This window comes from Lepidochelys olivacea (assembly GCF_965140295.1).
Source record: "Lepidochelys olivacea isolate rLepOli2 genome assembly, chromosome: 16".
Lineage (NCBI taxonomy): Eukaryota > Metazoa > Chordata > Testudines > Cheloniidae > Lepidochelys > Lepidochelys olivacea.
In genome coordinates, this window is record NC_140426.1 from 6588645 (window position 1) to 6730156 (window position 141512).

Consider the following 141512-nt stretch of genomic DNA (forward strand, 5'->3'; position numbering starts at 1 on the left):
TTCTCTATCCGGAGCTGCAGCAGAGCAAACCCAGTCCTCAGCTTGGGGAAATTAGTGCTGCTCCTCTGCAGTCAATGGATTGATAAGTCAATGGAAATAGAGTGTACATTTTTAATGGCAAGAGTAATTAACCACTGGAACAATTCAGTAAGGGTCCTCATGGATTCTTCATCATTCGCAATTGTAAAATCAAGATTAGATGTTTTTCTAAAAGATCTGCTGTAGGAATTACTGTGGGGCAGGTCTCTGGCCTGTATTGTACAGGAGGTCAGACTAGATGATCACAGTGGTCCCTGCTGACCTGGGAATCTATGAATCTATGTATGTTAATTTACCCAGCCGAGGATCTGGTCCCACACATCCAGCCTGCAAACAGGAGTTACACTGTGTAGAGGGAATGGGGCACTTTGCACCAATGGTATTTCCACACAATTGTCCCCAGCACGTTTGACAATTGCTGGACATGAAGAGTGGGACTGTGCCATGCATCTTCTTGTGTCTTCCCTTATGAGTCAGTGTGTTGTGAAATGTTTGTCACTCAGTTGAAAATCAGTGCTGAGAAGGTTTTAATGAAAGCCAGTAAAGCAGTCACACTGGCAGCGAACACGTCCACCTTGAGAGGCTAATGTGGTTGTGGGGGCAGGAAGAAAGATTTAGCACTCACTACAGACTGCTCCCTTTAGGAGAACCAGCTCCTGGCTGTGGTTGTGACTGCTGTTTACACAAGTCCCATGCTGGGAAAAGTCTCCTTGTGCACCTAGGTATCTTCAAATGATCAAAGAGCTGGAGGACACAGCAGGTCAGGGTGTCATGTGGTGATGCCTTCTGAACTGGCTGAGCCTGGCTTCTGCACTTTGTGATCTCACCTCTCTCTGATGCAGGGAGAGTGCAACCCAGCTGGAGACAGGGCTTGGGAGGGAAGTAGGCATTGCTCAGATCTCTGGAATGCTGTCTGCCAGGAACATTGGTCTGCAGGAATGAAAAAGAGAACTGGCCAGAGCGGAGAAACAAACGGCAAGCCCCATTCTCTAGGCGTGTCCATCCCAGATTCATGGGCAGCATGAAAGGGGCCTTGGAGACTCCTCCCACACCCCGCTTATTGCAGGTGACTCTATAAGCTACTGGGACTACAGGCTTTACATGGAAAGTACAGGCAAGCTGGATAATGTTTCCCAGATCTGCCTTTTCTTCACTGTCCTGATGCACCCCCAGCCTTGGCCAGTTCTTACTTTTGTTACTCTACCCTGCTGTCAGGGCTGACACATGACAATGCTCCTGAGAGGAATCATTGAGTCTCATTAGCTGTCCCATGTTGGATGCGTGTGTCACCCTTCGGTTCTTTAGAGGACCTTCATTTCACGCCCTTTGTTAAAATATGCATGTTCTGTTCATTCAAATTAACCATTTTAATGTAGAGCTGGCACAGGGAGGATCTGTATTGCTCTGGAACTCCGATCAGGAGGAGGGCTTGTACGCACCCCTACCAACATGTGGTCTTCGTCCCAAAGAACAAGTGCCCCACGTAGGTAGAAGAGAGGGATACAGTCAGCTGCCTGAAAACTGGATGTACAGAGATACGAGGGCCAATGTCTTTGCTTTCCAAAGAAATGTAATTCCAGCAGCTGAACTGCATGCGTTGCCTCCCCCAGAATTCAGAACAGTGGAATTGGTCTGAACTGAGTCTAGCGGGGGGAGAAGAGGTGTTCAGGATGTCACGAGTGCCTCATTTCCATGCTTTGAAGAGCAGAATCAGCAGAATGGTGCTAAAAATATGACTCTTGGTGTCTCTGGTGCATGGTTTGCCTTTAGTGAGGTGCTGAGAGTTCGGCTGGGATTTCTGTGTGTTTCCACACAAGGCTAGATAGGGGTTAAACTGAGCAGGGGCCATTTTTGTTTTCTTACTGGGAGCACCATAGCTGAAATCAGCTTCATTAGCACTCTTCAGTGGCTGAATGCACCTCAAAGCCTCTGCAGTATGGGCTGTCACCTGGAAAGGCTCCTTGTAGCAGCGCTCTCCTCCACCTTCCACATCCTGCATCTTTACACAAAGGCCATTTTGCTTCAGCCTTTTCTACCGCATACATTTTGAGAACATGGGACGCTGACAAAACTGTTTCCATAGCAACTTGCACTTTAAGGACGTCAGCAGGAAAATTTGCATTGGGGAAAAAAAATCTCCTACTCATTTGTTCTGAATGAGCACAGTGGTGGGCTGGGACAATATTCTAGAAATGACTGATGTAAAAATATCTATTGGTGTTTTTTCTCTGCAGTGCTCACGCTGCTCTCTCTCCTTTGGCTCGTATACCATGGGGATGCTGATGGCATCTGTCCCATGCATTTAGAAGAGCAGGGCTCTGCACTCTCCTGCGTTCACATTTTTCTTTTAATTTATTGCTGCTGAAAGGTGCCAACTGGACAGCTGCAGAAAGCAAAGTCCTGGGGATTCATAGAACAAGCTGTGACTAACCCTCCCATCCATCTGTCTTGCCCCTGACCTGGAGAGACAGCTCCTGGGTGAAAGGATAGTCTGGGTTCCAGTCCCATTCAGTCCCTGGTCTCTAAGCTGAGACTGCTGCCACTGAATAATTGTCAGGTGAAGTATGAACCCAGCACAAACTATTGGAGGTCCACTTCTCCTTTGGCAGGAGGCTAGTGGTGGCCCAGAGAACCTCCCCTGCCCAAACAAGTCAGCTGAGTTTAAGGGCACCCCAAGATGTCCTCTAACTGGCCAACCCTGGAATCCTAAGAGTGGTCCTGGGCAAACATTAGGGGAAGGGGATTGTTTCACAGGCTCACACCAAAATGCTATGGCACCTGGGGAGCCCTGCATCCATGGCCAATGACTCCATTCTCCAGCAGGCTTTCCAGTCAACCTCCAGCAGTTCGCTAATTCACAGAGGGCAACGTTCCCCCATGCAGAGGGCCAGTGCAAAGCCTAGGCACCAGGTCAGCCTCCCTTAAGCCTCTCTGGCTAAGAGGTGTATAGGCCTAAGGCTGGTCCTCTGCACTGGGTTGAATTTCAGCCCTGGACCCTGAGCCTGCTCACCACATGCACTCACAAAATCATTCTCTCTGGCCTCCATTCACCCATTTCTTTAAAGGGAGCCCAAAATATGTGTTGTTCAAAGGCATTGCAGACCTAAACTCCCTTCAGCTGCTTGGAGAATCCAGAGACCTTTACCCACAGGAAGCCTAGCGCAGCTGTGTCCTGCCAAGGGGATAGGAATACTCAGAGCACAAAATGTGCCATAAAAAAGCAGCCAAGGATTCCCAGATGAATACAGAATTAAATGGGTTTCCACAAGACAACATCACTCTGCTTTCTACTGTGGCTGTGTGAGGGTTTAACCCTTAACTTGCCTAGGAGTCTTGAGTGCACATGGCCTTATCTCCCCATTCCTCTCTGCTCTTAGCAAGTACACCAGTGCTCCCTCCTCACCATAAAAGATCTGACCTCTTTCCCAATCCCTTATGCTCCTGCTGGTTCCCTCCCTCCCTCACCCCATGCACATGTACTCATGGGCAACACGGCTCCCACATGTTGGTTCCTCACCTAGTAGTCACATTGAGAGTCAGCAGGAAGGATTCAGGTGGCATGGGAATGACATGCTAGGGATCAGGGAGGGTTTCCAAAGCTGGCCCAGGGCAGAATAACCTCCAGACATGAGCCCCAGTTCACTCCACCTCCAGAAACTCTCCCCAATCCTCAGGCTGCTACTTTGTGCCTGCAAAATCCTAAAAACAACCCAACCAATTTCCAGGTGCCACCTCCCAGTACCTGGCCCCTGGCCGTGTTTCTGCGAGTCACGCCATGGGGATGGCCTGTTTATTTGCAAAGCCCCACACTGTGCTCTGGATAGGCACTTTCTTAGCTTGGTATCCTAAGTCTATTTGCTGCCCTGTGTTCTCTGGAGCAATGCAAGGTGTTTAACATAGTGTGGGGAGGGAGGTCAGCACACCTTCTGGAAGCCAAGACACATCCATTGCTAATCCACTGTGATGATCACATTCCTTTAGCTCTTCTGCCAGACTCACCCAGAGCCAGAAAACTTAGATGAGCAACCCACTAATAGACACAAGTACCGGAGAGATCCCAGTCTCTAGAAACACTGCTCTCAAAGATTTCCCATACACACCAAGGCCCACTTTAATTCCCAGTAAGAACAATTTTAGGACAGAAAGAGTTGCAAGGATCCATCTATCGATCAATGTATCTATCCCCATACACACCAGCTATCTATTGATTGCGCTGTCTATCCCAATACACATGAGCTATCTATCCATCATATCCCCTTACACACCAGCTATATATCAATCCATCTATCCCCCTACAGACCAGCTATCTAACTATCCTCTTTCTTTTTCTTCCTTCCTTTCTCCATACACACCAGCTGTTGATCAATCTATCTCCATACACACCAACTATCTATTGATTGATCGATCTATCGCCATACCCACTAGTTATCATCTCTCTATCTCCATACACCATCTATCTATCTATCTATCTATCTATCTATCTATCTATCTATCTATCTATCTATCTATCTATCTATCTCCATACACACCAGCTCTCTGTCTATTCTGGTGACCTCATCATGAGCTCTCCCGTCTAAAGTGGGCACCAGCTCCTCGTGCTGGGACTGGCAGCGGGGGTTGCAGGCGGCCCGAGGAGCTGAGCCGGGGGAGAGGTGCTGTGGGCTGGTGCCGGGGGCGGGGGTATCTGGGAGCACAGCAGGAGCCCAGGACAGGGGAGAAAGCCGGACCGGCTCCTGGCAGCCAGCCCTCGGGGACAGGGCGGCGTGTCCCGCCGCGGGGGCCGGGGCCGTGCCCTGCGCACAGCAGCTGGCAGGCGGCGAGCGGCGGGCTGGGCGGAGGGGCCGGGCGCAGCAGCCCTTCCCCAGCCCCGGGGCCGGCGAGGGGCGGGCAGCAGCGGAGGCTCCGCAGTGCTGCGCTGTGACGCGTCAGCGGCGGGACCCGCTGGGCTCCGTGGGCAGCGCTCTGCGGCGGGAGGCTGGTGGCGCACGGGAGCAGCGCAGACCCCTGCCCCGGGGAGGGCGGCGCAGGAGGGTCCGCGCCCCGCCGCCCTGCCCCATAGCGCGCCCCTGTGCGCCGCGGCCGGGACGCCGGCGCCTGCAGCCGCCGCCCGAGGTGCCGGGGCGCGGGGCAGAGCCAGAGCGGGACGCGGAGCCGGGCGCGCCGGGACTTCAGCACCTCGGAGAGCGCCGTGCGCCCGGGCCGGCTCCGGCCGGGGCTGGCGCCGCGCTGCCCGAGGGCTCGGCGGGCGGCCGGATGGGGCGAGCCCCGAGGCTGGGCGCGGCGGGGAGCGGCGAAGCCTCTTGCCCCTGGGGCGGCGTCCGGGGCGCCTGAGCGGGCCGGGCAGGGGCGCCCTGGCCCCGCGCTGAGCCGAGTCCCCGGCCCATGAGCACCATGCGCCTGCTGCTGCTCGCCGTGCTCGTCTCCTTCTCCTTCGCCCGCGCCGGCTGCGACCCCAAGATCGTCAACATCGGCGCGGTGCTGAGCACCAAGAAGCACGAGCAGATCTTCCGCGAGGCGGTGAACCAGGCCAACAAGCGCCACGGCACGTGGAAGATCCAGCTGAACGCCACCTCGGTCACCCACAAGCCCAACGCCATCCAGATGGCCCTGTCCGTCTGCGAGGACCTCATCTCCAGCCAGGTACCCGGGGCCGGCCCGCGGGAGCCCCGCCAGCATCGCCTCGGGCACCCCTGGCCGCTCATCCAGCCACTCACCCGGCCAGCGCCCAGCCCCTCGTCCTCGCCCATCGCTGCAGCCCCACTCCTTCCAGCCATCTCCCCCCACAGCCCCCATCTGCTCCTCGCTCCAGCCATCTCCCCCTGCAACCCCCCATCCGCTCCCCCGTCCAGCCATCTCCCCCCGCACCCTCCATCTGCTCCCCCCTCCAGCCATCTCCCCCCGCACCCTCCATCTGCTCCCCCTTCCAGCCATCTCCCCCCACAGCCCCCATCTGCTCCTCACTCCAGCCATCTCCCCCTGCAACCCCCCATCCGCTCCCCCTTCCAGCCATCTCCCCCCGCACCCTCCATCTGCTCCCCCCTCCAGCCACCTCCCCCCGCACCCTCCATCTGCTCCCCCCTCCAGCTATCTCCCCCCCGCACCTTCCATCTGCTCCCCCCTCCAGCCATCTCCCCCTGCACCCCCCATCCACTCCCCCCTCCAGCTATCTCCCCCTGCAACCCCCCATCTGCTCCCCCCTCCAGCCATCTCCCCCCGTGCCCTCCATCCACTCCCCCCTCCAGCTATCTCCCCCTGCAGCCCCCATCCACTCCCCCTTCCAACCATCTCCCCCCACACCCTTCATCCACTCCCACAGCCCCCCATCCGCTCCCCCGTCCAGTGCTCAGCCCCTTGCCCTCACCCATCACTGCAGCCCACCTCCCCTTCCCCCCTCCAGCCATCTCCCCCTGCAGCCCCCCCTCTGCTCCCCCAGCTAGCGCTCAGTCCCTCGTCCTCAGCCATCACTGCAGCCCATCTCCCCCTCCTCCCTCCAGACATCTCCCCACACAGCCCCCCATCCGCTCCCCCAGCCAGCTCATTGCCAGTGCCTTAATTCACTGATCAGGGCAAGGACAGGCCACGGAGCACCAGGAGTTCATCCCATAGCCCAAGCAAATCATGTGTTAACACAGACAGCCAGACCTTGCATTCTCTCAGATTCATGGGGGATTGGGACGGGGGGTTATACCTGCATATTAAGGTTGGTGGTGGACCTGTTGGGAAGGGTTGATGTCTGTGTGCGTGATGTATGGTGTGTGCTTGTGTATATGCGTACAGTCTATGTGTGTGTTTGTATGTTGGCATGCGTGTGGACTGTGTGTGTGTTTGCGAGCCTTTGTGAGTGTGTGTTTGTATGTCTCCGTGTGTACAGTGTATGCCTGTGTTTGTTTTCTTTGTGTGTGTACAGTGTGTGGGGGGGTGTTTGTATGTCTCTCTGTGTGTACAGTGTGTGGGGGGGTGTTTGCTCATCTCTCTGTGTGTGCAGTGTGTTTGTTTGTATGTTTCTGTGTGTGTCCAGGGTGGGTATGGGTGTTTGCTCATCTCTCTGGGTGTGCAGTGTGTTTGAATGTCTGTGTGTGTCCAGGGTGTGTGTTTGTAGGCCTGTGGGTACAATGTGTGTATGTAAGTGCAGTCAGTTCATACCAATAGATAAATCTCGAACATTCTGAATAATTCAGATGCTTTTTACCATCCTTTATGGAAAACCTCGGAGGTAGGTAACTTAAACACCAGCTAGAGTTGTCTATATTTTTCCCATCTTCTATGGAGAGGCTTAATAGTCTTTCTTGCTGTGGGTGGATTTTCTATATACAGATATATATTCAGGCAAAGTTTTACTTAAAGAGAAATACACACAAAACATTTTCCATCTGGGTCTTCAGAAATGAAAACATGAATATTTTTGGCAAATAAATACGAGTACAGCCCCACGAATAATGAAATGGTGCTGAGATGGGAGAGGATACTATGAGAATTTCATATGTAAACTGAATAATGCCCCAGCCCTTTATTTTTGTTACCAGCATGAATATTCTTCTGGATGCATCCATGGATAACAGTTTGACCCATCTTTTGGCTTTATTTTCAAATGCAAACACTGAGTGTGACCTTTGTCGCCATTAAATCAAAGGAAACATAGCATATAAGTAAAGTATTTGCACCATGTTGGGGGAGAAATGAATCACTGCAGGGCTTGGGGGGGTGGGGTGGAGGCCCTGTGTTTGCTTGATTTTTAAATATGGTGCTTCTAATGGTGCTCCAGCAATCTGTGCCTGGTGTTGTCATGTCTGAGATTGTGTGAAACCCAAACCGGGCCCAAGCACAGGCAGGGACAGCTGCTCTCCATGTCCAAGCGGAGCCTCAGTGCTCATACATGGCTCTGGGTGGCCTCATTTTGTGTGACATGATCTCCCCTCCCCCACCCGCTGCTGCCTCGCTGAATTCCAATGAAGCTTTATCTGACTGCATTGCAGCTTTTTATATAAGAGCATTTCGACCCGCTCACACATGGTCCTCACATGCACATACACACATGCACATTTCAACACACCCTGCTCCCATGCCTGGTATTAAAGCTACAGGATTTTTTCAAATATCGGAGCCTCCTAAATAATACATTAAACAAACCAATTCTCAGCACACACAGGACCTGCATCACTGCAGAGCAGGAGTGCTTTAAGCTGTTTGCCTGGCACTATAAACCTTCAGCGTTAAGAAAGCATTTAACTAAATACTACACCTCAGGCCTTTAAAACATCTCTCTGCCAAACACACACAGGCACAAACTGGCAACACTCATCGAATCATAGAAATGTCAGGCTGGAAGGGACCTTGAGGGGTCGTCTAGTCCAGCCCTCTGTGCTGAGTCAGGACCAAGTAAACCTAGACCATCCCAGATGTGTTTGTCCAACCTGTTCTTAACCCCCACAAGGGGATTCCACAACCTCCCTTGGAAGTTTATTCCAGAGTTTACCTGCCCTTAGAGTTAGAAAGTTTCTACATATGCGCATTCACACACCACTATGCTTTCTTGCTTAACTCCCCTTCCTCCCCACACTGGAAATCTACACAGAGAGGCTGGCTTTCGGAAGCTGGCTGAATCTGTCACACCCTCTGGGGCTCCATGTTGTTCACACTTGACTCAAACCGAGAGCTGAGCAAATAAAGGATTTTTCCATTCTTCGCCTCCCCTCCCCCCCCACTCTTGTGAATCCCACTCGTCTTCCAAAGGCCAGGCAGGGCTATCTGACATGGCAAATGCCAATGCCTCATCCAGCCTAGCCTCCCTGGCAGTGATGCCTTGATTACTCCCGCTACTGCCGCATAATGCAGGGACAGAGGGATCTGTGCTTATATTTAGGGAATTTAGTAGGAGGCTGTTTATTTGTCTCTAGTTTGAAACTGAGCAGATTAAGGATTTAACCTCCAGAACATCAGTTACTGAGATTTTCTTTATTATTTGCTGAATACAGGGCATGGAATTCCCCTTCTGCAACTGTCACTTGGTTTCTAAGTGTTGCAAAAGAGAAGCACCCTATTGCTTGTCCATAACTGAAGGGGCTGGGGAAGAGGGTCTGCACATTTCTCTCTTAATTTACAAAGGAAGCTTAGTATAGCTGGTAATAACATAAAAATAAATAAAGCTCCTCCCAGCCTGCAAGGCTCTGAGCCCTGCACAGACTGTGGAGACATCCGTAGTGACACCGTAGTTAAGGCTGCATTGAGATTGGCTGTTAAAGCAAAACTAAGACCCCTTTAGCACAATAACTCTGCAGGACACAATTACATTTGCTATCTATTTTTTAAAGTAAAATATGTTCTAACTTCTGCAAAGGACATTTTTTTGAATGCTCATTTTTGCAGTGTTGTTCTGTTTTCTTCACATTTTGGGGGGTTCTTGGGTTCTCTGCCTAAACAACCCACAGTCTTCACAACAGTCAGACTTTTCACACACATGTGTACACAAATGCACATGCACCCCTATACTCCTGCACGGACATTTGTATACATATACACACACCCATACATACACACAAACACATATGCATGCAGAGAGGTACTATCCTGGACATTTTAAACTTTTGAAATTAAGCATAGGTACTCCCAGGGCTGTCTCTGGTGGATTTGCAGAGGGATGGGGGAGAGGTGGGGAGAGGGATGCAATGAAAGAAGCAGAGGGAAGACTAGCTAATCTTTTTGGTTCAAATAGTAATTGGATATGGCCCAATTTTCCAAACAAATGCTATGCAAATGTCTGGAGGCCAAGGAAAGTCAGAGAAATGTACAGAAGATGTATTCAAAAGAAGCAAGGAGAAACCAGCAGGAAGGATAATGTTCATGCACCATTGGATTGCACCAAGAGCAATTTACATAGCTTCATCTCTGAAAAAGGTACTTCCTTCCATAGCTATTTGTGCAGCTAGCTCATTAGAACAGCAAAGGGGCTGTTTCCATGTGTCCTAATCAGGCAAAGGGCATAGTTTTGAGGGTAATTTAGAATGCAAGTAGGGATTTGAAGTTCTTTAAAATATCTATCTATCTATCTATCTATCTATCTATCTATCTATCTATCTATCTATCTATCTATCTATCCAGTTCCTGAAATCCAACCACCAGATAGGGATCAAATCAGCGGACAAACGGGGTGCCATTGTTATCCTCGGCCATGATGACTACATCAGTGAGGCCAACCAACAATTCTCTGGCACCACCTACTACAAAGAACTCAAAGACGACTCTCACACCATAATTCACACAGAAATTTAAGAATATAATCAAATCCTTCCCTAAACAACTCCAAGAGCAATTCTATAACCTCGTCCCCCATGAAGCCACCCCAGGGACCTTCTACGTGTTTCCCAAGACATACAAACAAGGGAACCCAGGCAGGCCCATCATACTTGACCTCAGCACTCTTACTGAAGAAATATCAGGACTCATAGAAACTGTCCTCAGATTCACCATACAAAGGGCCAGTTTACTTCAGGTCACAACCAATTTCATTAAGAAACTCCACAACATTAACAACCGCCCTCAGAACAGCATCCTTGCCACCATGGATGTTACCTCCGTTTACACCAACATGCCTCATGTGATGGCATAGCTGCCTGCCTTAAATATCTACAGAATTACAGACAACACTCCACCATCCACCACATCCACCAGAAACACACTGGCAAACTCATCCATTACATCCTCACCCATAGCAACTTTACATTCAACAACACTTTTTCCAGACCATGAGAACAGCCATGGGTACAAGAATGGCTCCCCAACATGTCAACTTCTTCATGGCCCACCTTGAGGAAGAATTTTTGGAAAAATGCAGCACTAAACCAAGGGTATACCTGAGATACATCAATGATACATCAATACACAAACTAAAAACTATTTCCCCATGCTAATTTTCCCCCCACTGGTACTCACACATTCTTGTCAACTGTTTGAAATGGGCCACCCTGATTATCACTACAAATGTTTTTTTTCTCCCGCTAATAATAGCCCACCTTAATCAACTAGTCTCATTAGAGTGGGTATGGCAACCCCCATTTTTTCATGTTCTATGTATATATATATCTTCCTATTGTATTTTCCACTGCATGCATCTGATGAAGTGGGCTTTAGCCCATGAAAGCTTATGCTCAAATAAATTTGTTAGTCTCTAAGGTGCCACAAGTCCTCCTCGTTCTTTTTGCTGATACAGACTAACACGACTACCACTCTGAAATCAATTATATAGTCATCCTCAGGACAGATGACGTAAACTCCCTCATAAATCTCCACCACAACTTCAACAACCACCACCCATCCATCAAACTCTCTCTAGAACACTCCTACACCAGCGTCAACTTCCTAGACGCCATGGTCAGCTTCAACAATGAAACCCTACAGACAATTATATTCCAGAAACTGATCACCACACCTACCATCACCACCTCAAACACACCAAGAAATCTGTTCTCTACAGCCAGGAACTCAGGTACACAGAATATGCTCTGAGGAGAAAGTCTGGGATAGACATCTTAAAACACTTAAAACCACCTTTGCCAAACAAGGACTCTCCACTAGAGAAGTAGATCACATCATGGAAGGGGCCACCCAAATATTCCAAGAGAGCCTGCTTTAATACAGAGAAGAAGAAAAACCTCCATCAACTGCACACCCCTAGTTGTCACCTATCGCCCCACACTGGAACCCATCTGCGGTATCATCAAACAACTAAAACCCATACTTGATGGGGACCCCCATCCTGAACAAAATCTTTCCTGAACCCCTTCTTCTGGCCTTCAAAAAATGCCCCATCCTCACCAAGCTCATCATCAGAAGCAAGCTCCCTGCATGCCAGGACAGACCAACTCAAAGCATCACCAGACCCTGCCAGAACAACACATGCAAAACCTGCAGCCATATCTCCACTGCTACAATGATCCACACCTCCCACAAGACACCTTTCAAGAACCATGAGTCCTACACATGCCTATCACATGTGGTGTACTTCATCCAGGGCATCAAATGCACCAACAACAACTGTGAGGGTGAAACCAGACAATCACGGCGCTCTCGAATGAACTCACACAGAATAATGATAAGACACAAAAACACCCTGTCACTCCTGGGTGAGCACTTTTCACAGAGCGATCCCTCCATATCTGACCTTTCAGACCTCATCCTCAAAGGAAACCCTGAACAACACCTTCAAAAGAGGAGCCTGAGAGCTTAAGTTCATGACTTTGCTAGACACTGAGCTATATCTACACTACAACTTATGTCAGCAAAACTTATGTCGATCGGGGTGTGACTATTGCATCCCCCTGAGTGACATAAGTTACACCGACATAAGAGTTTGTGTGCATGGCACCATGTCGGCAGGAGAGCTTCTCCCGCCACAGAGCTCATGCCGCTTATGGAGGTGGGGGTTTGTGCAAACAAGAGAGCTGTCTCCTGTCGGCATCGAGTGCCATCACCAATGTGCTGCATCGGCAGAGCTTACGGCTGGGCTGCAGCAGTGTGTCTACAGAAACATGGGCTCCATAGTGATGCTAGTTTTATGTCTCATTACAACAGTATGTAACCCCCCAACCCTCCTCTGTCCTATGACTACAGCGGTGATAACTGTTCACTTCTTCTTGAATAGTCTCTTGCAACATGTGTTATTAACTCCTTATGCTTAACAATCTGTTTCAGCTCATATTTAGGTGTGACACACTGATTACCTTCCCCAGACACGAAGAAGAGCTCTGTGTAGCTTGAAGTCTTGTCTCTCTCACCCATCTTCTATCTATCTATCTATCTATCTATCTATCTATCTATCTATCTATCTATCTATCTATCTATCTATCTATCTATCTAATCACCATGATATCTAAACATCAATTGAAAAGATGGAATTTCTTAATCTTGCCACATGAGACAGGCATAAATAGTATGCAGTACTGCAAGACTAGTATCACGGGGTAGCCATGTTAGTCTGTAGCCACAAAAAGTCTGGTGGCACCTGAAAGACTAACAGATTTATTTGGGCATAAGCTTTCGAGGGTAAAAAACCCACTTCTTTAGATGCATGGAGTGAAAATTACAGATACAGGCATAAATATACTGGCACATGAAGAAAAGGGAGTTAGTTACCTTACAAGTGGAGAACCAGTGTATACTGTAGGACAGTATATCTTGTGCACTGACAGCATTGTTTCATCATTTGCTTGATCACATGTGTTGGCAGGTAATTTCACACCTGTGTAGAGGGCTAGCAAAAGGCCTATGCACCTCTTAATTCTCATTTAAGCTCTATTTGGGGTTGTAGTGGGGCTTAAGAGGTGTGTTCTCCTGGTCTGGCCCTCTGCACCCAGGTTGCCCTGAGACAACTTTTGTGCATTTTAAACAATGGAGATTTTTTGACTTGTGAATATCCAATAAGAGTGTGCTGCATTCCCAGCCCTGTGCTGAATGACACTGTCCAGTGATGCATTTTAATAACTGTTAATATAGCTTCATAGTCAACTTGTCATGATGTGATCCAGTGATATTCCTCACCCTCTAGAAATGCCAGTGCTGTGGGTTATTCAGACCAGCATACCAAGAATGGGCAGTATTCACTTATGGGTGGGTTATGCCTTGGCATGGGGTACCTTCAGCAGCTTTAATTTTCTTATTCTTTGACCTTAAGCATGAGCAGAATTTCAGTGTGTCAGAGAAGAATTTTGGAAATAAAATTTTGCAAAATGGCCATTTTATGTTAGCAGCTGCCATGAATAATGTGCAGCATCTTCCAAGGGGTTGAATCTGCTGAGGTCATGTGGCCAGGCTTTGGTGGGGTTGGATCCCACAGATCAGGCTCCAGCCCAAGCCCAAATGTCTACACTGCAATGTTATAGCCCCACGACCCGAGCCCCACAAGCCAGTGTCAGCTGCATAGGCCCCACAGCCCCGGAGCACCAACGGAAAAAAAACAGTGGGTGCTCAGCACCCACCGGCAGCCCCCACAATCAGCTCCTCTCCCTCCCTCCCAGCACCTCCTGCCTGCCACGATCAGGTATTCAGCAGCATGCAGGAGGTGCTGGGCGGTAGCGGAGGAGCAAGCATGGGGTATGCTCAGGGGAGGGGTTCAGAACAGGGCGGGGCAGGAAGAGGCGAGGCAGAGGTGGGGACTTGGGGGAAGGGGGGCAGAGCTTGGGATGGAGTGGGGATCGAGCACCCACTGGCAACTCATAACAACGGCACCAATGGTCAGCTGTCACAGACCAGCCACTGGTTTCTTGCAGTGCAGACATACCCTGAGATATCCCAGTGCTTGAACTGCCCAGCATGAGCAGCTGCCAGCCTCTCCATCCCTCTGACTCCTCCCTGGCCCTTCCCAACTATGTCAAAGGGATGCGTCCTTCACCGTTTCCTCCTTGGTCTGTGCTACTTTCCGCTCTGTCAGTCGCTCCCTCCCGCTCTGCTTTTCCCCGTCTCCTGGTGCTAGACCATTTGCAATGCTAGCTGCTCTCAGCTCCCACTGCAGCTGGCTGGAGTTGAGGAAGCGCTGCCCTTTGCAGGATTACGCCCTCTGGTCCACAACCTTGCCCTGTCGTGAACCTTGTCCAGCCTGCCTCAGCTTCACAGCTGCTCATTCTCCCCTCTATGCCACGCGGTTCTGCCTTTACTCCCTCCTCTTTCTATCTCTCTCGGTGACAGCTCCCCTTGGAGCTCACATGGCTGATTCCTAAGTCTCCTCCTCCCCGCCACCCATTCTTCCCCATCCAGCTGCCTCGCTGACATCTCCTTGCCATCATCTCCAGCTCTTTACATCCGAGCTGCTCCTCTTGTCTTCCCTCCCTCCCACTCCTCTACCATCCTCATTTCTCTAACCCCATTAACAATTCCATTGTCCCTCCTGACTCCCGGACTTTAATCCGGCTCTCCTCTTCCCTCGGCATCTCCCCCAGCATCCTGTCTCCCCTATGTCCTGTTGCTGTGCCCTCTTTAATGCAGCCCCAGCACTTCCTTCCCAAACTCTTTTCCTGCTAGGACCCTTGTGCACGTCTTGATGGCCTTTTGCCTTGACCATTGCCACTCTAGACTGTTCTCCTGCTTCTCCTATCAGCCTGCTAATGTCATGTCCCTCACCCAGCTCCAGCCAGCAAACCCTCTGCCTTAGATCCCTCCCCTGGCTACACTCAGCGTCAATTCCTCACTCTCACCTGTTAGCCCTACAACCCCATCTCTGCTTTCCTTCCCCAGCTCAGACCCTGTGCTCCTCTCAATACTCTTCTCTCTTCCTTCCACTCCCAGTTATTCCCCTTCTAACATGCTGTCCCTGAGAGTCTCCCTGTTTCCGGCAAGTGCACTTACCTTCCTTAAACCCCATCTCAAAACCTATTTCTTCCAGGCAGAAGGAGATCAAAGTTGGCTTGGGTATGTCTACACATGCTGCAGTCACAGCTCTGATTGCAGTGTAGGCAGACCCTCAGACTGTAAATCAGAGGTCCCCAATCTGTGGGGTACGCCCCCCTAGGGAGGAAGGGAGGAACGTTTTGGGGGATGCAGCTGGGGCCCAGGCCAGCCCCTACGGAGGGCGGGGAGGGAGTGCCACCCAGCTCCGCTCCTGGCCCTGGCCCCAGCTGCCAGCTCCACACCCAGGGTCCCAGCTGCCAGCCCCAAGTCTGGTGATCTGGCTGCCAGCCTAAGTCCTGGGGCTCTGCTCCCGGCCGCAGCTGCCGGCCCCGCTCCTGGGGCATTGGCTGCCGGCCTTCGCCAGACTCCCACCCCCACCTCCAGAAATGGCCCCAGCCTCGGCTCCCTTACCACTGGACAGTCCCCCTCACCCAGAGCCATGGCCCCACTTCTGGCTCTGGCTCTGGGGAGCAGGTGGGTGCAGACAGGGGTAAGAAGGGCACGAGGTAAAAAGTTTGGGGACCACTGCTGAAAATGCTTTGGGGCTAGATCTTCAGCTGGTGCAAACTGGTCTCACTCCACTGACTTCCATGTAGTTACACTCATTTACACCAGCTGGGGAGCTGACCTACTGTTTGTCAAGTGCCAGGTACATTTATGGGGCTGTAGAAGTGATTTTCATATGAAATGATATTGTCATGTTGGCCATCACATCAACCCTGCTTTGCTGAGAGAAAAGAAAGTAGCTAAGACATATTTATATCCATGTTTCTTCATGTCCTTACCTGAGTGAGTCTCCCATGCGCCTCCCCTCCCTTCCCCTTGGGTTTTGATGTGTGTGCATGCTTAGCAGGCAGCTGGCTGATTTGTTCTGTGTTGTGACTCTCTCTCCCTCTCTCTGTCTGTCTCTCGCTCTCTCTCTCTCTCACGGAATCCCAGCTGACCACTTTGTTTGTAATAGTCCTCAGAGGGGAATTAGAGTTGAGTATTAAATGTGTGGTTAAATAAATCTCATTACATAGTGTGACTGTAAGAGAGATGTTTCTCTTTAATCTGTAATCCATGAGAGTTATTAGTTTAGCTTGCCAAGCATTGCATTTCCATTAAGATGAAACCCCAAACAGACCCATCTCTTCCTAATGGCGACGGCTTCAGTCTAAGGGAAGAAGCAGCCTTTTCATACATGCCTTCCTTCATCTACAGAACCACATCATGACATGTGTTGCTTATGTATTCTTTTATTATTTATATCTCCTGTTGTTTGAATGCCGTGACCATGTTAGCACTTGGCTACTTAATGTACAGAAAAGAAAAGGAAATTCACATTTCATGATCATTCTGCTCCTATGAAATAATGTTTGTATCATGTATCCTGTGTCCTACAGGTCTATGCAATATTAGTTAGTCACCCACCTGCTCCAAATGATCACCTAACACCAACACCTGTATCATACACAGCTGGCTTCTACAGGATTCCTGTCATTGGTCTGACAACACGCATGTCTATATATTCTGATAAGGTAACTGATGCATGTTTCCTAGTATGTATCTCATACATGTGGTATAAATGAAGAACATCCATCAGAAGTGACTAATGATTTCTGCACTACTTTTTCCAGAATACATCTATCTATCTATCTATCTATCTATCTATCTATCTATCTATCTATCTATCCTCTCCAGACTGATCTGATAACTCTCACTTTTTCTCTCCTACTCTGGCTTTCTCTGAATTCATTGGTTTTGATATCTCACAATGTTGACCTACATATCGCTGGATCATTTCTGCAGTGTTTCTCTGTCAGGCTGCTGGATTCACAGCTCTTTAGCCAAATCAAATGCATGAACTAGCTCCTGAACTGCTGACTAGTGACAGCTGGGAGCCTCCTGGGTGGTCCCTGGATGCTGGAGGAACTGCAGAGATGGAGGAGGACCCTAATACTGTCTATCCATTTGGCAGGAGCTCTTTTGGTCTTCAAGATTGTTTGGTTTTGTTCAGTCTGTGTGTGATTGGAGGTTAACACCAGTTATCCTCTGGTTTGAAATAACACCCAGCCTGCCCAGCGGCCAAGAAATAGCAAGTCAAGTTCCAAACTACAGTTCATGTCCCTGTGAAAATGAAAAGGTCTATTCACTTTGGGGTGAGATTCAACCCTCGGCAGAGGGCCAGGCAAGGACTAGGTGCCGTTCATGTCTGATACACACCCTATTTTGAGGATGTAAGTGTGCCTTGCCTAGGCTTTATGCTGGCCCTCTGCAGAGTGGTGAATTTGATGCATCTGGCCATGTGCAGGGTATGCGGGGAGTATGGTGGGTGGCTCCTTCATCAGACACTCCTCACTTCTGGGCTGACCTTGTACAATGTACTTCTTTTGTAAAAGCAAAGGAGTTCCACAGAGTCCTTGCAGAAGTGCTGTGACATTCTCATTTTATTACAAACCTGAAGCTGGACCCATTTTCAGGTAGAATAGTGCTACATTTATTGAGTAAAAACGAGTCTATTTCAAAGCTCAAAAGAGTCCATATTTCGTATGCTGATGCCTTTTGCATGGAAAACTGTGAATATTCACTGATGCAAATGTCAGTGCAAAAATAGCCATTTCATCCACATTCCAAAGAAAGCCAAATTTCAGTTAGGGAGGAGCAACAGATTCACATGAAATGAAATGAAACAGCAAAAGCTCAGTGCACATCTCTTGCCGCTCACATCTGAAGGCTGGTCCTGAATCTATGGGTAAGGAGTGGATGTTCTCAGCCAGTTCCAACAGGGCATGTGTCCTCAAATAAATCCCAATTCCTCCCCCCAAAAAACCCCCTCCCCCATTATCTCAATTGCTACCTTGTTAGCAACCTCAGCAGAAAAACCAAGGCCAAGACTGATTAATGCTGGAGACTGAAATACCCCAAAGGTGGCTCCTCCAAAAACCAGGTGAGCCCCAGTGACGGAGCTATATTGCCACAACCCATCTTGTAACTGTTCTGTGGACAACCTTAATTCTTCAGAGCACTGGTTAAAGTTTCGTACAGCTGCTATAAGCAGGGTTGCAGTGAAGACCTTTAACACTGATCCAAGAGCATCCGTAGGCATCAGAATCTTGGGTTGTGATCAAATCATGGGGGAGAATTGTCAGCAAGGGGCAGCTGGAGACTTTGGTGCTTATGGCTAATGAGTGCTGAGCATGCAGTACTGTTGAATATGGTGATGGGAGCACCGGTGAGACTTCACTGCTGCCCAGTGTGCTGCCTGTCCGATGCTGTTAGGACAGGAGAAGAGACACAGGTGATGCTGAAAACTGGGAATTGCGTGGACTTCAGAGGAAAGCGCTATCAGAGGCTAGGAAATGAGTGCGATGTTAAGCTGGAGAGGTGACAGGGTACCTGTAATCCATGCCAGCCTCAGGGACATCCCAGACGGGTTAGGAGGGGCGCTGCCAATTAAAAAGGCATTTTAATCACGCAACTGATGCCAGGGATAGAGGGATATTCACTTATACATCAGTCCCAGCAGAGCTAATACTCCCTGCAATGAATGATGTTTACTATAGGCGGCAGGTAGCAGTGACTATAGTTAAGATTACTTGACGCTTCCATTATAAGACCCTGTTTTCAGTTGCTTATAATTTTGCCAACATGAAACTGTTCAGGGTGAAACTTACTAGGTGTCTGTCTCAGGCTAATATTTTTGTTCGTTTGTTTGTTTAAGTTTCAACTTATTTCTTTCTTTCCTCTCTTATCCTGAGTTTTTCCTCTTTTTTCCCTGTCATTTTAAAATATTTTTTTCCAAAAATCACTGGAAAATGAAAGGCAAGCGGGAAAAGGAAAAAGAAAGGAAAGGAAAGGAAAATCAGAAAAATGGTCATGGAAATTATAAAAACAGATCAAAACAATCCTAACATGATTTAAAACTGGCATGAACATTTTTGAAAGAGAACAAATTTTTTTAAAAAAAATGGATTTCCAAAAATGGCCATTTTTCAATTTTAAAAAATGTTCAAACACTTTTGACTAGCTCTAATCAGACCAGTGATTCATCTTGCACAGTGTCCTAGGGAACAGGAGCAGCTAACAGGGGAGTTTTGTGAGGGAGTTTAGAGAGGGAGTGGGAGAGATAGATACACCTGATTAACATTCTCAAAACATAGGCCAATAAACACCCCTCTCCCCAGGCAAACAAACCAGACAAATAAAACCCATAAAAAGAAAGCTGCATGAGTAAAAAGAATGCAGGCAGAAGTCCAGCGCAGAGTGGGGGTCATCCAGTTTATTGCACTGAATGCAGCATGTACGATTACCTGACTTGTCGGTACGTGTCATATGTGTGTGTATTCAGTAAAAGCAAACCATGGCCGCAGAGACCAAGTACAGGAGGGGCACTATATGTGAAAGACAGCATAGAGTCAAATAGAGTACAAATCTTAAATGACTCAAACTCAACCATAGACTCTCTAGAGATAGAAACTCCCTGCTTGAATAATAAGAATGTAGCAGTAGGGATATACTACTGACCACCTGACCAGGATGTGATTGTGAAAGTGATTAGAAAGGCTATAAAAATAGAAAACTCAATAATAATAGGGGATTTCAATTATTGAGTGGGTACATGTCACCTCAGGACAGGATGCAGAGATAAAGTTTCTTGACACTTTCAATGACGGCTTCTTGGAGCAGCTGGTCCTGGAACCCACCAGAGGAGAGGCAATTCTTGATGTAGTCCCAAGTGGAGCACAGGATCTGGTCCAAGAGGTGAATATAGCTGGACCACTTGGTAATAGTGACCATAATATAATTAAATTTAATATCCCTGTGGCGGGGAAAACACTACAGCAGCCCTGAGTCTCATGGGACCCTGGTAGGTTCAGTCCTTCCAACCCTTTCCTTGAGTATTGGGGCACCCTTTTGACAGGAGGTCTTGGCCATTTATTGGATCAGAACAAAGAGCCTGAGTCAGTTTGAACTCCAGCTATTTATACGAAGTCCTTTCTTTGTCCGTTGGTCTCTGGAAAGCCAGTTTGAACCAATATGCACGAGCCTCCCCAGGAGATGGTTCCAACCTGGCTGATTTGCTTTAATCCCCACCCACTGTTCGTGGTTCCTGGAGGAGCAGTGCAGCCCTGCCCCATGGAGTAGGACACAGTCATACAGGAACCATTCATTTAAAGCAGTGGACCCCAGAGATACTGCATGGCATCGCAATATGTGTCCTATCTCCCCCTAGAAAGGTTACATACAATCCTAGCTTATCTGGGGGGAAGTGTATTGATGGACTTTTAATCCTCACATACTGAGTCAGGGTGTGCAGCAAGTTTTCCTCCACCCAGGGTCTTATACATTTTCACAGACTATCAGGCAGTCATAGATTGTGGGAAGACATTCCCCCTCCTTCCTGGCCGGAGCTACCTTTGACGTCTCCTGAGCAGCTGTCATGCATATTTCTTGGGCATTTCCCACCCTTGGGTGCGTGTCATAGATTTCCCTTAATGTCAGTAGGTCTCATCCTTCTCCTTGAGATGGAGGCTGTCTCACCTCCACTCCCCCCAGGGATTTGTCTGCATATACTGGGAAGGTAACATGATTCCTCCTGGATACTGGCCACAGGGATCCCCCCTTCCCTGTCAGCCACCCCATTTGCATGTTGGCTCCACAGTCCCTTGCAGGTCAGCACTAACTGATGGGATCTGATACACCCCTTCTGCTTTCCAAGGAAACCATTTTGTATGTGTCTTTCTGCACCCTGTCGGGGCTAGATCCACTGGATTCCTAGTGGGAGCAGAAGGGGTAGTCATTCATTGACTGGAGAGACACTGGGACTCCTAAGACAATAATTAAGCCCCATGTCATGAAATCCCATCAAATGCTCCCAAGGTGTGAAATCTGTGTTCAAGTTCCTGGTGTGACAGCCTTTGCTGTACGTACAAGACAGATTTCCATGTAGACTCAGGAAGGGTTGGGGTGTTGGCTTAGGGTGTGGTGTTAGATATTCTGTATTCTTTGCTATGGGGAAAGGATATTATGGCTTTAAAAGCAGAAGGGTGAAGCAGAAGGACTTTTGGATAAATAGCCTGTGTTTAAACTGACTCTGGGCCTGCTTTCTGATCCAGCAAAAGGACAGGCCCTTCTTTCCAAGTGGGGGGAGGGCAACCATTGTGGAAGGGTTGGAAGACCTTGACCGACTAAGTCCCATAAGACTGATAGGTGACATTGGTAAGCACTTAACATGTGTGTAGGTTCTTTTATTGTTTTTATATGTTTTCTTTGTGGTGCTTTTACCTTAAGAATAAATGTGCTTGCTTAGAAGAAGTTATTATCTGTCACAATTTACAATCAGAAAAAAGGGCTAAGCACACACTGACTGTTATTGACAATGAATAACAAGGTCAGCTCTGCTTCTTATAGGCCACACATTCGACCTCCCCAGGCACTGGACTAGCCCCAGGAAACAAGAGTGTCTGAAATCAGAGCCTAGAAATCAGAGCCAAAAAAAGGGAATTTCGTATTATAGAGGCCAATTAAAGGTTTGAGACCCAAAGGCCTATATTTCAGGGTCACCAGAAATTCCTGTGTTGCTAGACTTCTGATCCTTGCCCAGTACTTGTGGAACTGATTGGTCAATGAGACATACCTCTGCAAGAATGAGCTGCAAAAGTCTATGTTTAGCCTTTGTTGTTCCTTGCAGAGCATCCACCTGTCCTTCCTGCGCACTGTCCCACCATACTCTCACCAGTCCAATGTCTGGTTTGAGATGATGCGAGTGTACAACTGGAATCACATCATACTAATCGTCAGTGATGACCACGAGGGTCGCGCTGCACAGAAGAAGCTGGAGACACTCCTGGAAGAGAGAGAATCCAAGGTCAGTATCTAAACATTGTCATGTAATTTTGTTAAAGAACAAAAACGAAACTAGAAGTCTCAGACTGTTGTATGTATGTAGATTTCTGTATGTAAAACACCTTTTCTTTCCATTGTAACATGGCTAACATTATGCTTAAAGCATCAACAGTGTCTGACTAGTACCTGACAGAACTTTGTACTTTATTCATTTCACTTGCTTTGCCATGGTCGAAATCTCCTACGTGTAAATCAACTACAAAATGAAGGGAAGAATAACCTGGAGCTCTGCAAATACTTCGCCCGGGCGATTCCCACCCAGGGAGAGAACCAATCGCACAGCTAAGGAAAAGTACCCCTCCCCTTTGACGCTTCCCTAGGGTACAGTGCAAACTTGGCAAAGCTAATTACAAAAAAGAGCCAGAAGAACAGCTTTTTAATTGGCACTTGCTTTGTGGCTTAGGAGGGAAAGGGCAGTCAATGCATTACTGCACAGAGGTATAAAGTGCCCTCTCTACACAGCTTTCAGCTCTTTGGCCATTATTAGATGCCCTAACCCATCTCCATTGAAGCACATGCTAAACATGCTTTCCTGACATGCCCCGTGTTGTAAATGAGAGTAAGTTTGTGGATTCTGAGAGCAGCTTTCTCAAGGAGGTGCACCGCCCCTATTTTCAGTGTCAAGCAAAGGGGCAGATAGCTACGTCCAGCCGAGTAGAGGTTCACCAGGTGCAGTATGAGCGTGAGCATGTCTGAGTCATCTGTGGATAGTGGGAGCCTGAGCCGGTAGGACAGCTCAGTTCCTAAGATTAACACTGAACAGGCACATACAAGACAGGAAGCCCCTTGACTGCACTCTTACTCTGAGCAGTTTGAAGGGAAACTGTTTAACTAGAAGACACGGAGCCTCCTCCATGACTGGATTGTGGAAGTGATAGTTCCCACCCACACTCAGGGGTACAAGGTAACAGTCTTGGGTCCATTTCAGGTAGGAAACATCCAAGCCTATCACACTGTAGGAGCTTCCCAGAGAAGCCCTGTAAAGTAGCTACACTTCCTGTCTACCAGGCAATCCCTGTGAGTGGTGCCTCTGAAGCCTGCCATGTATCACTGGCAACACCTGTAATTTGTTGGGATCTAGCCATAGCAGCAGCTGCCAGGCCACCAGCCAGATGTGGCAGAGTAGGTTGTTGATTGGTAGACACAGCCGCAGACATTACTTGATGAGTCTGCTTAGAATCAGAGAGACCCATGAGTTGGGAGGCACCTCTTCTGGCTCATCTAGCACATACCTATTTCTGCAGTGGACCAGCACCGAATTAGCTATCTGTGGGCCAGCCCTGAGAGATGGATGCATGCTCTCAGCATGGGGTATCCCCACTGATAGTTCCTCAGGCGGTTTCTTCCATGGCCCAAATGGTTCTTAGAGTCAAACATTCCCCCCGAATAGGAGGCCAAAGGGTTCCTTGCTACAGCACAAGTCTCAGAGACTCATAGACTTTAAGGTCAGAAGAGACCATCAGGATCATCTAGTCTGACCTCCTGCATGTCGCAGGCCCCAGAACCTCACCCAGTCCTGAAATAGACCCCTAGCCTTTGGCTGAGTTACTGAAGTCCTGAACCCATGGCTTAAAGACTTCTAGTTACAGAGAATTCACCATTTATACTAATTTAAACCTGCAAGTGACCCTTGCCCCATGCTGCAGAGGAAGGTGAAAATCCCCCAGCATCTCTGCCAATCTGACCCGGGGTGGAATTTCCAACCCCAAATATGATGATCAGTTAGACCCTGAGCATGTGGGCGAGACCCACCAGCCAGACATCTGGGAAAGAATTCTTTGTAGTAACTCAAAGCCCTCCCCATCTAGTGTCCCATCTCCAGCTGTTGGAGATTTTTGGTACTGGCAAAAATTGCTGCTTACTCTGTTCTCAGTGAGTAGCGCTGACTTGGCTGGCATTTTATCTGAGACCTTCTCCATTGGGTCCAGCCCCCCCCCCCCATTATGTTCCTGCCCTCCAGTATTGATGGCTTTGGAAGGGTCACTGTCACCCTTATTCTGAGTCAATGAATTCATGTCCCTAGACTCAGAACTTCCACTCACCCTACAACTTCCATGTCCACAACTTGTACTATTCTCTCTCAGGTCCCCCACTCCCTGCTGTTTCCTGCACTGTCCTTTGGATCAGCAAAAGAACATCACACTCACTCACAGCCTTATTCTGTGTCCTCTTACGCCTCTTACTTCAAGTTGCAGTGGGGGAGGTTGAGATTGGATATTAGGAAAAACTTTTTCACTAAGAGGGTGGTGAAACACTAGAATGCGTTACCTAGGGAGGTGGTAGAATCTCCTTCCTTAGAGGTTTTTAAGGTCAGGCTTGACAAAGCCCTGGCTGGGATGATTTAACTGGGAATTGGTCCTGCTTCAAGCAGGGGGTTGGACTAGATGACCTTCAGGGGTCCCTTCCAACCCTGATATTCTGTGATTCTATGATTCCCCAGTTCTGTGTTATACTCTTTGTCAGCCTATCACTTGTGAAGGAGAGCCACTGAGACCATGGGGTGGGGTGGGGTGCGGGTCTATGTGGGGGCCTGCACTGCATTTGAGCTGAATACATGATGTCTTCTGGCAGCCACTAGGTTGCTATTGATGCCCTCTAGACCCTGGGACCAGTCTCTTAGATGTTATGTTGCCTTCTCCTTTGCCTCTTCTTTGGCAACTGTCAGGCCATCTCATACCCTTTTCCTTTGCTGTGGACTAGACATGAGCTGGAAAGGTTTCCATTGATCCAACCAGCTGCTGTGATGTGCGGGTCACTCTAGAAGCTAGCCGATAGATTCCAAGGCCAGAGTAGACTCTTGTGATTATCTAGACTGACCTCCTGCATAACCTAGGTGATACGTAGGGTTTCTTCACCTCTTCCCCAGTCTCTTCTGGTTCTGATTGCCCTTTTTATCACATAGGGTTTGATCCCTGTGCTAATGCACCTGAACCTTTGTCCATTTCCTTCCTTTCCATGAACTCAGGCCTGCCCTAGTCCTTTCCCCAACCATATGATCAGACTGAGCATTGATCTGGCGCAGAACTGCAAATGAGCAGAAAGGAGAAGCTGCTGCCATGCTGTCAGGCTTTGCCTCCATCTACCTGCAGAAGGCTCGGTATTCATGGTGACTGATCTTTGTAAAATACCTTATCTCTAACTCCACGTTCCCTTGTTCTTGGGGACTGAAACCATTGGTTGGAGCAATAGGATTTCCTGTCACATCTTACCTGACAGCCTCAGAGAGTTCAGTCAGGCTCTGAGCTAACGCTGTTTTGGTGGTTTAATAATTTTAACACAGGCATTTATGCCCAGCATTCCTATCCAGTGCTGAATTCTCTGTGAACAGCTGGATTTCAGGTTTGGTTCAAGCCCATCTCAGTGACTATCAGCCTGATCTGGCTGCTGTTCATCAGGCTGAGGAGCTCTGCCTTCTGCAAGCAGCCTAAGTCATTTCAATTAACACTTGAACACTAGCCAGTGGTTATCAGAGATTGTTCAAGGTTCCAATAAAGGCCACAAAGTACATTTGCGTTGCTGACTGTGTCCCAGACCGGCTGTGCTGCTGTTCCGTGAGAGTGCCAGCAAACCAGAGCACTGGGCAAACCACACCTTCTGCGCAAATGCTGGAGACTAGTTGTGGAAAGTGGATTTTTAATTTCCGAGCATGAGTCTTTGCCTCAAACGCCTGATACTAAGAGATACACTCACCCAATCAGGAAACAGACATAGGACCCTACAACCCATATGTCTCAGCCAAACATTTTAAATTTCAAATATCAAATACATACTGTACACTCAGGACTGTACGGACATTATTTGATTACATTAGTTAATTAAAGACGATGACAAGCAGCTCGTGGACAATGCACAAAGAGGTGAAATCTTCTAAAAATGATTCATTTGGAATGATTTGTGTAGCTTTGCTGTTCTATGGGGAGCCCAGCAACAATCCTTGGGAACCAGAGCACCTAAAGAGATAACTGATAGAAATTAGGGATGGGAAAGATGAGGATTGCAGGTTTGTCACGGCATTTTTTATCAAAAATCATTGAACAGTCACAGTAAATCGAGTAAAAGTCATGGATTTAGAGGGAAATGGTGTGTAATGTCATCAGAATGCTATTTAAAGTGGGGAGATCATATAGGGGAGGGTCCGGTCCTGCCCCTGTGGGGAGTGAGAGGAGCTGGGGGTGGATAGCAGAGGGACCCTGCCCCACACTCACCTGCAATGGTGGCTCCTGTTTCTTGGGGCTTGCCTGGCTCCCCTCCTGCTATCCCCTCAGCATGCAGGGATGGCTCTCCCGCACGATGCCTCCTTCCTGGCCCTGGCGCCAATTAATCACCTGCCCTGCGCTGCGATGGGTGGGAAAAAGTGGTTGAACCATAGCCTGGGTGACCCACCCACCCCAGCTCTACAGCTTATGAAATCATGGAGACAAAGAAAAATCCTAGACACAAAGCAAAGTCAAAGACAAACTGAAAAATCACAGTACCCATGACATTTTTGCCAATATAGCAGACCTGTAGCTCTAGCAATGACTCATTAGGTCCCATCTTGTCTAGCCCCAGTAGGCTCAGGATAGAATCGTTCCCTACTCGCCAATCTTTTGTTCAGTCCACTTGTAGGACATCACTGCTATGCGTGTGCACAAGGTCATTCAAGACTGGAAAATAAAAGAAATAGGAAATATAGGAAGCTCGAGTGCACTGCTGAATAGCTGCTGCCTGAGTGAGTGGACCAACACATCTGGAAGGGAGTGAATATTTCATTGCCTCCTGCCACCCAGACGCTGCTTTTCTCTGTTGCAATGTTGCTCTGTATCTTCCTGTGCCATGTGAAATGATGAGACACTGAGAAGAAGCACTGGAAATTCCTACCATGGACACCAGTAGAAGGAGCCTGAAATGACGACAGAATTGGGCTCAGAGTATATTTTATTTCCTCAGATTCTTTTCTACAGTAGATGCATTTACTGTATAACATTCTAGATTCTTAGGGAAACAAAAATCTTGCCTGTGGAGGAACTTATGTGGAGGAAAGAACAGGGAGGAGAAAGGCAATGGAAGGGCCCATCCCTTCACTGTATAGCGCCCTGCAAGCATTGTACAGGCAGGAGAAATAGCAACAAGTCTTTAAAAGAAGCAGCTCTGAGAGCAGAAAGAGGGAGACAAATCAATGCAGTTTGCAAATCAAGATGCAGAGATGAAAACAGATGCATGTTTAAGGAATAACTTGGGGGGAAATGCTTTACTTCTTCACTTTTTGGTAGACGCACAGCAGATCCCTACCAGGGATTTCATTCTACAAGAGACTATGCTGCAAAATTTGGAAGAAGATTTTGAACCTCCCCCAAAGTCCAGAAGTGTTCAGATCTAGAGGGGAATTCATCTCTAGCTTTAATACAACTCTGCCTTGATCCTGCATGCACTAGCAGTTGTAATGTTTACCAGCACGAGCACTGGCTTCTCCAGGTAGTATGCACTCTGCTCTGTAATAAGCTGTTGCAGGATCCGGCCTTCTGGGTTCTGTGTCCTTTTGCAGGTAATCTGTAGGGAAGGCAAGCTCAGAGGGAAGTCCCCATGCCACTGGCTCCTTTGAGACTGAGCATTCTGAGGCTGAGAATGGGAAATCGGTCAACGCTCTAACTGAAAATGAGAGAGGGATGAACTCTTCTCCCCAACTTACAGTTCCGGGCTTTTCTCCACAATGCCTATTCTTCACCTGATCGCACCTAGCATTCCCACTGAGGTCAGGGAGAGCTCCCCAGGTGGAGGGCCTGGCAGGTGCGCCATGGCAATAGCAATCCACAGTGCCGGGCGGAGAGGACCATTTTATACTATATCTGTATTTTCCAAGGGCAGGTGCCCATTTTGTAATTGGATTCCCAAGGTGTGTTTTGGTGACTTGCCCTCCTGCCTTCCCCCGTGCAGCAGGTAAAGGCTGGCATGTCATCCCGTGATCACCATTGCTTCCACATTGTCACGCTTTGATCCAGAACAGAATAGATCAAGTGTTTCTTTCTCTTTTGAGTGAGAGCAAAGCTCCACAAAACTCTCCAATCCCCGCAGCAGATATGAAGTCCAGACAGACATTTCACTTTCAACACTCACTCAGGGTGAACATGACTATAAGAAAATAATAATAATAAAAGTTCATCATCATAATACCTTGCATTTATCTAGCACTTTTCCATACAGAACATTTTGTCCTTCCACAATGATTCTATGGAATTACAGCAGCTCAAGCCCTTATAGACACGTAAATTGTCTCTGAATTTAAGATATGCATTTCATGCTGAAAAAAAATCCCTTCTACTACATGGGAACATACAACTGCATCGCACGAGCCATGAGGTTCAGGCCTGTTTTAATCAATGTGGCTTTTCAACTCAAGGTTTTCACAAGAGCCCAGACACTCTCTCCTATTAGTAATGGTTTTTGCGAGCTCCAGCGTTATAGAAGCCCTTTAGCAAACAGTGGAGGAGGAGGTGGATGTTGGATTGCTTTACTACACGTCATTTTCAACTGTTTATAATATTCTTCTGTGTCTACATATTTTCTCTGTGCACATTATTCATCAGAGTAAAAAAAGGAACTATGAAAACCTCGACCAACTTTCCTATGACAACAAGCGAGGACCCAAGGTATATTTGCATGGAAATGCACGCCGCCCACCAATCTAACTAGCAAATGACAAATAGTCACAGCCACACAAAAAAAAAAAAAGAAAAGAAAGAAAGAAAGAAAAAAAGATCCATGACTATGTTTCTTGGTAGCACGTTTTTATATTGACATAGTTTTGGTTTGAACTTGAGAATGGAAATCTAGCCAGCTGACCCCAGAAGGATTTCTTTTGGAGACATGCATGTGAACCAGTAATTAACTTGCAAGTTTTTCTTTTTGAAAATTGAACTGACCCCCTTTCCTCCCCAAAGGAAATGGTCCCTTGGTGTAAGATGCTCACTTTTACTCCCAAAGGTTAACCCTGTGCAATATTTTTTTTATTCCCCGTGTTTTTGAAAAACAACACTCGTTTGAGTTTTCAATTGCATTTCAAAAGCCTTTTTCTCTTTCCTGTACAATGCACGCCTCTTTTTGGGTCTTGATTGACTTCAGTTTGCATGCACAGTGCAAAACCCTCCCCAAAAAGCAAACAAACAAAAAAACCTAAAACAGAAAAGAAAGAAAGAAAAGCAAAGAAAGAAAAGAAAAGAAAAAAGAAAAAGAAAAAACCTAGTTAACCTACCATATCTAGCAGAGCTGTATACAGTTTAATGAATTCTCTTGAACCTTTTCTAGATAGAATGGCTCTCACCAGCAAGCATTAGGCCGCTGCACTAACCAGCTTTGCTCACACTAATCACAGGCTGAGAAAGTTCTTCAGTTTGACCCGGGAACCAAAAATGTGACTTCACTGCTGCTTGAAGCAAAGGAGCTGGAGGCTCGGGTTATCATCCTCTCTGCAAGGTAAGGAAATGAGCATTTGATTTTCCCTTCTGTCTTCTGCTTCAGCCCTTCACAGCTGGGCATATATGTTCCACTGCTGTGCTGCTCTGTTCCCATTGAAATCAGGGATATGTCAGAGGACACCTGGTCCTTCAAGATAAGTCTGCAAGAAGTAGCGAATGGATATGGCAGTAACAAGATGGTTAAGCATGAAAGAAAATCCAGAGAGACCACTCCATATCATACAGATCTAAAGCATCTTTCATGTGCCACTGTGGTTCTCTCATTGGGAGAGGTGGTTTGTATTATTCTGGGGCATGGTTAAAGTAAATTCCACTGTGTTGTAGAAATATATTGTTATTGATAATAACAGTAATAATCACAAGAACATAAGAACGGCCATACTGGATCAGACCAAAAATCCATCTAACCCAGTATCCTGTCTTCCGACAGTGGTCAGTGCCAGGTGCCCAAGAAGGAATGAACAGAACAGGTAATCATCAAGTGATCCATCCCCCGTTGCCCATTCCCAGCTTCTGGCAAACAGAGGCTAGGGACACCATCCCTATTAGCTATTGATGGACCTATCCTCCATGAACTTATCTAGTTCTTTTTTGAACCCTGTTATAGTCTTGGCCTTCACAATATCCTCTGGCAAGGAGTTCCACAGGTTGATGGTGTGTTGTGTGAAAAATACTTCCTTTTGTTTGTTTTAAACCTTCAGCCTATTAATTTCATTTGGTGACCCCTAGCTCTTGTGTTATGAGAAGGAGTAAATAACACTTCCTTATTTACCTGCACCACACAAGTCATGATTTCATAGACCTCTATCATATCCCCCCTTAGCTGTCTCTTTTCCAAGCTGAAGAGTCCCAGTCTTATTAATCGCTCCTCGTATGGAAGCCGTTCCATACCTCTAATCATTTTTGTTGCTCTTCACTGAACCGTTTCCAATCTTTTTTGAGATGAGACAACCACATCTGCACGCAGTATTCAAGATGTGGGCGTACCATGGATTTATATATAGGCAATATGTTATTATTATTGTCTTATTGTCTTCCCCTTTCTTAATGATTCCCAACATTCTGTTCGCTTTTTTGACTGCCGCTGCACATTGAGTGGACGTTTTCACAGAACTATCCACAATGATTCCAGGATCTCTTTTTTTGAGTGGTAACAGCTAATTTAGACCCCATCATTTTATATGTATAGTTGGGATTATGTTTTCCACTATGCATTACTTTGCATTTATCAACATTGAATTTCATCTGCCATTTTGTTGCCCAGTCACCCAGTTTTGTGAGATCCTTTTGTAGCTCTTTGCAGTCTGCCTGGGACTTAACTATCTTGAGTAATTTTGTATCGTGCAAATTTTGCCACCTCACTATCCTTAGACCTTCCATAGCACCCTTCGTCTGAGGATCTGCAGGTATGTTAGTGACATTTATTAACGAAGCTCCCAAGCACCCTGTGAAGTAGGGAGGTTTGATGAGCCCTGTGTGTCCAGACAGGGAACAGAGACACAACAATGCGAAAGTGTCACACATCAAATGGCAGAGTGTAAGGCAGTCACGGCTACCTTGTAAGAGGAGCCATAGGTCTAGGAAATTCATCCCAGCCTTAGCAGAAAGTGCTTGTGGCCTCTGGGGAGTATAGCTTCATAGATACTAAGATCAGAAGGGACCATTATGATCATCTAGTCTGACCTCCTGCACAACGCAGGCCACAGAATTTCACCCACCCACTCCTGAGAAAAACCTCTCACCTATGTCTGAGCTATTGAAGTCCTCAAATCGTGGTTTAAAGACTTCAAGAAGCAGAGAATCCTCCAGCAAGTGACCCGTACCCCATGCTACAGAGGAAGGTGAAAAACCTCCAGGGCCTCTGTCAATCTGCCCTGGAGGAAAATTCCTTCCCGACCCCAAATATGGCAATCAGCTAAACCCTGAGCATATGGGCACGATTCACAAGCCAGATACTACAGAAAATTCTTTCCTGGGTAACTCAGATCCCACCTCATCTAACATCCCATCACAGGCCATTAGGCCTATTTACCATGAATATTTAATTACCAAAACCATGTTATCCCATCATACCATCTCCTCCATAAATTTATCGAGTTTAATCTTAAAGCCAGATAGATCTTTTGCCCCCCTGCTTCCCTTGGAAGGCTATTCCAAAACTTCACTCCTCTGATGGTTAGAGACCTTCATCTAATTTCAAGTCTAAACTTCCTGGTGGCCAGTTTGTATCTATTTGTTCTTGTGTCCACATTGGTACTGAGCTTAAATAATTTTTCTCCCTCTCCGGTATTAATCCCTCTGATATATTTATAGATAGCAATCATATCTCCCCTCAACCTTCTTTTAGTTAGACTAAACAAGCCAAGCTCCTTAAGTCTCCTTTCATAAGACAAGTTTTCCATTCCTCGGATCATCCTGTTCCAGTTTAAATTCATCCTTCTTAAACATGGGAGACCAGAACTGCACACAGTATTCCAGGTGAGGTCTCACCAGTGCCTTGTATAACGGTATTAAAACCTCCTTTTCCCTACTGGAAATACCTCTCCTGATGCATTCCAAGATCGCATTAGCTTTTTTCACAGCCATAGCACACTGGCGGCTCATAGTCATCCTATGATCAACCAATACTCCAAAGTCCTTCTCCTCCTCTGTTACTTCTAATTGATGCGTCCCCAGCTTATAACTAAAATTCTTGTTATTAATCCCTAAATACATGACCTTACACTTCTCACTATTAAATTTCATCCTATTACTATTACTCCACTTTACAAGGTCATCCAGATCCTCCTGTAGGATATCCCTGTCCTTCTCTACATTGGCAATACCTCCCAGCTTTGTATCATCTGCAAACTTTATTAGCACACTCCCACTTTTTGTGCCGAGGTCAGTAATAAAAAGATTAAATAAGATTGGTCCCAAAACCGATCCTTGAGGAACTCCATTGGTAACTCCCTCCAGCCTGACAGTTCACCTTTCAGTAGGACCCGTTGTAGTCTCCCCTTTAACCAATTCCTTATCCACCTTTCAATTTTCATATTGATCCCCATCTTTTCCAATTTAACTAATAATTCCCCATGTGGCACGGTATCAAACGCCTTCCTGAAATCTAGGTAAATTAGATCCACTGCTTTTCCTTTGTCTAAAAAATGTGTTACTTTCTCAAAGAAGGAGATCAGGTTGGTTTGGCATGATCTACCTTTTGTAAAACAATGTTGTATTTTGTCCCATTTACCATTGACCTCAATGTCCTTAACTACTTTCTCCTTTAAAATTTTTTCCAAGACCTTGCATACTACAGATGTCAAACTAACAGGTCTATAGTTATCCGGATCACTTTTTTCCCCTTTCTTAAAAATAGGAACTGTGTCATACGGTACAACCCCTGAGTTTACAGAGTCATTAAAAATTCTTGCTAATGGGCTTGCAATTTCAGGTGCCAATTCCTTTAATATTCTTGGATGAAGATTATCTGGGCCCCCCGATTTAGTCCCATTAAGCTGTTTGAGTTTTGCTTCTACCTCAGATATGGTAATATCTACCTCTATATCCTTATTCCCATTTGTCATGCTACCATTATCCCTAAGATCCTCTTTAGCCTTATTAAAGACTGAGGCAAAGTATTTGTTTAGATATTGGGCCATGCCTAGATTATCCTTGACCTCCACTCCATCCTCAGTGTTTAGCGGTCCCACTTCTTCTTTCTATGAGGAATTGTCTGACAGGGATTTGATATGACCAGCTAAACCAAACAACAGGATGGCAGCTACCCACAAAGAAAATGGCCCTGCCTGCATGGTCCATTTAGCCCAGGGCTTGCATTGCTCATGCCAGTGATGAGAGACAGAGAGACACCTCGCCCTCCTTGACCTTCACCCACTCGCCAGCGCTCTGGTCTCCCTTCTGCTAGCTTCCCCAACTCCCAGGATTTTCCTTCTCATAGGCCTTGTGCCCTGGCACCTCCTCTTACTCCCACCCTTCTTTATCTATAACTGCTGTGGCTGTTCTCCATGTCCCCACCTGGACACATGCATTTCCCCGCTTCTCTCATCTCCACCTGCCAGTACTGAAGTTACTCTCATCTACTGACAGTGAAACATACACTGAGAAGGAAGCAGGAAAGTCTCAGCCAAGGGTTTGGTCCCATCCTGTGGCTCTGGACATGGGGCCCAGTTTTCCTGGAGGCATCCTCACCATTTTCTGCAAAGCAGCCTCTCTGATAGCCTTTCCCTAAGTGCACAGGGAGATGCGAGTGAGCCGAGGACAGCACCTTGTGGACCAGGGACCAGGCAGTGCCCCAGCTTGGCACATTCACTGGAGACCTCTGTCATGTACCATGTGTGGACTGGTTACAGAACTTCCACCCCAAAGATGCGTGAGATTTGTACCTTTAATATACTTCAGTGCCCTGCCCGTGGTGGCTGCTCTCAGCATGGATAAGGTAAGTTACACATGGTGCCACCTAGTGGCTGAACAGTATTAAGAACAGTTTAACATTCCATTACATTTGCTATTTTACACTTCTACCATTTCATGATCATGCTATCATTGAAAGTTCAGTACAGATCATTGTGTTCAGTGTATTTGAATCGGACTGGTTTTCCTATTACATGACAGGAACACATAACAGCTTGGTCATCTGTGTGTATGTTAGTTGAAATAACTTTCTCTGGTTGGTCTGGAACCTTTGAATATTCTTCTTGTTGTTCTGCATCTGACAAGTTTGCTGTATTGACTGTTCTTTCTGAGGAACAAACCGGAGATGTTGACAGTTTCTGTTGAACTCTCAACTGTCGTTCTCAGTCACATATGTTCAGGGCAAGGAATTCTTTTTCTTTACGACAGCTGGAGTTCATAGAATCATAGAATATCAGGGTTGGAAGGGACCTCAGGAGGTCATCTAGTCCAACCCCCTGCTCAAAGCAGGACCAATCCCCAATTTTTGCCCCAGATCCCTAAATGGATCCCTCAAGGATTGAGGTCACAACCCTGGGTTTAGCAGGCCAATGCTCAAACCACTGAGCTATCCGTCTCTCACTTCCCCCCCCCCGTTCTCCATTCTTTTTCTCCATTTAGTTTAATACAAACGTGGTCACCACCTTCTAGGCCCAGCAATTATCTTACTAAGTGGTGTCTCTTATAAAAATGTTCACAAGCTCTTTTTGCCTTTGTAACTGATTTGGCTACTCTCTTCATGTCTGAAGAGAACTTTCTGAACTCTGGCTGTCTCCATTGACTCTTCCCTTCTTGTTATAGGACTAGCCACTGGTCTCTTCTTCCTTGCCCTCCCTCCTTCTGTTACTGCCTGCTGTGCCCCTTCTTCATTCTCCAACTCAGCAAACCTGTTCCTGAGCTCCATTTCTTCTTCACTAGTCGGTTTTTTCATCTGCCTGATTCTCATAGTCACGTGCTTCCACTTGCTTCTTTCCTCTTGGATCGTCTCTTCCATCAGCTCTATCAGGCGGCATTTCATACAAACAAAGCTCTTTTCAAGTCCCTGCTCCAGGATAATGTAGATCCCACAGCTTCCATATCCAGTCATCTTCACTGCCTCTTGCATTCTGTGGGTCACTACCACGGCTGCCTTTGAAGCTGTCATAGCCTTCCCGCCTAAGCTCCTGTCAAGGAAAACAAAAAACAAAAAAACTGAACAAAACCAGAACACCACACCCACCCTCCCTCAAACGCCCCTTACAAACTCTCCCTCAAACTCTCCTGTTTTCAGCTCCATTTGCTTGCTCCTGTGCTGCTGACTGGCTCCTTCGCTCCTTAGTCCCTTCCTCATTGTCTTCTCTAAGCTTCCCCATTGGTGACCTCATTCACCCACATGGCTTTTCCTGCCCCCTCCACCACCAAATTTAGTCTCGTCTCAGCACATCTCCAGCAGCCTCTCCAGCATTTCGTTTGGGCTGACCCACCACCAATTGAAACTCATTTTCTCCAACTCTGAGTTTCTTGCCTTTCCTCTTGAGTCCATTCATAGAATCATAGAATCATAGAATATCAGGGTTGGAAGGGACCCCAGAAGGTCATCTAGTCCAACCCCCTGCTTGAAGCAGGACCAATTCCCAGTTAAATCATCCCAGCCAGGGCTTTGTCAAGCCTGACCTTAAAAACCTCTAAGGAAGGAGATTCTACCACCTCCCTAGGTAACGCATTCCAGTGTTTCACCACCCTCTTAGTGAAAAAGTTTTTCCTAATATCCAATCTAAACCTCCTCCACTACAACTTGAGACCATTACTCCTCGTTCTGTCATCTGCTACCATTGAGAACAGTCTAGAGCCATCCTCTTTGGACCCCCCTTTCAGGTAGTTGAAAGCAGCTATCAAATCCCCCCTCATTCTTCTCTTCTGCAGGCTAAACAATCCCAGCTCCCTCAGCCTCTCCTCATAAGTCATGTGTTCTAGACCCCTAATCATTTTTGTTGCCCTTCGCTGGACTCTCCAATTTATCCACTTCCTTCTTGTAGTGTAGGGCCCAAAACTGGACACAGTACTCCAGATGAGGCCTCACCAATGTCGAATAGAGGGGAACGATCACGTCCCTCGATCTGCTGGCTATGCCCCTACTTATACATCCCAAAATGCCATTGGCCTTCTTGGCAACAAGGGCACACTGCTGACTCATATCCAGCTTCTCGTCCACTGTCACCCCTAGGTCCTTTTCCGCAGAACTGCTGCCTAGCCATTCGGTCCCTAGTCTGTAGCGGTGCATTGGATTCTTCCATCCTAAGTGCAGGACCCTGCACTTATCCTTATTGAACCTCATCAGATTTCTTTTGGCCCAACCCTCCAATTTGTCTAGGTCCTTCTGTATCCTATCCCTCCCCTCCAGCGTATCTACCACTCCTCCCAGTTTAGTATCATCCGCAAATTTGCTGAGAGTGCAATCCACACCATCCTCCAGATCATTTATGAAGATATTGAACAAAACCAGCCCCAGGACCGACCCTTGGGGCACTCCACTTGATACGGGCTGCCAACTAGACATGGAGCCATTGATCACTACCCGTTGAGCCCGACAATCTAGCTAGCTTTCTACCCACCTTATAGTGCATTCATCCAGCCCATACTTCCTTAACTTGCTGACAAGAATACTATGGGAGACCGTGTCAAAACCTTTGCTAAAGTCAAGAAACAATACATCCACTGCTTTCCCTTCATCCACAGAACCAGTAATCTCATCATAAAAGGCGATTAGATTAGTCAGGCATGACCTTCCCTTGGTGAATCCATGCTGGCTGTTCCTGATCACTTTCCTCTCATGTAAGTGCTTCAGGATTGATTCTTTGAGGACCTGCTCCATGATTTTTCCAGGGACTGAGGTGAGGCTGACTGGCCTGTAGTTCCCAGGATCCTCCTTCTTCCCTTTTTTAAAGATTGGCACTACATTAGCCTTTTTCCAGTCATCCGGGACTTCCCCCGTTCGCCACGAGTTTTCAAAGATAATGGCCAATGGCTCTGCAATCACAGCCGCCAATTCCTTCAGCACTCTCGGATGCAACTCGTCCGGCCCCATGGACTTGTGCACGTCCAGCTTTTCTAAATAGTCCCTAACCACCTCTATCTCCACAGAGGGCTGGCCATCTCTTCCCCATTTTGTGATGCCCAGCGCAGCAGTCTGGGAGCTGACCTTGTTAGTGAAAACAGAGGCAAAAAAAGCATTGAGTACATTAGCTTTTTCCACATCCTCTGTCACTAGGTTACCTCCCTCATTCAGTAAGGGGCCCACACTTTCGTTGGCTTTCTTCTTGTTGCCAACATACCTGAAGAAACCCTTCGTGTTACTCTTGACATCTCTTGCTAGCTGCAGCTCCAGGTGCGATTTGGCCCTCCTGATAACATTCCTACATGCCCGAGCAATATTTTTATACTCTTCCCTGGTCATATGTCCAACCTTCCACTTCTTGTAAGCTTCTTTTTTATGTTTAAGATCCGCTAGGATTTCACCATTAAGCCAAGCTGGTCGCCTGCCATATTTACTATTCTTTCGACTCATTGGGATGGTTTGTCCCTGTAACCTCAACAGGGATTCCTTGAAATACAGCCAGCTCTCCTGGACTCCTTTCCCCTTCAAGTTAGTCCCCCAGGGGATCCTGGCCATCCGTTCCCTGAGGGAGTCGAAGTCTGCTTTCCTGAAGTCCAGGGTCCGTATCCTGCTGCTTACCTTTCTTCCCTGCGTCAGGATCCTGAACTCAACCAACTCATGGTCACTGCCTCCCAGATTCCCATCCACTTTTGCTTCCCCCACTAATTCTACCCGGTTTGTGAGCAGCAGGTCAAGAAAAGCTCCCCCCCTTGTTGGCTCCTCTAGCACTTGCGCCAGGAAATTGTCCCCTACGCTTTCCAAAAGCTTCCTGGATTGTCTATGCACCGCTGTATTGCTCTCCCAGCAGATATCAGGAAAATTAAAGTCACTCATGAGAATCAGGGCATGCGATCTAGTAGCTTCCGTGAGCTGCCGGAAGAAAGCCTCATCTACCTCATCCCCCTGGTCCGGTGGTCTGTAGCAGACTCCCACCACTACATCACTCTTGTTGCACACACTTCTAAACTTAATCCAGAGACACTCTGGTTTTTCTACAGTTTTGTACCGGAGCTCTGAGCAGTCATACTGCTCCCTTACATACAGGGCTACTCCCCCACCTTTTCTGCCCTGTCTGTCCTTCCTGAACAGTTTATAACCATCCATGACAGTACTCCAGTCATGTGAGTTATCCCACCAAGTCTCTGTTATTCCAATCACGTCATAGTTCCTTGACATCACCAGGACCTCCAGTTCTCCCTGCTTGTTTCCAAGGCTTTGTGCATTTGTATATAAGCACTTGAGATAACCTGTTGATCGCCCCTCATTCCCAGTATGAGGCAGGAGCCCTCCCCTCACAGACATTCCTGCCTGTGCTTCCTCCCGGTATCCCGCTTTCCCACTTACCTCAGGGCTTTGGTCTCCTTCCCCCGGTGAACCTAGTTTAAAGCCCTCCTCACTAGGTTAGCCAGCCTGCTGGCAAAGATGCTCTTCCCTCTCTTCGTAAGATGGAGCCCGTCTCTGCCCAGCACTCCTCCTTCATGGAACACCATCCCATGGTCAAAGAATCCAAAGCCTTCTCTCCGACACCACCTGCGTAGCCATTCGTTGACTTCCACGATTCGACGGTCCCTACCCAGGCCTTTTCCTTCCACGGGGAGGATGGACGAGAACACCACTTGCGCCTCCAACTCCTTTATCCTTCTTCCCAGAGCCACGTAGTCCGCAGTGATCCGCTCAAGGTCATTCTTGGCAGTATCATTGGTGCCCATGTGGAGAAGCAGGAAGGGGTAGCATTCCTTCACCTCCCTTTTCTACCACAGTTGTTAGCTCCACTGCCCTCCTTGTCTCCAAGGCTCATGCTTACTCCTTTTAAAAGCACCCCATCCTCCATGTCTCCATGGCTAATGCCCTCCTCTATGCCTTGGTCAGCTCTCACGTGGACCATCATTACCTTCTCCTCTGGCTTCCCCACTTCTCACCTCTACCTACAAAACATCTCTCCTTTCCCACTGTTCTGGCCCCATCAACTCCTCTTCTATCCCTCCCTTGGTTTCTGACCTATGGCCCCATCCAAATCACGCTCATCCTTCCTGCCTTCCAGGTCCTGCAGGATCTTGCCCCTGCCCATTTCTCTGACCTCATGTCTTCCAGCTCCCTCCTCTCATGCTCTGTGCATCTCCCAACTCTACCGTCTCAGTGCTCCCGCTCTTGGCTTACACTGACCTTCATGCTGCTGTAGAGTTGGAACATTCTCCCATTTCTAGATAACCATCTGCTTTCACTGCTCCTTCCAATCTCTCCCTAAAACCCACCCAGGCCAGGATTTATCCTGCCTAGTTCCCTTCTCCAGTAATGTCTCCTCTCTCTGCTAGGCTGCAGCTGTTCAGGGCAGGGATTGTGCTTTACTGAATGTGTGTAAAGCAAAATTTACATTCTCAGCGTTATACAGATTTTTTTGTATTCATTATAATAGGATAAAAGCATAAAGAAACAACAGAAAACCTACAGGGTGTTTTCATCTTTATTTAATAAGGGAGATATTGGCAGTGCTGTGTGTGTGTGTGGGTGCATACATGTGAGTGCATGTGTGTGTGTGTGTGTGTACACTAAGGGGGACAATCTGGAGAAGAGTGAAATGAACCCATGGCAAGCAAGAGTCTGTGTAAGGTAAAGGCAGGGATGGATATGACAGTAGATAAGAGGGCCCCATAGAAGTCAATGGCATGCACTGATTCTTATAGAGCAGGATCGAGCCCATGAGCGATGGTAAATTTGGAGAAGACAAAGTGAAGGATCATGGTAAATAGCTGAAGAGGCAAGTGCTATTTTCAGGGTATTTGCCGATCCTGGAAAAGCCTGGTGCTGACTGACTGGAAACAGCAAGTCCAGATCCAATGTTTACAACAGGAAAGAGAGATGTTCCAGATGTGCAGAAGAGCTCTGCATATTAGGAACAGTTAGACATTGGAAAGTGCATATTATACACCCCTCGCTATGCCCAATGCATGCAGGCTGTGAGCTTCTTACAGCCGACTGCATGGGCAGGTGCATCTTTAGTTCAGGCCATACTAACTCGTGTGTTTGGCTCTAGGGGCCCCTGGTTCAATCCCTGGCATGAGCTGCCTCATCTGCACTTGGGAATGTGCAATTTAATAAGGGTGAATCACCAGATTTAGAGAGATCGTTACAATCAGGCTAAGCTGAGTGGAGCCCACAGCCCTAGTGAGTGTTGATTTTGGGCAAGATGGATTATTGGAGGGATGCCGATGTGCTGATTGGAAACAAGAGTGACAAGTGGAAGTTACAAGGTGCCCTTGCCTTCCTGAGAAGCCACCAGTTCTCCCCCAGTAGTACTCTCCTTTTCCTTCTCCCTTCTCCACCAGCAGACAGATGGATGCTGCCCCAGGGACAGTTCTCTTGCTACGCAGCAGGTGTGTTTTGGGTAATGGGTGGTTGCATGGCCTCTGCTGGTTTCTAGGTTATTTCTTTGCTAGAAGGTAGGAGAAAAAAAGCCAAGAAAGCTCACCCTGAACACAGCAGAAAGTGCATCAATTCCCTGGCCCTGTCTCATGGCTGGTTGGAATATGATCCCATGGAAATAATGGTCCTGTTGCCCTTCTCCCCTCTGCCCCTGCCTCTTCTCCTTCAGCATCGCTCTCTCCGGGCCTTCCCCAGCCTCTTCTGTGGCTGGCACACAATGCAGCCTCCTCTCCTGGCTTCTCAGTGATGGGCTTTGTCCATTACAGACACTTGGCACCTGGTGAGGCCCAGGTGATGCGCCTGTGAGTTTTGGAGGACGGGGTGTTGTCCACAGTGACAGAGAATGGGAGCAGAGGAGAGGATAGGGTAAGGGGCTCCTCTGTGGTATCAGGCTCCTCTGTTGTAACAGGGATCTTCAAAGTTTTCAAACACATAAAGAAATCATTTAAAGCTAGAGAAGGCAGGGCTGTCACCCAGCCATTCCCGCCTGGCAGGACTCAGGGCCTCCTTGTCTCACACAATCCCAGCCTATGCATTGTTGATAAGCATTGACACTGAATTAGGGCCTAATTCTCATTCACACTAATACCAATGTGCACTGCTCTGGCAGCATAAAGTGGCCCTAAAGTGAGGGTGGTTGTAACTGACATCCATTGTGAGGCCCCATCGCAGTACCATAGCTGTGGAAAGGGGCCTTTGTGTAAACCCGAATTGGGCCCTTTGGTAGTGCTTCACATTTCTTAAAGCACATTGCAGACATTGAGCCCAAACCTGTCAGGTACTGAACCTGCCAAGTGCCCTCAATCCCTAGGACCTTCAGTGGAGTTGAGGGCTCCCACCTGTTGTGAGGACGTGCTTAGCACTTTTCAAGATCAGGGCCCGGAAGTCATCCATCCCCATCCAGAGAGGGGGGAAGAGACACAGACAGGTCCAGGCAGCATTTGGACTCCTGCTTGGGCCCTATGGCTTTTGGGACACTGCCTGGAATACACTGGGTCTGGGCATTAACCCAGCCTGTCACCAATCACCATCGCGTGCTGCTGTGCTGACGTCCTTCCTAGGGGTAAGTGCAGCGCAGGGCCGGCTTTATGGCAGTGCAGGCAGCAATGGCAGACTGGCACATACACTGAGCTCTCCAAGGCAGGGACACCCTTTTCGCTCTGTGTCTCTCCAGTGCCTACCACAACGGGCTCTGGGCCCATGACCAGGGCTTGGTGCAATGACGATGATGACGGATGATGAACTGGCAGTGCCCATGAATCCCGGTCTGGGTTCTGTAGGGAAATCACTTCCCTATTCTGGGTCTGGTGTTGGGTGGGTGGATGGGGGGTGAAGCTCTATCCCGTATTAATGACCAGAACATTCTGCCTTTCCCCAGACAGGTTCTAGTCTCAGTGTAGCTCCTTCCTGCTGTGATTTCAGCCAGGGAGAGTGAGTGGGGAGAGAAAACACACTGAGCTCCCATTCACAGCCAAAGTCATACCCACGCATTCGGGGCGGCCTCACACCACACTTCCGTACCTTGGATATTCCTATTTTAGGCACATAGGCACCGCATGGCGATCCGCCCATGCCCACTGGAAAACCCAAAGAATATTCTCTCTAGAGGCAGAGGTAGAAAGCAGGGACTGGGTGGGTCTTCTTGTTTTTTTATCATTTGCAGAAAACCAGGTTCTTTCAGCTCTTGGAGTCCATCTGCTTGAGCTGATCACCCCCCACACTGTCACCTGCATTTCCAGAACAGGGTGCCGTATCTGGGCCTATCTTCAATCCCTCTGTCTGCCCCCACTCAGCAAGTACTATTGTCACCTTAGGCTAGTTGTGACACACATTGCTGGACTGGGGGAGACTTCCCAGTCCCAGCGAACCCTCTGCCTTTGTTCTCTGAACTGCATCCTGCTTTCGTGAATCCAGTCCCACAGGGTGAGGAAAGGATGGGAAGAGGGTGGGGAATGCTCTCTGCTGTTGTACAAGGCTTTCATTCTGGCCGTTCTGCCTCAGCCTGCTGGGGCTGAACCAGAGCAGGGGAAAGGGAGGTAGCTGGTACATGAGGAGACTGGGAGAGACTCATCACTGTCATTTGCTTTTGTCTCTTTTCAGTGAGGACGATGCTGCCACAGTCTACAGATCGGCAGCCATGCTCAATATGACGGGCTCAGGATACGTGTGGCTGGTGGGGGAGAGAGAGATATCTGGCAATGCCCTGCGATACGCCCCCGATGGTACGTACCTTCACTTCTCTGGGCTAATGTTCACTGCATTTGCAATGAATGTGCAATGTGATCCTGGCCTATAACTAGGACTCCTAGGTTCAAGAGGAGTGCCCAGATAGGAGACATTGCTCGGAGCGCTGTCATGGCTGTCACAGAGCAGCCTGACAAAACAACCAGCTCGTTGTTCCTCCCCGTTATGAATGATGTTACCCTCTGACGCACCCGGAAGAGCAATCCCAGCGCCACCAAACAGACAAAAAAGCAGCAGCAGCAGCAGCAGCAAAACACACAGGTACATTGTCAATTAAAACACGTACCGGCCATGAACCGTTAGGACAGCAAAAGTCTGAACAAAACATAGGAACAGTCCCAACCGCAGATACGGAGCAGCAGACTATGAGTGGCTGCCCACAGCCCTTGCTATGCATACACACGCACACACCCGCGCACACTCGCAAACACGCATGCACCACATCTCACCGGTTAACAATGAGTCCTCTTCCCGGCCGGTTCCCGTTCCGTCAGCACCACATCTCACCGGTTAACAAAGAGTCCTCTTCCCGGCCGGCTCCCGTTCCGTCAGCACCACATCTCACCGGTTAACAATGAGTCCTCTTCCCGGCCGGCTCCCGTTCCGTCGGCACCACATCTCACCGATTAACAGTGAGTCCTCTTCCCGGCTGGCTCCCTTTCCGTCAGCACCACATCTCACCGGTTAACAATGAGTCCTCTTCCCGGCCGGCTCCCGTTCCGTCGGCACCACATCTCACCGGTTAACAATGAGTCCTCTTCCCAGCCGGTTCCCGTTCCGTCAGCACCACATCTGACCGGTTAAAAATGAGTCCTCTTCCCGGCCGGTTCCCGTTCCGGCGGCACCACATCTCACCGGTTAACAATGAGTCCTCTTCCCGGCCGGTTCCCATTCCGGCGGCACCACATCTCACCGGTTAACAATGAGTCCTCTTCCCGGCCGGTTCCCGTTCCGGCGGCACCACATCTCACCGGTTAACAATGAGTCCTCTTCCCGGCCGGTTCCCGTTCCGTCAGCACCACATCTCACCAGTTAACAATGAGTCCTCCTCCCGGCCGGTTCCCGTTCCGTCGGCACCACATCTCACCAGTTAACAATGAGGCCTCTTCTCGGCCGGTTCCTGTTCCGTCAGCACCACATCTCACCGGTTCACAATGAGTCCTCTTCCCAGCCCGTTCCCGTTCCGTCAGCACCACATCTGACCGGTTAAAAATGAGTCCTCTTCCAGGCCGGTTCCCGTTCCATCGGCACCACATCTCACCGGTTAACAATGAGTCCTCTTCCCGGCCGGTTCCCATTCTGGCGGCACCACATCTCACCTGTTAACAAAGAGTCCTCTTCCCAGCCGGTTCCCGTTCCGTCAGCACCACATCTCACCGGTTAACAATGAGTCCTCTTTCCGGCCGGTTCCCATTCTGGCGGCACCACATCTCACCGGTTAACAAAGAGTCCTCTTCCCGGCCGGTTCCCGTTCCGTCGGCACCACATCTCACCTGTTAACAATGAGTCCTCTTCCCGGCCGGTTCCCGTTCCGTCGGCACCACATCTCACCTGTTAACAATGAGTCCTCTTCCTGGCCGGTTCCCATTCCGTTGGCAGCACATCTGACCGGTTAGCAATGAGTCCTCTTCCCGGCCAGTTCCCATTCCGTCGGCACCACATCTCACCAGTTAACAATGAGTCCTCTTCCCGGCCGGTTCCCGTTCCGTCGGCACCACATCTCACCGGTTAACAATGAGTCCTCTTCCCGGCCGGCTCCCGTTCCGTAAGCACCACATCTCACCGGTTAACAATGAGTCCTCTTCCAGGTCGGTTCCCGTTCCGTTGGCAGCAAATCTCACCAGTTAACAATGAGTCCTCTTCCTGGCCGGTTCCCGTTCCGTCAGCACCACATCTCACCGGTTAACAGTGAGTCCTCTTCCTGGCCGGTTCCCGTTCCATCGGCACCACATCTCACCGGTTAACAATGAGTCCTCTTCCCGGCCGGTTCCCGTTCCGTCGGCACCACATCTCACCGGTTAACAATGAGTCCTCTTCCCGGCCGGTTCCCGTTCCGTCGGCACCACATCTCACCGGTTAACAATGAGTCCTCTTCCCGGCCGGTTCCCGTTCCGTCGGCACCACATCTCACCGATTAACAGTGAGTCCTCTTCCCGGCCGGTTCCCGTTCCGTCAGCACCACATCTGACCGGTTAAAAATGAGTCCTCTTCCCGGCCGGTTCCCGTTCCGTCGGCACCACATCTCACCGGTTAACAATGAGTCCTCTTCCCGGCCGGTTCCCGTTCCGTCGGCACCACATCTCACCGGTTAACAATGAGACCTCTTCCCGGCCGGTTCCCGTTCCGTCGGCACCACATCTCACCGATTAACAGTGAGTCCTCTTCCCAGCCGGTTCCCGTTCCGTCAGCACCACATCTGACCGGTTAAAAATGAGTCCTCTTCCCGGCCGGTTCCCGTTCCGGCGGCACCACATCTCACCTGTTAACAAAGAGTCCTCTTCCCAGCCGGTTCCCGTTCCGTCAGCACCACATCTCACCAGTTAACAATGAGGCCTCTTCTCGGCCGGTTCCCGTTCCGTCAGCACCACATCTCACCGGTTCACAATGAGTCTTCTTCCCAGCCGGTTCCTGTTCCGTCAGGACCACATCTGACCGGTTAAAAATGAGTCCTCTTCCCGGCCGGTTCCCGTTCCATCGGCACCACATCTCACCTGTTAACAATGAGTCCTCTTCCCGGCCGGTTCCCATTCTGGCGGCACCACATCTCACCGGTTAACAAAGAGTCCTCTTCCCGGCCGGTTCCTGTTCCGTCGCACCACATCTCACCTGTTAACAATGAGTCCTCTTCCCGGCCGGTTCCCGTTCCGTCGGCACCACATCTCACCTGTTAACAATGAGTCCTCTTCCTGGCCGGTTCCCATTCCGTTGGCAGCACATCTGACCGGTTAGCAATGAGTCCTCTTCCCGGCCAGTTCCCATTCCGGCGGCACCACATCTCACTGGTTAACAAAGAGTCCTCTTCCCCGCCGGTTCCCGTTCCGGCGGCACCACATCTCACCTGTTAACAAAGAGTCCTCTTCCCAGCCGGTTCCCGTTCCGTCAGCACCACATCTCACCAGTTAACAATGAGGCCTCTTCTCGGCCGGTTCCCGTTCCGTCAGCACCACATCTCACCGGTTCACAATGAGTCTTCTTCCCAGCCGGTTCCTGTTCCGTCAGCACCACATCTGACCGGTTAAAAATGAGTCCTCTTCCTGGCCGGTTCCCGTTCCATCGGCACCACATCTGACCGGTTAGCAATGAGTCCTCTTCCCGGCCAGTTCCCATTCCGGCGGCACCACATCTCACCGGTTAACAAAGAGTCCTTTTCCCGGCCGGATCCCGTTCGGTCAGCACCACATCTCACCGGTTAACAATGAGTCCTCTTCCCGGCCGGTTTCCGTTCCGTCGGCACCACATCTCACCGGTTAACAATGAGTCCTCTTCCCGGCCGGCTCCCGTTCCGTAAGCACCACATCTCACCGGTTAACAATGAGTCCTCTTCCAGGTCGGTTCCCGTTCCGTTGGCAGCAAATCTCACCAGTTAACAATGAGTCCTCTTCCTGGCCGGTTCCCGTTCCGTCAGCACCACATCTCACCGGTTAACAGTGAGTCCTCTTCCTGGCCGGTTCCCGTTCCATCGGCACCACATCTCACCGGTTAACAATGAGTCCTCTTCCCGGCCGGTTCCCGTTCCGTCGGCACCACATCTCACCGGTTAACAATGAGTCCTCTTCCCGGCCGGTTCCCGTTCCGTCGGCACCACATCTCACCGGTTAACAATGAGTCCTCTTCCCGGCCGGTTCCCGTTCCGTCGGCACCACATCTCACCGATTAACAGTGAGTCCTCTTCCCGGCCGGTTCCCGTTCCGTCAGCACCACATCTGACCGGTTAAAAATGAGTCCTCTTCCCGGCCGGTTCCCGTTCCGTCGGCACCACATCTCACCGGTTAACAATGAGTCCTCTTCCCGGCCGGTTCCCGTTCCATCGGCACCACATCTCACCGGTTAACAATGAGACCTCTTCCCGGCCGGTTCCCGTTCCATCGGCACCACATCTCACCGATTAACAGTGAGTCCTCTTCCCGGCCGGTTCCCGTTCCGGCGGCACCACATCTCACCTGTTAACAAAGAGTCCTCTTCCCAGCCGGTTCCCGTTCCGTCAGCACCACATCTCACCGGTTAACAAAGAGTCCTCTTCCCGGCCGGTTCCCGTTCGGTCAGCACCCGGCCGGTTCCCATTCCGTCGGCACCACATCTCACCGGTTAACAATGAGTCCTCTTCCCGGCCGGTTCCCGTTCCATCGGCACCACATCTCACCAGTTAACAATGAGTCCTCTTTGAGGTATTTTTACATTCCTCCAGTATGTGAAGTATATGCTTTCCCAGAGTCCCATGCAGTCTCTCCACTATTCTATTCCTTGGGTATGGGACACAGCAGATTTATAATGTACTGCACCAATACTCATCAGAAAGACCTCAAATTCTCTGGATACAAAAGGTGTCCAATTATCTGAAAGAAAGCTCTCTGGTAGACCAAATGTAGCGAATAATGTGGTTAGGAGACAAATGAGCTCCTCTGAGATGCCTTGTGAAATTATAAATGCAATGGGCAAAGTAATAGTCTATAACAGTCAACAGTGTGTAGCCATGCAATGCAATTGAGGGGCCAGTAATATCCACTGCAATTGTCTGCCACGGTCTGTCTTCAACTATTGGTTTCAAAGGTGCCAGAGGAACAATAGTTCTATACATGTCACTCAATGTCTGAGGGCGGCCCTGGCCACCGAGCATAACTCTGCAAAAGTTCCTTCATTTTTAGTAATCCCCAAATGTCCTTCATGAGCCATATCCAGGATTGCTTGTCACAACACTGCAGGGAGGATCACCCGGGCTTCTCTGTATAAGATATATCGAGTAGCACGTCTTCACTGGGCACTCAGAATTAATGTTGTAGACTATAGACAAAGTTTTGTTAAGGACTGGGTCCAGCCAACCTCCTTATGCAGATCACCTTGCACAGTTCAGCATCTTGAAGATGGCATCAGCGATCATGTTGTTCCTTGACTTCAGCAAAGCTTTTGACACGGTCTCCCACAGTATTCTTGCCAGCAAGTTAAAGAAGTATGGGCTGGATGAATGGACTATAAGGTGGATAGAAAGTTGGCTAGATTGTCGGGCTCAACGGGTAGTGATCAATGGCTCCATGTCTAGTTGGCAGCCGGTATCAAGTGGAGTGGCCCAAGGGTCAGTCCTTGGGCCGGTTTTGTTCAATATCTTCATAAATGATCTGGAGGATGGTCTGGATTGCACCCTCAGCAAATTTGCAGATGACACTAAACTGGGAGGAGAGGTAGATACGCTGGAGAGTAGGGATAGGATATAGAGGGCCCTAGACAAATTAGAGGATTGGGCCAAAAGAAATCTGATGAGGTTCAACAAGGACAAGTGCAGAGTCCTGCACTTAGGAAAGAAGAATCCCATGGACCACTACAGACTAGGGACTGAATGGCTCAGCAACAGTTCTGCAGAAAAGGACCTACAGTGGACGAGAAGCTGGATATGAGTCAACAGTGTGCCCTTGTTGTCAAGAAGGCCAATGGCATTTTCGGATGTATACGTAGGGGCATTGCCAGCAGATCGAGGGATGTGATCGTTCCCCTCTATTCGACATTGGTGAGGCCTCATCTGGAGTACTGTGTCCAGTTTTGGGCCCCACACTACAAGAAGGATGTGAACAAATTGGAAAACATCCAGCGGAGGGCAACAAAAATGACTAGGGGACTGGAACACATGACTTATGAGGAGAGGCTGAGGGAACTGGGATTGTTTAGTCTGCGGAAGAGAAGAACGAGGGGGGATTTGATAGCTGCTTTCAACTACCTGAAAGGGGGTTCCAAAGAGGATGGATCTAGACTGTTCTCAGTGGTAGCTGATGACAGAACAAGGAGTAATGGTCTCAAGTTGCAGTGGGGGAGGTTTAGGTTGGATATTAGGAAAACCTTTTTCACTAGGAGGGTGGTGAAACACTGGAATACGTTACCTAGGGATGTGGTGGAATCTCCTTCCTTAGATATTTTTAAGGTCAGGCTTGACAAAGGCCTGGCTGGGATGATTTAGTTGGGGATTGGTCCTGCTTTGAACAGGGGGTTGGACTAGATGACCTCCTGAGGTCCCTTCCAACCCTGATATTCTATGATTCTATGATTCCTCCTTGAGTCAGTTGACATCTCTTTCAGTCAACAACATATGGTGTGCTCTGCTATTTCTGCATACTAGGGTGCCAAACCAGCAGAATTTCTCGAAAGAGCATGGGCAAGTATATTACATCTTCCTTTGAGATGTACCAAATCAAAGTCATACTGCTGTCCCTGAAGAACCCACTGCTGCAGCCTCACATTCAGCAGATCAATGGCCTTATAACAGAGGCCTGGAATAGGCAAATGATCCGTTTCAAAGGTGAAATGTCTTCTCACTAAATAAACCGGGAAGCATATAATAGCAAAAACCATTGCCAAGAACTATAGCTCAGTCTGGGAATAGTTTGCTTCTGTTGGGGTGAGAGTATGGGATGCAAAGACAACCGCCATCCCTCCTAGAGCAGAACGGTGCCCGGACACTGATTGAATGCATCAATTTGAAGCACTCTGGGCTTCCATGGATCAAAATAAGCATGAGAATGGATCCGACAGAGGTCTTGACGCAGGGTTTCAAAAACTTGCTTTGCTTCTTCGGTCCAAACCAACTGGTCCTGGCCCTGGGTTAAATTTCCCAGGGGCTTCGCAAGGATACTAAAACTGGGCAAAGCATAGCCACCTATGTATTAAGCTAGGCCAAGGAATGAACCTCAGCCGCCGTGATGAGCAGGTAATGGTAACGAGCGACAGCTTGCAGCCATTCAGATGTTGCTTTCATACCGTGGGTTGGCAGAGAATGCCCTAGGAACTCTACAGCATTTTTTGCAAAACTGCACTTGGCCCCTTCAACTTTATATCAGCTAGTTGCAGGTAGGTTAGTACCTGGGCTAGAACAGCATTATGCTCAGGAAGAGTTTTAGCAAAGATGAGAATGTCTTCCTAATAGCAACATGCCCCCGGGAGCTGAGACACCACTCTCTGAAATACTTCAGAAGCAGAAATTAAGCCAAAAGGGAATTGTTTTGCAAAAATGCTGTAGCGGGGAATGAGCAACCAGGGATGGATCACTGGATGATTTGCCTGCTCTGTTCATTCCCCCTGGGGCACCTGGTCCTGGCCATTGTCGGCAGATGGGACACTGGGCTAGAGGGACCTTTACTCCAACCCAGTACGACCATTCTTAAAAAGCCACAGCTCACAGAGGTTTCCAGAAAGCCTTCGTAGTGTCCATAAAGCGTCCAAAAAGCCTGTTTCTCTGTAAAATGGAAAAGTGGAGATGGATTAGAAAGGCAGTCCCCGGCAGGAGGAGGAACTTGGGACTCAGAACAAAATCTTGAAAGTATGTTCTTTCTCAAAGGTCATGTGTGATGTTGCAAACATCCAAATATTTTTAGGGCCAGATCCCCACTTATGCCAGCTTCACCCCACCCAGGGATTCCCCTATGTCAGGAGGGGAATCCCCAGCTGCTGTTAGGGTGACTCTCGTTCCTTTTGTGCTGCCCAAATGGCATAAAGAGCATGCAGGTGAGGCCAGGGTTATAGTCCATCCTCCACTAAACTCCTGTCTCGTTGGAACTAACAAGCAGCCTGCATGGCCTGAGAGAGGCACACCCTGTAGCAAAGAGAGTGCAAGATCTGTGTTTTAGGCTGGCCTTGCAATAGAAAAGTCTGTTCCACCTCATTCTTTTTCTCCTTGCTTGTTCTCACTTTGATATGGTTGGCAATCTTCCTGGCTTCCTGACATCACCTGTACAAGTGTACGCAAGAAAATCCAGGGCCAAGCAGAGAACCTGTCTTGGAACCAGAACATCTTCATTCCACTGCTGTGTTTGATCCCCTTTCCCTTCCTCTCTATTGTTACGGTTCATGATCCAAGTCAGAATCAAGGGAGTGTGGAAAGTTTCAGAGATCTTGTGGGGAAGGGCAGCCTTTTGATAAGCCCCTCCCTTTCCCAAACTGGGACTGGCAAAAGCAACCTCATATAGTGTCTGACTGTGTCCTAAGAGCATGTTGCCATAGCAGCAGTCCAGTGCATTAAGCACTTTGTGCGGGGGCGGGGGGGGGGCATCAACGAAAAGGACACAGAGGATGGTGAAGCTGATTCACTGAGTTGCTTTGTATTGCAGACAAACTAATTGCAGCATTGAGTTCAAATAGTCACTAACCAAGCTTATTTCCCTGACTGCTTCTAGGGGAACAACAACAGCTTTAGCTGATATCACTCCCAGATTCGCTCCCCCATGCCCAGAGCAAACACTCACTCCAATTCGAAAAGTCAATAATGCCTCTTAAACTTGGGTTTCAGTTTCAGTGCTGGGTCTTCCACATGCATTGTCTACGACTTCTACTGCCTGCCTGCCATCTGAATTCCCAGTGTGCTCCCCATAACACAAAGCAAAGTAGCAAAGTGCCTTCTTACAGAAGGAAGCTGGCAATCAGGTAGCCCCAGCTTGAGCCTAACTCCTGCCCCCCTCAGCACCAAGGTTTGTAGGGAGCGGGTCCACCACAGTTCAGAGTTCATTGGCCTCTTGGTGGAACTCTGCTAGCTGAAGGCCAGGATCAGGGGATCCATGGATCTTAGTTCAGTGTTGGCAAGAAGGACTTACAGGGAGGGCATGTCTGCCTGGGGTTCTCTGACCTGTGCCATGCTCTCTGTTTGCTCCAGGGGTGATTGGTTTGCAGCTCATTAATGGGAAGAACGAGTCAGCTCACATCAGCGATGCTGTTGCAGTGGTAGCTCAGGCAGTCCATGACTTATTCGAGAAGGAGAATATCACGGACCCCCCGAGAGGCTGCGTTGGGAACACCAACATCTGGAAGACTGGCCCTCTTTTCAAGAGGTACCTAGGCACCTGGGCTCACCCCGCCCTCCACCCCTACACACCATATGTTTGGTTATTTACTATCAATCATTACTTTGGGTAGGAACTGGATTATGAGTTCCCCAAATTCCCCAAATGTTTGAAGAGGTGGTGTAACCTAGTGGTTGGAGCACAGGACTAGGCGCCGGCCTACCTGGGTTCTCATGCTAATTCTGCTGGTGAATTAATCCACTGATGAGAGAGGGAAGGGGATTTGAATTGATACTTCATTTTTTTAATACATCTACATGATTTTGTCACTCAAGATGGAAAGTGAATCTGTGCAGAGTAATTAAGAGCAACAGCGATCACTGCAGGAAACCGCGGGGAATGTGCACAACCACTTCCATTCCGATCAGCTATTTTCAGATGATACTTTTCCAAGGAATTCACTTTCGGTTTGGTGAATATGGAAAATCCATTTGCAAAGTCTGAGCACACCATCCCATCAGTTTTGGACTAATAGGGAATGAAACAAATATAAGCATAATCTTGTCCATGGTAAAAAAAAATGCCAGCAACTTTTCATTTAATTTTGTACTGGTCTACAGCACAATAGCATGTCAGCTTGAAACGTCACATGGGACTAGACCCCACTGAGGAACGGTGAATAGAATTGGGGGGAATGGTTTTCATTTAGAAAATGTAAGAGTTTCAGAATATTATGCATTACACATGCAAAGTAGCTTTGTTCATAAAATCTGTAGCTTTACACCTGGGATGTCATTTGATCCGGGAGGCCGTAGGCGTGCTCTTTGGTGCTGTGGCACTTGGGAGATCTGCAGGCTGGGATCTCTGTACTGCGAGGCTGAGTTGCTCTGCGGGATGGGATGTGAGTGCCCTAGAGCTCAGTTTCTCTGCAGGATCTCATCTTGGTGATGCTCACTCTTGCTTGGGAGAAGAAGTGAATTTGTAGTCTCATTCTCTTGATATTCATTCAGTGCCCAGTGTCCCATTCTAGCTCACATGGTCTGATTTGTTTTGATCTGCTGTGTCTGCTCCACTGATCAGTTCATAGAGTAACACCTGCTGAGCTCAGGGCTCCATGAGGTTTGAAAACTCAGGGGTAGTTCCTGGGCTCATTGCAAGCTGCTGGGGGCGATCTAGTCTAGGGAAAACAGATCCACAACTTTTATCTCATTGACTAACGAAGGGCCCGATCCCCTAGCCACCAAAGCTCTCTCACTGAGCTCTCATCTGCCCTGCTGCCCTGTGTTCTGGGAGGAGAGCAGATGAAGAAACATGTGCTGGAACCTAAACGGCGGTATTCTTTGTAGAGTGTTGATGTCGTGCAAGTACACCGAGGGTGTGACCGGGAGACTGGAGTTCAATGAAGACGGGGACAGGAAATTCGCCAATTACAGCATCATGAACCTGCAGAACCGGAAACTGGTTCAAGTTGGGGTTTACAATGGCAGCCATGTACGTATGTTCCTCCAGGGAGAGCCAGAGATGGAGGTGCAGAGCCTGCACCAGCCATCTAATGTCTCTCTCTCCTTCTCTCGGTGACACTTGCAGGTCCTGCCCAATGACCGGAAGATCATCTGGCCAGGGGGAGAGACAGAGAAACCTGCGGGCTATCAGATGTCAACCAAATTGAAGGTACCAGCAAATGACTCAGCTGGTGAGATGGAGCCACTAGTAACTCCTCTCACGTATCTCCTGGCCTTGTGGCAGGACTGAGTCTCAGTTACATTAAAAAGCCTCGTTATGCTGCGCCAGCAGCATCTCGGGCTGCAACGTGGGAGTGCATTAAGTTACACAAAAGCACATCTACACGCACTGTCAAGCCCTTTTCCCTGGCAGAGCAGTGTCAAGGGTCTTAAATGTAAATGCGGGGCAGGCCCAGACTCATTCACTGTTGTGTTGTCTGTTTGTAAATGGGGCCCTGAGTGGGGGTCTCTGTCCCAGTTCCTAGGTCAAATCTAAAGGGGATTCATTTTAGCTTGAGCTGGTGTGACCTACTGGACAGAGCACTGGCCTGGATGCAGGAGACATGGGTGCTCTTTCTGGTTCTGCCTTTGGCCTGTTGGGTGACCCTGAATAAGTTACTTACTGAATAAGGCCTCCTTCTATGCCTCAGTTTCCCATGTGTAAAATGAGGGTAATGCTATTAGCCTAATTTTTAAAGTGCTTTGAAATCCATGCGGGAGAAGTGCTGTGAGAGAGCTGGGTGGGGGGAGGATTATTATTATTATCATTATGCATTTGAAGGAGCCTTCCCTTTGTGACCTCTGACCCCTTCAGCAAACACTTCCTGTCCTTACTTTCAAAGCCCATCACAGCCTGCTCTCCTGGCTGAGCCTTGCTTTAGGAAAGAGGACTCCTTTATTTGTGATGGGCACCGTGGGATCCTTGCCACGAACAAACTAGACTGAGTAGTCTAGACAGTTTGTGTTTTATTGGGGCATCCCACATCCCCTTGGGGAAGGAGAAGGCCACCTTGCAGAGGCTTAGTCTCTGAGGCAAATGGGCATTTCTGCTTCCTCCACAGATTGTGACAATTCACCAAGAGCCCTTTGTGTACGTGAAAGCAACACAAGCCGATGGAACATGTAAGGAAGAAATTACCATCAATGGAGACCCAGTGAAAAAGGTCTTTTGCACTGGACCCAATGAGACCATCCCAGGTAACTTCTTCCAGGGAATGAACATGCAGCAGGACCTCAGATCAAAAAAGTGAGGGAGCCCAATCCTGCTCTGCGGCCTGCAGAACTTGAAAGAGAGCAGCCCACTGGAAAATATCTGAGTACCTTGCCAGGCCAGAGAGTGCCCCATTTAGCTCCTCTCCATTGCCATGTGGGTGTTGGGAATCTCAGATGCCCCTGCACACAGAGATACAGCCTCCATGCTGGTCTCTCCTCTTTCTGCATTCCTCTCGTCTTCTCCTTTCTTCCCTTCTCTCTGACTCGCCTCATGCCTCTTTCTCTCTCTTACTCACTGTCTCCTTCCTTTGTTCTCTCTTTATTTTTGTCTCTTCCCCCATACCATAGTAAAATATCCCATGGCAGTAAATTCCAATGTGGAAAGTTACTTTGTCTTCCTAAATTCCTTGAGTTGAACACTGTATTCTCCTTCATTTCCTACCCTGAATTGTTGAGCAGTGTTGCTGTGGGCTGCGAAACATCTACTGCATTCCACCGCAGTGGTGAATGCATTTCAGTGGCATTGATAGGTTTCCTTTTTAACCTTGCTAATTCACTGCACACATAAATCACAAGTAAACCATGTCTGGGTGTTTCTCATTTCTGAGCACAGGGCTGCAGTGAGGTCTCATTGCTGTGACTTCTTCACTCTTGCAAAATACATGGCAGAGTATTTACTGGAGGACTTGGAACTATTCCGACACAGGAGAGCTGCCCCGTGGCACAGAGCGGATGCGTTCTCTTCGCTGTTAGCAAACTTGTTTGTTAGCTCACTAATTTGCAGCCCCGGGTCTCCCAGTCCTTCGCATGGGCTCACTAGCTTCTGCTGGGTTAGGCGCTGATGGGAGGAATTCTCTGCAATCTTTGTGGTGCTGCATAACCCTCCCTCATCCCTGCTCCCCTCTACAGGACGCCCCACTGTGTCGCTGTGCTGCTATGGCTTCTGCATCGACCTGCTGATCAGACTTGCAGGGGTGATGAATTTCACCTACGAAGTTCACCTCGTTGCTGATGGTAAATTTGGCACACAGGAGCGGGTGAGTTTGGACATGTCCCTTTGTGTTGACGCAGGAGAAATGTATATCGGCCGCTGTCAGCAGCAGCTGGGGTTGCTGTGAGGAGCCTCAGCCAAAGCCCCCCTCTCTGCCCCAAACGGGAGAGGTTGAATGTGCTGATGCGGCCTGTGGAGGTGTTCGCAGAGCCTTGGGGGGGCGAGCACCTCGGGGTCAGCAGCAGAGTGGGGCTGACCCTGGCTGCTGGCTCTTGCAGGTCAATAACAGCAATAAGAAGGAGTGGAACGGGATGATGGGGGAGCTCCTGAGCGGCCAGGCAGACATGATCGTAGCCCCCCTCACCATCAATAATGAGCGTGCGCAGTACATCGAATTCTCCAAGCCCTTCAAGTACCAGGGTCTCACCATCCTGGTGAAGAAGGTAAGGGTGGATGCAGCTAGTGCCAGCAGACATGCCCCTCAGAGACAGGCAGGGGCGGAAAGTGGGTTCCCTCCCCACACCCAGGCAGCCCCAGCTAACGAGTGCCTCTGGACAAAACCTCCACCTCAGCCCCACTTCTCTTCCTGCCCCAGGCCTCTCATCCATCCCTGCCCGAGGCTGCTTCCTCCCCATCCAAGGCCCCTCTTCCTGCCTCCCAAGACCCACCCCTGCGCCTTAGTCCATCCCACATTTACTGGGCAGGCTGCAACCATGATACACCAACCCTGCATTTTATACTGGCTCCTTGGCCCCGCAGGTTTCAAGGCCCTTAGCAGTGCAGGCTCCAGCTCCACAGGGGAGTGAGACCCCCTCCTGGAGCCTTGCGCTCAGCGCTGTTGGACGGTCGGGGGCAGTGACTCCAGTGCCTGGGACTGACTCTCCTCTGCTGTCCCTCTCCCAGTTTTAAGCACTACCGGGAGACTTTCCCTGCAGGTAGTTTTCATTACGGTCACTCTAGGCCCCGTCACAAGAACCCGTCCCCTCCCTGTTCCCTGTATTTGCTGGAGCGTGAGGTGCATGCTTCGGCTATATCGTTAGTCGTGTTGGTCTTTACAGGTGATTTATTAAGTATGATGGTACAGTGCCCTGGGCACTGGGCGAGGTCACTTACTACTAACCAACGAATGAACATAAGGGTTGTAGCCTTTTGGCAATATGGGTGCCACCACCGGCCTGTTCAGCCTCCTTTCCCCCGTAGGGTTGCCAACTTTCTAAGTGGAAAAAACTGAACACCCTAGCCCAGCCCTTTCCCTGAGGCCCCGCCCCCGCTCACTACATTCCCCCTCCCTCGGTGGCTCGCTCTCCCTCACCCTCGCTCGTTTTCACTGGCCTGGGGCAGGGGGCTGGGGTGCGGGAGGGGGTGAGGATTCTAACTGGGGGTGTAGGTTCCGGGGTGGGGCCAGATATGAGGGGTTCAGGGTGTGGGAGGGTGCGCTGGGCTGGGGCAGAGGGTTGGGGTGTGGGAGGGAGTACCCCAACTCCCAGGGTGTGGGAGGCTCTGGGCTGGAGGTGCGGGCTCCGTGGCAGGGCCAGAAATGAGGGTTTCAGGGTGCGGGAAGGAGATCTGGGCTGGGGGGGTGGGGCCGAGGGATTCGGAGTGTGGGAGGCGGCTGTGGGTTGAGGCAGGGGGTTGGGGTGTGTGGGGGGGTGAGGGCTCTGGGGTGGAGGTGTGGGCTCTGGGTGGGGCTGGGGATGAGGGGTTTGCGGTGCAGGAGTGGGCACTGGGTTTGGAGGGGCTCAGGGCTGGGGCAGGGGGTTTAGGGCTTAGGGCTGCCATACGGGGTTAACTCAGGCAGCTCCTGGTCAGTGGCGCAGTGGGGCTAAGGCAGGCTCCCTGCCTGTCCTGGCTCCGCGCTGCACCCCATAAGTGGCCAGCATGTCCAGCTCCTAGGTGTGGGGGCCAGGAGGCTCCGCACGCTGCTCTCGCCCATAGGCACTGCCCCCCAGCTCCCATTGGCCGGGAACCGCGGCCAATGGGAGTGCAGAGCCGGTGCTCGGGGTGGGGCAGCACGTGGCGCCCCCATGACCCACCTCGCCTAGAAGCTGGACCTGCTGGCCGCTTCCAGGGTGCAGTGCAGACCCAGGACAGGTAGGAACTAGCCTGTCTTAGCCCTGCAGCATCGCCAACCAGACTTTTACCGGCCTAGTCAGCGGTGCTGACTGGAGCCACCAGGGTCCCTTTTCGGCCAGGTGTTCAGCCAGACACCTGGCAACCCTGCCAACCTCACGTGCCTCCCCATGCTGCAGCTGAACCCCTCCATGACAGTCTTATTGGCTATGGAGCCGGGTCATAGAATCGTAGAATCATAGAATATCAGGGTTGGAAGGGACCTCTGGAGGCCATCTAGTCCAACCCCCTGCTCAAAGCAGGACCAATCCCCAACTAAATCATCCCAGCCAGGGCTTTGTCAAGCCTGACCTTAAAAATATCTAAGGAAGGAGATTCCACCACCTCCCTAGGTAACGCATTCCAGTGTTTCACCACCCTCCTCATGAAAAAGTTTTTCCTAATATCCAACCTAAACCTCCCCCACTGCAACTTGAGACCATTACTCCTCGTTCTGTCATCTGCTACCATTGAGAACAGTCTAGAGCCATCCTCTTTGGAACCCCCTTTCAGGTAGTTGAAAGCAGCTATCAAATCCCCCCTCATTCTTCTCTTCCGCAGACTAAACAATCCCAGTTCCCTCAGCCTCTCCTCATAAGTCATGTGTTCCAGTCCCTTAATCATTTTTGTTGCCCTTCGCTGGACTCTTTCCAATTTTTCCACATCCTTCTTGTAGTGTGGGGCCCAAAACTGGACACAGTATTCCAGATGAGGCCTCACCAATGTCGAATAGAGGGGAACGATCACGTCCCTCGATCTGCCGGCAATGCCCCTACATATACATGTCATCTCCTCACATCCCTCTGGACCAGGAGAAGGTCCATCTCCCAAACTCTTCTGCCCTCCCAAGGTTATTCCCCCACCCCCATTCCCTGCTTTCCAGTGATGGCACCAGGGAAAAGCAAAGTTTCCAATGGTTTTGCACAAACATGATCTTTGAATCCTCTCTTTTAAGAAGGAAACTAAATCCTTGCAGGCTGGAGAATGGACCTGGCCCCTGGACTCTCTTTGTTGGGTGGAGGCTAAACCTCCCTTGGAGGCTGAATGAAAATAAAGTGTCTCTGGAGCCTCCCCTTTAAAGTAGTGACTACAAGCCCACACCTGCAGGAACAGGCCAAGCCTTGGGTCCCTCCTGCTCCACTCCATATAAAGTCTTTGGCTCCCTCTTGCTCCAGAGTGGGGAGAGGCTACTACATTCCGAGCATCCCGGCTGAGGGCTGCTCTCTGATTTGGGAGCAGGAGCAATGCACAGGCTTGTTTGAATGTCTAGTCTTTCCTCTGGGGCCAGTGTGGGACAGTTCCTGCAGTCTGCCCCCGAAGGGGGCTGCATTCCTATTGCAGCGGTATTGTCCCCGGCTACATGGACCATCCAAAGCACAGGATGCGGGAAGGCAGGGCTGGATGCAGGGGGCTGGCAGAGCGGCAGATTGGCAGGGATTTGGTTTCCTAAATGACTCTTTCCTGCTAGGTGCCAATGCTCCTTCCCTCTGTGCTAGGAAATCCCCCGCAGCACCCTCGACTCGTTCATGCAGCCTTTCCAGAGCACGCTGTGGCTGCTGGTGGGACTCTCAGTGCATGTCGTGGCCGTGATGTTGTATCTCTTAGACCGGTTCAGGTAACTGACCTTTGGGTGAGAGTGGGCGCGTGTGGGGGGGTGCACTTAGGACGGGGTGGAGAGGGGACAGGGAGGGGACTCGAGCTGGGTCACTGGCACCTCTACACGGGGCTCCCCCGAGGCCTGCTGGCGAGCGCGAGTGCTCTGCTGTCAGTGTTAGCTCTCGGGAGCATCTAAACCAAGGCTCCACGGGCTGCACTGGCTCCTGAGTGACTCTGAGTGCTGTGGAGCTCCAGGGACTGGCTCCCGGACCCGTGGGACCCTGGCTCTTGGCCCAGATACTGGGCTGACACTCTCGATGCCCCAGCACTAGCCCCTAGAGTTAAACCTGGGGGCTTCAGGCCAGGGCAGACTCGGCGGACTCTGGAATTTTCTTCCCTTATTTCCCCAAGAGGCCAAGTGTCCAGCCCTTCATGCAGTGTGACTCCCACCTCCCCAGGCAGCCCGTACCAGTGGGCAGCAGGCTCTCATACAATTGATGTGGGAGCCGAGTCCATTCATACCTTGCAAGTGGTCAAGGGGCTGTGAGCCGATCTTTATTTTTAGGATTTTCTCTTCATGGGCCCAGAGGCTGGAGCCGTAGCAGCATGAATGGCTAAATCAGATCAGCATAGACATGCCTGTGATGGGAACCCCACTGCTCTGGGGGAAGCTCTAGGGAGCAGGGGGTGGCTGCAGGAATCGGACAGGGGGCCATGCTGAGGCTGCCCCTGGCAGTGGGACGCCAGTGGATGGGAGTGGGAAGAGCTACCTGTCCAGCCTGGGAAGTGGGAGATGGTTGTGTGACATTGCCGGAGGGGGTTGTCGTCCATGGGGCGCAGTCATGTGGGGCCGGAGATGCTGAAGGCAGCTTCAGGGTGTGGCCCCGGTGTGGGAGCGTTGGGGAGCAGCCATGGGAATGAGACGTGCTGGGCAGCACTGGGGCTGTGTGTGCCAGCAAAGCGGTTGGCCCTGTTTTTCAGCCCGTTCGGCCGGTTCAAAGTTAACAGTGAGGAAGAGGAGGAAGACGCACTGACCCTCTCCTCGGCCATGTGGTTCTCTTGGGGAGTGTTGCTGAACTCTGGGATCGGAGAAGGTAAGATCTGTTTGAGTTCAATAAGAGTTAATTCAGGGAACCTAAATGGGCTGTCGTATACAGGAGGTGAGACTAGATGATCACAGTGGTCCCTTCTTGCTTCAAATACTATGAATTGAGAAGGCATTAGCACACATCAGGGCCCTTGGAGTAGCAGGCCCAGTTGCTTCATCTCAGATCTGAGCGAGATACCAGTCCAATATGCTGGGGGAGCTTCATATCCATCTTCCCCTCTTTCGGAGTGGCAGCATCTGGGAGGGGCAGCACCAAGTCCTTCCTGGGTGTGTCCCCCTCTCTGGTCCTGGCCCCACTGCTGAGCCCCCCTCAGGTAGGGGCCCTCTGCTAGGTCCAGGCTGGGAGCTCTGTGACCAGAGGGAACTGTACCCCTTGAGTTAAGCTGTATCAATGGGCTGCTGCTCTGTGTCCAGTCAGCCACCCCAGAGCAGGTGTAACTGAGCTGATGAACTCTTCTGACCAGCAGCAGCTCTCACGAGCTCTTGGAGTCCCTCCAGTAGGGCGGCCAGAGGGACAGGGTGGAGGCAAACTGCTCCCAGACCAGCTGGGCCCTGCTTACATGCTGCAGTCTGCTGTAATGCACTGGTCCTGGGGGCTCGATGCCCACATGTGTCAGAGCACACCTGTGGCAGCATTGGGGCTTTCAGAGGAGCTGGTGCTCTCTTAAGCTCAGACCTTTCCCAAGCAGGGCTAGTGCTCCCTACATGCTGGCCAGCTGAGGAGAGAGGTCCTGAGCAGCCCAGCCTGTGAAGTGCACCTCTTCCAAAGGGGAACAGGAGAGCCATGTATGTCCAGGGGAGGGGCTGTCCGTGAGGGCAGCCTGGCCGCACTGCACTGTTCTCTGCAATGAACATGCCGGAGACAGGCAAAGGAAGCTCTCACATGGGAGGCTAATAATCCCGTAAAGGCTCAGGGCTCCCATGTGCAGCACGCACAGGGTCTCTCCATCCCACGGTCCGGCAGGAGCACAGCAGGCATGTCACCCAATAGGGTGAGAGTGTTACCTGCTTCGGTGGAAACTGCAGGTGGGATTTAGATCTGCCCAGTGTCCTGGTCAAATGACAGCTTTTGTCCTGGTGGAAAGTCCATCAATGGCTATTAGCCAAGGTGGTCAGGGATGCATCCCCATGTTCTGGGTGTACCCTAAATCTCTGAGTGCCAGAAGCTGGGAGTGGATGACATGGGATGATGGCCTGTTCTGTTCACTCCCTCTGGGGCACCTGGCACTGGCCACTGTTGGAAGACCGGATATTGGGCTGGATGGACCTTTGGTCTCACCCAGTCTGGCCATTTTTATGGTCATTGCATTCCGGCCTAACATGCCTGCTCCTAGTACAAAAACATGCCAGGGGATCTTCAGTGGTGAGGACATGGCACTTCCAGTTGTACCACTGGCTCACTGCTGACTCAGAAGAACGAGTGCCCCTGCTGTAGACAATCACCTCTTCCTCCAGCACCCACTGTTCCCTGGGGCCTCCCACTCAAGCACTGGCCTGGCCCCCCTTAGCCACTAATTCCCTCTGCTGGGTAAGCAGCTCCTGAAGAAGGACCTGCTGTCACACCAAGACAAACGGTTTCTCTTCTACGTGGACTGGGACACGGTCCTACCATGTCTCACCATGTCACTGACCAGCAATGCCCATTCTCCACTCGGGCAAGAGCTGACCTGTCTATCTGGAGGCACTGCTGACCAAGGACAATCATTTCCAGGGTGGAGCTATTTGCCTCCCTGGCAAAGGGGAAGTGTGGGGCTGTGTACTGGGAAGCAATACAGCAAACTGGACTTGTGTTCTCCCTTTGCACCAGTGCCCTGACATTCCCAGAATGGTGCATGGAGTCAGTCATGTGACTCCCATAATGCCCTGTGGCTGAGAGCCTCAGGAGACGGGTCGGACAGTGGTAGTTCGGACAAGGCAAGGGGGATTGTTTTCCATCCTTGGGTATCAGATCCATAGTGTCCCGCCGGGTACCTGTCTGCTCTGGACGGTCTCTCCTTGCTGACACATATGGAGTGCGTCTTTGCTCCCAACTCTTTCTCCTTTTCCCCCTCAGGTGCCCCCCGGAGTTTCTCTGCTCGTATCCTTGGCATGGTGTGGGCTGGCTTTGCTATGATCATTGTGGCTTCCTACACTGCCAACCTGGCTGCCTTCCTGGTGTTAGACAGACCTGAAGAGAGAATCACAGGCATTAACGACCCCAGGGTAATTAGCGTGTGTCTTTCTGAGAGGGTTTGTGTGTGTCGTGCGTCACTGAGGCAGGGTAAATGCGGAAACATATGATGGTCTAATGTGAATCTCCTGGCCGGGAAGCGGGGCCTGTAGCTTGATCTCTGGCACCATTAATCCTTAGAGCCCCAAACACAAGTGCTCAAGATTCTAAGCTGAGGCGTAGCAGCCAAGGAAATGCTCCCCTTGTGTCCCTCCCCAGACCCGCTGCTCCCCAGACACTCCCCAGGCACTGCTATGAAGAGCACAGAGAGAGGCCCAGGGCCAGGCTGCTGGCTCCCCTCACCTGAGACAGTGCCAGAGTCCCCCTGCCCATCTGCTCTTCCTGCTGTTTTCTGATGTGCTAGAGGGGGCAGGACCCAATACCAAGGAGAAGTGAGATGTAAGGCCTGCAGGCTGGGGCAGGAGGGGTGAGAGGGAACTCTTGGCAGCAGCTGTTTTACAAGCAGGCACAACCCCAGCCCCAGCATTGTGAAAACACGAGGGATAAGAATCAGTGCTGGGGGGGAAGGGGTTCCAAAATTGTGAAGGGCCCCCTGAGCCCCTCAAAGCTGTCAGCTCATGTTCTGCACAAAGGCAGGAGAATAGAGCCCGACATCGATTCTACTCCGGTTCTGTTAAATACTGGTGCAGGCGCTTACATGGCGTGGTGATAGAGAATGGCCGGCCGACCCACCCAACAGGGAATCTTGTCCAGAAACAGCACCAATCAAGGTGTTGTCATTGTCAGTGCTTAGGGAACTTGAGCTAATAGGAAACGATTAATGATGTACTAATTGTAATTAATTAAATCATTGCTGTGGCAGGGCAGATTTTCATGCATTTTACAAACCTAGCTAAGTCCCATTTCCTGCTCTGGAGAGCTGACGGCTGAAATCAGACAAGCCAGACACACAAGAGACAGGGCCCCCCATGAGAGTTCAGGGGCACTGCCGATGCGGGCCAGGATTTTCAAAGGGAGTCAGGTGCCCGGCCCTGGTTCACCAGAGAAGGGAGCAGTTCGGACAAGTGAGTGGCAGCTGGACATGCAGGGGTGAGGTGGGAGGGAGTGAATGACCCCCGCCCAGCTCACTGTGACTGCTGGCCCTGCACAGCACTCACAGCCGGGCTCTGCCTTGCCTTGCAGCTGCGGAACCCCTCCGATAAGTTCATCTACGCCACGGTGAAGCAGAGCTCGGTGGACATTTACTTCCGGCGGCAGGTGGAGCTGAGCACCATGTACCGGCACATGGAGAAGCACAACTACGAGAGCGCTGCCGAAGCCATCCAGGCTGTCAGGGACAGGTGAGAGAGGGGCTGAGTCCTGCCTAACTGCGGCAGACCGGGCTGTGGGGCCTGCAGGGACCGCGCTGCCGTCCCCCACCCCCCCAGGCTCGCTGCAGCTCTCGTTGTTGGTCAGGGCGTAGGGCCTGGCGCAGCGTGCGGGGCCAAGCCCAGCCTGCCAGTGCTGCAGGCCACGCGGGGGCGCTTCCTAGGAGACGATGTCCTGGCTGGCTGTGGGCTGGGATCTGTGACCTGGAATGAAGAGAAGGCGTTTGAGGTGCTGGGCTGGATGGGGGCCAGATTTCGGCACACTGGGGCTGGGTGGGGCTGGTCCCTGTGCCAGAGGGCTACCGGTTATGAGCAAAGCAGGGCCATTCAGCTGTCCACAGGACTGTGCTAATGCTATAGGGGGCAGGGGTATGGGGGGTATGATACCTGGATATGCTAGTGCTATAGGGGACAGGGGCATGGGGAACGGGTATGACACTTGGGGCAAGCGCAGAAAGGTGTAAAGCTTCTCTGGGTGGTGCTTTTGGGGGGTGGTAGGGTCGTGGGATACAGACTGGAAAGGGCCTCTCCCTACTGCACAGAAAGCAGGGCTGAGACCTGCCTTTCCACTGTGGACCATGAGATGGCGTCTCTACAAGGGGCTGAGAAACGTCAAGTGCTGTGTAAACCCCATTTCGCATTCATGGTGCAGTGTATTATGGCTCTGAAAGTGCTTCTGCCCTTCAAAAGAGGGCTGCTGCATGCATCAGAATGGGTGCTGCTGCTTCCCTTTAAGAGACTATATTGGCCTTGCCTGATGGTTATATTAGAGCTGATAACTGTTAACACTCTCTGCAGATCATGCAGCTGTAGTAAGTTAAGACAAGCCAGTCCATGCTGCCACACTGACCTGGCTTCTCCTTTCTCCGTGCTGCATTAGCAAGCTCCATGCCTTCATCTGGGACTCAGCAGTGCTGGAGTTCGAAGCCTCCCAGAAGTGTGACCTGGTGACAACAGGGGAGCTTTTCTTCCGCTCTGGCTTTGGAATTGGGATGCGCAAAGACAGCCCATGGAAGCAGAACGTCTCCCTGGCCATCCTCAAGTCTGTACCCAGCTCTCAAGGAGCACTCTGAGCTCTCCATACATTGCATGTGCGAGAGCACGATCAGCTGTATGTGTGCAGGGGTTAGAGTAGCCACGTTCCATCCAGGGGCTCAGGAGACCTCTGCTGAGCTGTTGCTATCACCTGCCTAACGCTCCCCAACCAGCAGGACTGTGGACCTAGCCCAAGCAGTCCTAGAGATGCCAGCTATGGAGTCAGAGGCACTTTGAGCCTGGTTCCACAGGATAAGCCATGTCTGTTCCCTGGCAACTTGGAGGTGAAAGTTCCCATCTGGCTGAGACTGGGTTCCCAGGGGCTCAGCTCCAAGTGGAAGTTTATCAGAGGAAAATGCTAAGATTTTTTTCCTGAATGCTAAGATTATTTTTAAAGAAAACACAAGCAGGTCCCATGGTGTAATGGTCAGCACTCAGACCTCTGAATCCTGCGATCTGAGTTCAAATCTCAGTGGGACCTCCTGGGGCTATGTTGGTTTGCTGCAAAGCCTTAGGGTGCCTGGTTTCCGTGTCTCTGGGTGAACCAGAGTGAATTTTGGGGGGAGGAATAGCTCAGTGGTTTGAGCTTTGGCCTGCTAAACCCAGGGTTGTGAGTTCAATCCTTGAGGGGGCCATTTAGGGATATGGGGCAAAAATTGGGGATTGGTCCTGCTTTGAGCAGGGGGTTGGACTAGATGACCTACTGAGGTCCCTCCCAACCCTGATATTCTATGAAGACTCCTCAGAATTACCCCTTCATAAGATGGGGGGGATTGACTCTTTTTTCCAGCTCTTAGACAATGGAAGGCTTTGGGGCACTCTGCCTCCATGTCCACCGTCTCTCTGACCGACATGGGCTCAGTATGTAACTCGCAAGGTTTTTTTCCTAGCTGCCAGCACTGTGACGCCCCATAGGCTCTGAGAGCTCAGCTGAGCTCTGTCTCCCATATACAGCAGCACCAGTACCCACGACTCATATGTTAGGAGTGTTGATAAGGAGCAGTGCAGATGTGTGCCTATAATATTCCTCCATCAGTCCAGGGTTAGTGAAATATATAATATGTAACTCAGCTCAACTTTCACATCCTGCATGAGTTTGTGGCTGCAGTAGTTAGAAAGCACAGGAATGTAGGCATGGTCCATGTACATCAGACCTGAGGTCCATCTAGCCCGGCGTCCAGTCTCTGACAGTTGCCAGTGCCAGATGCTTCAGAGGAAGGTGCAAGAAACTCCGCAGTAGGCAGATGTGGATAACCTGCCCTCGGGGAAGTTTTCCTCCTAGTCTCCTATAGTTAGAGGCTGGCTTTTGCTCTGAAGCAGGTGAGTGTCAGCAAGTTAAAGAAGTATGGGCTGGATGAATGCACTATAAGGTGGGTAGAAAGTTGGCTAGATTGTCGGGCTCAATGGGTAGTGATCAATGGCTCCATGTCTAGTTGGCAGCCGGTATCAAGTGGAGTGCCCCAAGGGTCGGTCCTGGGGCCGGTTTTGTTCAATATCTTCATAAATGATCTGGAGGATGGTGTGGATTGCACTCTCAGCAAATTTGTGGATGATACTAAACTGGGAGGAGTGGTAGATACACTGGAGGACAGGGATAGGATACAGAGGGACCTAGACAAATTGGAGGATTGGGCCAAAAGAAATCTGATGAGGTTCAATAAGGATAAGTGCAGGGTCCTGCACTTAGGACGGAAGAACCCAATGCACCGCTACAGACTAGGGACCGAATGGCTAGGCAGCAGTTCTGCGGAAAAGGACCTAGGGGTGACAATGGACAAGAAGCTGGATATGAGTCAACAGTGTGCCCTTGTTGCCAAGAAGGCCAATGGCATTTTGGGATGTATAAATAGGGGCATTACCAGCAGATCGAGGGACGTGATCGTTCCCCTCTATTCGACATTGGTGAGGCCTCATCTGGAGTACTGTGTCCAGTTTTGGGCCCCACACTACAAGAAGGATGTGGATAAATTGGAGAGAGTCCAGCGAAGGGCAACAAAAATGATTAGGGGTCTGGAACACATGACTTATGAGGAGAGGCTGAGGGAACTGGGATTGTTTAGTCTGCGGAAGAGAAGAATGAGGGGGGATTTGATAGCTGCTTTCAACTACCTGAGAGGTGGTTCCAAAGAGGATGGTTCTAGACTATTCTCAGTGGTAGAAGAGGACAGGACAAGGAGTAATGGTCTCAAGTTGCAGTGGGGGAGGTTTAGGTTGGATATTAACAAAAACTTTTTCACTAGGAGGGTGGTGAAACACTGGAATGCATTACCTAGGGAGGTGGTGGAATCTCCTTCCTTAGATATTTTTAAGGTCAGGCTTGACAAAGCCCTGGCTGGGATGATTTAATTGGGGATTGATCCTGCTTTGAGCAGGGGGTTGGACTAGATGACCTCCTGAGGTCCCTTCCAACCCTGATATTCTATGATTCTATGAGTGCATAGCACTGCAAAAGCCACTGTTTATTCTTTTAATAGTTACTCTTATCATTCTGGGTATTCTTGTTGTCCATAGAAATGTCCAGTCCCTTGTTCAGTCTTGCTAAACACTTGGTATTAACGATAACCTGTGGCAATCAGCTCCTCTGACTAATTGTGCTTTGTGCAAAAAGGACTTCCCTGCATATGGGGTAAGAGGTCAAGTATTGTCATGGATCAAAAACTGGCTAAGAAACAGGAAAACAAGGATAGGAATAAATAGTTTTCATGTGTTAGTAGAAGGTTAACAGCAGGGAGCCAGACGGATTCTGTTTTAGGCCCAGAGTGGTTTTATACATTTATCAATGGGTGTGGGAAAGGGAGCAAGCAGGGAGGTGACAAAACTGACAGGTGAGACAAAATGATTTAGGTTAGTCAAGACCAGAGATGACTGTGAGAACTTCAGAGGCTGGGGATGGGCAGCATGATGGCAGATGAAACTCAGTGTTGACAAATGCGAAGTAACACATCTTGGAGAGAATAATTAGAACTATTCTTAGAAGACTCTACATTACCTGGATCAACTCAGGATAGGGAGTGGGCGTCAGCATGGAGACCTTTGCTCAGAGGGCAGCAGCGGTTGAGAAAGCCAACAAGCTGTTAGGATACATAGGGAATCGGAGGGAGAAAAATACAGACAATCCTGCCAGGCCTTTTTATAAATCAGTGGTGAGGCCTCATCGCTACTCTGTGTGCAGTGCTGGGCACCCCATCAGAATTAGAGAGGATTCAGAGACAGGCAGAGAGAATGACGAGCTCCCATCTGAAGAGAAATTGGGATGGCCCATGGCTTGGGATGTAATGAGAAAGGGGACTTGCCCCTGGGCACATGGCAGGCTTCAGTTGGGAATTGAACCCCAGTCCCTTCAACGCTAGACAGTGTGCCAGTCTTTGGACCACACTCGCTGCCTTCAGCCCCCCCGGCCCGGTAACTCCATCCCCTGGAGCACCCTCCTCAGTCCCTTCTGCCTCTGTTGGAAGGTGGGTCCCATCTGGTGGGGGTGTCCCTCCTGTCCACCTCCCTGTACTTCCAGCACAGAGCTGGCTGCCTCCATGGGAGTACCAGGGAACTCAGCACTGAGGTGGGCCAGCTCCATGATGACCCCATATGCTGGCCCTCTCTGCTACTCCAGTTCAGCAAGTCTGGCCTCGGGACGCTACCCTGGAGCACTGAGCACCATGAACTGCTGATTCTGGGTGCAGACACATGCCACTTGGCCACAGGGCACGTACTCACTCCCCCGCACTCTTCAGCACACTGTCAAACCTTCCGCCGGTCTCCAGTCCCCATCTCCATAGTTACACGGGATTGGCTCTGACTGGGGACCAGGCGATGTTAGGCTCTGACCTTCTAGAAGCTGACGATACAGGGTTTCCTGGATTTTAGTTATTATAATCTCCTAGCAGCTAGTTGACCCACTTGTGCAGACTCCCCTGGTTCCCCGTCAGCTGCCATGCGCTGCTTAGCCTGGGCCTCTCTGAGCTCGGGGAACAGAACTTTTCTCTCATGAACTGAGCCCATTGGTTCTGGAGGGTGAGAGCCGATGGACACGGAGCCTGTGAGGGCAGCTCTGCACTTGCCTTTCTGAGCAGCACTTTGAGGGGTTTGCTTTACTTGTGCATTACCTGACAGGCGGATTTAATCTCCCAACAGCCCCGAACGCTGCCTTTGGAAACACACCTTCCAGGATTGCGTAATGACGGGCAGGGGCACTAACTGCACCCCAGACGCTTCACAAATGCATGTTGCACACCCAGTGTAACAGCCCCACACACACACTGCTCATGCACAGGGTTACCACAGGCAGGACCATGTGTGCACCTGTCACATAAATAGAAGCTACATGCAAGCTGTGTAATGCACACACAATCCTCTGCCTGGAGCCACCGTGTGCTCCTCCGCCCATCTGCACACACATCACACCCCTTTTAGCACAGCCTGCCAAGAGCAAGCGCAGAGTAGCTCTTTCTGGCCTCTAGCCAAAGGGGCAGCGAAGCTGACGTGCAGAGAGTGAGGATGATGTGGGCAGGTGAATGCGACGGGCTGGTGTTTCTGACATTCCCCTGCTCCCATAGTGTAAGTGTGAGCTCCCACTGAGCCAGGCGGTGGTCTTCAGTGAATGCTCTGTATTGTCTCCTTGTGTTTCAGATCCCATGAGAACGGCTTCATGGAGGATTTGGACAAGACTTGGGTGAGGTATCAGGAGTGTGATTCCCGTAGCAATGCCCCAGCAACACTCACCTTTGAAAATATGGCAGGTTTGTTCTGCAAACCTCTTTCTTCCCATTGGCTTGTTAACCTGCTTTCCTTCACTGTAGCCCTCCGAGCTCTCCTGAGGTCTAAACTCCACTTCTGGGTCTGCGCTTCCCTGTGGTCTGGGAGTTTGCTGTGTTGAGCAGTGTCCTGTTCCCACTGGTGGATCGGAAATGGCTCTGAAAGGCCCATGCACCCCCTGATCTTCCCCTTTGAGGCCCCATTCTCATGCCTGTGATTTTAAATGTCACCCTCTCTGAACATGACTCACCTCCCGCTCCTCCAGCCAAGCCAAAGTGAAAGAACAGCCAGGCCCCAAGGCAGAGACCAGCATCCCAGCCAGAGCCTCAAGGGAACCAGGACAGGAGAAAACAAGCCGAGCATCATAAGCCAAAAATGTAAGGAAGGCAGCAGGTCTAGTGGCTAGAGCAGGAGGCTGGGGTGCAGGGCCCCAGACTCACTGTGTGACTTTGGACAAGTTGCTTCACCTCAGTTTCTCCCCCTGGAAAATGGAGAGAATGATACCTACCGAGGGTGGGAGCAGTAATTGGTAAGGAATAATTTCTTCAATTAGTTTTGCCATGTTTCCTGTTTGCAAATTGTCTGCAAACAGATGGCAGTCTTTTCAGACATCCTCACCCTACAGGGAATCACCCAGGAAGTCCCACCAGAAGTGCTGCATCAGTGGCTCCTTCCCCAGTGCTTTCTGTGGGGTGTTTGGGGTCCAAGCTGTGCTGACCGTATGCATCCCTGGTCAGAGTTCCCAGAGCAAGTGTGAGAACTGCCCAGAAAGAAACCAGTCTCTTCCATCTCCTCCCTCCCTTCTCCTGCCCCAACTTGAGACTCAATATGGCCACACCTCCACTGTCCCATCCCTCTAGAATTCATTTCCCCTGCTCCCGGCCCATAGTTTTGGCCATCAAAGTGGTCACCATGGGCAAGGGGCACCATGTGCAGCCTCACTACGCACATTCCTTCCCTACCCCCCCACCCCCCCGAGTAGACACAGAGCTTTAAACTCCAAGAGTCAGGCTTCCAGTGTATCCCTGTGAACACTCTGGGGTGGCTGGTATCTGTCAGTTGTTTGTATAGCCCTTGTCCCTGATTGCAGCCTCTGGGTGCTACAGTGATACAACCAATAATAATAATCCAAACTCAGAATTAGCTTTCCGTTAATATTCTGCAGTATTCCCTTCAAATTCCCTCTTTCCATGAACATCTCTCCTGGTAAAGCCGCTGCGAGGATATTCCCAGGAAGTGAGTGCAAAAAGGGTGTCAACATAGCTGAAGCAACTACAGTAAAAAATACAAACGAATCCTCATGGAAAGGCTCTGCAATATTCGCCTTCTGCTGTGCTCCGCCCTGGGGCATGTCTGGGGGCAGAATCCCTGGCTGCAAGAAGCTATTGCCGTGCAAAGGGTTATTGTAATTCTACAAGGGAAATGAAGTATCATGATGCAGTTTCCATTGTCCTCTGTGTAACTTTCCTGCTTATTTCAGGTGTATTTATGCTGGTGGCTGGAGGTATTGTTGCCGGGATATTTTTAATATTCATAGAAATAGCTTACAAAAGGCATAAGGATGCGCGGAGGAAGCAGATGCAGCTGGCGTTTGCGGCCGTTAACGTGTGGCGGAAAAACCTGCAGGTAGGACAAACCGTTTTTAGAGCAAGTCTCCAACAGGTGCGTTTTTCATTCCTTCACCAAATCAGTGAATACAGAGCTATGGGATAGCCCAGGGGCCCCACCATCCCTTCCCCTGGGTCCCTACTAACTATGGGGGTGACTGTGCTGCTAATGACCAAGGCATGAGTTCCCTGCCTTCTCAATGGGAATCCCCCGTGGCACTAACACACTGTCTGATGCAATCTCTCCCAGGAGGTGAGTTGTGCACAAATCTAACCAGGACATCTGGCAAAAATCGCTTCATTCTCAACTGTGCTCCCAGGGGTGGTCTGGCACATTGCTCGGCTGGAGGCTCCATGCAAGAGCTGGGTCTCATTCTGTTTGAGCAAACAGGGCCAGCACAGCTCCTTTAAAACGCCATTGCCTTGACGTACCGTTAGCTGACTGCGCTTGGCAGCAGATGATCACAGCATTCAGCTGCTGTCGATGAGCGCCCTGTCCTACCGCTGCTGTCTGTGTGGGGAAGGGCTCACGTGACCATTAATGAAACACAGCCAAAGCAACCCCCCGTGTAAGTGCAGTTGCAACCTTCATAACTGGGACCGATTCCAAAAAGAGGTGGTGTGTGCTCTTGTCAATTGGATTCCACAGATTTGGAGACGTGGGCATCTCTTGATGCCTGTGATTCATGCTGGGGGCTAATAATGCCAGTTACTGTTAGCACACAGATTCCCCAGGGCTCATGCCAAAGGGCCATTGCTTGCTATGGATTCTCTTGTCTACAAAGGGATCATTTCTCCTTGCCCCTCAAGTGAGGCAGGATCTGGAGGGAATCTGGTGTGCCTGACACCTTAACATAGCAACATAAGTGAGCCCGGTCCAGCTGGCCTGGCTAAACTTTCTCTCTTTCCCAGCTGCTATGGGATTAACCCTTGCTATGTCCATGGCCCCAGGTTAGGACATCTGGAGTTTCTCTCTGAACTGTCCAGGCTGTTTCTCGTATTTGGGGAAGCAAACCAACGTTCAAAGAGGAACAGATCCTTTATCCGACCAAAGGAAACCACTATCCAAAGAAAGTGTGAATGAAAGAGAGAGAAACAGTGATTGGGAACCTTAAAAGCAGTGTTGCTGTAACAAGTGAAATGAAATGGCCATGTGATAGCAGCATCGACTATGACATGGGAAAGGGCTGCTCAGGTGTAAATGACCTCCCTGAAAGCGGCAAAGGGTAAAGAATGAGGACTGGCTGCTCTATACTTTATTAGACTAACTGAGAGCTCTTTGGGCTCCGTTCACTAATACAGTATTGCAAACTCCATTTCTCTTTTCCTTTGCTTTCAAAAAGCAGCAGCACGGAAGTGGTTAAGTCTGCTGGGACAGAGCATTAGAGTCACACTGCCATTTTTCACTTGCCAACCTTCTAGAAACTACTGCACTGGGTCCTGGGCAGAATCTGTGGGACTGTGAGCTACGCATGTCGCCCTGTGGGTATAAACAGAGTCTCATGATAAAGATCAGTTTGACAATGTAAGACTTTTCCACAGGAGGAAACGTCAGACCACTAGTATCTGGTACATTACTAGAAGGTAGGCAAGTGGAAAGATTTATTTGTTAAACCAAACAAACAAAAATAATGGGGTTTGGGATCACAGTTTTGCCATGGCTATTTCCTGAGATGCCATGGAAGAAAAAGACATTTCATTCCATCCATCTTGCTTTCTTTTCCGTTTGTGCATGTCCGCAAAAGAGAGTACTGAAAAGGAGGAGGAAATGTATCCCCAAGCATGCACTATGCACCAGCGGGATACATTTTGGTTACCCCCGGGCGGTGGTAGAGCCAGACCTGGTTACTCCTTCCCCACCCGAGAAGGGCACGCTCATTGGCACTAACGCAGCTGGGGAGGAATTGTTCTGCCGTCCTGGTATCTGGCTGGTCCCCACCGCTAACAACGCCCTCTGCCCCCAGCGGCTGGTGCTCCCAGCCTGTGTTAACCAGGTCCGACTGTCTAACACCCATGGCTACATTTTTGAGTTCTGTTTCTCTTTGAGTTCATTCCAACCCCTGATGATGTCATAGCACTAACGCTTCGCTTCTTTCCTTTCTTTTCCTTTTTTTTCCCTTTTCCTTTGGAAAACGTTCAGCTTTGCTCAAATGCATCATTTAAATTTTTGAATACATTTTTTACAGAATATTCATACAATGACTTCTCTTTCAATGCAGTCCTCTCTCTCTCTTGTGGCGCTAGGATTCAGCTTCAGAAAAGGCCCAGAGCATTTTTTTTTAGTGGTAGGTGCAGCATCTCTCCCCTCGGTCTAGCTAGACTAGTTCTGGAAGCAAGGGGCAGGAGTCCTGCAGACATGTCTGTTAGGAACAAAATGTCATTTAGCCACTGAATTTTAAATGGCTCCCCCGGGAATTGAGGATAGCCATACAAACCTTTGAATGGACACAGAAAAGAACAGGGCTACTTCCCCAAAGGGGTTTGCGTTTCTCCAGATCCTAGGCCATTCCAGCTAGTCATAGCAGTACGTCATCCCTTTTGTAATTCCTTATTCAAGTTAGGGCCATGATGGCCCCTCGTGGAGGAGTTGGGAGTGACACCAGAACAACTCCAGTAGCCGTCTTACCTAAATGAAGGACATAACATGGGGCAGTATTCAACTAGATTTAGAGATTCCAGCAACACACTAGAGATCTAATCACTTATACATATTCATTTTAGGATAGAAAAAGTGGTAGAGCAGAACCTGACCCTAAAAAGAAAGCCACTTTTAGGTCCATCACCTCCACCCTGGCCTCCAGCTTCAAGAGACGTAGGTCCTCCAAAGATACGGTAAGAGGAAGAAGAACAATTCTGCCCTCTCTCTTTCTCTCTCTCTCTCTTTTCTGCCATCCCATCAACTACCACACACCCATCCCGAAGCTGCCACTGTACATGCATAGCCTCATGTTCGTCAACAGTCAGTCAGTGAGTCAGTCTTCCCGTGTACCTGAAAGGGTTCGGGGACTCCTGGAGAGCAGGCAGGAGCTGGTCTGTAGTCCTGTGATGAGTTTGGAGCTGCTACCGAGTTTTTTGTTTTGTTTTTGACTGGATGAGTTTTGAGTTTACTCTGTTCTTTGCTCACCATACTGGTGCTGACCTTTGGAAAACAGTGACAATTTTTCCCCTGTTCCTGAGTGTTCCTGTAACTGTTTGTCATTGTATGACACCCCGGTTTAATTTCGGCACTGTCTCACCTCACCGAGAGCCATGCGTGTCACATTCTCTACATGTGATTTTTGTTTGTGATTGATAGCATTCAGGACTTACTGCTAAGTGCACAAGTAACAGCTGTCTCTGGTTATGAGCAGCATTAATTCAGCTCCAGAAGAGAGACACCGATGGTTGAGAGAGGAGTTTTTAAAAACCCAACCTGATTCAAATAGTATATTTCGCTGCTTGAGTACAACTGCTTGCTGCCTCTAAAGCCCAGCTAACGTCAGACGGAAATACTGTCCTCTCCAGTTAGCATTTCAGACACAACTCAATGAGGTGGGCTGTTGAACTAAAAGCCAATACCACATCTGTGCCCTTTGCATGGTGCCTTTTGTTGTATGCCACTCTCTGCAGTTTGGCCAATCTATTGTAGCAGTTGGATGTGGGAGATCCATTTTGGGCCAGGCATCACAGTTAACAGGCTGCTGAAACCACCTCCAACCTGCCCGATCTGCAGATTTCTGCCCATTGCAGATTTGCTCAGGGCAGGTTCACATGGAGGCTGTTAGACATCATGCATGGCTGGGAACAGAGAGCCATTAATGAAACTGGGGTGGCAAAACGCAGCCCACCATGTTCCGCAATTCACTTAGCCTTTAACACAGAGTTGCAGCCCACAGAGACTAGAGGGACCTTTAGGAACTAGCATGTGATGGTCCATCTTGTTCCCAATGCATGATGGGACATGTAGTCTCTCTGGGCCATGGCTCTATATGCAAAATGGGGGTAACTCCATTTTATGCTAAAGTAGAGGCTTGCTCCCAAGTGATGTAAAGCACGGTTTGGATCAGGCCGAATGTGCAGTAGCGAGCTGCTGACCAACCAAGCCCTCAGCTGGGCCGGGTTGGGCTGCCCCTTCCCTAGAAGCCACTGCTGCTGCCATTTCACCGAATGGGATCCTTTACCTTGGCTGTCATCTCAGGATATGCAGCACATGCCAGCTGGTTCAGAGAACGCAGGGGAAGCCCCCCAGCACCTTGAGGAAGGGATCAGAGACAGCAGACTGGAAGGAACCACAGCGCTAGTGTTACCCGTGCTGCACTCTCCAGGCGGGGAAGCTCTCAGCCTGCACTAATGACCCCCCCATCACATCACATCACATCACATCCCCGAAACCCAGTACCGCTGAGCAGGCAGGAGGGTGTGAGGTGAGATTGCCTGCTGGGGGCCCCATGATGTCCCTCCCTCTAAATGTCTCTCCACCTCAAAGCACGGAGCATGGCCAGGGGAGCAGAGGGTGAGGAAGGAGGAGGAGGGGCGTGAAGGCTCTGAGGAGCTGGGCTGGGCTATGGAGCTGACAGGTTCCTTCGTGGGTTTCGTGTGTGGCATTTGTGACTAATGCCTCTCCCCGAGACCAAGAAAACCAAAGAGGAAATGAGGCCCCTTGTTCCAAAGTTAACCACTAACCCGGAGCGGGGCTGGGGCAAGAGCCCTACACGGGGGTGGAGAGCCATGGGCATGGGAGAGGGGAAAGTGTCTGGACTGGAATATCATAATGGAGAGCTGGGGGCCCTGGATGGAGTGTGGGGACCGGGGAGCTGGGTCAGAGGCAGGCCAGCTGGTGTAAGTGCTCTGCTGTGGGGTGAGAGGGGCTCAGTGTGCATGTCAGGGCTGTCTGGGGCCTGGAGTATTTGACATCCCACGCACAGGTAGGTGCTGCTCACGAGACAGCACCACCAGGCGCCCAGACTCCCGGGGCTCCCACCCCAGGGCAGGAAAGGCGTGACACCATAATGAGGCTGCGGCCATACCCCTCCTCAGTTACTCTCTAGAGCAGTGCCCTATTCCCACCACCCTTCCCTGCTCTCCAGTACGTCCCAGCATGAGGCCGCCACCGGACTCCCAGCCCAGCACTGACACGCCACAGAGCAGCAGCGCGAAGGATCTCACACTCCAGCCAGCCTTTCACGCTCCTGGCCAGTGCACTGGCCTCGCCCCCCACCGCACCCTGCCCCACCAAGCACAGCCTGTGGCCCTCGCACAGGCTCACACCAGAAGGTGCACCCCAACACTGGTTTAGTTCACAGGGATCTTCTTGTGCCCCATTATCCCAAGAAGACAGGTGTGGCCAAGACTCCCTGTCGGGCTGGTTGTGTGGGCAGAGACTCTGCCGGCTCAGGGGATTATGTGGCTGCTCTGCCTAGGGCAGCAGGTGACATGGCTGAGAGCTGGGCACCTCGCCCCCCATGCCCAGTCTGTCCTGCTGCTGTGTTCCCTGGAAGTGAGGATAGTTTCCACTCAGCCCTTGGCCCGGGATCCCAGATTAGATTAAAGTGGGTTGTAAAGACGTTGGCTTGTTGTCTGTTTTGTCACTACAAGGCAGAGATCAGGTTGTTTGGGCACCTCAGCTTCGTTTCCAGCCCGGAACATGTTTGAGTTTCTTCAACAGTCAACGTGGACGCTGACGCTCTTGGCTTTGTAGTGCTTGGGTTGGGGATAATTACACCACCCCAACGTACAGGACCCTAAATTACTGACGAGTGCTCTCAGCATTAACTCCAGCTGAATGCAGTTTTTATCTGGGCATTTCCTTGGTTTTAAAATTGTTAAAAATGTCATCTATGAACACTAAGCAAGAAACCCCTCAAACGCTGCCATGTATATTTTAATGATCAACAGATACAGCCTTTCAATCTGAAATCATTGTCTTGTACTGTAACATTTATGGCCAAATTCACCAGTACACTGGCTGCTTTATGCAGCCAGAAGGCCTTGGCCAGTGACAACAGGTTTACAGCTGCTTTGTGTGGCCAGTGCAAGGCAAATCAGCCAGAGCATGCCTCGCCGTTCCCTCCCCTTCCTGCCCTGCACATTCCCCGGGGCAGGCTCCCCCAAACGCCATCTCCCTTCTGAACCCCAGACATTCCTTGCATGCGTGTGGGCACACGTGCATGCTCACATCGGTACATCTACACACACATGCATAATTGCCAGCTCTTGGAGCAACACAGATTTAAGCGCTGCTGGAGCCAGTCTCAGCCAATGGGTGGAGAAGCTCCAGCCCTCGCATCATTTTCAGCCCTTCCCAAGGGGGAAAACCCCCTCCGATTGGCTGGATGCCTTCGCCACTTGTCCACCTCCTGGGGACGAGCAGCTCGTGAAAGCTGCTGTAGGTGATGGGCCGTGCTCACCCCCAGGAGCCAGAGGGGTTTGAGGGCTGCAGACGGTCCCTCTTTCAAAATGGCGTCATCTCTTACTCTCAGTGGGTTTGAGGCCCTTCACGAAGCGCCTCCCATATTTCTTCAGTGGAAACAAAGCCCAATTGCTTCCAGAGAAGTGCAGTCAGAAGGCAGCGAAGAGCCCTGTGCAGGCCTGGTGAATGGAATTGCGCCGCAGCTTTGCTAAGGGCAGCCTGATAAGTCCCGTTGCGAGGGATAGGAAACGGCAGCCATTTTGAAAGAGAGAACAGTTATGCTGAGTTTCTCTGAAGGGAGCCATTACTCTTCAGCCTCTGCTAGAGGAGAAACTGTCATTTCCAAAACATAATGGGGAAAAGTCCTTAAAAGTGCCTCTAAAAACTACCCGTTGCACCAGATATACTCAGCCTTCACCTCTCGGCTGGGGTGCGTGCAGTGATGAGCTGCCAAAATCTTAACAACGGGTTCCCTCCTCACCCCATGAGGGGGTCGTTGCTCACCCCCGCCCCCCGGGACTCCTGCCCCATCCAACCCCCCCCCACATTCCTTGACGCCCCCCCGGACCCCTGCCCCATCCACCCCCCTCCCCTATCCCCTGACTGCCCCCAGACCCGGGCAGGAGGGTCTCGTGGGCCACCACAATGGGTGCCCACCCCGCCCCTAAGAGCCAGAGGCACCTGCCGGGGGGCGAGGTGGGGAGTCCCGGGGGTGCGTACCTGGGGCAGCTCCTAGGAAGCATCCGGCAGGTCTCTCTGGCTCCTAGGGGTGGGGGAGCATAGCTAGGGGGGAGCAGGGGGAGCAGCCGCCCCCCACCGATCACATCAAAAGTGGCGCCTTAGGCGCCGACTCCCTGGGTGCTCCGGGGCTGGAGCTCCCACAGGGAAAAACTGGTGGGTGCAGAGCACCCACCGGCAGCTCCCCACCCTGCACCCGGCCCCAGCTCACCTCCGCTCCGCCTCCTCCCCTGAACCCACCGCCCCGCTCTGCTTCTCCGTGCCCCCCCACTTGCCGGCTTCCCGCGAATCAGCTGTTCGGCAGGAAGCCGGGGAGGGCTGAGAAGCAGGCCGCGGCTTCCCGCTTAGGCCGAGGGTGGCGGAGGTGAGCTGGGGCGGGGAGCGGTTCCCCTGCGGCCGCCCCCAGGGTTACCTGCTGCGGCGTGGGCGGCCCTCCTCGTGCCCCCCTGGCCCGAGCTCACCTCCGCTCTGCCTCCCTGGGCCTGAGCGGGGAAGCCACCGCCTGCTTCTCAGCCTGCCCCGGCTTCCCGTGCCAACAGCTGATTCGCGGGAAGCCAGGGGGGTGGAGAAGCAGAGCGGGGCGGCGCGTTCAGGGGAGGAGGCGGAGGCGGAGCGGAGGTGAGCTGGGGCCGGGGGTGGGGAGGGGAGCTGCCAGTGGGTGCTCTGCACCCACCACATTTTCCCTTTGGGTGCTCCAGCCCTGGAGCACCCGTGGAGTCGGCACCTAAGGCGCCACTTTTGGCCGGTTAAATTTAGAAGCCCTTTTAGAACCGGTTCTCCCTCGTGGAACAACCGCTTCTAAAAGGGCTTCTAAATTTAACAACCGGTTCTAGTGAACCGGTTCAAACTGGCTCCAGCTCACCACTGGGTGCGTGTGACTAGACAATGGTTGTGGGTTTGGGACAATTGAAGGCCCTTTCTTGAAGGCCCAATTTGAACATTAATTTTAGCTCATAAATTTATGACTGGCATTACTTGTCATGTCCAGAACATTCATTTAGTATTCAAAGAATAATTGCTGTAATCTTTCACGCAATACTGAATGCTTCATATAGAACAAAGAGACAGTATTGTGGCTTTAAGTGTAAAACTCACTTTAGCTGTAGCTATGGAGCCTCCCTTATAGACACTGCTTGTGATGCACACACAGTGACAGAGCACAGAGTCCCCCAAGACACCAGCAGGCTTTCCACAAAGACAGACCGAGCCACACATAATCCATGCAGATTCAGCTCACACTGCTCTAGTCCTTAGATGGCATTTGAGAGGCCATAACTCCCATAGGCATACCTGAGATGCACATAATCCCCTGAGAAACAGTACAAAATGGCAAAATACCAGTAGATACAGAATGAGATGGACACGCTCATGAAAAACACAGCACAAGGCACAAATAAATGCCAGACAAGATCCCTGAAGATCCCACTGAGAGCCATGCAATCCACTGAAAAACACTTTGTGGGCAACCAGTCATTACAGATCCCACCTGAGGTCCCAGACTGCCCTGGACAACTCCTGAGAGTCCATATTCCTCACACACAGAGCATGGGATGCAGCTGACACTGCTGGCCAGAGGGGTGATCAGAGCATTGTCAATTTCTGTCCTGACTGTTCAGTATATAAACCCTGCTCTGGGTTTCTGTGCTCAGGAAGCAGGGGTCGAGCAGGGCCAGAAGGAAGTGGTTAGTAGGGGCAGGGCTGGGGAGGGAGCGGATTGTCTCTGAGAATTGATTTGTCTATAAATAGAAATTAAGATCCAAATGAAGGAAAATTGGAAGTTCCTCTCTTGGGGCCTGATTCATCACCCTTTGGAATCTCCTTCCTTTGGCTTCAGAGGGCACTGCCTTAGCTATACAGGAGGGTATTATTCTACCAATGTGACAAGGAGCTTGGATTGACAAGCCATGTCTGGGATCTGTAAACCCCATCCTTTTCCTTCTGGGTGATGTTGCACCCTCTCCCTGAGCTCATGGTGGTGGGTTTCGAGGGCACAGTGCTTGGGGTTATGGTGCTCAGGCAGGGAGTCAGCAGCAGAAAGGAAGTCTGTCTAGTTTTAAAAGACTTTTCTTGGGGAGGGAGGAGTTTTGGGTACTAGCAGTTCAAACCAATTTCTGCCCCCCTGCAGGTATCTCCCATGGGGGGTGGGGGAGGCATTTCCAAATGAGCTTTTGCCAAACTAAATCTGCAGGAAAAGCAAGAACCAAATTCCAGGCCACATCTTTACCACATGTCATACGTTGGCATTTTCACATTAACAACAGTTTATCACAACTAAATCACGGGGCCCATTTCTTTACCCACTTGAGGGGAAAGTCAAAAGCAGATGTATTGGGACAAGGAAGCCAAGTGCCCTGAACTAAAAGTGAAATGGAGCAGCCCAGTGATAACTGACCCAGTGGGCTGGCTCAAATTGATTCGCAGGGTTTCTTGGTCTCATAGTTTCGCACAGGAGCTGAGACAGAATTGCTCACTCAGCGATATATAAGCTGCCATATTCTGTAGAAACTGTACTGTCTCCAGTGAACTCTCGTCCAAGCCAAGCTGTAAGGAATGCTTGGGAACTGTCTGCAGCAACTATGGAAAAGCTTTGATTGCATTTGTAATTGACACTAAGACTGCAACAGTTTTCCTGCCGTTGCATCATCCCTGAGTGCTACCCTGTAGGGACACACATTTGAATGAGCTGAGACAGGAGGGCAAGGGCCAGGGCTACCTAACATGTCGCTCTCCTTGTCTGTGTATTTGTCTTTTGCAGCAGTATCATCCCACTGATATCACCGGGCAACTCAACCTCTCCGACCCCTCAGTCAGCACTGTGGTGTGACATCCTCCAGCAGGAGCCATCAGTCCCTAGTTTAAGACGGCCCAGCCCAGGACTTCCTTTCAAAGGGACACTGATGGGTCCTTACTGGGGAGTCAAGAGGGACGTATCCTCCATCCATATGCAGTGACTTCATTGTCAATCTCCTGCCCTTCCTGGTCCTGCTGACAAGTAACGCCCCCGGGGGCCTGCGCTACAGAACTAGGGCCCATTCTGGAGCTGCGCTGTACAGAGATGATCACTTGCAAGTCATGCTATTTTTTACTCAGTATTGGCACTGGCTGCAGACGAGTTGGAATTAAGGCTAGACGAGATGGCTCTGAATGGCCCATGGCACGTGCCCTTCCCATGGAGCAGCGGCAGGAAAAGCAGGGAGGGAGTGGATGGTTACAAACATGTTGCATCCTTTGCAGGGGGAGGAAGAGAATTTGCTGAGACCTTGTTTGTTCCTAAACGCGTGTATGGAATATTATAGCCTATGCCACATACTTCACATGACGCAGGAGGACTGTGACTTGGTCGGGTAGCACGGGAGCTGCTGGTTCCTGTATATAGCTCAGCATGCAAGGCACATGTCTGCCTCTGTTCGAGTGTCATCATTTCAGGTGCAGCCACACAGTCCACTTTTGAAACATGTTCCCTCTGGCTACAGTTGGGAAGAGCTTTTTCTCCAGCTCTCTCCATTTCCAGATGATGATAAAGTCACCGCTCCCTATTCACCCACCCCACCTGGCTGCACCGGGCTGGCCCCCTCCCTGTGCCCCCATTAGCTGCTGGTTTCTACATGGTCATTCGCTTTATAAGTAACACTGGTACCACCTCCCTCCCTCCTTCTCCCCCACTGCTGGCACCACTCCACCCTGCTGTGACACAGGTGGCTCGGGGAAACACTGCTGCCTGCTTGGGGAGGTCCCCTCGGTGTGTTTTGAGCTCCCCCTTAAGGCCATCTGCACACAAGACATTTGTAAGGGCCAGGACCCACTGAGCACCGCTGCAGATGGATGCCCAGCCCAGCAATGCCACGTTCAGTAATAAGGCAAGGCGGCCCTTGCACCAGGCACTGGTGGGCACTGACATCACTGCCCTGGATAGTTTGGTCCATCCCTTGCCTTTGCCATCCACCTCGCTGCCCCGGCATCTCCATGACTCATGCTGCAGCAATGTGTTTCATAGCAAAAGGCTGGCAACGCGATGCCAAAGGCTTTCTGCCCCGTCCCCTCACAGGAGCTAGACAGACATTCCTGCTGAATGCCCCTCAAGTGCTTCTAGTGTCACAGAGTGGCCTCCCAGCACCACTAACGAGGGCTGTTGTGAGCAGTGTGCCCTTGGCATGAACACGGAGCTGAACACACACTGGTAGGATCCAGCGCACACTGGCTTACCCACCGGACCTGCACTCACCATGGAACCTGAAAAGTGAGCTCACTAGCACCATCACCAGGCCTCCTCTGAACACGCCACAAGGGCTTGCCGTCAGCCTGGCATCACTGGCATCCCTACAGACAGAGACTAGGCACAGCCCACCCATCGTGGTGACCGCGTCACCGCCACACGTTCAACGGACAAGCCGCAGAAGAGGGGGCGCTCGGAGGGACACTTGCCCATTCCCAAGGTTCTTGTCCATGCTCTGCCCAATTCATCCCACCCAGACGCACCCTTGTACGTATCCCAGCGCCATCGTCTCCTGTAAATCCGGTTGTGCAGGCAATGGGGAATGAATGGGGCCAGCAATGCCGGCCTGTAAACCCCATTGCAATATCTAATCGATTCTCTAGCAGCTGCACGGCAGGCAGCCCTACCCCGTGTACAGTGCATGTGTGTGTCTGTGTGTGTGTGTGTGTGTGTGTGTGCAAAGCTGTTGGTATATTTAACTCTCGCATGTGGAATGTGGATACATTTTTAAAAAGCAAACCTGTCTGCAGTGTGACACTAAAACACAGACCCACCCGGGGGCACTAACCTGTCATACCTAAGCAGTCTATGCCATGGCTACCTTCCCCCTCCAGACAGTGGGTGCTTTCACCCCAAAGACTGGTGGCTATTGCAGAAGGAATTGGACCGTACAGTATTTCCAGACTCAGTGGGCCAGATCCTCAGCTGGCATAAATCAGCGTACCTCCGCTGACTGCGGTGGCACCATTGATTCCAGTCAGGCGAGGCCAGTTTACACCATCTGAGAATTTGGTCCACTCTACATATACTTTGATGTCATGTAACTTAAAACACCATTTTGCAAGAGCTGGGTAAAGTCCAAACCGGACCATAAAGCGGTTTATTCCAGTGCCTCGTGCCTCCCTTCTTTTTGTAACCATTTTAAATTGAGACCCACCCAGCAAACCCACCGGCTGCCACCAGCTCTGAGCCTCAGCTGGCGTTACTGTCAAATAGTTTACAGATGACAAAAGACAAGGGATGGAGCAGAGCAACAACTCGCAGAGCCAGCAGTGGGCACCAGCTACAGGAGAGACCCGTCAAGAGCGTGAACGTGGGCCAACATGCCAGGGGATCCCTGATCTGAGCTTGGGCCATCACTCCAGACAGCATGTGAAGACGTGCTCAATAATCACGCCAACAGAAGAGCTGCTGGAGCTAGACTCATTCTGAGAGCAGCTAAATACAGCTGCATCCCAAGCCTGTTACCTTCCAGGCTTCTGGGAGGCTTGCGAGTCAGCTGCAAGTCCAGCCAATTCTTAGCTGACGACAGCCAAGTTAATAGCATGCTAAAAACTAGGTCATGCTGACTCTTTGTTCATTAGCATAATAGACAAGCTGTTACATGCCTGAAAACGAGCGTGTTTGCTAGATAGACAAGCAGCTCTTCCAGCGCCAAGGCTGCTGCTCGCAGCTCAGGTGAGATCTCCTTGAACAGGACTACCTTAAACAGCAGCCTCAAAAAGATCCTCCATCCCCCATCACAGCACACAGGTGCCTGGCAGGGTGGGGGCTTGATCTGGCCCCAAAGTATTGGCTTAGTCCCTACCTATAGGCACGTATGTGGGGGAGGGGGATCTCACTATTGCAGCAGGTTTGCAGAGTCCTGGGGTGTCTGACAGATCTTCAGCCTAATGGGGCAGATCGGCAGCCGGCGTAAATCAATGTAGTGCCCTGGCTCCAGGCGTCCCCTGACTTCAGTGGCACTGTGCTAATTGCCACCAGGTGAAGATCAGCCCCTTGGGGTCAAGCTCTGCTTCGGCTGCAGTGGCTCTGCACAGCTGGTACTGAGGGCAGATGGAGGAGTTAGAAAACTCTGCTCTGGGAGCAAGGGAGTCATTGCTGTGGGGCTGCAAGATGAGCCCTGCACTGTTATGGTGAACGGCACTTACTGCATGGCTGAAGTCACCATTGCACTGGGTTATACACAGAGGTATCTCTTTTTATTTACTATTACAGGTGCATTTCACACACCCTTTGCTGTAGTGTCTGGGTGCTCTTTGCTGATCCCATTATGTACCGGCTACAGCTACACACGGGTACTGCCCTCCTCCTTTCGGCCCCTGCCTTCTAAAATCAGGTTGCAGAGGAGTCCATAGGAAGAGGAGTCTTCTGTTATGTTCTGGTGGCCACAAGACTCAGCCTGATCTCCAGTGGAAGCTGGTTCTGACCCTTACTAAGGAAGCTCAGTCCTGATCTGTTCCAGGAATGCCTGGGACTTCATCAAGGTCAGCACCCTGAGGTAGCCAGACCCCGACCCATTCAGGGCTTTGTGGCAGAGAACCAGGCCGTGGAATTGGAGTCTGGATTGGGTAGGTAAGGGGAGTGGCATACAGAGCACTTTTCATGGGTTCTGGTCTGGCTGCTCCAGTAACATGCAGGCTGCAGCCAGAGCTTCCAGGTAGTGTTTGGTCAGTGCCAGGGAGAGCGTATTACAATGGGCAGGCTTGGAAGCAACAAAGCAATGGGTGGGGGTGGCAAGGTCTTCCTGGGAGTGCCAGGGCACAGCTCCTGGGCAGATGCAGACTGTCACCCGCAGAACCCCAGGGTCATGCATCTTTTAGGAAGCAGGGGCTGATGCCCTCAACCCGAGGTGTCATTGCTGTTTTGGCTAACCCATCAAAATGCCTCCCTCTGCCTCTCAGTAGCCCCTCTCTTGTGCTCATGCAGCGCCGGAGCTGGACTAGTAGGCATCACAAGCCGTCTGACAGAGACAAGGAGGTTATTCGGGCACACGCAAGAACTAGGCTGCAATGCAAAATGGATTCCCAGGTTAAGTTGGGTGGGTGCAGGTTCTTAGATTCCCAGGCCGGCAGGGACCATTGTGATCATCTAGTCTGCCCTGTATAGCACAGGCCAGAATAGTTCCTTTTGACCGACAGCATATAGTTTTAGAAAAACATCCAATCTTGATTTTAAAATTACCAGTGATGGAGAATCCACTGTGACCCTGGGTAAGTTGTTCCAGGAGTTCATTACCCCTCCCCTTATTTCCATTTGGAATCCATCTAGCTGCACCTTCTACCCACTGGCTCATCTTAGACCTTTCTTTGCTAGTTTGAAGCACCCACTATTAAATCTTTGTTCCCCACATAGATACTCACAGACTGGGATCAAGTCAGCTCTTAGCCTTCCCTTTGTTAAGCAGACTAAAATGATCTCTGAGTCCACCACTATAAGGCAGGTTTTCTACTCCATTAATTATGCTCGTGGCTATTCTCTGACCCCTCTCCAATTTATCACTGTCCTTGAATTGTGAGCACCAGAACGGGACACAGGTGTCCAGCCGTAGTTGTACCAGTGCCAAATACAGAGGTAAAACAACCTGTCAACAACTCCTGCTACTGAGACAGAAGAAATAATAACAAAGCAATAAAGCAGCGTGAGACTGAGACAATATTGCCCCTCAAAACAATGCCCAGACAATGTCATAAATAGAAAGGATCAACTCCAGGCATTCCCAGCAAAGGGCTCACCCCTTACCTCAACCCTGCCCCCTGGCTGGAGAGGAAGCCACAGTGTGTCAAGATGGATGTAAGCACAGATCCCTGCATCCTTAGAATCAGACCCCTGTACTGAAAAGAGCTCCCCTGCCCCCATTTGTTAGGAGTGACTGGCCCCCAGTGCAGAGCCCAGAGGAGGAGAGCTGGGTGTGTCTCAGCCCCTGAGATTATGTAACTGACAGGATGGATGACCAGAGGGAAGGAGTGGCAGCTGGAAACTGCCCAAGGCACCAGGAGGATGCCAGGCAGGGCTCACCTGACTCGATGCAGAGGGGGGCTAAAGTGATGACTCCCTGTGGGCATATGGGGAGGCTGAGACCAGGCTGTACTTAGGGGGTGCAGTAGTGCTGGGTCCCCAGCCTGTACCTGGGGGCAGGCAACCCAACACACACGGGAGCAGTGAGCAAGGACAGGACAGCAGGGAAGGAGGTCAGGGAAGATGGAGGTTCTAGGGCCCTAAGGGGATGGTGGGTGGGTGCGGGGGACACAGTGGGGAGCACACGTGAAGGCTCTGCTATCAGATAACACAGTACTACTCCTCAGCACCTAAGATTGCTTCATGTATCCCCAGCACTGCATACATGGTGCTGCAGGAAGGGGAGAACAGGCTGCCCTTAAACACTCAGTGTTTTACTGGGAATAGCCCGTGGGGCACATGGGCGGTGGTGGTTTACTGGAAAAGGAAAACATTTCCCACATGTTGGATTCCATTGTGCTGCTGAGTGGCTCTCAGGCCCGACAACCGGACTGTTGTCATTCTCCACTGGTGGGCTGGGTAATCCCGACTCTGGGGTTAGCTTTGGCTCTGGGAGCATTACCCATGTAGGAAGAGCTGAAGCCAGGAGTAATAGATTTGGTGATGCTTCCTTTGTTCCCTCTGGAGCCAGAATCCAGGTCCCAGAATGCAGCGCAGCTCTCTCAACAGCCAATCTCTGCCTGCAGGTCACAGCGAGCACTCATTGTCCAGATCTGAAATCTGCGCTCTGAGCACGGCACAAGGAATAGTTCTGTTCCCTGATTGTTGAGCCTGGTCCCAGTTCAGGTTTCCAGAGCACACACTCACGGTTACAAGTTCAAAATTCACTTGCCACCGATATGCTCTAAAATTTACCATTCCTGTGAGCTCTCCGGTCCGGAGACATGTTTGCTAGAACATCAGTGGGACGTGAATGCAAGCAGGAGATGAACAAGGCCAGAGCCAGCTATTCTCGACATTCACGTAGGTAGGTGCAGAGCGTTGTTCGGTATTTGCCTAGCTCCGGCTCTCTACTCATGACCCTCATCCTGAACATCTGCCTCCATTCCCTGGGTGGAAAGGTGCACACCTCTGGTTTGATTTGCCCATGCTCTGGTCTGAACACAGGAGGAGCCAGAGCAAACGACTCCTAGTTCTCCAGGGTAGTAGCAGCATGCACACCCTGACCGTTCCCCTGAGCACATCGTGGCTGCTACTGAAGAAGCTACCCAACCGCCAGTGCAGCAAGGAGGCACTGTAAATGCTGAGAATGTTACAAACCTAAAGGCAATTCTCAGCTCACCCGCCTGCAGCAGATGCCAGGTTCCCTAGCGTGCCATCCCAATCGTGTTAGCCCTGTGAATGGGTGCAGGGACTGCACTCGGTCCCCGGCTGTCACGTTCATATTGGGGGACTGGGCTGGGCAGGCTAGAAGGTTACATCCTTTGGCTAACACTGAAGCCCTGGTAATGGAGGGTCGTCCCTCTAGGTGCCTTTGAGGCAAATTAGGAAGGGGCCTTTCACCTCTGAGGTGCTAGCGTGAACCTAGCCAGGTGGGAGCAGCTCCCGTCTGCTGCTGATCAGGGGCAGGTGTGGAAGATGATGGAGGGGGGTCTCAGCTCAGTCCTATTGGCTCTCACTCCATATCGGAACAATTGGCATCTTGCTGGCCGGCTCTTGGAGACAGCAGAAGGGCTCGGGGGTGGAGCCAGTGCTCACCAGCCAGTGCAGCTGGAGGTTCAGGGAAGTCTTGCTGAAACTTTGGGGATTTCCTCCTTGGTTCATTGCTGCAACTCCAAGGAATATGAGTGGGGCTCATAGTCCCATGGGGAGAAGAAAAGGCCCCGCAGCAGGAGAAGGTAACACAATTATCTTCCAGTACCCACAACAATGCTTGCCAGCCCTGGCCACCAGCATTTGGGACACAGACAGTACCTCATCCCCTTGCTGGCACCCCCAGTACTCCCACACGGGTGGGCTCCTCACCAATAGCAAAGTTCTTTCAGGAGATAGTTATAGGCCACAGCCAGGGAGCCAAGTAGGAGGCAGATGAGGATGCTGGCCAGGAAGGAGGCCGGGCCGATGAGCAGGAAGAAGGCATAGTCCTGGGGGTGCAGCAAGCTGTCCTGGCAGTGGCTGAAGGACTCGTTGCCAATGGCTAGGAGGGGATACTTGTTGAGGTGCTCTGGGAATCTGCACAGGATCAAATTCTCCTCTGCCAGAGAAAGACAGACGCAAAAGGTCAGGCCAGGTCATGGTTCCCAACAGCACACATGGGAGGTGGCTTGGGCTCCTGCCTGAGCAGGAGGAGGGCTACAGGCTGTTGCCAACACTGGAAAGGAAGGGCAGCATCAGGGAGGGTGGCTGGGCAGGGCAGTGTTGGGCAGGGTGGGCCAGTGCTCAGAGCAGGCCAGCAGCAGCGGGGAAAACCTACAGGCCGGCTGGGTGTGCTGGGGCGAGGTCACGCAGGACAATCCAGCATTGGGAGGATAGGGGCAGGCTGTGGGCCATGACAGCAGCCCTGGGGTGGGACAGGCCTGCTAAGTGGCCAGGAGCAAGTCCCCTTCTCTATCTCTCTCTCTGTGCCTCGGTCTTCTAGTGCAACAGGGCCAGGGGACAAACCACCTGTGCAGGTGAAATGTGCTGCGCAGAGCTGGGGTTAATTCTGTCAGCCCAACTGAGTGCATGGGAACATCCCGCCCAGCCAGGATGCAAGCCCAGGGCTCCCGCCTCAACACGAAAGCACCGGGAGCGAGTTAGTGGCCCTGGTGATACACGCGAGGAAGTTGCAGGGGCTCAGGGGAGGCTGAACTAGCTCGAAGGCTGAGGAAGTGGGGTGGGACTTGGGGCAGCCGCTCTCCCAGGGCTGGGGGTACGATGCCCACAGAGCTGCGGGAGAGGGGCCTGGGGCAGCCCCTCTCCCAGGGCTGAAGTTATGATGCCCACACAGGGCCAGTGCTGCCTGTCAGCTGGGAGGGGGCTGTAGGGACAGATGTGAACCTCATGCTCCTGGAGTGCAGGGGGAAGGGTGTCACCATCAGGCGGGGGGGGGGGGGGGGTTCCTGCCTGCAAGGGGCAGTGCCGCTCATCCACAGGATGGGGGGGGAAGAGTTGCGCTCGCAGCCGAGGAGCCGGCGGAAGCCACAGGCACGATCTGGCGAACAACATAGGGCCCTGGGGCAACTCCATAAACAGCCCTCCCATCCTCCCAGCCCAGGCTGCACTGGCCCCCAGCTGCTGTGGGCAGCTTCTCTTCTTAATGGCCTGGGTGACAGAGAGAGGGGCCAACCTGAAACTCCCTGAAAGGGTTCAATGCACAGAGGCCTGGCAAAAGGCCTGGAACTGGCTGGCACTCGTTACCCCAGCCAGAGAGCTAAGGCAGGGGCACCTTGCTGCCTGGATGGAGAACCACAGCCAAGTGCTGCATCTGGCCCCTGCAATCCTGAGGACACAGGGGCTATGCAGGGTCAAGGGGAGCCACTGTAGGCTGGGAGACATCCAGAGCAGAGCACAGGGCCCAGGGGAGGAAGGGCTGGAGCTCAGGGCAGCTCTGGTAGTGCCCCACAGCAGGAGCCTACCTGGCACCAACACTGCTCCCAGCGAGGGGCTGGCCCCTCACCATTCCCAAACTCCCTCTCCTTAGCTAGGGTTGGTCTTATCCAAAACCAGGGGCCAGAGGGCTCTGCCCATGTGGTGCTCCCTTCTCTCAGCCCCCCTGTCCTTGACTCCCCTTTTACCCAGGCTCTGCAGCACATGGGCTGACTCCTTGTGGTCTCGCCCAGGCTACGCCAGCAACATCACTGAGCAAGCTGGGGCCGCACGGGGGTCAGGCCCTTGCCCTCACTCCCTGCTCACTGTGTCCTGCCAGCCCAGCCCTGCTCCCGGGGAGTTATCACTGCCCCTGCAGAGCAGGGAATTGCAGGGGCTGCCCAATACCAGGCCCGAGAGGCTTCGTTGAGAGAGGGGCTGTCGCCATCGCCCCAGCCCAAGGAATTTGTGTGTGACCAGCAGCGTGGTGGAATCATACAGCTACATGCCCTGCTTGAACCCAAACCCGCCTGCTTCAAGGGGAGGGGACCCCTAGGGAAGCCTCAGGTCCAGGGACCCTGCCTCTGGCCAAGAGGATGGAATAAATCTGCTGCTGTCCATGCACGAGATTCCCTCGAGGCTCCCTTCTCGGAGCCTGGCCAGCCCTGGGAGCAAGGGAGTCGAGTGGGGCTGGCTGGAAATTGAGAACTCTGCAGCAGAAGGGAAATGAGACTGTGTACAACTGGAGACCCTGAAATAGGCCAGTGGTTGGCCTCTGCCTGACTTGGGCAAGGACTTCAGCCTGGCTCCCCCTCTCAGGTTAAACGTTCATAGCACACGCTCTCTCTAGCCCAATGACCACTGAATTATTTCTACAAAAAGTGGAACAACTTCAAACAGGAGAGATTGAGAGAGACCAATTGTATGGCCCAGTGGACAGAGCCCTCCCCCGAGATACGGGAGTGGTGGGGCTGAGCCCGGGCTCTGAGAACCTTCTGTCAGAATCAGTGGAAAGTGGTGGGCTCAATGGAGCCGGATTTTCCGATGAAGAAAAGGTTTCACTGAAAAATTCCTGCCCAGCCCTATGCTCGCTGTTCTTCTCTCCATGCTGCTGCATCACCCATCCATTCTTACCTTGGATTTTGTCCCTGTTGCCCATGATCCAGAGGAAGAGGGGCTGGATTTTACAGGTGCACGCCCATGGGTTGCCCTGCAGGGTCAGGGAGCGCACGGCAGTCAGGTTCAGAAAGACGCTGGCATGCAGAGACCTCAGGGCATTGCTGTGCAGAAAGAGCTCCTGCAAGCAGGGCAGCGCTTTCAGCACCTCTGGGGGCAGCTGGCCAAGCTTGTTGGCCCCCACGTTGAGAACCACTAGGCCCGGGAGAGGCAGGAAGATCTCAGCCGTGAGCACGGTGAGATAGTTGTTGCTCAGGTCCAGCTCCCGCAGCGCCCCAAGCCCTGCCAAGGCCTGGCTGTGGATGCTCACCAGGACATTGTTGCGCAGGCTGAGGTTCTGCAGCGCCTGCTGCGAGCGGAAGGAGTGAGCCTTGAGGACGGCAATGTGGTTGTAGCCCAGCCACACGGCACTGGCATTGGTAGGCAGGTTTTCAGGCACAAAGCGCAAGGCTCGGTAACGGCAGTCCACTTCCCCAGAGGAGCATCTGCAGATGGCAGGGCAGCTGGGGGAGGGGAGTGGGCACAGGAAGAGAAAGGCTAGGAGAGTGGCTGGGCCCCTCCAGCCAGCCATGGTTAGCTGCCAAGGGAAGCACTCAGCTCCCGCTCCCCCAAGTCACCCAGTTCTCCTGGCGCCTGCCGTGCCTGGTCCGGCTCAGCCGCCCGCACAGGTTGGCTCTGCTGAGCTGGGGCAGCTGGCAGTGCAGGAACCAGGCTGGGGGCAAGTGGTGCCTTGCAGAGGTCTCGGACACCCTGCTGCTCTTGCTGGCACTCTCATTCCCCTGTCACCTACGCTCTGCAAACATTAACCCGGCTGCTCAAAGGCCAGCGGCTCTCCCTGGTTGTGGTTTCTTCAGGGCGGAGCTGCACTTTCTTAGCAAATATTTTTACAGAGCAGAGGCTGCTGCCAAGATGCAGAGCCAGGGTCCCCCTCCCCCACCCCACAGGAGACTGCTCCAGGCCAGGTAGTGCAGCAGGCCACACACCTTTGGGGGACTGGGCAGATCCCCTGCACCCAGCCCATGCTCACGCCTTTTACAGGGCTCGGGGCGCACTGCCCACCCCAGCTCCCGCTGCTCTCGTCAGCCATTGGGCCCGGTCCCTCAGCCCACTCCTGGATCCTCTCCCCTTGGCAACTCTGCCCTGCAGAGCTCTGATCCTGGAGCAGGGCCACTGGATCCCCCACCTCCTGGGTGCGTGCTCTAACCAGCAGGCTGCACAGTCATCCCCCAGCTTGTGCCCTCGCTCACGCTCTCACTTTCTGGCCCAAGTAACTCAGAGAGAGGCTATAAGCCTAAGAATGGCTCTGTAGCCTAGTGGTCAGAGCACGCACCCAGCTCCCGGGAGAGCCAGGATCCAATCCCCCTGCTCCACTGACTGGTTCATTAATTGTCCACAGTGCAACTGCTTCACCAGGAGAGACTGAGGGAGCCCCACACTGCAGTACGCCAGAGCCCAGTGGCTAGCACACTCCCCGGAGAGGTGGCAGGCCCCTGATCAATTCCCCTCTCCCCATTAGGCAGAGGGGGTCTCCCCATACCCCAGGGGAGTACCCTACCCACAGAGCTCAAAGCTGTAAGGCCAGTCCACCTGCCTGCCAGATGGGGGCCCCAGCCGAGCGCTCCTCTTCCCTGGTTTGGGACTTGCTGCAGTGGGAGAAAGGGACCAGCTGCTCCCTGTTTGCAGAGGAGACACATCAGTGCAAGGGTGCGAGACCTTCACAGACGCAGGTGCCAAGGGGGGTTAGGTACCTGAAGAGTTTCAGCAGGATTTTTGTGCATTGCAGTGGTGCCGAACCCAGACTTAGGTGCCCAATTCCTTTTATGCACTTGGGCCCCTCCTTCTGGGAGCAGCTCACCCAGCCCCACAGCTCTCCAGGCTCCAGCAGGGCCCTGCTCAGTCTCAGGGCAGGGCTCTCAGCCCCACCTGGAGAGATGCGGGACGGGAGGGGAGGAGCTTGGCTCTCAGCAGCGTATGTGTGCCAGCCAAGGACTGGGGCTGCATCCTGAAACTGGCACTTTCTTGGTCTGAAATTCTTTTGATCCTGGCTGAAAAGATTGATTAGCCCTTTGGTGCAGCATCTCCTGCCCCTCACCTCAAGTGCTGAGGTGCCTCTCCCCCTGCTCTGCCCCACACCCTGGCTCCTAGGCCCTTGTGCTAGGCTGTGACCACTGCATCTGCAGCTGGTGCACCTGAGTGAGGCGACGGGCCCCTGCAAGGCTGGTGCATGGACTGGTAACGGTCTCCCCTGGATTGCTCCTAGTCTTTCCCTTTAATGCTCCCACTAGTGAGTCAGGGATGATGCGGAGTCCTGCTAAGAGGCTAGCTATGGATACTGCTTCCCAGGGCCTGGATCGGCTCAGCTGGGAGTGGGCTCCTAGTTCACACAGCTGAATTCTCCATTGGCTGAAAGTTGCTAGCGCCCCCGTCCCCACTCACAGACCACAGCAAGGGATGGTTGGGAACATTACATTGAGCTCCCTCACCAAGCATGTTTACAACAAAACAGCAGCACAAAACCAAATGGGAAAGCGAATAATGGGGGGAACATTTGAAAGACGAGCACTGGACAGCCGTCACTGTTCTGCCCTTTCCCAGCATTCCCTGAGGCATGGATTGCTCAAGGGAGTGCGCTGTGGTAGATTATTTTAGATGCATTAATTTGATCATGCTCATTCTCCGAGGTGAGATTGAGGGATTGCGACACTTTGTACTGCACCATGGACACCACAGCCAGCTCCTCGGGGTCCAGGATGCCCAAGCTGGAATCTGGAAGGAAAGGAAAGAGCATTTGCTACCTGGAATGATAGGAGCTACTCCCAGATTGGAAGTGCTCCAAACCTCCCTGTAGAACAGAGCAGGCCCAGCAGAGGGACAGCTGGGCTCTAGATGACTCTTCCAGGGTCCAGGAGAATGCTGCCCCAGACAACAGCCTCCAACAGCTGGAAATTCAAAGGACCCTGTGACATCAGCCAGCTGCCCTGGGAGTTCCAAAGCAATCCTGTGCAGCCCAGAACCTGGCAAACAGGTTCTAGCCAGGGACCGAGTACAGCCTATTCCTACCACCGGCTGCCAATGCCACATGGTCACGGCTGGCAGGTCCAGCACCTCAGTTCCAGAGAAGTCCCTGTCCCTGGAGAAGACGTGGGTGTGGCTATGCTGGGGCCGGCTCTGCTGTCCAGATCCTGGGCTAAGAGCAAACTCAGGGTTCTTCCTGCAGGTAGCCCTAGGTCCCACAGCCATCATGGCCGACTTGTGCTGGCTAGCATGGCCAATGCCTGGGGAGAGCTGGTCGCTGCGTGGCCCCTGTATGCTCACAGGAACTGCCGGAGACCCAGAATCCAGACCCTGGAGTCAGGAGGCTCAGGATTGGGTGGAAGTCCCTGAAGCACTGGAGACAACAATCTGCATTGGCAACTGCTCTGATCTCCCCTCCTGGGACGCCCCTCCGGATAGCAAGGGGCTGCTCCTTGGCCGTTACCCATTTGACCATTCCTAAGGGCCACAGGGGACAGACTCTGGCACAGCATGACACTGAATAACCATGGCTCCCTGTGGCCAAGACCTGCTGCTCCCAGGCTGGGTGGAGCCACATTTGGAAGAAACCCTGAAGCCTCCTGACTTTGACAGACAGGCTGCCATGGACCAATAGCCTTTAAGCAAAGAAGCCGCACAGCTGAAGCAGGTCTCCCTACCTCCCATCCTGTTTGGGGAGCATTTAGCAAATCTGCCAGCCCCTGAGCCATAGAAGAGGGCCCTAGCAGCATCTTGGGCTGACTATGACCAGCTAGCTAGGTTTGAAAGGTGCTGCGCCCGGTCTGCACTAGTATTTAGACTCCATTCATTAAATCACGCTAGCTAACACGTTTCTAATTACCTACTCCTTCCCTCGTCCAGATGTAGCCAGAGTAAGTGTCACCCCCAGACAGCACAGGAGAGGACATGCCATGCACCCCTTGCTTGCCAAGGTCTCACAGACCCACAGGCCGCAACCCTCTACCTCCCGGGACCCTGCAGGCTGGCCACCCCCTCCCTGGCTGCTCTCTGGGGCTGCGTCTCCATGGGGGGCATTTGCATCAGGGCTTTTTGCACCAGTTGTCAGGTCAGCCAAAGGCAAAGTGGGAATGCCGTGAGCTCTCCAGCTGGGGGGAGAGAGAGAGGGGGGGGTCCAGGGTGACTCTAGCATCTCAAAGCCTGATGAAGCCAGGAGAAGATTGGGCTGGGAGGCTCTCCGTGCTGCAGAAGGCCATTCCCTTGCCCCCTGCCATGCCAGGGCTGGAGGCACAGCCCTGCCCTCTGTGCTAGGAGAAGCTGTGCTACTCAGTGACTGCTCCAACCCAGGGCACAAAAGCAGCCAGCTAGGCCATGGGCGATGAGGACTCACCAGAGCAGACGGGCAGGCAGAGAGAGCAGTTGCTCTGGGCTGTTGTGTGGCGACAGTAGTCAATGCAGCTCTGCACAGGGACACCACAAACTGCAAAGAGACACGAGTGGCTGTTATCCTCTCCCCAGAGAGACAACCCCCCCACCAGACCTTGAGTGACAAACGCCCCAGCACCGCCCTGAAACCTCACAGTCAAACTAGATGTGACAGACAGCAAGAGCCAGCCCTCCACAGGGCCTGTTTCCTGTCCAGGTGTGGGGTTTTATCGATTATGTGTGCACGAGTGTAACTCCAGCCCAGAGTCCTCGCAATCCCCTGGCAGCGTGCAGGGGCATCACCTCCATCTAGAGCGACCACGTAGCAAGTATGAAAAATCATGACAGATTGGGGGGGGGGGGGAATAGTCACCTATATAAGAAAAAAAACAAATATCAGGACTGTCCCTATAAAAATCAGGACATCTGGTCACCCTACCTCCACCAACAAGGGCACCTATATTGAACGCCCAGGACCTTGGCCCCGCAACAACGAGCTCCTGAGAGAAGTGGCTCCAGGCCATTAATTTGGCAAACAAGCAGTCGGGTAGCTGAAGAACGACAAGCCCCAGAAGGCAGCATTCCAGTCCCTGTGGAGGGTTGGGTTTGTCTGCAAGTGATAATCCAGTGCCCTGCTCTGCAGAGCAGAGCGAACAGCTCAGCGTGGGGCGTCGTCCTGGACTTGGCCCAGGCCCTCGCCCTCATGCTTTTACGAGGTGCTAGCCCCAGGGCCCTGTCAGGACACAGGCAGCTCCCACTTCAGCCTGCTCTCTTCAAGGCTCTGGAACTTGGCTGTGAATATCTTGCCCTTGGAAGAACTGGCATAAAAGGCATCACTTCACCAGGGGTTAGGGGTGGGAGAGAGAGAGAGAGAGAGAGAGATTTGGAAATCTAATCAAAACGTCACTTCTTCTTAGACACCTGTGCACACACTCACATGTGTGGACACAATGTATGCACCCTCAAACACAAATACTTGTGCACACTCACTCCCACCCACACACATGCACACAGTGGGCTCAGCTGGGATCCAGCAGGTGGCAGTAACCAGAATGGCAATCCTGCAGGGGGAGCGGAGGACAAGTTCCCAGCTTCTGGCTGGTCAATGGCCCGTTGCTGTTGTGTACCCAGCTCTGGCAGCGAGCTCTCTGAGATGCTGAGCATGACACGGGGCTCCAGGCTCCACACCATCCATGCTGGCTGCAGCTCACGAGTCAGGGCTGCCGGGCCACAGCACAGGGCGGGACGGCACCAAAGGCACAAGGTCTCTGGGGTAGCGCTGCCCCTTCCCTCCCAACACGCCCCCTCCTCCTGTTTACACCAAGGGCAAGGGGGCAGCAGGCACAGGAAGTGTCAGAGCCTCCGCCACCAGCTTTACCCCAGCATGGAGCCCCCTGCCTACCAGAACCCCCTGAATTCTCCAGCTGCCTTAGGGTCACTTTGAGCTGTGTAAGTGGCACCGTGGGGCCATAGCAGACTGGAGAACCCAGCCCACAGTCTCTGCCCGGAAGAGCTCCCAATCCAGGGAGACGAGTCAGGTGCTCTCAACCCACTTGCCAGTGGGCAGGGAAGCACCATTGTTGGCATCTCAGCAGAGAGGCCCAAGACTGACTGAGCCATTGCAGCCTTCTCAGCCTACCAGGACATGGGGGGTGAGTGTAGGGTCTGAGGCACAATGCCAGCTGGTGTGGGGCAAGGGGGACGCTGCTGCTGCCCCCACCCACACTGGACCTGTCCTGTGAATAAACAGAGTCTAGGCTGCAGGCTCCCAGCTGACACTGACAGTACATTCGCCACAGGAACCCCGCAGCCAGGCCCTGAGTAGTCACATGGAAGGAGCACAGCTCTGGGCACCAGCAGGAAGGGGGACTGGCAGCTCCATTGTATCTGAGCTCTGGACACCAACAGTACAAGACCTTGCCTACAGATCTGTGGGGAATCATGGGATCCATTCCCCCTTAAGGGAGATCTTCCCAATCATTCTACCTGGAAGAGTCCAGGGAGAAAAGTACTTTGACAAACCAATGCCCCACATCCTGCCAGACCTCCTGGAAACACCAAAGGCGCAGAGCTGGAACTGGTTTAATTATCCTGACATGCCAAGGGCTTGATATTATTCTGTCCTAAAGCAAAGCTTGGATTTCAACACTAATCCCCAGCCGGAATGCTCCACGTGACTCCCACAACTCAGCCCAGGCTTGCCCCGGCCATGCACAACACTAGGTCCCACAACACAGCTTAAGTAGGGTTGCCAACTTTGGTTGGATGAATTCCTGGAGGTTTCATCACATGACATTATGTTTAATTAAAGATTAATCTTTAATTCCTGGAGGGTTGGCAAACCTAAGCTCAGGCCATACACAACACTGGGTCCCACAACACAACCCCAGGCCACACAGGACTCAGGGTCCCACAACACAGGCCACGCCTGCCCAGGCCATGCAGAGCACTGGCCCTTGACTATCCCTGTCTAGAGTTGCCATCTCGTGATTATATCATAGTCTCATCACATTTGATGCTTTCCTGAAAGCCCCAGCTCCTGGAGTCATGGGATTAGGTGGAATCTCAGCATCCATTTTTAAAAAAGACTCAGTTTCTAGCCCTTGTGATTGTGGAGAAAAGCCTGAACACCCCCCAAGGCCAGTACAAGAACCCAGCAAGTCTTTTCTTTCAAATCTCTAGATTTGTAAAGCCAATCTCACGATTTTGGGGCCTGACCTAGGATCTTTGAACCCTGGGGCTGGCCATGCCGCCAGTGCTGGGGGAGGAATTCAAGGCACCCTTTGGAAATGGCTGGGAACTCTCCCTGCTCCAACTGGCTCGTCCCACTCGAGGTGCAGCATGGTTAGCTGCTCCAGCACAGGCTGGGAACTCCCGATTTCTCACCCTGGCTCCATGCTGTGGGAACAAGTCCCTCAGACTTCTCCCTGCCTCAGCTCCACTGGCATCATATGGGCTAGGGCTACTTGTTCACCTGGCTCATGGGGCACTCCAGAGGCTCAGTCATTAGTGTGCACAGCACTCAAGGGATTAGCATCCTTCCAGCTGCAGCTAGCTGGAAGGCTGCAGCCTTCCTTGGTGATGCAGACCGACCCCCAAGGCTCCCATGGGCCAGACCGACCCCCGTGTCTTTCCCAGGTTACAATACTGCAATGCACCTTGCAGGAGACTATACATAAGCTTTGGCTAGTGCAGAAAGCAGCAGTATGAGCCACTAGTCCTGTGCCCCCTGTGTGGTCCTGGTTCCCACCCACCTCCGGCTGCAGTGCAAGGCAGCAGTCTGAGTATGTTACAAGAGAAGGAAGCCACGCTCAGCGGGAGGTCTGGGTCAGAGCCATGGGGAGCAGTCTGGATAGCCATGTGAACACATACAGTCTGGGAAGTAGGAAGGCAGCTTGTTTTTGTGGATATGCAGCAATGCAGGAGTCTAAGCAGCCTTCTTGAGCCCTGTCCCCGCCCCTCAGTGCCATTCAGGAGATGGGCGTTCAAGCATAAGCTGAGGTCTCCAACACTGATAATGCCTGAGCCTGCCAGTCTCCTGCAGCCTGTCCTGGCGGCACAAATCAGCTGAAGCCCTTCCTTTTGTCCCCACACTCGCCGGGGATGGAGCTAGGTTCTCCATGACAGGAGCACACATCCCACCCCCACCCCCACCCCCAGCTCTGTGGGGCTTGGCTCATCTTTTTAGACACAGGCAATGGCTGCCCTGCCAGAACAGATGCAAAACCTGCAGCCATATCTCCACTGCTACAACGATCAACACCCCTGCACAATACACCTTCCAAGACCCATGAATCCTACACATGCCAATCACATGTGGGGTACCTCATCCAGTGCACTACGTGGGTGAAACCAGACAATCACTTCACTCTCGAATGAACTCACAGGAAAATGATAGACAAAATACACCCTGTCACCTGTGGATGAACACTTTTCACAAAGCGATCTCTCCATATCTGATCTGTTAGTCCTCATTCTCAGAGGAAACCTGCACAGCGCTTTCAAAAGACGAGCCTAGGAGCTTAAATTCATAACTCTGTTAGACACTAAAAGTCATGGACTGAACAGAGACACTGGATTTATGGCTTATTACAACAATCTATAACCCACTAACCCCACTTTTTGTCCTATAACTTGCAGAGATGTTAAGGGTCCACTCCACTTTGAATGGTCCCTTAGAATATGAGCTAACTACTTATTCTAAACAATCTGTTCCACCTTGCATTTTGCTGTGATGCCCCGTGTACCTGTCCCAGACCTGAAGAGCTCTGTATGGCTCGAAAGTTTGACCAACAGAAGTTGGTCCAACAAAAGATATTATCTCATGCACCTTGTCTCTGCATTTGATGTCTCTTGTGGAGGTGGCTGGAGCAGGGCTAGGTGTGAACTGTTGGTTGCTTTATGTGTCATGTACCCAGAGGCCACAGGGATGGGGACACAATATATTTTGACAATATGCAAAACCCGTGAAATGGGCAGTTACCCATTTTCTGATCAGCTACTTGCTGGGGGCAGTATAGTGCGGGGCGCTCAGTGTGGGATCCCACATATATAGAAGCACAGAAGTGTGGGTCTGAAAGGGATCTCAAGATGTCAACGAGTCCAGCCCCCCTGCATCAAGCTGGACCAGTAAACCTAGACCATTCCTGACAGGTGTTTGTCCAACCTGTTCTTAAAAACTTCAGTGATGGGTATTCCACAACCTCCCTTGGAAGCCTATTCCATAGTTTAACTACCTTAATAGCTAGAAAATTTTGCCTAATATCTAACCTAAATCTCTCTTGCTGCAGATTAAAACTAACATGTCATACATTAAATGGATTAAAAACTGGCTAGCTGATAGGTTCCAAAAATGTAACTGTAAAGAGGAAATCTTTTCTGAGTGGGTGTGTTTCTAGTGGGGTCCCACAGGGATCGGTTCTTGGCTCTACACTATTTAACATTTTTATCAATGATCTAAAAGAAAATCACTGAAAGTTTGCAAATGACACAAACATTGTGGGGGGAGCAGTAAATTAAGAGGACAGGTCACTGATTCAGAGCAATCTTGATCACTCAGTAAGCTGGGTGCAAGCTAACAATATGTGTTTTAATACGGCTAAATATAAATGTATTTGTCTAGGAACAAAGAATGCAGGCCATAGTGACAGGGTGGGGGACTCTAGCAGAGAAATGTATAACACAAACCAATGGTTGGAAGTTGAAGCTAGACAAATTCAGACTGGACATAAGGCCTAAATTTTCTTTTTTTTTTTTTTAACAGAGAGAGTAATTAATCGTTGCAACACTTTACCAAGGGATGTGGTAGATTCTCTATCACTAACAATTTTTCAGTCAAGACTAGGTGTTTTTCTAAAAGCTCTGCTCTAGGGATTATCTTGGGGCAGGTCTCTGGCCTGCGGGACACAGGAGATCAGACTAGTTATCACAATGGTCCCTTCTGGCCTTGGAATCTATGAATCTTATCCCATTGCTTCTTGTCCTACCTTCAGCGGACATGAAGAACAATCGATCATAGTCCTCTTTACACCAGCCAACTTAGCTGAAGACTATTGCCAGGTCTCCCCATGTGTTCTTTTCTCAACACTAAACATGCCTAGTTTTTTTTCATCTTTCCTCATAAAGGGTTTAGAAAACCTGACCCATCATTTCTGTTGCTCTCCTCTGGACTCTCTCCATTTTGTCTCCACCTTTCCTAAAGGGCGGCACCCAGAATTGGCCACCGGACTCCAGCTGAGGCCTCACCAGCGCCAAGCAGGTGGGGGGAGGGGGGCACTTACTTCCCGAGTCTTAGGGCAGGTCTACACACAAAACGGGGCAGTGCCGCTACACTAATACACCTGCGCCGCTCGAGTGCTCCAGTGAAGACGCTTCTGCCATGGAGCTAGTTAATCCGCGCCCGGAGAGGCAGGAGCCCCGTCGACAGAGAAGCCCTCCCATCAGCACAGCGCGGTCTGCAACAGGGGTTAAGTTGGTACAACTGCATTGCTCAGGCGTGTAGATTTTGAGTGCTGCGTTTATAGGATAGTATTTAAGTTTATAGTGCAGACCTGGCCTTGCATACAACACTCCTGTTAATACACCCCAGAACTAGAGGCCTCTTTTTTGCATCTGCATCACATTTTTGGCTCCTGTTCGATTTGTGACCCAGTATAACCCCCAGAGCGCGACCACCTAGCCAGTTCCTTCCCATTTTGTAGCTGTGCGCGTGACTTTTCCTTCCCAAGCGTAATGCCTTGCACTCATCTTCACTGAATGTCGTCTTGTTGAACTCAGACCAATTCTCCAATTTGTCAAGGTTGTTTTGAATTCTAATCCTGTTCTCCAAAGGTCTTGCATCCCCTCCCAGCTTACTGTCATCTGCAAATTTTATAAGCACACTCTCCAATCTATTATCCAAGTCGTTTATGAAAATACTGACTAGTGCCAGACCCAGGTGTAACCCCTGTGGGGCCTACTACACACTCCCAGTTTGACAGAAAACCACTGAGTATAATCTTTCAACCAGTTGTGCACCCCCACCTTATAGTAATTTCATCTAGACCACGTTTTCCCTCGTTTGCTTATGAGACCGTCATGTGGGGCTGTGTCAAAAACCTTAATAAAAATCAAGATATGCCACATCTATGCTTCCTCCCTATCCATTAGGGCAGCATCCCTCTCAAAGAAGAAAATTAGGTTGTTTGGCATGATTTGTTCTTGACAAATCCATGCTGACTATTCCTTATAACCCTGTTATCCTGTAGGTGCTTACAAACTGAATGTTTATTGATTTGTTCCAGTATCTTTCCAGGTATTGAAATTAGGCTGACTGGTCTATTATTCCCCAGATCCAATTTGTTCCCCTTTTTAAAGACAAGTGATATGTTTTTCCTTCTCCAGTTCTCTGGGACCTCACTCATCCTCCAGAAGTTCTCAAAGATAATTGCTAGAGGTTCCAAGATTGCTTCACTTAGTTCCTTAAGTACCCTAGGATGAATTTCATCAGGCCTGCCAATTTGAATACATCTAATTTATCTAAATATTCCTTAACCTCTTCTTTCCCTATTTTGGCTTGTGTTCCTTCCCCCTTGTTGTTAATATTAATCTGGTCACCATTAACCTTTTTAGCGAAGACTGAAACAAAATTGGCATTAAATATCTCACCCTTCTTAAGGTTATCAGTTGTTCGCTCTCCTTCCCCACTAAGTAGAGGACCTACACTTTCCTTTGTCTTTCTCTTGCTCCTAATGTATTTAAAGAACTTTTTCTTATGCTTTTATGTCCCTTGCTCAGTGTAATCCATTTTGTGCCTTAGCGTTTTTGATTTTGTCTGATTTATATGCTTATCTTTGAGAAGGCATGGAAGATGGGAGAGATGCCAGAAGACTAGAAAAGGGAAAATATAATGCCCATCTATAAAAAGGGAAATAAGGACAACCCAGGGAATTACAGACCAGTCAGCTTAACTTCTGTACCTGGAAAGATAATGGAGCAAATAATTAAGCAATCAATTTCCAAACATCTAGAAGATAAGGGGATAAGTAACAGTTAGCCTGGATTTGTCAAAAACAAATCATGTCAAACCAACCTGATAGCTTTCTTTAACAGGGTAACAAGCCTTGTGGATGGGGGACACACGGTAGATGTGGTATATCTTGACTTTAGTAAAGCTTTTGATACGGTCTCACATGACCTTCTCATAAACAAACTATGGAATTGTAACCTAGATGGACCTCCTATAAGGTGGGTGCAAAACTGGTTGGAAAACCGTTCCCAGAGAGTAGTTATCACTGGTTCACAGTCATGCTGTAAGGGCATAATGAGTGGGATCCCGCAGAGATCAGTTCTGGGTCCAGTTCTATTCAATATCTTCAATGATTTAGATAATGGCATAAAGAGTACACTTAAAGTTTGTGGACGATATCAAGCTGGGAGGAGTTGCAAGTGCTTTGGAGGATAGGATTAAAATTCAAAATGATCTGGGCAAACTAGAGAAATGATCTGAAGTGAACAGGATGAAATTCAATAAGGACCAATGCAAAGTACTCCATTTAGGAAGGAACAATCAGTTGTACACATACGAAGTGGGAAATGACTGCCTAGGAAGGAGTACTGCGGAAAGGGATCTGGGGGTCATAGTGGACCACAAGCTAAATATGAGTCAACAGTGTAACGCTGTTGCAAAAAAAAAAAAAAAAGAGCGGGGGGGCACACACATCATTCTGGAATGTATTAGCAGGAGTGATGTAAGCAAGAAGTAATTCTTCCACTCTACTCTGCTCTGATTAGGCCTCAACTGGAGTATTGTGTCCAGTTCTGGGCACCACATTTCAGGAAAGATATGGACAAATTGGAGAGAGTCCAGAGAGGAACAATAAAAATGATTAAAGGTCTAGAAAACATGACCTAGGAGGGAATATTGAAAAAATTGGGTTTGTTTAGTCTGGAGAAGAGAAGACAGAGGGGACAAGATAACAGTTTTCAAGTACGTAAAAGGTTGTTACAAGGAGGAGGAAGAAAAATTGTTTTTCTTAACCTCTAGGGTAGGACAAGAAGCAATGAGCTTAAATTGCAGCAAGGGCGGTTTAGATTGGACATTAGAAAAAACTTCCCGTCAGGGTGGAATAAATTGCCCAGGAAGGTTGTGGAATCTCCATCATTGGAGATTTTTAACAGCAGGTTGGACAAACACCTGTCAGGGATGGTCTAGATAATTAGTCCCACCACGAGTGTACGGGACTGGATTAGATGACCTCTTGAGGTCCCTTCCAGTTCTACGATCCTATGCTTGTGCTATTCTTTTGTAATCCTCTTTAGCAATTCATCCGTTTCCACTTTTTGTAGGATTCCCGATTAACATCCCCTATGGAAGGACATGCCCGAGGCTCCTGCCACAGCCAGCCCCTTTTCTCACCTCACCAGACCAGGCCACAGACGGGCCAGGGCTCTCACCTTGGGTTGCCGACGCCCGGACTCTGCCACTGCAGTCACATGCAGGTCGCTGCTGGGGGGCAGCGTATCTGTGACAGCGCAGGCCACTGAACCCCTCAGCACATACTACAACCAAAGAGGAGAGGATGCTCAGCAGACCGCACCAGGCCATAGGCTGAGCAAACAGATCTAGCCCTTGGCACCCACCCAGCCCCCTGCTCCCAGGTCTGACAACCTCACAGAGCAGAGCAAGTGATGCACAAATGGACTAACAGACTCCTCCTGCACTGGCACCGGGACAAAGGACATGCCGGTCCTGACCTGCACCCCTGTTGCAGTAGCCCCCATGGGGCTGTGTAGAGGTACAGAATCAACAGGGCATAGGACCTCCCCAGCCATGCCTCCTTCTTCTCCCTCCCCCCAATACCCAGCTCCCAGCCTGTCTCTGCCCTGCCCCCAGCCTGCTGGAGCATGCCCTGTGCCAGAGGCTGGGGTACAGGCAATGCAGATGCCCGCCCGCACCAGGGTTATTCCCAGTTTGTGTGCCCTGCAGCCCAACAGTGAATCTAGGGCCGGGGGGAAACTGAGGCACTGATTGATGGGCTTGACTGACCCAAGTCACAGAGCAGATCAGTGTCAAAGCTAAAACTAGAACCCAGGTCTGCCGAGTCCCCAGGCCTGATCCTCTACCATCCTGCACCAACACCCAGGCACTCCCCTTGCATGGGTGTCAATCACTTGGCAAAGGAGCCAGGCAGAGTAGGATCAGGCCCGCAATGCCTTGCTCTCAGCACAAGGCCATGCTATCTCTGCAGATATGAGGGTGGGAGGCATTTGAGTGGGGATCTGCCCTTACTGGTCCATATGTAGAGTGTGGAATTGGGTCGGGAGATGATGCCAGCCATGGAGCTGATCAGGTAGAAGCCTGTCCCAGCCTGCAGAACGGCTGCGCACACGCTCCTCTCGCGGAGGCACTCCTGCTTGGCCTTCTCCAGGCTCTCGGCAGAGGGGTGTAGGAATGCTGGGTCTCCCACCACGCCCCGGCCAGGCTGCTTCACAAACCACTCGGTAGCTGGGGGAAGCAGAGGTGAAAAAACAATTTCTCTGGGTCTCTCGTGAAACACTTGTGCTGTCAGATACCCAGCTGCGAGCCACGGCCTCGCTTCCACTCAGCACAGCCAGCGAAGGCCCTGCACTAACCCCTTGCAGCCCCAGCATGATGGTCCTGCTGCAGGTTTCAGCAGTGCACATGACAATGACCAGGAACAGAAACCCGCAGCCACCCAGGAGTTCAGAGTTGTCGGTGTGTCCCCAGCAAGCCACAGCCAGCCTCAAACCCCAGCCACAACTAAAGCCAAAAGGGGTGGCAGGGAACAGGCAGCGCAGGAGGAAGTGCAAGCGGCTGTGAGGAAGGTAGAACAGGGACAGGACTGGGCGCAGTGCTGTCCCACTTTCTGATTGGGACACACGGCTGGAGCCTGTGAGGCAGCGTGAAGGAAGCTGAGGAGAAAGTAATGGCTTTCAAAGCGGGGCGGGGGGAGCACAAATGCACCCAGGGGGGCAGTGATGGGAATGGGGGGGCACACAGCAGCACAGCTATGTTGGAAATCTGTTCTCCCACCCAGACTGTGCTAGGGCTCTCAGCTTCCCCCAAGGCCCAGCAGGAACAGGGGCTTCTCATTCTGCCAGGGATGGGACATTCTGGAGCAGAATGTGATCCTCCTTCCAAATCCAGCACATTTTAAAATTCCATTTTTATTTGAATTCCTCCTGCTGCTGCCCCTCATTGTGCTCCTCTCCCCCAGCCCGGCTGATAAAAGCAGCGCTGTGTGTTGCTTGGGAACAGGAGAACAAGGACATCTGTTTGGAAGGCGAGGAGGATACTCCGTGCCAGGAGAATTAAGATCTAGTCTGTGTACACCTTGCTATTGCTACAGGCACAAAGGAAGGGGTTAAGACAACGTGCCAAATTGTTGTTACTTGGCTTGAAGAGTTTAATTCCTTGCAAAATTACAAGTAATTAAAGATCAAAGGCAAGATACTTTCTGTGACTGCCATGGTGCTAGGGGTTATTTTCAGCTCAAATTAATAATAAAAGGATGATTTGCCTGTGGTTATAAGGAAGAGGCTTCTAAAGATGATGTAATTACAAACTAATTACCATAAACTAGGCCCTCCCAATCTTAGGAACCTGCTTTTAAACTCTGCAGGTTCCCTCCCAGGCATCCCAACCCCCCTTGGCTTAGTAGTGCTCCTGGACAAGTGGGTCGTGTGTGGGGGTAGAGGGGAAGGATCTGGACGGCAGAGCTCACTGGGAAGCACTCCCAGAAGAGGCTGCTAAGGGGCTGGAGGAGGCAGCAGTTCTGGCAAGCTCCTAAACTCTGCAGAAATAGAGAGGTTTCAGAGTAGCAGCCGTGTTAGTCTGTATCCGCAAAAAGAAAAGGAGTACTTTTCCTGGGGCAAGTGATGCTGCTTTTCCACAATAGCGTTGGAGCGCTGTCCCCAAATAACCCCTAGAGCAGAGCTTTCAGAAAAACATCCAGCCTTGATTTAAAAATGCTCAGTGATGAAAAATCCACCAAGCTTTCCTGGGAAATTCTCCTGGGAATGTACGTCAGGAATGTAGGCAACACACACTCACAGTGTGGACCTTTGTCCCCATCTAGTGGCTAGACCACATATAGCTATGCAGGAAGGTCAGACTAGCTGATCACAGTGGTGGTAGTTTCTGGCACTAAAATCTGTGATGCTGAACAGAGCGCTTCATCCGAAGGCCCGACCTCCTTTAAAGTGACCGTTCACAATTTGGCCACTAAATGACCCCCAGATTAAAAAGTCACTACTCAAGCAAAAAAAAAACGGAGGAGTCCTTGTGGCATCTTAGAGACTAACAAATTTATTTGGGAATAAGCGTTTGTGGGCTAAAACCCACTTCATCGGATACATGCAGTGGAAAATACAGTCGGCAGTTATATGTACAATGTTATAATTTTTGTGGTCTGATTTATGTCTATTAATTCTTTTGCATATAGATTGTCCGGTTTGGCCAATGTACATGGCAGAGGGGCATTGTTGGCACGTATCACATTGGTAGATGTGCAGGTGAACAAGCCCCTTATGGTGTGGCTGATGTGATTAGGCCCTGTGATGATGTCCCTTGAATAGATATGTGGACAGAGTTGGTAACGGGCTTTGTTGCAAATCAGACATCAAGAACTATAACATTCAAAAACCAGTTGGAGAACACTTCAACCTCCTTGGTCACTCAATTTCAGACCTAAAAGTTGCAATTCTCCAACAAAAAAAAAAACTTCAAAACCAGACTCCATCAAGAAACTGCAGAATTGGAATTAATGTGCAAACTGGACACCATTAAATTAGGCTTGAATAAAGACTGGGAGTGGATGGGTCATTACACAAAGTAAAACTATTTCCCCATGTTTATTCCCCCCCCCCACTGTTCCTCACATGTTCTTGTCAACTGCTGGAAATGGCACACCTTGATTATCACTACAAAAGGTTTTTTCCCCCCTCTCTTGCTGGTAATAGCTCACCTTACCTGATCACACTCGTTACAGTGTGTATGGTAACACCCATTGTTTCATGTTCTCTGTGTTTACAAAGTCTCCCCACTGTATTTTCCACTGCATGCATCCGATGATGAAGTGAGCTGTAGCTCACGAAAGCTTATGCTCAAATAAATGTGTTCGTCTCTAAGGTGCCACAAGTACTCTTTCTTTTTGCAGAACTAGAGAGTTGCACTCCTGGAGAGCTCGGAAATTTCACTTGAGCCAGCCCCCTATGAGCTGACAGAGCCCGAGGCAGGTCAAGGCACAGAGGAGCTTTATACAAAGAGTGAGAGAAGACATGTCACAAAAGATGAACCTCCCTGAATCAAGGAGATTCAAAGCAGCCCCACATTACTCCTCTGGCCACTGACCAGACACAGGACCTTGGTGAGCAATGGCTGGGGTCAGGGGTGACACTGCACTCCCACTGGAGAGGCCGTCGCAAGCTGGGAAGCCAGCAAGCATCTCTCTGCAGTTCTGTCGGGCTGGGAGGGACTAAAGCCAGGGCTGTTAGCTGGCCCCAGAGGGAAATGAGCTGGGAGGTCCCGGTCTGTCCTGTTCTCTATCCAACCCTACAACGGACGCTGCTTTGCCCACTTATTGGCAGTCATAATGGCAGGGCCAAGGACCAACTAGGCCACAAAGAACAGGTTACTCTGTCAGCCTCCTCCCATGGCAGAGGAGGTGGGTAGGGCAGCTCCCACTGCCAGAGCCCAGGCTGCACCTGCTCTGGGGTTAAATAAAGGACTCAGTCCCCAGGGATGTCAATGCAGCCTATCCTGCTCCTGGGAAAGCCAGTGTGGGGCTCAGGCTCTGGGCTGGCACTGGCTAGTCCCTTACCCTCGCTGCACTTGCAGATGAATGGCTTTCTCTCCTCACAGCTGGCATCTGTTAGAAGTCCACTTGCTGTATCCAGCCACACACAATCCTTCAGGCCGCCATCTGCCAGGTCGTCTCGTAAGTGCCTTCCCCAAAACATAAATGAACAGCAGAGCTGTTACTGTGTAGCAAGCAGTGGCCAGTCCCAGCACTTGGCTTAGCCCTGGTTTGCTTGTCATGCCCCCTACGCCCAGCGCTGCTCACCACCCCTTCCCTTCAGCAGCCTCATTCCCCTAGCCTGCCTGGAGGTGCTTCCCTTTGGGTAGGAAGGTGGGAACTCCCAGGAGGCCCTGGCACAGACCTGCCCTTACAGAGAGCAGTTGGGTTATGCTGTGTCTGATGCTCCCTCCAGCACAGCTGAAAGCACATCTCTGCAACTGGAAGGAGCAGCTGAGGAACCAGGCATGCAGCCTGCTGTGCTAGAGCAGCTTGCTTGAGTACAGGTTTCAGAGTAGCAGCCATGTTAGTCTGTATCAGCAACACGAACGAGAAGTCCTTGTGGCACCTTAGAGACTAACCAATTTATTTGAGCATAAGCTTTCATGGGCTAAAGCCCACTTCATCAGATGCACCCAGTCGAAAATACAGTAGAAAGATTATATATACACACAGAGAACATGAAAAAGTGGGTGTTGCCATACACACTGTAACAAGACCAATTAATTAAGGTGCGCTATTATCAGCGAGAGAAAAAAAAACACACCTTTTGTAGTGATAATCAAGGTGGGCCATTACCAGCAGTTGACAAGAACGTGTGAGGAACAGTAGGGGGGGCAAAAATAAACATGGGGAAATAGTTTTACTTTGTGTAATGACCCATCCACTCCCAGTCTTTATTCAAGCCTAATTTAATGGTATCCAGTTTGCAAATTAATTCCAGTTCTGCAGTTTCTTGATGGAGGCTGGTTTTGAAGTTTTTTTTGTTGGAGAATTGCAACTTTTAGGTCGGAAATTGAGTGACCAAGGAGGTTGAAGTGTTCTCCGACTGGTTTTTGAATACTTGTGGCACCTTAGAGACTAATCAGTTTATTTGACCATAAGCATCCGATGAAGTGAGCTGTAGCTCACGAAAGCTTATGCTCAAATAAATTGAGTAGTCTCTAAGGCGCCACAAGTACTCCTTTTCTTTTTGCGAATACAGACTAACACGGCTGTTACTCTGAAACCTGGTTTTTGAATGTTATAGTTCTTGATGTCTGATTTGCAACAAAGCCCGTTACCAACTCTGTCCACATATCTATTCAAGGGACATCATCACAGGACCTAAGTCACATCAGCCACACCATAAGGGGCTTGTTCACCTGCACATCTACCAATGTGATACGTGCCAACAATGCCCCTCTGCCATGTACATTGGCCAAACCGAACAATCTCTATGCAAAAGAATAAATGGACATAAATCAGACATCAAACATTGTACATATAACTGCCTACTGTATTTTCCATTGCATGTATCCGATGAAGGGGGTTTTAGCCCACAAACACTTATTCCCAAATAAATTTGTTAGTCTCTAAGGAGCCACAAGGACTCCTCGGTTTTTTTGCTTGAGTAGTGATTTTTTAATCTGGGGGTCATTTAGTGGCCAAATTGTGAACGGTCACTTTAAAGGAGGTCGGGCCTTCGGATGAAGCGCTCTGTTCAGCATCACAGATTCCAGTGCCAGAAACTACCACCACTGTGATCAGCTAGTCTGACCTTCCTGCATAGCATGGGCTGGAGCGCTGCCCCCAAATAACCCCTGGAGCAGAGCTTTCAGAAAAACATCCAGCCTTGATTTAAAAATGCTCAGTGATGAAAAAATCCACCAAGCTTTCCTGGGAAATTCTCCTGGGAATGTAGGTCAAGAACGTACGCAACACACGCTCAGAGTGTGGACCTTTGTCCCCATCTAGTGGCTAGACCACATATAGCGATTTAGGACTCTGCCACGGCTCTGAGCTACCAGGAACAGCCCTTTTGTTCAAGTGGCAGAAACTGGTGCTTTTAGGTCTAGAGATCTCAGGTTCATTTCCTGCAGGTGTCCCAATCAGGGCTACGCTGCCTCAGACCCCCCATACCCCTCAGCTCCCAGAGCCAGGCACAAAAGACAGGAATCCCTGACACCCAATGGTTTAGTGCTAGCTCACAAATAGCTGCTCCCTGAAGGGGATAATAGCAGGCCTCTCCCCACGGTTCCTCCTATAGTTACAGTGGGTGGAGATCTGGGCTGTGTATCTGGAGGTTCTGTGTTCAGACTTGGCTAATGGCCTGGGTGGGGCAAGACCACTGCTTGTGGGTGAAGAGAGCAGAAGACTTGACTCGTGTGAGCGCCACAAAGGTCAGATTGATTGAACCGATGTCTCTATCCAGAACACAACTTCGCTCTCCACGGTGGCACATCAGCACTGTACGGGGCTGGCTGCCTCAGGGTGGTGCTAATGAGCTACAGAGCCTTCCACCTGTAGGGGAGGCGTGTGTGAATCCAGCCCTGATCACAAAGATGAACAGCTCTTCCCACCCAGTGGGCATTTGGTGGCCCCTCGCTGGGCTGTTTTTACTGGGTCTCAGTCCCAGTTTCCATATCACTAGCACAGCAATAGTTTAGCAGCAGTTCCCAAAGGAGGGGAGACTTCTCTGGATAATGAGGACGTGCCCAACCATCAGATGGGATAACATTCAGAGAAAGAAACCCCCATGCTCAGTCTCTAAGGTGCCACAAGTACTCCTTCCCCATGCTTCAGTGCAAGAGCCAGAATCCACTGCTGGGATTTAGGAAGAAACTTTTCTTATGGGAGGTTTACTCCCAAATTGCCTAGTGCGGGGTTTCAAACACCTTCCCTGTAGTAAGTGTCTTGTCCTGGCCACTGTCAGAAGCACACTGGACTAAATGGACTGACATCTGATCCAGCCTGCTGATTCCTGTGTGCCTCTGCCTGGCCAAGACTCCTACAGGCCCTGCCATAACAGCTTTCACATAATGTCCATGTCAACAAGTATCAGGAAAGCCAAGTGCTCACTCTGCGAGCTGCCTGGTGATGGGATCGCCTGTAGTCCACTGAAATACGGATTCATCCATCTGATCATTCAGGCCTGTCCAGAAGACACCCCTGAAGTTTGAACATATCCAGTCCTGGAAGGAAACAGGACAGTCTCAGGACTGGGGGGCAGGACATTCTCTTACACTCCTGTGTAGGGTAACCAGATGTCCTATTTTTAAAGGGACAGTCCTGTATTTAAGCCCTCCTGCAAGTGTCCTGACTTTCTTTAAAACATGCAAATTGTTCCGTATTTTCTGTCTCCCCCAGTCAGTACTGGTGGGTCCTGCTGCTGGACGGATCCCTGCTGGCCAGACGCCCACCCACCTACAGGTGCTGACGATGGGGGTGGGTGTGCAAGACTGGTTGTGGGGTGAAGATACAGCATGTGGGGCAGGCCACTCCCCCTGCTGGTCTGTCAGCGTAGCCCCCACTGCGTGCTGGCTATCGGCCACCACAGCCCCGCCCCACATCCAGTTTCTGGCCAGCACTGACTGCGTGCTGCGGTGACTGCGGACAGGCACCAGCTGGTTAAGTGTCACCTCTTCTGCCCACCCATCTGCCCCCCCCGCCCCTCCAGGGGCACATTCTGCTCCCAGTGCTGTGCATAGAACCAGCCCCTGATCGGAGTGCTCAGTTCACCAGCAGCCTGGCCGGCAGGTTCTTTCCTTCCCCCACTTACTCCAGCTGGGCCGGTGCCCCGGGAAAGCCCAAAACCCTCCAGCCCAGGGCACTGGCCAGGAGGAGCCGAGCCCTCCACATACCAAGGCTTAACCCCTTCCTGCCCACACTGTAGCCGGGGGACAGGAGGTGGCTGGGTTAGGTCAGTGGCCAGCAGCATCCATGGGGTATTAGCTGCCTTTCGACACTGTGCAGGTAGGAAGGGACAAGCTGCTTTCAGGCACCAGGGAAGGGAAGGGATGAGCTCTGCAAAGACACAGGCCAGGTCACCCCTTCTCCTCCCACTTTTCCCGCAGCTGAAAGAAACTCCTGTCCCTTCCCTCCCACACAGTGACGAAAGGCTGCTGCTGGCCACATTCTGGTGTGAATCCTGACAGAAATCTGGAGGGGGACCCTGTGTGCCCCCACCCACGTTGCCTTGGGAAGACACAGTACAGGCCCTGTACTAGGAGAGGTGGGTCTGTCCCAGGGCCCAGCCAGGCCTGGAGGCAGAGAATGCCAGGCAGGGAGGGTCAGGTTGGTCGGTAACCCATCTGTGTGAGAGAGGTGTACAAAAGAGTGAGTCCCCTCTCCCCATGTGAGGCCTAAAGCCTTAAAGATAAGAAGGTAAATAAAAAGAATCCAACTATGCAGGGTTTCTTTTTAACGGGCTCAATCAACGTGATGTTAATTTGAATGTTTGTACTGCATAGTTCTGATTGGTTGCCATTGAACTCATTTGAATACCAGTAATTTTACCACGTGTCCTGTATTCAGCATAGGGAAACATGGTCACCCAACTCCTGCCAGCATTTTTAAACAGTTGGGCCTTGAGGTCCTAAACTGATTAGCAGCAACGCTGAACCCCTGCAGCTCAGTGGCAAGCTCAGCATCTCTGCATTTGGATGCCTGATGTTAGGCAGCCCAGTGTCCTGTGTGAGAGACGGGGGCCTTGTTTCCTACACACAGTTAAAATCAACCTATTCCACCCCCTTCCTGTTCTTCAGACCCTGGTCTATGTCCTCTGGCTCATCTTGGTTCCAGTGTTAGGACTCTGCCTGCTCAGGGAGCTGGGTTCGATGGCCCCCAGCTTAAAGTCGTGTTCCAGCAGCAGGGCCGGGAGCCCTGCCCCACCTCATCTCCTCTTGGAGGCCTGAGGTGCGTGCTAGTCCAGTGGGTCTCTGGTGCTCTGCTGGGTTGGGCTCTCTGGTTCTCACCTTCTCCTGGCGCGAGGTCAGATACAGCAACTCTGTCTGTCTGAACTGCCGACACACTTGCAGCCCCTCCTGCCAGGTGCTGCTGGCCAAGGACAAGTCCCAGTAGTAGCAGCTACCATTCCAGTGTCTCCAGCCAGGTTCTGTGGGACAGCGGCTCCAGGGAACTGCCATGGAGAGAAAACCTTGTCTCAGAAACAAGGGCTCAGGATCATCTCCGTGACAGAGAGAGTCACTTGTGGAATATCAGCGAGTGTCCAAGCAGACACAGCACTCAGTAGCGGGGGGTGGGGTGGGCAGGAACTGATCAGGAAGAACCACAGAACCCCCCACTCAGTCCAAACTCAAAAACATGACCCAACTCTGGGCCCAGCCCGCCTCTCAGGGCAGGCAGGCAGGCAGGCATGCATGCACACACCCCCACCCCCCCGGGCGAATGCCCATGCAATCCTTACCCACTCTCACCTTTTTGGTCTTTTCAGCCCGAGCTCGCATTCTCGCTTTAAATTTTCTGTTTACCCAGATGGAGGCTGGGCTATAGTGTACCATTCCCCACACAACACGCCATGGCAAACAGCATCCTGGGCTGGACTGTGTCTGCCACGGGGTGCTGGGCTGTGCCGGGCTGCAGTTGCCGCGGCATGCCGAGCTGGGCTAGACCCTAGCCTACTTTCTCAATAGTCAACCCTGACCCGCTTTGCTTCTTGCTTCCTGCCACTGTCTGAGCTGTCTGCGCTCTCACTTGTCCTGCTCCGGGGACCTATGCCCATGTATCCAGAGCAGTGGGGGCCTCTGACTCATAAGCACACACTGGAGATGCTCACCAAGCGTGGCTTGAGGAGACCCTGTGCCACAGACTCCTGTCGTGCCTCTTGGGAAGTGAGTTCCACCCCTGGTGGCACCCCCCACACTGAGCTGAGATCTTCCCACAATTGGAACTGAACTGAACTTTCCTTGCCCCAGGCTTTATCTGAGCCCTCAGGTGGCCAGCTGGTTTCCCTCCTTTGTAGGTCAGCAGGTCCCTGCCCCTAGCCTTGCCTCTGGCAGAGCATTGGAAAGCAAAACTGGCAACTCCAGTGAGCAAAAGTGCCAAGGAGCCAGAAGGAACAGAGAATGACACCCCTGCCAGCATTCTTCAGACCCAGCAGCACCAGTAGGGCTCACAAATAGGGACTCCCTGGCCCAGCAGCAGCATCTTCCCCAGGTGAAGGTCACGTAGCCAGCACAGGCCTCGGGCCAGACCCAGGTGCCCACAGTGTGATTAGCCTATAAGAACTGCCAGCATTCGTGTCATCACATCAGGGCAGCTAAGGCTGCAGTATGGAAGTCAGGACATTTGTACCCCCGGCCAGCTGTACACCAGGCCCACAGACCATGCTCGAAGAACAATGAACTGTTACCATGCAGAAGCCTTCAACCCACTCTCTGACAGGAGAAAAGGAGCTGTCCCGAGGGTCTCAGCACTGAATTCTCCATCGGGGCAGCTTGGCAGGTACTTACCCTCCACTCCTTCGCAGACCCATGGCTTGAGTCCTGAACAGTTGGACACGGTGAGGCCAGAGTCCCCCAGGGCTCCGATGCTCACGCAGCCTCCTAGAAGGAGCGGCACACCAGCCAGCCTGGGGCGGAAGCACAGAATGGTCTCTCTAGCAGCAGCCAGAGCCTTGCCACACAAGACAATGCACTGCAGGGAGCCCCTGCAGCTCACACCTCAGTCCAGGGGAACCCTCAGGAACACCTCCCATGGAAAGGGCCACATCCTTAGCCCACTGGACAGAGATGGGTATGGTGGGCACCTCCACCTGGGCAGGATGTCCCACACTCTGGGCCTACTGATGGGGGCATGCAGCATGGAGGGGGGTTCAGGAGGTACCTCAGTCCCTGAACAATGGAGAAGGCCCCAGCCCCACAGATGGGTGGGGGGAGAGAAACACCCCAGGCGCCTGTCCCCACAGGCAGCGAGGGGAGGGGAGGGGGAGAAACACCCCAGGCTCCATGGGTGAGGGAGCAAAGGGGGATGCCACCCCATGTAGCTGATCCCCTGGAGGAGTGCTGGACTCATCTACAGTCCCTCACAGTGCCCCTGTACACAGGCCGTGCCAGCCGCTCTGCGAGGGTGGGCAGGTGAGTAGGACTGGCTGGAGAGAGGCTCAGGTCTCGTTGCTGCACGACCAGGCCCAACTAGGGAGTGAGCACTACCCCCTATGCAGTAGCAGCGCCAGGTATTACTGTCCCCAGGACAGCAGGCTGAGCTGAGCCGCTGGAGGCCAAACACACCTGTCTGTGTGAGAGTATCCCCACCCCAAGGGAACACACCAGCACTCCCCTACTGTCAGCTACATGCTCACCAGGGGGCAGCGCCATCTGCATACTGAGCCACTGCCCACGTCCAGCTGCCATCGCCATCTAGGTCATTCAGCCCAGTCCAGCTGTCCCTCTGCACCATGGCTGTCACCCAGGCCTGCATGGAGTCAGGACCTCAGTCAGCACAGGGCACATCTCCGCTCTCTGACTCAGAGCTTAGGGAGGGCCTGTGGGGTAGTAAGTAGCCAAGGGCAGCCCAGAAGGAAGGAGACATGTAGGGCAAGTCCTGGGGCAAGAGGCAGGGGGTACAATCAGCCAGGAAGAGCTTACCCTGCCCCATGGCCCCTTTAAACTCCTTCCAGGCTACCCGGCATTCTGCTACCCTGAGCACATCCTGGGGGAGGGTGCAGAGCACATGGAGTGTATCCAGACTTCCCGCCCCGCCACTCAGTGACTGGAAAGGGGGCAGCACAGGGAAGTGGCTTCATGTGTCCCTCTAGAGAGGGGACTACCCCTGGAGCCTCCCCATAGGGAGGGGTTCCCACTCTGCCCACTGCACTCGATGGGCACATTGCTGCTATCCCTTCCCCCTTCCCGCCGAGCCAGCTCCAGCCAGGACATGCCCCACGTCACCCACAGGGTAGGTGCCCAGTAGCCAGAGGCCATGGGCCCCTGTGCACAGAAAGGATGCACTGGATGTGAGGAAATGGCTTGTCCTCCTTGTGAGGCTGAACTGAGAGCCAGAGGAAGCCCCTCCGGGCTCCTCCCACCCCATGGGCAGAGCCCAGCAGGGAACAGGCATGTGGCCAGGACTCTGGAGAGCCCCGTCCTGCAGCAATTTCTTCTACCCAAGGAGCTCAGCTGGCCCTCTCACCCTTTCCCTGGGCTGCTACCCCACCAGACACAGCAGCATTGGCAGGACCAGGTACAGTGGGGGAAATGCAAGGCGGCTCCAGGGTGTTTCACTGCAGTGACGGTCAGTGAGAAGAACCTGGCGAAAGGAGCCCTGGGCCCAGGAGTTGCCTTCCTGCACACAGGCAGACAGAGAGAGCAGCCAGGGGTTGGAGTTAGGAAGGCTCCTGTTCTGCTTAGGGAGGGGCCCAGGTGTCCTGCCTCAGACCATGCACGGCCCCCTGTACCTTCTCCTCCAGGCTGTTGAGAGCCAGCAGCCCCATGCCTTCTCCAGAGGCACTGCAGGCTGCCTCCGCTTGCTGCCATGTCTTGGCATCGCTCTCCTCCACATAGTAACAATGTCCATCCCAGTACCACCAGCCAGCTCCTCTGGGGCACCTCCCACTCACGAGACCTGGTGAGGCAACAAGGAGACAGCCCTCACTCATCACCAGGGACATGCCTGTTGGGCCAGGGCCTGCAGTCCTTGCCCACTGACTTGGCAGGGCCTCCCCATACACCAGTCACACAGAGATCTCTGCTCCATCCAGGGATCTCAAAGCGCTGTGCAGGTTCAAAGCGGGTAGAGGCTTTCCTGCCATCCCTCATGAACAGCAGCACCTGTCACTGTCTCCACCTCCAGAGGGGAAGCTGAAGCACAGGAGGGTGCAGGAACCGGCCCAAGGATCGGGCAGAGTCAGAAACTGATCTCTGTCCCGACTCCCACTCCCAGCCCCTGCTTCCCCACGGACATTCCCTAGAGCGGCCAGTCTCAGGGATACGGGAGCACCCAGGCAGGGCAGGAGCCAAGACAAAGGCAGTCTGTGTGCCCAGGCAAACCTGGACTCACACCCGCAACACTGCTACAAGCATATTTGCATAAAATGTGCCTTGTGAGGGGTCACAGGAAGGCTAATGACATGCTGGTTATTGATAGCATTGTAACAGGCATGAGTTAACCTTACATGCAACATTATGAATTTCCTCTGTATGATGCTATTAGAATGTGTTTAAGACTCGACAGCTGAGCCCAGGTAAAGGAGACAAACAGGAGTCTGTCCTAGACAAAGGAATGTGGGTTTCCCTCAATGTACAGATTAGCAGTACACAAAGCCATGGAGCTAAATCAGTGGGGATTATCCTGGAACTGAACTTGAGAACCAGAATTAACATGGCTCCTGCACCCCGAGAGACACAGGAGACTGACTCCAGGGCCCTTCCTGACTTGTAAGATAAAGACATCCCCTGAGGGGTATAAGGAACAGAGGGAAACACCATTTTTAATCCTTCACCTCAGGAGACAAAGAAACCAAGCGATCCGATCGCTGTGTTAGGCCCTGGCCAGGCTGGCCTGTGGAAAGCTGGAAAGGAGACGGGGGTGACAGAAACCATCCTGAACACCGACTGGATCTTGCTGGGTTATGGTTTAGACATTTAGATGCGCATTGTCACTTTTATGTGCTTGTAACCATCTCTGCCTTTATCCCTTTTCCTTGGTATCATCTGACCAGGCTCTTTGGTTAATAAACTTGTTTCACTTTTACTATGAACCAGGTCAGTGCTGGGCTTGAGGGGAAGGTGTATTTACCCAGGTTACATTAATAAGCCGTGGCGTAGCGACTCTTTAACAGAGCAGCAAAGTTCCTATCTTCTGTGACTGCACCGTGGCAGGGACTCTGCCCTGCAGAGAAACAGCTCTGAGGAGCTCGGGGGCAGGAGTTCCCTGACTGTTACCTGCTAGGTGAGGTCAGGGCCAGGAGGGCCTAGAGGAGTTTACTGGGGAGGCAGACAGGCTGGTGTGGCAATCCAATGCCAGCAAAGCTCCCTCTTGCTGTGGCGGGGGGTGTAGGGGGGTAACTTGACGGCTCCCAGCTCGGTGTACCCCAGCAGCGTGTTACAGACCCTTTCCCATGCAATGTTTCCTTCCCCTGGGGGATCCCGATGCACCCACTGAGGGATGGAAAGGCGTTGCAGGGTGTGGTGGTGCCTTCCCACGCCTCAGTACTGGCAGTGTATCATGCACTGGGGCATGCCCTCACCAGTGCCACCATGCAATCCAGGGAGGGCGAGGGCCAGGCCTGCCTTTCCCAGATGCCGTCTGCCAGCCGAATGTGCGCAGGAGAAGAAGAGTTTCCAGAGGCCATGCCACTTCTGGGCAATACGGGAAGGAGCACAGCACACAGGCTGCAGGGTACAGAGCTGCCCCTGCACCATTGGCTACGGCTGCAGCCTGGCTGACGCTACTCCAGTGTATCCTGAGGGTAAGAACCCCCCCAGACCCACCCTGTGCCCTGACAGAGCCAGACGGGTACGGGGTTCTCCTCTCTGTGGTATGTTTTTAGGCTACACCAAGTGGCAGGTGGGGGCTCAGGACTGGTGGCTCTGCCCTTCAGCTGAGCCCGGCTCCATTCACCTCCTCCCCCTTCACGATAATTGGGCTTCACCCAGTCCCTCCCCAGATAGCAGAATGGTGCATGTGCCTCCCATCAGAGCACTGCACGCACCCCCCCCCCGCCGCTGCGCCCGCAATGAGGGGGGCTGCACCCTTACCATGGAGACAGGAAAGGCCAACCCTGTGGACACAGCTCAGGAGCCCTTCGCAGCGGCCATTCAGGGGGTTACAGGTGCGAGTGCCAGGACAGGGTAGGCAGCGCCTTGCACACCTCATGCCGGAATAGCCAGGGGAGCAGGCTGCAAAGACAAGCACACCAGCCGCACAGCAATATCGCGGGGTCCATTAGCGATAGGGCCCGATCCTGCTCTCGCTGGAGGCTGAGGGAGTTTCACCAATGCCTGATGGAGCAGGAGCAGGCCCTGTGTGTTTCAAACTAGCCTGGTCCCAGCTCCAGACTTACAATAGGGACCCAGTCTGCCCCTTCCCCACAGGGCTGGGCAGCACCTAGCAGGGCTTTCCAGACCCACAGGAGCCCCACTGAACTGGGTTTAGCCCCACACAGGAGAAAAACGCAGCCGCAGGGCAGCCCAGACTGCTGCCCCCCTGGGACCCACCCAGCAAAGCGGAGCCTGACTACCTGACTTGATGTAGAGGGTGGCACCGGAGCCAGGACTGTTGACGAGCACCGTTCCGTTCATGGTGTAGTGGGTGCCATGCAGCTGCATCACCCCGGTGCAGTTCTCTCTCTGCAGGAAGCAGGAGTCCTTGGCTGCCCCCAGCGAAGCGTGTCTCTGCCACACAAAATCCTGGAAGGAAATGAGCAACTTCTCCCGAAGAGCTGGCAGCTCCACCTCTGCAAAGACGGTTCCCCACAACTCTGTGAGTGACACCCTCCCTGTGCACACCTGGCCCCCACAGCAACAGCCTCCCTGCCCCCCCCCCAAGCCCTAGTCTCCCTGCCCGTCTGCACCACAGGCAGGGACAGACTCCCTGCCCCTCGCCCTTCCCACCCTTCATCATAGGCAACAACAGTCTCTATCCCGCCCACTCAGCCCCCACCACCAGCAGCTCCCTGGGAAGAGAGAGGCCAAGGTCAGGCCCTGCCCCTTACAGTTCTGCTCACAGCACTCCCTGTACATGCCAGGCCTGGCCCTGCTCCAGGGGAATGGTGAGGGCTGCATGGGAAGGCGAGTTCCTGGGGCTGCCTGGGGTTCCCTTGCATTGAATAGAGCTGGCTGAGGAGCTCTGGAGACCAGGCAGACAAGCAGCCTCTGCGGGCACCATTCCAGCTCAGAGTCTCAAGCCCCTCACAGCCCCACAGAAACCACAGCAATGACACACAGAGAAACTGGGGGGTGGGGTTTCAGGTGAACTGGGGGGGCTGCTTTTCTCAACCCCGATGGCAGCCCAGCCCTGGCACCTTGGTCCCTGAGCAGGTGGGAGTTAGGAGCAGTAGGGGCTGGGACCCTGCTCTGCACAGCCCTGCAGGCCTGGGCTCAGCGGCCAGCTCCAATCTCACTGCAGCGGCCGGGAGCTCTGGAGGGAGCTGGCTCAGCACTCCAGGGCCAAAGCAGTGAGATTCTCAGCACGGGGCCATGCTGGAGCTCAGCCTAGAGGGGCAAATGGTTAGATTTCAAATTCATGGGCCTGACTCTCCTCTGAGTGCCACCCCCAGAACTCCCATGGCTGCCACGGGCAGACTCCTGATCTCCACCAGCACGAGTGCCAGGAGAACCAGGCTCTGTGGCTCAGACAAGAAGCAGGGAGTCTCCAGAAACACACCATCCGCGCTCCACGACCCAATGACTGATTAGGTTGTGGGGGCAGGGGGGCAGCGCTGCTCAGGCACAGCAGGCCCCAAATCCCTGACCCACAACAGAAGCAACTATCAGTACTGCAGCATCCCCCTACCCCAGATCAAACACCAAACAGACTGAGCTGCCGGGAAAGGAAAGCAAGGGACATCTCCCTCACACAGCATAGCATGAGAATAACGAATCGCCCCTTCCGGTGAGGCCCTTGAGGAGAATTGGCTCAGGTGTCTGGCAGCTGCCGAGACTCAGCCCTACTTCTCCTCACACAGCAACTGGCCAGCAAGTCTGAGCTGCCTCTGCTCTGCAAGGCACGTGGAGGGCTCTGCTTGGCAATCCCAGCTAGGAGCCTGCCCCTGGAGCACAGGGAAATGGCCCATGCTCCCCCTGGCTCCCCGACTCCCAGCCCCCCCTCACACAAGCAGAGAAAGCTCCTGTGGGGGAGGCCAATGCTCTGACCTTCTGCTCGCTGGCAAGACCAGAAGGAGCCCGAGGGACAGCGCTTCTCAGGACCTCGGCCTTCATAAGGGGTCCCGCAGAGCTGAAAGAAGCAGAACAGGAATATGCTGGGCTGAAGAAACCTTCCCCAGGGCTACAGCTGGAGAGGGGCTGGCCTTTGGGCCAGCACAGTACAGGGCCTTGAGCTGAGAAAGGCAAAGCCAAGGGCATCCAGGAGCTGCAGAGCAGACTGACTGCCCTAGAATAGGAAGAGCCCAGAGCCACTCCTTCCATGCTCTATCAAGGATGCGCCAGAGCTCCCTCGACCAGGAGGCCTTCTCTTGGTCCTGTCGCTGGCCCCCCACCACCACTCCACTACGGGGGCAACTCTGACAAGTGTTACAAACCCCACCTTGTACTCTGCACACTCTGGGAGGCTTGGCCCCTGGGGCTGCCGTGAGCACAGGTTGCATGGCCCATTCCCGTGAGCAGTTCCCCCATGCTGGCCAGCTCCGGGGCAGGGGGCAGTTGGGACCCCACAGTTAGAGGGTCCCTGCCCTGGAAGTACTGCAGGGATTTTCTGCCCTTGCAGAGTGCAGGAGCAGCAGGGAAGCAAACTGTCAGTTTTCTGGGTCCATATCACCCAGGAAGCCCTCTCCTGTGCCCCCCTCCTTTGGTACCCAGGGGATGCCCTTCTGTGGGCTTTGCGGGCCAGTCTGGGGCCAGGTGGGGGTGAAGCAGGCTTGGCAATAGTACCACACTCCATGGGTTGCCTTGACCGAGCAGCTGCAGGATGGCACTGCACCTATAGAGTGGTGCTGCCATAAGGAAGGAGTCTAGCAGACCACCAGCCATTGCTGAGCATGTGCTTCTGACTGCACATGGTGGGCAGGGTCCCTTCCCTACAGATCCCTGGGTGAAGAGGGGGAGAATAGAGTCAGACCTGCGGAAAAGGACCTAGGGGTGACAGTGGACGAGAAGCTGGATATGAGTCAGCAGTGTGCCCTTGTTGCCAAGAAGGCCAATGGCATTTTGGGATGTATAAGTAGGGGCATAGCGAGCAGATTGAGGGACGTGATCGTTCCTCTCTATTCGACATTGGTGAGGCCTCATCTGGAGTACTGTGTCCAGTTTTGGGCCCCACACTTCAAGAAGGATGTGGATAAATTGGAGAGAGTCCAGCGAAGGGCAACAAAAATGATTAGGGGACTGGAACACATGAGTTATGAGGAGAGGCTGAGGGAGCTGGGATTGTTTAGCCTGCAGAAGAGAAGAATGAGGGGGGATTTGATAACTGCTTTCAACTACCTGAAAGGGGGTTCCAAAGAGGATGGCTCTAGGCTGTTCTCAATGGTAGCAGATGACAGAACGAGGAGTAATGGTCTCAAGTTGCAGTGGGGGAGGTTTAGATTGGATATATAGGAAAAACTTTTTCACTAAGAGGGTGGTGAAACACTGGAATGCGTTACCTAGGGAGGTGGTAGAATCTCCTTCCTTAGAGGTTTTTAAGGTCAGGCTTGACAAAGCCCTGGCTGGGATGATTTAGTTGGGGATTGGTCCTGCTTTGAGCAGGGGGTTGGACTAGATGACCTTCTGGGGTCCCTTCCAACCCTGATATTCTATGACCTTGCAACGTCCCAGCAGGAGCCGTGCTGGAGAACACCACAAGTGGAACCTCACAGAGGTCTCCTCCCCACTGCAGGGGCAGTTTGGTGGGACGGAACCTCTGTCCCATCTTAGCCCCTCCTCCAGATAGCCCCTTCCCCAGCTGCCATGATCTCACCAGCACTTAGCATCACAGAAATGTAGGGCTAGAAGGGACCTCAGAAGGGGTCAACTGGTCCAGTCCCCCACACTAAGGCAGGGCTCAGTATCACAGGCGCCGGCTTCCCCTGGGCCCTGGGAGTGCTCAACCCCGGCTCTGCCCCAGGCCCAATCCCCCACTTCTCTCAAGCCCTCTGTGATGAAGCAGGACTGTTCTTAATGTTTCCTCTGAATAGTGTGGGGGTGCCTCAGTTTCCCCTATGCAGTTTTTAAGTCTCTAGGGGGTGGGATAAGGGTGTGTGATCATTGCAGAGCCCTAGAGGGCAGGTGTGTGCAGGGGTCTGGACATAGAGAATGGCTGACACCCTGTTTCCTGGCCACTGATGGCCTGGGCCCTTCCCCCCTGCAAGGTGAGAGCTAAAGGGTTGGAGAACAAAGGAATCAGGTGACCTCCTGGCCCAGGAAAGGATCAAAGCCCAGAGGAGGAGGGGCTGGAGAGAGTTTCAGTTTGGGGCTGGCTGGGGATATGGAATGAAGTGCAGATGTGGTTGTCTGGCTCACTGCGCCCCCCCCCCCCCAAATAGACCCAGCTGAGGGGTCCTGTTCTCTGCACCTACAAGCTCTGTTTTAGACCATGTTCCTGTCATCTAATAAACCTCTGTTTTACTGGCTGGCTGAGAGTCACGTCTGACTGCGGAGTTGGGGTGCAGGACCCTCTGGCTTCCCCAGGACCCAGCCTGGGCGGACTCGCTGGGGGAAGTGCACGGAGGGGCAGAGGATGCTGAATGCTCTGAAGTCAGACCCAGGAAGGTGGAAGTTGTGTGAGCTGTGGGTCCTGAAGACAGGCTGCTCACAGAAAGGAGACTTCCCCAGAGTCCTGACTGGCTTCGTGGGGAGCAATTCCAGAGCATCGTCCGGGGACTCCGTGATACCCTCACCCCACCCTTCCCAGTGCCTCCTGCATGCCATGAAACAGCTGATCGCAGTGGGTGGGAGGCACTGGGGGGAAGGGAAGAAGTTGATTGGCAGGGCCGCCAGCAGACAGGAGGCACTGGGGGGCAGGGGGGAAGTTGACTGCCAGTGGGTGCTAAGCACCCACTAATTTTTTTCCCTGTGGGTGCTCCAGCCTGGTGCACTCATGGAGTCAGTGCCTATGCTCAGTATTATCTGTAACATCCTTGACAACTGTTTGTCTAACCTCTTCTTAAAACCCTCCAATGATGGCGATTCCACAACCTCTCTGGGCAATTTATTCCACTGCTTATCCACCCAGACAGTTAGGAAGTTTTTCCTAATGTCCAATGTGGCAGAACTCCAACCTTGTGCCCGTGGGTCCTGTGCTTCCAGGTGGTTTATGCTAGCTTCAGAGGCTCACTGCAACCCTCTACGTAGCCAGGGATACAGTCTACTGAGCCCTTTTCATCATAAGCCAGCAAGGAGGTTGGTGAGAGAATTCCCAGTCTCTGTTTCTCCTACGGCCTCATACCAAAACAGTTTAGCCTCCTGTCCTGACAGGGGCCTGTCTTCCCCTCCCAGGAGATGTTTCTGTAGTGGTGGGTTGTGGGGGAACCTGGGCCCGCCCTCTACTCTGAGTTCCAGCCCAGGGACCCTAATGGTAGCAGCTGTTGGCAGCCAACCTTTCATGGCCAGAGTTGCTACATTTCCCTGGGCCACTTCCCCACAGCTCTCCTGCTTCTCCCTTACCAATGACTTGAGGGTGTCTTCATTAACCAGCCCTTCAGCCACACTTCTGCTCCCTGGCTCTCTTCTGCCTGACTGGAGCGAGCCCTCTTATAGCATCAGAGGGGCCTTACAGTCAGGTGGTCACATTAGCTTAATGGCCTCACCTGACTCTGCAGGTTAATTGGAGTCAGATGTTCTCATTAGCCTGGAGCAGCCCATGCTCTGGTCAGTCAGGGAACAGAAAACTGTTAATCCAGTGGCCAGTATATCTGCCTTCAGCTACTCTGCTGTACCTGGCTAAAGTGGCCATCTATAAAACCAGGGTGAGGAGGTTGACCGATGGAGTCTCCTGCGACTGCGGGGCCTATTTCCGATCCTCTGTCCGTTCACGCCTCCGGGCAGAGTTCCTCTGGGCAGCGTCCACTGACTCCCTTGACGCCTTTGAGGAGCTGTGGGCGCTGTCCGGGGTTCTCTGCTCGGTGTCCCCATCAGATTCCCTTCATTTGACCCTTTGACCGCACTCCTGTCCTTGTTGTTCATTAGTTGTCCCCCATAATTATTTCATTTCCCAGGTCCTGTGGACCCCCCCTTAGGCTGGGGGGGGAGGGTCCTTTAGCAGTGGGCGGGCTTCACCCGCCCACTTCCTGGATCCCAATAAGGCTACTCTGCTGTACCGGACCTTTTCATCGGGCCCCTGCCCCATGGACCCGACCGACCCCCCCGGCCCCTTCACCGTGAGCCAGCTATGCGAGCTGCAGCTGGTCCGGTTCCAGACCACACCAAGGAAACATCTCTACACGCTCGTGCTCCACACCCTTCATGTCTTCACCCTCGCGTCCCACCCTGACACAAAGTGGCGGGACCTCCTGCCACCTCTAGAGGGTGAGGAGCCCCAGTGGGCTGGCCTATATTCCACCTTGGTCCCGAGGCCCACCGGCACGTGGCCATGAGCACGGGCGTGTACTTGGTGCTGTTCACCCCAATCCCGGACACCTGCCCCTTTTGCGGCGTGAGGGAAACCCTGGCGCACGTCTACCTGGAGTGCGCCAGGCTGGAACCCCTATTCCGGCTCCTCACGAATATTTTGTTAAGATTTTGGTTGCACTTTTCCCCTCACCTCCTTATCTATGCACTCCCTGTCTGTGACCCTGCTAAGTTGCGGGACCTCCTGGTCAACCTCCTCCTGGCCCTGGCTAAAGTGGCCATCTATAAAACCAGAGTGAGGAGGTTGGCCGATGGAGTCTCCTGTGACTGTGGGGCCTATTTCCGATCCTCTGTCCATTCACGCCTCCGGGCAGAGTTCCTTTGGGTGGCGTCCACTGACTCCCTTGACGCCTTTGAGGAGCAGTGGGCGCCGTCCGGGGTTCTCTGCTCGGTGTCCCCATCAGGTTCCCTTCGTTTGACCCTTTGACCGCACTCCTGTCCCTGTTGTTCATTAGTTGTCCCCTGTAATTATTTCATTTCCCAGGTCCTGTGGACCTCCCCCTTAGGCTCGGGGGGGGGGGATGGGGGATCCTTTAGCAGTGGGATCCTTTTGCCCACCCACTTCCTGGATCCTAATATGGCTACTCTGCTGTACCCAACTGGCCTGGGTCTATCACACCAACCTAAACTGCCCTTCCTGCAATTTAGCCCCATTCCTTATCCACTGAGGACAGGAGAAGAAGCAGAACAATTTCTTTCACCCTCCTCTTTATAACAACCTTTTATGTAAAGGCTTATTGTGTCCCCTCTCCGACTTCTCTTCTCCACACTAAACAAACCCAATTTTTTTCCCCCCAGTCTTTCCTTGCAGATCAGGTTTTCTAGACCTTTAATCATTTTTGTTGCTCTCCTCTGGACTCTCTCTAATTTGTCCACATCTTTCTCTAAGTGTGGTGCACAGAACTGAACACAGTACTCCAGTAGAGACCTCATCAGTGCTGGGCAGAGTGGAAGAATTACTTCTTGTGTCTTGCTTACAACACTCCTGCTAAAACATCTCAGACTGATGATCCACTATGACCCACTATGACCCCCAGATCCTTTTTCACAGTGCTCCTTCCTAGGCAGTCATTTCCCATTTGTGCAACTGCTTGTTCCTTCCTAAGTGGAGTACTTTGCATTTGTCCTTATTGAATTTCATCGTATTTATTTCAGACCATTTCTCCAGTTTGTAAAGATTTTGAATTCTAGTCTTGCCCTTCAAAGCACTTGCAACCCCTCCCATCTTGGTATCATCCACAAACTTTATAAGCATACTCTCCCTGTCATTCAAATCACTGATGAATATATTGACTAGAACCAGACCCAGGACAGATCCCTGCTGTAGGGAGGTCACCTGTCCAGGTTTTAGGCAGACAGTTTGGTTTTTGGCTTCTGTGTCCAGGTGCCAGTTAAGGTTGCCAGGTGCCTGGTTTTCAGGGATCTGGCAAGCCTAAATGGCACCCAAATCAAAAGCCTCGTTACCATGGGGAGTGGGGAGGTGCCTGGTCATTAACCCATGCCAACCCCTACCTGCAGGCAGGCTCCTTGTCAGGCTGAAGCAGCTCCCATCCCAGCCCAGGAGCAGAGGGAGCCCAACTGGGGTGGGGGAGGAGGTGGAGACAATACAGCAAGCAATAGCGGGGGGGAGAAGCGAACAATGAGGTGGGGTCGGGCGGGAAAGAGGTGGAGAAAGGGTGGGGCCTCAGGGGTCCAGTTACCCACAATTAGAAACCCTATATCCCTGCTGGACCCCACTCACTCTGCCCTTCCAGCTTGAACGATTGATTACTATTCTGAGTATGCTTTTCCAATCAGTTGTGCATCTACCATATAACAGGTTCATCTAGGATGCATTTTCCTAGTTTATGAGAAGATCATGTGACATGGTATCAAAAGCCTTACTAAAATTGAGGGGCTTCCTCCCCATCCACAAGGCTTGTTACCATGTCAAAGAAGGTTTGAGAGGATTTGTTCTTGACAAGTCCACGTGGACTCTTATCACCTTATCTTCTAGGTGCCTGCAAATTGATTGTTTGATTATTTGCTCCACTGTCTTCCTGGTTACCACACTTAAGCTGACTGGTCTATAATTCCCTGGGTGGTCTTTATTCCCCTTTTTATAGGTAGGGACTGTATTTGCCCTTTCTCAGTCTTCTAGGTTCTTCCCCATCCTCCATGAGTTCTCAAAGATAATCGACTGTGTCTCAGAGATGTCTTCAGCCAGTTTCCTAGGTATTCTAGGACGTATTTCCTACTTGAAGACATCTAACTTTTCTAACTTCTTAACCTGTTCTTTCCCTGTTTTAACCTCCGAGATCCTACCCCATTTACCACTGTTAACCTTTTTGGTGAAAACTGAAGCAGAGAGGCATTTAACGCTTCAGCCATTGCTGTGTTCTGTTATTGTCTTTCCCTCCTCATTGAGTAATAGGCCTATGCTGTCCTTGGTCTTTTTGTTTTCATGTTGCCCTTTGGTTTCTTGTCTGAACCCAGCTGGGTTGGGGGGAGGGCAGAGAATGCGGGGCCCAAACCATGGGTAAGTGCAATGCCGGCCTATACCAGGGCTAGACTCTCCATTGACTGACACGGCTTCACAGGGTGCCTGGGAAGCGAGTCGTGCAAGGCTAGGTCAGCAGGACAGACGGAAGGGCTGGCTGGGTGCAGGGAGAGAGGCACTGCTGCTCCAGGGATGATCTGTGCCCCTGAAATATGCTCAAACCCTTGTAAAGCACGTTCAATCTCAGGATCACTTCCCAGGGCCTCACAGATGCACTCCAAACTCACATCCTCCAGGGAAAGGAGCCCAAAATCCTGCTCCCGGGGATATGACAACCAGGGCCATGCATACATCACTGCACATGACTCCATGTAATGTACACCATGTAATGTACACCAGATGCTTCCTAGCATTCTCTGCAACCCAGGAAATGTCCATATGGACTCCAGACAAACTCAGATAGGGGACCAGATCCCTAGCAGCAAACCCACGCACAACAGGACCTCTCTGTCCTGTTATGTGGGACAACATCAGACATACATCTCCAACCACCATCCACTCCAGATCCAAGGTTTAGTAAGCATCTCCTCACCAGGTCTGGGGCAGGCTTGATTTCCAGGACTTCAGCAGCCAGATACCTTCTGCAAATGGGCTCCGCTTCATGCTGACTGCCCTTGTGTTCCAACAACACACAGGATCCATCCTTGAACACCCAGTTGGAGAAGGGAGGACATTTCAGAGAGATGTATGCTGCCAAAGAACGGGAGTGTCTGTCACCATCACAGTCAGAGGTGCAGTAAAGCTGTGCAGATGACAGGACAGAACGGCGCTAGGGCATCACTGTAAGGAACAATGCAGTGACTACATTTACCAGTGACGCCCTAGCACCATGCTGTCCCTGTCCCAGGCTCATCCTGCCAACGTGACACTCAGAGGACACATTGGGCATTCCATGTCCTGGGACAGAGCTACTGGCGGCCCTGAGGGGGCTGGGGCATTTCAGGAGAAAACAGGTATTAGTGTGATGAATAAAGCATTCCTGGACTAGGGAGGCCCTGCCCCTCCACAGGTGCACTGCATGGTCCCAGTGGATGAACAGTTTGACAGGATCGGGGTAGCCCAGGAGGAGGGAGACTGGGATATTCTCATCCCAGGCAGCGTAGAGGATACACTGGGGGAGAAGAGCCCCTAAAAGAGGGGAGGCAGAGTCAGCTTCGCAGTGAACTGGCTGGTCACACAGGCCAGGGGCTGAGGCCAGGGCACCAGCAGACTACAAGCTCAGCTAACTTCATCTGGGTCAAAGTCAATCTCCACCGTTCATCTACGCAGTCGCACACCTTCCGTTACCCCAGCACAACTTGGGTGTAGAGCAGCCCCTCGGTCCACAGCACAGTCCCACGCAGGCCCTGGCTTGGGGTGGGAGCTCACAGGAATCTGCCAGTACTTGCTGCCGTTTCCATGTCAGCAGCAGAGCTGCTGTGAGATGACCTGGCCTTCGCCTCTTTGCCCTCCCCGCACAGCCAAGGCTGCCGTACTCCCCTGCTGGGCTGCCAGAGCTAAGCACAGCCAGCCTGGCAATGCCCGGAGTCCCTACCCATCTCCCTTTCCCCCATGCTGCTGACCTGCTGCCTGTGCACCATCATGCTGTTTGGAGTACAACAGGCCGTCACAGGTGCCTGTGAGGGGGCTGCAGCTCACTCCAGGGTCACACACAGGACACTCGGACTGACAGTCCTGCCCCATATAGCCCGGAACACACCCTGCATTAGGAAATAGACACACGTGATCCAACCCCTTCCCTCTGAGGAATCCCCTGGGTCCCTCCAGCTCCAACATCCTGGCCCACCACTCTCTGGAGCTCCATGCAGGACCACAGAAGGGAGGTGATCCCAGGCAAGGGGGAATCCCAGACTTGGGGAGCAGAGACCGCCTGCGGACTTGGATCCCCTGCAGGGCAAAGGCACATGCCGCAGCTACAGCACCCAGGCTCCCTGACAGCTGTGGGCAAAACCTCCTGGCCCTGCTTTCAGAGGCAAGAAGGAACCGCTGCAGCCTGCAGGGAAAGGGGCAAGTGAATGGTTCCCCAGGTACCTGCTTTGATGTGCACAGCAGCTGCTGGGTCCATGGCTGGATCCTCCAGGTTCACCAAGCGTGTCCCACGATAGAGGTAGTACGAGCCGGCCTTGCTGACCACTGCGCTGCAGCCCCTGCCCAGTGAGGTGCATTGTGCTTTGGCGTCTGGCAGGGAGGAGAAGCTCCCCTCTATAGACAAGCTTCCATAAAAGGATTTCCCAGAGACCTCCACGTAGAACCCTGCAGGGGCAGAGGAGCCCAGTGGGTGGTTATTCCAGGATCAGCCTCACACATGCTCCCTTGGGCAGATCCTCCCAGAAGCAAAGCTGCTGTCCATGCACCCAGGATGGTAACATGCCCGTCCCCAGCCCCCACAGCCTCCCGGCCTGTCCAACCTGCGCTGCCCCTGCACACAACAGCACTCGTTGCTGTGCACCACGCGGAGCAGTGGTAGAACGAACAAGGCACACACAGCCCTGGGGTCCTCCAGCAAGAAAAACCCCCACCCCAGACTGGACATCCAGGCTCCTTTCCAGAAGCCTAGCAGATGGCTCTGCAGATTCTTACTGTTGCTCTGCGGGGTCTGACACACCCAGTGGTGAGGTCTCTGGCACGCCTCCTCTTTCAGGAAGCCAGACTGCAGCAGCAAGACACAGACCATTTCACTAGGAACCTCTGCAGGAAGAATCCAACTGGAACCAGAGAGTGGTGGAGAAGCATCAGTGAGGAGCAGCATGGTGGGAGGGTGAAGTGCCACATCCCAGCATGCACTAGAGGGGTCACTTCCAGGGCACGGGGCTCAGTTTAGCCACATAAACACCAAATTCACCAGTAAGACAGACCTGGCACTGCGACTGGGTGGCTCACAAGGGCTTATGGCTAAAAACTTGGAATGGCCTCTAGCTGGACGTGCACCACAGCTGAGCCCTGTGCCAGGCTTCTGGGCAAGGCAATGGAAGTTCCCGTCATCCCTTACACTTCTGCAAAGGTCAAGCGCAATGTCCAGCCGTTGCATGTGTGCTCCCATGCACATAGATGGTGCTGCCATGGTGGCACCATTGTTCCTGAGCTCAGGGACAGCTGGGTGCCCATCGCCAGGGGGCAAACTGCATGAGGCTCAGGGCTTCTTACCTGTGCAAATCCTTGTTAAAGGAGGTCCCATCGGCCCATTTGTGCAGAGAACCCCTGCGGACACCATGCAAACCAGTCCAGACGCTCCAAGGCAACTCCTCTTGCAACCAGCTCTAGGGTTAGCACAAGGCAGCTAGTTCTGTGTTTGATGAAGTGCGGGACACCGATGCTGAAGACTAAAGACATCTCAGCATCTACTCACCTAGCACAGTCACCTCTAGCTACAAATGCAATTGCTTGAACACTAACATTCAAGACAGCAGGAAGGGATGAGATGTGAACCCTCTGAGCTCCCTGTCTGTGTATTGGGGAGGGAGGGAAACGCCTCCATCAATGGGGAGCACATCACACCTATGTCCCAAAAGCAGGGCCGGCCCACAACATTTTGGCACCTGAGGTGGGGAGCTCAAATGACACCCCCCATACCCCCTCACTTGGGCCAAAACTTTGAAACTCTGGGTCCTAGTGATGGCACCTCCCCCCCGCCCAAATGCTGCCACCTCAGTTCACCTCATGGTAAGGCCAGCCTGTGACAAAGCAGGACTGTTCTTAATGTTTCCTCTGAATAGTGTGGGGGTGCCTCAGTTTCCCCTATGCAGTTCTTAAGTAACTAGGTGGTGGGATAAGGGTGTATGATCGTTGCAGAGCCCTAGAGGGCAGGTGTGTGCAGGGGTCTGGACATAGAGAATGGCCGACACCCTGTTTCCTGGCAACTGATGGCCTGGCCCTTCCCCCCTGCAAGGTGAGAGCTAAAGGGTTGGAGAACAAAGGAATCAGGTGCCCTCCTGGCCCGGAAAGGGACAAAGCCCAGAGGAGGAGGGGCTAGAGGTGGAGTCACTTTGGGGCTGGCTGGGGACATGGAGTGAACTGCAGATGTGGTTGTCTGGCTCACTGCCCTCCCCCCCAAAAATGGACCCAGCTGAGGGGTCCTGTTCTTTGCACCTACAAGCTCTGTTTTAGACCATGTTCTTGTCGTCTAATAAACCTTCTGTTTTACTGGCTGGCTGAGAGTCACGTCTGACTGTGGAGTTGGGGTGCAGGACCCTCTGGCTTCCCCAGGACCCAGCCTGGGCGGACTCGCTGGGGGAAGTGCACGGAGGGGCAGAGGATGCTGAATGCTCCGAGGTCAGACCCAGGAAGGTGGAAGTTGTGTGAGCTGTGTGTCCTGAGGACAGTCTGCTCACAGAAAGGAGACTTCCCCAGAGTCCTGCCTGGCTTCGTAGGGAGCAGTCCCAGAGCATCGCCCGGGGACTCCATGACACAGCCCTGCCCAAGACACAGCCCTGTCCAAAAGCACCAACACACCTACAGGGCCTTCTGCAGAGACACTCATGTTATGAAGAAATCCTGATGCAAAGAATTAAGCAGCACCTTATCACACCCTTCAGCCATTGCTCAGCCTCCAGGGAATGGTTAGCACTGGAGAGAGACTCCACTCTAAGGAATCTAAGTTTCAAGATTCTTGGTTTCTTCATACAGAGAAGGATGTTCAGGTCTGAACTCTTGGGGAAGCAGAGGGGAAGAGCAATGAGCAGTGGGAAAGTAAAGCCAAAATTCGCATGGCTATCCCACAGGCAATGCTAATGACACAGGGAACTAGCAACCAACCCCTCAGAGAGTCCAGAGGGGGCCAAATGTCATCTAGCCCTGTGACCATCCAACACTGTGACAACTGCTCATGGGCTCAGTGAGGATTTGTCTGCTGCAGTTTGTGGCCATGTTTTAAATTCGAGTTAACTGACTGCCAGGTATCTTGAGTTAACACACACGACTGTAAATGCTAATCTGCCTCGACCAATTAACATGTTCAAATTCCAGCTTGCCTTGTCTATACTAGGATTTGAACAGGTGCTAGGTAATACAGGTTAGCGAGCAGGTTAACACCACAGCCCTCGATGGTTCCCTGGCACTAGGCAGTCTAATGTTTACAGTCATGTCAGTTACCTCTAGCCTAGCCAGAACCCAGGGCCCAGTCCCTGGGCAAAGGATGCTCACCCGATCTTCCGGGCTGCTCAGCGTGAGGAGGCTCCCGTTTTGGAATCTCTGACAGTACTTCAGGGCCTGATTCCATTCAAGGGGAGCACCTGCTACAATGTGAAGGCATTTATCTTTCCTGGATCTCCAGCTCTGGGCTCGGGGGCAATGCACATCTGAGAGGAAAGACAAACCAAAGCTGTGTCAGGATCACAGCGCTCCACCCTCTGGTAAACACCCCACTGCCCAGAGAGGAGCTCACAGCTGTGCAGAAGATCAGCTAAGGCAGTGGTGCCCAAGGGCGGAACACAGCATTTCCAAAAGGCCACGGGTCACCATCAAAGCTCAGGGGCAGCTTCTCCGCTGTGTTCTGCTCCCTTCGCACTGCCACGGTGGCATAAAAGGAGCAGAAATCCCTGCATACAGAGCTACATCTCTCTCTGCATAGGGCGACCATGTTTCCCCAAACTGAAAACGGGACACTTTCCCGAGCGCCCAGCAAGCTCTGCTCTCAATGCTTGGGGGAGGGGGGGTGGATCTGCATCACTCTCAGCACCTCCTCCTAACAGCGCCCAACGAGAGGCAGAGTGAGATGTGCCTTATCGCCTGTCTGGCCGCACTGCTCCAGGAGCTGGCTGGTCTCACCTCTCTCAGGGGCTGTGGGGGGCGGGCAGGGAGCCATCCAGTGCCAGAGGCTGCCCTAGGCTCAGGCACAGCCAGTCAAGCCCCTGCCCTGCTCTCCCACAGCCCAGCAGGGAAGCAGCTGAAAGAGCAGCCAGAGCTACTCTCCTCCCCCTGCAATGCAACAGGTGACCAGCGGAGGAGCTGCTGGGCAGCTGCAGCAGGGAAGGGGCAGCACATGCTGGGGGCACTCCTGGCCCATGTCAGAGTTGCCCCGGGGCTGAGGGGAGCCAGCTGGGAGAGGTGCTGCCCCCACCTCCAGAGGACCACCGGAGCGATTCACACCCTGGCCTTCTCCATGGGCTGTGCGCTTCGGGACATGTCCACTGACCCCAGCCAGACACAGAGCCTGCGGCACGGTGCCTTTGAGGCCACTGTTCAGAGCCCTGAGCACAGAGGTGGCTCCTGAGCTGTGGGTGGGAGCCCTCTGAAGTGGGGCAGGGGTTCCAAGCAAGGGTGCCCCATCCAGCCATGACTGCTCCTGCTTAGCCATATGGGAAGCGCAGGGTGGCAGCCCCCATCCTGGCCTGGCCTTGCTCCCAGCACGAACATTCAGGGCTCTGGCTGAGTTAGCCACTGCAGATATGGACAGGAAGCTCCCCTCCCCAAGTGTGCAGAGGGAAGGAGAGAGGGTAGCGAGCCATTTAGAGAGGGAAACCAGACGAAGCATGTGCGAAGGACATCTTCACGATCACCTTCATCTAGTGCAAAGCGCAGGGCATGGGAGGAGCACTTCTGCAGGAAGAGCCGTGGGCTCCTGGGTTTCTGAAAGACGCAGAAGCCGGAGTGCAGATTCTGGAGGCGCTGGTCCGGCAGCAGGCGGAAGGAGCTCCTCCCATCAGAGGAGCAGTCTGAGCTGCACCCAAGTGAGACTCCATCCAGCCCCACCTGTGGGGAAGGCATGGGATGAGTCACACATGCAGCCATGAGGCTAGGAGAGGGGCCTCTCATCAGGGAAGGAAATTCAGTGCAAAGCACAATTCCTAGAGCCCCACCCTCCCCAGACTGTACTCTAGCTCCCAGTGTGCCCCTAAGCAGCAGGGTTTGCCAACTGCCCCGGAGGGGGCGAGTGGCCTATCGCACACCTACCAGGGATCCCCCTTGTCACCTAACAAGGTTGGGGTCTACACATAACAGGGCCGAAGTGCAGCATCCCCTGGCAATGGGACACGTCTAACTCCTACAGGGACTTGTGTAACCGACAGGAGGCGCCATCGCTCTGGAGCAGAGACATTACAGGAGAGGGGAGACAACCACAGTTGCCAACTTTTGCATGGTAAATAGGCACCCTGACTTTCACAATAAACCAAAAAATCAAGCTAATCCCATTTCAAAACAAGGCCAAAACAAGCCAATCCCTAAGAACCCCAATACTCTACGTGACTAGATCCCCACAGCGTGCAGTCTGGGACTGTGGTGGGCCCACTGTGCACCCCTGACTCTCTCCCCCCTTGCCCCTGTTTGCCAGGAGCCGATAAAAAGAAGCAAGCAAGCAAGCAACAAGCTACAAGCCAAAAAACAACTCACAGTTTCAGCGTTTTTTTCCCCCCACAGGTTTGGCATGTCTGGAGAGGACCTGGCCCTAACATGAACATCGGGTTGGATCAACAGGAGCAGCATGCAAACAGCCATCACACACCGCCCTCCACCCTAACGGGAAGGCAGCCCTGCCACAGCTGAGCAGGCAATGCTGTCTCCATGGCCTAGGGAAATTCAGGTCTCCTCCCCGAGATTGCAGAGAGGGGCTCAGTTACGTTAACCAGGACCAGAACCAGAACCAAGATCAGCCCTATTCGCAGCCTGGAGCTCCACAGAGCCAGCCAGATGCCCAGCCTGGGCCTGGACTGGAGCTGGTGACTTGGACATGAAGGACTCCACGCAGTGCAGAGGGATGTCAGCTCCATTTACCAGCAGACACGAGGAAGGCACCGTGAGGCTGCGGAGTCGGGCGTCCAGCTGCAGTCCCCAGAGGGAGTTCCTGGGGCAGCGCTCCACAGCAGGCTCCATGTAGACCAGGGCACGCTCTGGATCAGAGCACAGGACTGAGGGGTGTCCCACAAGCCAGAGCAATCCGAGCCACACAAAGCCAGCAGCTGGGGAAGCAGAGTAGACTGGGGTGAGGCCCTGGTGTAGGGACAGGAGCAATGTACACGCTGTCCAGGCTGGGGGTACACACATTTGCACTGAGGTTTAGCCAGTTTAGGAAGGAAGGAAGGAAAAACCAAGAGTGGTGCTCAGGGGATAGACAGAGAAGGGGAAAGCTGCTGTCTTCAGAAAAACAAACTGGAAACATTGAAAAGTATTGAAGGTGAGGTTTTTAATATCATGTTTGTAAGAACATCATGTTTCTTTAAGGGCTATTAGTAACAATGAAGTTGTATTTTTTTATTGTACATTTTTACTAAACTTAGATCATTTTTAGTCTTGTGGGAGGGGAGTGACCCAAAGGCCATGGAGGGCAATCTAGCCAAACCAGTGACCTCACTCTGGGGGAATCCCTGGAACATGTCACTAGGGTGTGAGTGACTTAAGTGGCCTTTTGACTCCCAGTGAGGATGCAGGTTGCTCTGGGAAGACCTGGCTGGTGCTTTGCCCTCTCTAAGTCTGTCTGCATGGCAGAGTTAGCCTAGGCTCCACCCTCCCCACATACAAAAACCTCATCCCTGAGTGTGGTGGTGCCTTCAGTCAAAATAAGCTGGCCCAGCCAGGGGCATGGGCTAAAGCCAGGATACCACTTACTCTCACTTTGCAGTGACAACGCAGGCTAAATCACCTGAATGCTGATAGGCCTCCACTGCCTTCCCACAATTCCCCTGTGTGCCACGAAGGACAGACAAGTTTCCCCACAACTCACTGGGAAAGGATCACAGAGGCACTCAGCTCACTCAATCACACAGGACCATGGGATATGTCCCCAGACGTCCCATCCACAGGGGCAGCACCAGGGAGGACTCACTGACTTGGGTGAGGCTGTTCCATCTGGGCTAGGCTAACGCAGGTGCCCAGGCCTGGCAGCCAATAACCCAGGCTAACTCTGCAGTGAAGACATCCCTGGGGGTGCAGCAGTGTGCTCCAGCATCCCCTTCCACTTGCAGCAAGTTAGCCCCGCTCTGGGATAAGATTATACCCTGGCATGGCCCCTCCCTGCGACAGGGATGTGCTGTCTCTCCAGGCAGGGTACCATAGCTCACTGCGCTGGCCTTTCAGCTGGGAGGGCATGATGGGTTCTTATGAAGATCAGCATGGGACTGGAACTCAGGAGACCTGGACTTGACTCCTGGCTCTGCCCAGGCCCCTGGAATGTCCTGGGCAAGTCACTACATCTCCCTGTGACTCAGTGCCCCTCTATAATAGTCACCTTTCCGCTCTCTTGGCCTGTCTGTTACATCGTGAGCTCACTGGGACAGGCTTTCTCCCCACGTGTCGGGGCAGCCCCTGGCACGATGGGGCCCTGGGTGCCATTGGAGCCATTTGGTGTTAGCATCGTACACCAACCAACAATTCCCGTGGGGTAACTTGATGTTCCTGGAACCCAGAGTTGGGCAAGCACCTGCAGTCCCATACCCAGGGACCATCTCTGCTAACAACTCCTAGCAACACACTGACCCCAACCAACCTCCTGGGACTGAGTGAGCGGGGACAGTCCCCCTGGATCGCCCCAGACTTGCAATGCCACCCCCAGGGTCCCAAACAGCAACTTTCACTGCTAAGCAGGAGACAGAGTGCCCCTGGGACCATGCTGCCAGACAGCACAGCCAGAATCATCAGGGCTCACCCCAGCACCTGCCATGCAGCCTGGTGCCACAAGGGACAGGGCCACGTACACTTTCTGCCAAGGGCAGTCTCTGCTTCCCACCTCTGGGATACAGCAGGAAGAATTTGGAGGCAGATAAGGGAAGGCTGCGTCTTGCCCTGAGACATTAGTCATGCCCCTCCTTACCTGCACTGTGGCTTGCTGTCGTGATCTCCATGGCTCCAGACGTTGCATCAGCCAACTGGCTCCAGCTCATCACATTCCCAGGAAACTTCCATTTGTCCCTGGAGGCTGCCAGCTGTTTCACAGAGAGCCTGGGGAGGGCTCTGTCCCACAGGTTCACCTCACTCAGCTCCCCCACATATGGGCTGCCCAGAGTAAGGCCCCCTGCAATGCCAAACCCACAGAACGAGCTCAGGCACACAAACACACAGCTGCGACCATGGGGCTGGCTTGGGAAGGGGAGAGGGCTCATTGTCACCTCACCACACCCATGGGACGACAGGCATCTGGGCAGCTGTGGTGCACTGTGCCCAGCTCCTGGGAAGTGGGCGCTGATGGATTCTTGGCGTGGCACTGATGAGTCCACAGACACATCAGCCTCCCCCAGGCTAGAGGGCAGGTGACACTCACCATGCTGAGGGGAGAGGAAGTAAAGAGGAGAATAGAGGGTCCCAAGCACTGCTCCCAAACTGAGCTTTGCAACTCACGCACTCAGGCTGTGTCTACACTAGGCTGCTTTTGGGACATTTCCCACCATCACTACCACCAGTACAGCCCCACCAGTGTAGACCGGCCACCAGTGCAGCCCCTCAGGGGTGTTGGGGGCACTAGCATAGACCAGCCACTGGGGGAGCCCCACCCAGGGACTGTAGTATGAACTGTCTGCAACTGTGTTATATCCCATGTTTTCTATGCCTCCTGAGGGCAGGTTTAGACAACATGCAGACTAAATTGCTGGTGGCATCCCTGCCTCATCTATTGTCAGCTGATTCAGGATTAGCTGGAGGGAAAGACACAAAGCCTGGTGGTGCAAACAAGGCCTGCGAGAGGCGGTGAAAGGAGTTAACGAGAAGAACAGTGTCTGTCAGACACAGGGGCTATATCCCTCCAACACGATCACAGCAGCCCACACACACAGCGCACCACGGCACACACGGGTTGTATCCTCAATACACATATTGACACTACAAAACAATCACACCACCCCCACCCCTTATCATACGCAAATAGGGTGACCAGATGTCCCGATTTTATAGGGACTGTCCCGATATTTGGGGCTTTTTCTTATATAGGCACCTATTACCCCCAACCCCCGTCCCCATTTTTCACATCTGCTATCTGGTCATTCTATATGCAAACCAGTAGTCTCATACATACACACACCAGCACAAACCTCAACACACAGCATACACCAACACACCTAACTACACATACACAGACTTTATCACAGATACACAATCACACACATCCTGTCACAAAGAGAAGCTGTATCAGATACACAAAACACACATACACCACAGCACATCACACACAAAAACCACCACCAGAGGCTATATCATATGCATGATCACAAACACACCCACAACCACACACACACAACCACATTGTAGAGCCCCACACACACACTTAGAGCCACATTTTCAAAAGCATCCACTAAATCGGTGCTTGTAAATTTGTGCACAACCCCCTAGTGGGCAGGCGGCCTGGCGTACTCGTGCCAGCTGATGCCACAGCTCAGCTTGCTCGTGTGCGCAGGCAGCATGCAAGTGCTCACCTCAGGTTGGCAGATCGCAGGCAACCAACTCCCTACCCCAAAACCGTACGTGCAAAACTGCAGGTGCAAATTGAGAAGCTGGACTGCAAACGAGGCTCCAAGCTGCACTGCAGCTAGGAACTCCAACAGCAGTTCAGGGGGCCCTGAGCCACAGTCACGTCATAGTGACTGTGTTACTAGCAATGACTATTTCCAAAAGGACAATACAGTCTCTAACACACTAAGTTTTCTCTTAGCACTCAGCTGCTTTTGTGCAGGCAGAGAGGAGGTGTTGCAGTGGCTGAGGTGTGCTCAGTCACACACAACTCAACGCAGGAGGTTGTGGGTGCCAGCCACTCCCCAGGCATTGTAGCCTGAATGCTGCTCTCTGCTGCTGAAGGGCCCCGGGATGGAGGCTCACACCCAGTCACCAATTTCTTTTTGGTACACAAGAGATATTTGGCAGAATCCAGGTGAAGGCCAACAAGCTTACCTTTATCCACAATCTCTGGCTGTCCAACGTTCCACACCCCTCCCACTGCCAGTCCCTTCCACAGAAACCAGGCACTGTCTGCAAAGTCAGGCTCCCAGGGCTCTCCGTCAATGAAGACCATGTAGGGGCTGGCGGACAGGTCACTGGAGATAGAAATGGCAAGATGGTGCCAGGACCCATCCAGGAGAAGACCAGTGGTGCCGCTGAGTACCATAGCCCTGCAAAGGAGGGCAATGGGGTGAATGAAGGCTGAGCAGACTCCCAAATTGGGCATGTCCCTGACCCATAGCCCAGTCGATCAGCTTCCCCTGTCCCCTTCCAAGCTGCCCTTCAGGCCTGGTTCCCAAGCATGGCAGCATCTATTAACTCTTTCACTGCTGGCCCTTGGCCACATTTGCAGAAGGAAGAAATGTATGTGGAAAGTTCAGCAGTGAATCTATGGCCAACAGAGTTAAAGACAAGGAGAAAGAATTTTTAAATCTATCAGGAGCAACAGGAAACCTACCAACAGCACAGGTCTGTTATGAGATGGATATGGCAACATAGTCAATAGTGATGCAGAAAGGCAAAAGTGTTCAATCAATACCTCTCCTCTGGATGATGTGTCGATGTCATATAATGATGATGAAATAGTTTATTTTCCAATGGCAGTTAAGGATGACATTAAGCAGCTTCAATTAAAAACTTTAAAATCAGCAAGCTCAGGTAACTTGTACCCAAGAGTTTTAAAAAAGTTGGCTTAGGAGCTCTCTGGGGCTTTTATGTTAATGTTTAATCAATCTTAGAAAAACATGGAACTTCCAGAAGATGGAGAGCGAGTGTTGTGGCTATATTTTAAAAGGGTAAACGGGCCGAGCTGGGTAGTTACAGGCCAGTCAGTCTGACACTGATCCCACACAAGATCATGGAATGGCCATCACCCTGGCAAACCCTGAGCAGCCCCACACATCCCATCCCGCAGAGGGCACACACACACACACACACTCACTCTTCCTAGCCCC

The 141512-nt window shown here is 51.8% G+C and overlaps 4 protein-coding genes across 14 annotated transcripts in view; 1 reads left to right on the forward strand and 3 right to left on the reverse strand.

The window, feature by feature from the left end:
* Positions 1 to 5314: 5314 nt before the first annotated feature.
* On the forward strand, positions 5315 to 83644 carry GRIN1 (glutamate ionotropic receptor NMDA type subunit 1). Of its 11 annotated transcripts, none has more exons than XM_084650198.1 (22): positions 5315 to 5679; positions 16797 to 16931; positions 22085 to 22261; positions 28863 to 28925; positions 29648 to 29748; positions 42856 to 42977; positions 51842 to 52016; positions 53315 to 53459; positions 53556 to 53639; positions 54532 to 54667; positions 55592 to 55719; positions 55952 to 56116; positions 59279 to 59397; positions 60360 to 60472; positions 62540 to 62688; positions 63839 to 63996; positions 64904 to 65065; positions 69682 to 69791; positions 71288 to 71433; positions 73634 to 73699; positions 74136 to 74246; positions 81299 to 83644. In XM_084650198.1, the coding sequence occupies exons 1-22, from the start codon at positions 5422 to 5424 to the stop codon at positions 81362 to 81364; spliced, it is 2889 nt and encodes a 962-aa protein (XP_084506324.1). In that variant the 5' UTR covers positions 5315 to 5421; the 3' UTR covers positions 81365 to 83644. The 11 variants fall into 11 exon arrangements, with proteins under 11 accessions (XP_084506324.1, XP_084506321.1, XP_084506326.1 ...); XM_084650195.1 differs by having other exon boundaries at positions 5316 to 5679; positions 81296 to 83644; XM_084650200.1 differs by lacking the exon at positions 73634 to 73699 and having other exon boundaries at positions 5316 to 5679; positions 81296 to 83644.
* Positions 83645 to 88010: 4366 nt separating this feature from the next.
* Positions 88011 to 91805, reverse strand: LRRC26 (leucine rich repeat containing 26; the record flags this gene model as incomplete). Its single annotated transcript, XM_084650206.1, has 2 exons — positions 88011 to 88745; positions 91193 to 91805. The coding sequence occupies 2 exons, from the start codon at positions 91803 to 91805 to the stop codon at positions 88513 to 88515; spliced, it is 846 nt and encodes a 281-aa protein (XP_084506332.1). The 3' UTR covers positions 88011 to 88512.
* A 1907-nt stretch (positions 91806 to 93712) lies between these two features.
* Positions 93713 to 120396, reverse strand: LOC311531858 (uncharacterized protein). Its single transcript, XM_084649662.1, has 12 exons — positions 120128 to 120396; positions 119646 to 119786; positions 117344 to 117510; positions 116249 to 116361; positions 115401 to 115519; positions 113904 to 114067; positions 112009 to 112121; positions 108973 to 109097; positions 105420 to 105635; positions 104585 to 104689; positions 95616 to 95705; positions 93713 to 94000 (listed from the first exon to the last, which is right to left on the reverse strand). Exons 1-12 carry the CDS (start codon positions 120213 to 120215, stop codon positions 93852 to 93854), a joined length of 1590 nt encoding a protein of 529 aa, XP_084505788.1. The 5' UTR covers positions 120216 to 120396; the 3' UTR covers positions 93713 to 93851.
* A 699-nt stretch (positions 120397 to 121095) lies between these two features.
* LOC311532128 (uncharacterized protein) overlaps positions 121096 to 141512 on the reverse strand; it is a gene marked incomplete at its 3' end in the record, with an annotated part of 25335 nt that continues 4918 nt past the window's right edge. Inside the window, exons 4-15 of the mRNA XM_084650328.1 lie at positions 140512 to 140729; positions 138449 to 138649; positions 136417 to 136601; positions 135204 to 135396; positions 133849 to 134003; positions 131854 to 131966; positions 131290 to 131414; positions 130741 to 130962; positions 130272 to 130409; positions 129242 to 129399; positions 121761 to 121842; positions 121096 to 121100 (exon numbers count right to left, since the gene is read on the reverse strand). Coding sequence (XP_084506454.1) covers positions 121096 to 121100; positions 121761 to 121842; positions 129242 to 129399; positions 130272 to 130409; positions 130741 to 130962; positions 131290 to 131414; positions 131854 to 131966; positions 133849 to 134003; positions 135204 to 135396; positions 136417 to 136601; positions 138449 to 138649; positions 140512 to 140729 — 1795 coding nt within the window. The remainder of the gene's footprint in view (positions 121101 to 121760; positions 121843 to 129241; positions 129400 to 130271; positions 130410 to 130740; positions 130963 to 131289; positions 131415 to 131853; positions 131967 to 133848; positions 134004 to 135203; positions 135397 to 136416; positions 136602 to 138448; positions 138650 to 140511; positions 140730 to 141512) is intronic.

Bases quoted from the DNA above. Each gene is read 5' to 3' on its own strand.
- GRIN1 (XM_084650195.1), top strand. From the start codon at position 5,422: ATGAGCACCATGCGCCTGCTGCTGCTCGCCGTGCTCGTCTCCTTCTCC. The intron at 62,689-63,838 runs GTAATTAGCGTG...CTTGCCTTGCAG, and splicing joins CAGGCATTAACGACCCCAGG to CTGCGGAACCCCTCCGATAA. The intron at 65,066-69,681 runs GTCTGTACCCAG...CTTGTGTTTCAG, and splicing joins GTCTCCCTGGCCATCCTCAA to ATCCCATGAGAACGGCTTCA.
- LOC311531858 (XM_084649662.1), bottom strand. From the start codon at position 120,215: ATGCAGCTGCATGGCACCCACTACACCATGAACGGAACGGTGCTCGTC. The intron at 117,511-119,645 runs GTAAGGGTGCAG...TTGCCTCACCAG, and splicing joins TGGCCTTTCCTGTCTCCATG to GTCTCGTGAGTGGGAGGTGC. The intron at 112,122-113,903 runs GTGAGAACCAGA...GTTTCCTTCCAG, and splicing joins TGACCTCGCGCCAGGAGAAG to GACTGGATATGTTCAAACTT.